The following is a 144,179-nucleotide window of genomic DNA, read 5'->3' on the forward strand; positions in this document are numbered from 1 at the left end:
AGGGCCTGGACCATTGTGATGACAAAGGCCATGAAGCATTGTGATGACTGGAGTCACGGAGCATTGTGATGACAGGGGTCATGGAGCATTGTGATAACAAGGGCATGGAGCATTCTGATGACCAGGGCATGAAACATTGGTCTAATAAGTTTCATGGATTGTTGCGATGACAGTTGGAATGGCGCATTGTGATGACAAGGGCATGGAGCATTGTGATGACCAGGTCTTGCACTATTGTAAAGACAGGTGTCAGGTAGCATTGTGATGCTAAGTGTCATGGAGGATTCTGATGACTAAGGTAATGGAGCATTGTGATGACAATGGCTTGGAGCATTGTTATAACAAGGGGTCAGGGAGCATTGTGCTGACAAGTGCATGGTGAATTGTGATGACAAGGGTCATGGAGCATTCTGATGACAAGCTTGTGGAGTACTTTGATGACAATGGCATGGAGCATTGTGATGAAAACGGAATGGTGCTTTGTGATGAAAAAGGCATGGAGCCTTTTCGTGACAGGGTTCAAGGAGCATTCTGATGACAAGAGTCAGGGAGCATTGTGATGACAAGTGTATTGAGAATTGTGGTGACAAAGCTCATGGAGCATTGTGATGAAAAGGGCATGGAGTATTGTGATGAAAGGCAACATGGAGCGTTGTGAGGCCAAGTGTTATGGAACATTGTGATCACAAGCTTTTGGAGCACTGTGATGACAGAGGTCATGGATCATTTTGATTTCAAGGAGCATGGAGCATTGTGATGACAAGGGCATGAAGCAATGTGATCCCAAGATTCATGGAGGATTGTGATGACAATGGAAATGGAGTATTGTGATGACAAGCGCATAGAGCATTGTAATGACAATGTCATGTAGCATTTTGCTGACAAAGGCATGGAGCATTGTGATGACATGTGTCGTGGAGCACTGTGATGAGAAGCGTCAAGGAGCATTGTGAATACAGGGGTCATGAAGCATTGGGATGACAAGGGTCATGGAGCACTGGCCTGAAAATATTCATGGAGTGTTGTGATAACAGGGGTCATGGAGCATTGTGATGACTAGGGAATGGAGCATTGTGATGACAAGAGTCCCTAATCATTGTGTTGTCAGGTGTCATGGAGTGTTGTGATGACTGTGGTCATGGAGCATTGTGATGATATTGGACATGGAGCATTGTGATGAGAAGGTCGTGGATCATTGGGCTGAAAATGTTCATGGATTATGGTGATTACAGTGTTCATGGAGCTTTGTGATGACAAGGGAATGGAGCATGGTGATGTCAAGGTCCGGGAGCATTGTGATGAGAAGACCATGGAGACTTGTGATGAAAAGACTCATGGAGCATTCTGATGAAAAGGGGCATGGAGCATTGTGATTACAGGGGTCTTGAAGCATTGTGATGACTAGGGTATAGAGCATTGTGATGAGAAGGCCATGGAGCATGGGTCTGACAAGTTTCATAGATTATTCTGATGACAGTGGGCATGGTGCATTGTGATGACAAAAGCATGGAGCACTGTGATGAGAAGCTCATGGAGTATTGTGAAGACAGATGTCAAAGAGCATTGTGATGACATATGTCTTGGTCGATTGCGATGACAATGGCATGGAGCATTGTGATGCCAAATGTAATGGAGAATGGTGATGACAAATATAATGTAGCATTGTGATGATTAGGGCTTCGAGCATTATGATGACAAGGGCCATTGAAAATTTTCATGACAAGGTCGAGAAGCATTTTGATGACAAGGTCCTGGAGCATTGTGATGACAAAACCATGGAGCCTTGTGATGACAAGTCTCATGGAGCATACTGATGAAAAGGGGCATGGAGCATTGTGATTACAGGTTTCTTGGAACATTGTGATGACAAGGGCATGGATCATTGTGAGGAGAAGACCAAGGAGCATTCTGATGGCATGCATCATTGAGCTTTGTGATGACAAGTGCATGGAGCATTGTGATTACATGGGTCTTGGAGCATTGTGATGAAAAGGTCATGGATCATTGTGATGAAAAAGGCATGGAGCCTTGTCATGACAGGGTTCAAGGAGCATACAGACAAAAAGTGTCAGGGAGGATTTTGATGACAATTGTATTGAGCATTGTGATGAAAAAGGTCATGGAGCATTGTGATGAGAAGACCATGGATAATTGTGATGACGAGCTTCATGGGGCAATGTGATGACACGTGTTATGGAATATTGTGATCACAAGGGTTTGGGGCATTGTTATGACAGAGGTCATGGAACATTTTGATTTCATTGTTATGAAAATAGCATGAAGCATTATGATGATGGGCATGGTGCATTGTGATGACAGGGTTCAGGGATCATTGAGATGAAAAGGGGCATAGAGCATTGGGATTACAGTGTTCTTGGAGCATTGTGATGAGAAGGGTCATGGAGCCTTGTGATGACAAGGCCATGGAATATCGTGATGGCAGGGGTCATGGAGCATTGTTATGACAGGTGTAATGGAGCACTGTGATGGCAAGGGCATGGAGCATAGTGATGAGAAGGCCATGGAGCATTCTGATGATATGTGTCATGGATCTATGTGAAGACAAGGGCATGGAGCAATGTGATGAGAGCGTTCATGGAGCATTGTGATGACAATGACATGGAGCATTGTGATGCCAAGTGTCATGGATCATTGTGATGACAAATGTCATGGAGCATTTTGATGGCAAGGGCTATGTGCATTGTGATGAGAAAGGCAGGGAGCATTGTGATGACAGGGTCATAGAGCAATTTGATGAAAAGTGGCATGGAACATTTTGATGATAGGTGTTATGGAACATTGTGATTTCAGAGGTCATCGAACATTATGATGATATGTGCATGTAGCATTGTGATGACAGGAGTCATGGAATATTGTGATGACAGGAGTGAGGGAGTATTGTGACAAATAGTGATGTAGCATTGTGATATCAGTGGTGAGAGAGCATTTTGATGAGAAGTGCATGGAGCATTGTGATGACAAATTTTATGGAGCATTGTGAAGACAATGTTGTGGATCACTGTGATGACAAGTGCATGGTGCATTGTAATGACAGGTGTAATGGAGCATTGTGCTGACAAGCGAATGGAGCATTGTGATGACAAGGGTCATGGAGCATTGTGCTGAGCAAGTCATAGAGCATTGTGATGACAAGTGTCAAAGAGCATTGTGATGAAAAGTTCATGGAGCATTGTGGTTAAAAAGGTCACAGAGACTGTTGATGACGAGGGCATGGACCATTGTGTTGACAAAGGTCATGAAGCATTGTGATGACTGGAGTCACGGAGCATTGTGATGACAGGGGTCATGGAGCATTGTGATAACTAAGGCATGGAGCATTGTGATGACAAGTACATGGAACATTGGTCTAATAAGCTTCATGGAGTATTGCGATGACAGGTGGAATGGCACACTGTGATGACAAGGACATGGAGCATTGTGATGACAAGGTCATGCGTATTGTGAAGACAGGTGTCAGGGAGCACTGTGATCACATATGTAATGGCCCTTTGTGATGAGGATGGCATGGAGCATTGTGCTGCCAAGTGTCAGGGAGGATTCGGATGACAAAGGTAATGGAGAATTGTGATGACAATTGCTTGGAGCATTGTGATGACAAGGGTCAGGGAGAATTGTGCTGACAAGTGCATGGAGAATTGTGATGGCAAGTGTCATGGAGCATTCTGATGACAAGCTTGTGGAGTATTTTGATGACAATGGCATGGAGCATTGTGAGGAAAACGGCATGGGGCATTGTGATGAAAAAGGCATGGAGCCTTTTCGTGACAGGGTTCAAGGAGCATTCTGATGACCAGTGTCAGGGAGCATTGTGATGACAAGTGTATTGAGAATTGTGGTGACAAAGGTCATGGAGCATTGTGATGAAAAGGGCATGGAGTATTTTGATGACAGGCATCATGGAGCGTTGTGAGGACAAGTGTTATTGAACATTGTGATCACAAGTGTTTGGAGCATTGTGATAACAGAGGTCATGGATCATTTTGATTTCAAGGAGCATGGAGCATTGTGATGACAAGGGCATGAAGCAATGTGATCCCCCAATTCATGGAGGATTGTGATGACAATGCAAGTCGAGTATTGTGATGACAAGCGCATAGAGGATTGTAATGACAAGGTCATGTAGCATTTTGCTGACAAATTCATGGAGCATTGTGATGACATGTGTCATGGAGCACTGTTATGAGAAGCGTCAAGGAGCATTGTGAATACAGTGGTCATGGATCATTGGGATGACAAGGGCATGGATCATTGTGATAACAAGGGACATGGAGCACTGGGCTGAAAATGTTCATGGAGAGTTGTGATGACAGGTGTCATGGAGCATTGTGATGACTAGGGAATGGAGCATTGCGATGACAAGAGTCCAGGATCATTGTGTTGTCAGGTGTCATGGAGTGTTGTGATGACAGAGGTCATGGAGCATTGTGATCATATTGGCAATGGAGCATTGTGTTGAGAAGGTCGTGGAGCATTGGGCTGAAAATGTTCATGGATTATTGTGATGACAGGGATCATGGAGCATTGTGATGACAAGGGAATGGATCATGGTGATGACAAAGTCCTGGAACATTGTGATGAGAAAACCATGGAGACTTGTAATGGCAAGTCTCATGGAGCATTCTGATGAAAAGGGGCATGGAGCATTGTGATTACAGGGGTCTTGGAGCATTGTTATGACTAGGGCATAGAGCATTGTGATGAGAAGGCCATGGAGGATTCTGATGACATGCGTCATGGAGTTTTGTGATGATAAGGGAATGGAGCATTGTGATTACAGGGACCTTGGAGCATTGTGATGAAATGGTCATGGATCATTGTGATGAAAAATGCATGGAGATTTGTCATGACAGGGTTCAAGTAGCATAATGAAGACAAGGGTCAGGAAGCATTGTGATGACAAGTGTATTGAGCATTGTGATCACAAAGATCATGGAGCATTGTGATGAGAAGACCATTGATAATTGTGATGATGAGCGTCATGGGGTGTTGTGATGATACGTGTTATGCAACATTGTGATTACAAGGGTTTGGAGCATTATGATGACAGAGGTCATGGAAAATATTGATTTCATTGTGATGACAATAGCCTGAAGCATTATGATGATGGGAATGGTGCATTGTGATGACAGGGTTCATGGAGCATTTAGATGAAAAGGTGCATGGAGCATTGTGATTTCAAGGGTCTTGGAGCATTGTGATGACAGATTTCATGGGGCATTGAGATGAAAAGGGGCATGGAACATTGTGATTACAAGGGTCTTGGAGCATTGTGATGACAAGGGCATGGAGCATTGTGATGAGAAGGCCAAGGAACATTGTGATGACATGTGTCATGGAGCTTTGGGATGACAAGGGCATGGAACATTGTGATATCAGGGGTCTTGAGCATTGTGATGAGTAGTATCATGGAGCCTTGTGATGACTAGGCCGTGTAACATTGTGATGGCAGGGGTCATGGTGCATTGTTATGACAGGGGTAATGGAGCATTGTGATGAGAAGGGTATGGAACTTTGGTCTGAAATGTTTCATGGATTATTGTGATGAGAGTGGGCATGGAGCATTGTGATGACAAGGGCACGGAACAATGTGATACATTGGTCATGCAGGACTGTAATGACAAGGGCATGGAGCATTGTGATGAGAAGGGCATCGAGCATTGTGATGACAAGTGTCATGGAGCTTTGTGATGACAAGGGCATGGAGCAATGTGATGAGAGGGTTCATGGAGCATTGTGATGACAATGACATGGAGCATTGTGATGACAAGGGTCTTGGAGCTTTGTGATGACAAGTCATGGAGCATTTTGATGAGAAGGGCAGGGAGCATTTTGATGACCGTGTCATGCTGCAATTTGATAAAAACTGTAATGGAGCATTTTGATGGCAGTGGTTATAGAACATTGTGATGTCAGGGGTCTTGGAGCTTTGGGATGGAAACGGTCATTGAGCATTTTGATGACAGGGCTTATGAACATTGTGATGGCAGGGGTCATGGAACATTGTTATGATAAGTGTATGTAGCATTGTGATGACAGTGTTATGGAACATTGTGATTACAAGGGTGAGGGAGTATTTTGATGACTACTGATGTAACATTGTGATATGTCTGGTGGGAGAGCATTTTGATGAGAATTACATTGACCATTGTGATTACAAGTTTTATGGAGCATTGCAATGACAAGGTTGTGGACCATTGTGATGAACTGCGCATGGCACATTCTGATGACAATGGTCATGGAGAATCGTTCTGACAAAGAAATGGAGCATTGTGATGACAAGTTTCACAGAGAATTGTTATGAAATGTTCATGAAGAATTGTGGTTACAAATTTCACAGAGACTTGTGATGACGGGGGCATGGACGATTGTGATGACAAACGTTATGAAGCATTGTGATGACTGGAGTCATGGAGCATTGTGATGACAGGGGTCATGGAGCCTTGTGATGACAAGGGCATGGAGCATTGTGATGACAGGGGCATGGAGCATTGGTCTGACAAGTTTCATAGATTATTGTGATGAGAGTGGGCATGGTGCATTGTGATGACAAGGGCATGGAGCATTGTGATGATAAGGTCATGGAGTATTGTGAAGACAGGTGTCAGGGAGCATTGTGAGCCATATGTCATGGTCCATGGCGATGACAATGGCATGGAGCTTTGTGATACCAAATGTAATGGTGGATTGTGATGACAAATATAATGGATCATTGTGATGATTAGGGCTTGGAGCATTATGATGACAAGGGCCATTGAAAATTTTCAGGATAAGGTCGTGAAGCATTGTGATGACAAGGTCCTGGAGCATTGTGATGACAAAACCATGGAGCCTTGTGATGACAAGTCTCAAGGAGCATACTGTTTAAAAGGGGAATGGAGCATTGTGATTACAAGGGTCTTGGAACATTGTGAAGACAAGGGCATGGAGCATTGTGAGGAGAAGACCAAGGAGCATTCTGATGACATGAGTCATTGAGCTCTTTGATGACAATGGCATGGACCATTGTGATTACATGGGACTTGGAGCATTGTGATGAAAAGGGCATGGATCATTGTGATGAAAAAGGCATGGAGCCTGGTCATGACAGGGTTCAAGGAGCATACAGACAACAAGTGTCAGGGAGCATGTTGATGACAAGTGTATTGAGCATTGTGATGACGAACGTCAGGGAGCATTGTGATGAGAAGACCATGGATAATTGTGATGACGATCGTCAAGGGGCATTGTGTTGACAAGTGTTATGGAATATTGTGATCACAAGTGGTTGGAGCATTGTGATGACAGAGGTCATGGATCATTTTGATTTCAAGGAGCATGGAGCATTGTGATGACAAGGGCATGAAGCAATGTGATCCCAAGGTTCATAGAGGATTGTGATGCCAATGGAAATGGAGTATTGTGATGACAAGTGCATAGAGGATTGTAATGACAAGGTCATGTAGCATTTTGCTGACAAAGGCATGGAGCATTGTGATGACATGTGTCATGGACCACTGTGATGACAAGCGTCAAGGAGCATTGTGAATACAGGGGTCATGGAGCATTGGGATGACAAGGGCATGGATCATTGTGATGACAAGCTTCAAGAAGCAGTGGGCTGAAAATGTTCATGGAGTGTTGTGATGACAGGGGTCATGGAGCATTGTGACGACTAGGGAATGGAGCATTGTGATGACAAGAATCCCGGATCATTGTGTTGTCAGGTGTCATGGAGTGTTGTGATGACAGTGGTCATGGAGCATTGTGATTATATTGGCCATGGAGCATTGTGATGAGAAGGTCGTGGAGCATTGGGCTGAAAATGTTCATGGATTATTGTGATGACAGGGGTCATGGAACATTGTGATGACAATGACTTGGAGCATTGTGATGACAAGGGTCAGGGAGCATTGTGCTGACAAGTGCATGGAGAATTATGATGACAAGGGTCAGGGAGCATTCTGATGACAAGCTTGTGGTGTATTTTGATGACAATGGCATGGAGCATTGTGATGAAAACGGCATGGGGCATTGTGATGAAAAAGGCATGGAGCCTTTTCGTGACAGGTTTCAAGGAGCATTCTGATGACATCTGTCAGGGAGCATTGTGATGACAAGTGTAAAGAGAATTGTGGTGACAAAGGTCATGGAGCACTGTGATGACAAGAGTCAAGAGCATTGTGAATACAGGCGTCATGGAGCATTGGGATGACAAGGGCATGGATCATTGTGATGACAAGGGTCATGGAGCACTGGGCTGAAAATGTTCATGGAGAGTTGTGATGACAGGGTTCATGGAGCATTGTGATGCCTAGGGAATGGAGCATTGTGATGACAAGTGTCCCAGATCATTGTGTTGTCAGGTGTCATGGAGTGTTGTGAGGACTGTGGTCATGGAGCATTGTGATGATATTGGCCATGGAGCATTGTGATGAGAAGGTCGTGGAGCATTGGGCTGACATTTGTTCATGGATTATTGAGATGACAGGGGTCATGTAGCATTGTGATGACAAGGGAATGGATCATGGTGATGACAAGGTCCTGGAGCATTGTGATGGGAAGACCATGGAGACTTGTGATGAAAAGTCTCATGGAGCATTCTGATGAAAAGGGGCATGGAGCATTGTGATTACAGGGGTCTTGGAGCATTGTGATGAAAAGGGCATGGAACACTGTGATGAGAAGGCCAGGAAACATTCTGATGACATGCCTCATGGAGCTTTTTGATGACAAGGCCATGGAGCATTGTGATTACAGGGATCTTGGAGCATTGTGATGGAAAGGGAATGGATTATTGTGATGAAAAAGGCATGGATCCTTGTCATGACAGGGTTCAAGGAGCATACTGACGACAAGTGTCAGGGAGCATTGTGATGACAAGTGTATTGAGCATCAGGATGACAAAGATCATGGAGCATTGTGATGAGAAGACCATGGATAATTGTGATGATGAGCGTCATGGGGTGCTGTGATGATAAGTTTTATGGAACATTGTGATCACAAGGGTTTGGAGCATTATGATGTCAGAGGTCATGGAGAATATTGATTTCATTGTGATGACAATAGACTGAAGTATTATGATGATGGGCAACGTGCACTGTAATGACAGGGTTCATGGAGCATTGAGATTAAAATGGGCATGGTGCATTGTGTTTACAAGGTCTTGGAGCATTGTGATGACAAGGGCAAGGATCATTTTGATGAGAAGGCCATGGAATATTCTGATGACATGCGTCATGGAGCTTTGTGATGAGAAGGGCATATAGCATTGTGATTACAGTGGTTTTCAGCATTGTGATGACAAGTGTCATGGAACCTTGTGAAGACTACGCCGTGGAACATTGTGATGGCAGGGTTCATGGTGCATTGTTATGACAGAGGTAATGGAGCATTGTGATGAGAAGGCCATGGAACATTGGTCTGAAATATTTCATGGATTTTTGTGATGAGAGTGGGCAAGGAGCATTGTGATGACAAGGGTACGGAACTCTATGATACATTCGTCATGCAGGATTGTAATGACAAGGGCATGGAGCATTGTGATGAGAAGGGCATCGAGCATTGTTATGACAAGTGTCATGGAGCTCTGTGATGACAAGGGCATTGAGCAATGTTATGAGAGGGTTCATGGAGCATTGTGATGACAATGACATTTAGCATTGTGATGCCAGGGGTCATGGAGCTTTCTGCTGACCAGTCATGGAGCATTTTGATGACAAGGACATGGTGCATTGTGATGAGAAGGGCAGGGAGCATTTTGATGACCGGGTCATGCAGCAATTTGATGAAAAGTGTAATGGAACATTTTGATGGCGGGGGTTATAGAACATTGTGATGTCAGGGGTCTTGGAGCTTTGGGATGAAAAGGATCATGGAGCATTTTGATGACATGGGTTATGGAACATTGTGATGTCAGGGGTCATGGAACATTGTGTTGATAAGGGGATGTAGCAGTGTGATGACAGTGTCATGGAACATTCTGATTACAGGGGTGGGGGAGTATTTCGATGACTAGGGATGGAATACTGTGATATCTCTGGTAACAGCGCATTTTGATGAGAAGTGCATGGAGCATTGTGATTACAAAGTTTATGGAGCATTGCAATGACAAGATTGTGGACCGTTGTGATGAAATGCGCGTGGCACACTGTGATGATAATGGTTATGGAGCATTGTTCTGAGAAAGACATGTAGCATTGTGATGACGAGGGTCACAGAGAATTGTGATGAAAAGTTCATGGAGCATTGTGGTAACAAATGTCACAGAGCCTTGTGATGACGCGGGCTTGGACAATTTTGAGGAGAAACGTTATGAAACATTGTGATGACTGGAGTCACTGAGCATTGTGATGACAGGGGTCATGGAGGTCTGTGATGACATGTGTCATGGAACATTGTGCAGACAAGTGCATGGAGCATTGTGATGACCAGGGTCATGGAGCATTGTGCTGAGAAAGGCATAGAGCATTGTGATGACAAGGGTCAAAGAGCATTGTGAAGAAAAGTTCATGGAGCATTGGTGTTAAAAAGGTCACAGAGACAGTTGATGACAAGGGCATGGACCATTGTGATGACAAAGTTCATGAAGCATTGTGATGACTGGAGTCACGGAGCATTGTGATGACATGGGTCATGGAGCATTGTGATAACAAGGGCATGGAGCATTGTGATGACAAGGGCATGGAACATTGGTGTAATAAGTTTCATGGCTTGTTGCGATGACAGTTGTAATGGCCTATTGTGATGACAAGGGCATGGAACATTGTGATGAGAAGGCCATGGAGCATTCTGATGACATGTGTCATGGAACTATGTGAAGACAAGGGCATGGAGCAATGTGATGAGAGCGTTCATGGAGCATTGTGATGACAATGACATGGAGCATTGTGATGCCAAGGGTAATGGATCTTTGTGATGACAAAGGTCATGGAGCATTTTGATGGCAAGGGCATTGTGCATTGTGATGAGAAGGGCAGGGAGCATTCTGATGACTGGGTCATAAAGCAATTTGATGAAAAGTGTCATGGAATATTTTGATGACAGGTGTTATGGAACATTGTGATGTCAGGGGTCATCGAACATTGTGATGATAAGTGCATGTAGCATTGTGATGACAGGAGTCATGGAACATTGTGATGACAGGGGTGAGCGAGTATTGTGACAAATAGTGATGTAGCATTGTGATATCAGTGGTGAGAGAGCATTTTGATGAGAAGTGCATGGAGCACTGTGATGACAAATTTTATGGAGCATTGTGATGACAACGTTGTGGAGCACTGTGATGACAAGCGCATGGTGCATTGTGATGACATGTGACATGGAGCATTGTGCTGACAAGCGCATGGAGCACTGTGATAACAAGGTTCATGGAGCATTGTGCTGAGAAAGACATAGAAAATTGTGATGACAAGGGTCAAAGAGCATTGTGATGAAAAGTTCATGGAGCATTGTGGTTGAAAAGATCACAGAGACTGTTGATGACGAGGGCATGGACCATTGTAATGACAAAGGTCATGAAGCATTGTGATGACTGGAGTCATGGAGCATTGTGCTGACAGGGTTCATGGAGCATTGTGATAATAAGGGCATTGAGCATCGTGATGAGAATGGCATGGAACATTTGTCTAATGAGTTTCATGCAGTATTTCGATGACAGTTGGAATAGCACACTGTGATGACAAGGGCATGGAGCATTGTGATGACCAGGTCATGCCGTATTGTGAAGACAGGTGTCAGGGAGCATTGTGATCACATATGTAATGGCCCATTGTGATGAGGATGGCAGGAGTATTGTGATGCCAAGTGTCAGGGAGGATTCTGATGACAAAGGTAATGGAGCATTGTGATGACAATGGCTTGGAGCATTGTGATGACAAGGGTCATGGAGCATTCTGATGACAAGCTTGTGGAGTATTTTGATGACAATGGCATGGAGCATTGTGATGAAAACGGCATGGGGCATTGTGATGAAAAAGGCATGGAGCCTTTTCGTGACAGGGTTCAAGGAGCATTCTGATGACAAGTGTCAGGGAGCATTGTGATGACAGGTGTATTGAGAATTGTGGTGACAAATGTCATGGAACATTGTGATGAAAAGGGCATGGAGTATTGTAATGACAGGCATCATGGAGCGTTATGATGACAAGTGTTATGGAACATTGTGATCACAAGGGTTTGTAGCATTGGGATGACAGAGGTCATGGATCATTTTGATTTCAAGGAGCATGGAGCATTGTGATGACAAGGGCATGAAGCAATGTAATCCCAAAGTTCATGGAGGATTGTGATGACAATGGAAAAGGAGTATTTTGATGACAAGCTCATAGAGTATTGTATTGACAAGGTCATGTAGCATTTTGCTGACAAAGGCATGGAGCATTGTGATGACATGTGTCATGGAGCACTGTGATGACAAGCGTCAAGGAGCATTGTGAATACAGGGGTCATGGAGCATTGGAATGACAGAGCCATGGATCATTGTGATGACAAGGGTCATGGAGCACTGGGCTGAAAATGTTCATGGAGAGTTGTGATGACAGGTGTCATGTAGCATTGTGACGACAAGCTAATGGAGCATTGTGACGACAAGAGTCCTGGATCATTGTGTTGTCAGGTGTCATGGAGTGTTGTGATGACAGTGGTCATGGAGCATTGTGATGATATTGGCAATGGAGCATTGTGATGAGAAGGTCGTGGAGCATTGGGCTGAAAATGTTCATGGATTATTGTGATGACAGGGGTCATGGAGCATAGTGATGACAAGGGAATGGAGCATGGTGATGACAAGTTCCTGGAGCATTGTGATGAGAAGATCATGGAGACTTGTGATGGCAAGTCTCATGGAGCATTCTGATGAAAAGGGGCATGGAGCATTGTGATTACAGGGGTCTTGGAGCATGGTGATGACTAGGGCATAGAGCATTGTGATGAGAAGGCCATGGAGCATTCTGATGGCATGCGTCATGGAGTTTTGTGATGACAAGGGCATGGAGCATTGTGATTACAGGGACCTTGGAGGATTGTGATGAAATGGTCATGGATCATTGTGAAGAAAAATGCATGGAACCTTGTCATGACAGGGTTCAATGAGCATACTGACGACAAGTGTCAGGGAGCATTGTGATGACAAGTGTTTTGAGCATTGTGATGACAAAGATCATGGTGCATTGTGATGAGAAGACCATGGATGATTGTGATGATGAGCGTCATGGGGTGTTGTGATGATACGTGTTATGCAACATTGTGATCACAAGGGTTTGGAGCATTATGATGACAGAGGTCATGCAGAATATTGATTTCATTGTGATGACAATAGTCTGAAGCATTATGATGATGGGCATGGTGCATTGTGATGACAGGGTTCATGGAGCATTGAGATGAAAAGTGGGATGGAGCATTGTGATTACAAGGGTCTTGGAGCATTGTGAAGACAGATTTCATGGAGCATTGAGATGAAATGGGGCATGGAGCATTGTGATTACAAGGCTCTTGGAGCATTGTGATGACAATGGCATGGAGCATTGTGATGAGAAAGCCATGGAACATTCTGATGACATGCGTCATGGAGCTTTGTGATGACAAGGGCATGGAGCATTGTGATTTCAGGGGTCTTGAGCATTGTGATGAGAAGTATTATGGAACCTTGTGATGACTAGGCCGTGGAACATTGTGATGGCAGGTGTCATGGTGCATTGTTATGACAGGGTTAATTGAGCATTGTGATGAGAAGGGTATGGAATTTTGGTCTGAAATGTTTCATGGATTATTGTGATGAGAGTGGGCATGGAGCATTGTGATGACAAGGGCACGGAACACTGTGATACATGGGTCATGCAGGACTGTAATGACAAGGGCATGGAGCATTGTGATGAGAAGGGCATCGAGCATTGTGATGACAAGTGTCATGGAGCCTTGTTATGACAAGGGCATGGAGCAAGGTGATGAGAGGGTTCATGCTGCACTGTGATGACAATGACATGGAACATTGTGATGCCAAGGGTCTTGGAGCTTTGTGATGACAAGTTATGGAGCATTTTGATGACAGGGTCATGCAGCATATGATAAAATGTGTAATGGAACATTTTGATGGCAGTGGTTATAGAACATTGTGATGTCAGGTGTCTTGGAGCTTTGGGATGGAAAGGGTCATGGAGCATTTTGAAGACAGGTCTTATGGAACATTGTGATGGCAGGGGTCATGGAACATTGCGATGATAAGGGGATGTAGCATGGTGATGACAGGGTCATGGAACATTGTGATTACAATGGTGAGGGTTTATTGTGATGACTCGTGATTGAATATTGTGATATCTCTGGTGAGAGAGCATTTTGATGAGAAGTGCATGGAGCATTGTGATTACAAGGTTTATGGAGCATTGCAATGACAAGGTTTGGAACATTGTGATGACATGCGCGTGGCACATTGTGATGACAATGGTCATGAAGCATTGTACTGAAAAATACATGGAGCATTGTGATGACAAGTTTCACAGAGAATTGTGATGAAAAGTTCATGGAGCATTGTGCTTACAAAGGTCACAGAGCTTTGTGATGACGCGGGCATGGACCATTGTGATGACAACCGTTATGAAGCATTGTGATGACTGGAGTCATGGAGCATTGTGATGACAGGGGCATGGAGCATGGTGATAACACTGTCATGGAGCATTGGTCTGACAAGTTTCATAGATTATTGTGATGAGAGTGGGCATGGTGCATTGTGATGACAAGGGCATGGAGCATTGTGATGATAAGGTCATGGAGTATTGTGAAGACAGGTGTCAGGGAGCATTGTGAGACATATGTCATGGTCCATGGCGATGACAATGTCATGGAGCTTTGTGATACCAAATGTAATGGTGGATTGTGATGACAAATATAATGGGGCATTGTGATGATTAGGGCTTGAAACATTATGATGACAAGGGCCATTGAAAATTTTGATGACAAGGTCGTGAAGCATTGTGATGACAAGGTCCTGGAGCATTGTGATGACAAAACCATGGAGCCCTGTGATGACAAGTCTCATGGAGCATACTGATTAAAAGGGGAAAGGAGCATTTTGATTACAGGTGTCTTGGAACATTTTGCAGACAAGGGCATGGAGCATTGTGAGGAGAAGACCAAGGAGCATTCTTATGACATGCGTCATTGAGCTTTGTGATGACAATGGCATGGACCATTGTGATTACATGGGACGTGGAGCATTGTGATGAAAAGGGCATGGATCATTGTGATGAAAAAGGCATGGAGCCTTGTCATGACAGGGTTCAAGGAGCATACATAAAACAAGTGTCAGGGAGCATGTTGATGACAAGTGTATTGAGCATTGTGATGACGAAGGTCAGGGAGCATTGTGATGAGAAGACCATGGATAATTGTGATGATGACCGTCAAGGGGCATTGTGTTGACAAGTGTTATGGAATATTGTGATCACAAGGTTTTGGAGCATTGTTATGACAGAGGTCATGGAACATTTTGATTTCATTGTTATGACAATAGCATGAAGCATTATGATGATGGGCATGGTGCATTGTGATGACAGGGTTCATGGATCATTGAGATGAAAAGGGGCATAGAGCATTGTCATTAAAGTGTTCTTGGAACATTGTGATGAGAAGGGTCATGGAGCCTTGTGATGAAAAGGCCATGGAACATCGTGATGGCAGGGGTCATGGAGCATTGTTATGACTGGGGTAATGGAGCATTGTGATGGCAAGGGCATAGAGCATTATGATGAGAACGCCGTGGAACATTCTGCTGACATGTGTCCTGGAGTTATGTGAAGACAAGGGCATGGAGCAATGTGATGAGATCGTTCATGGAGCATTGTGATGACAATGACATGGAGCATTGTGATGCCAAGTGTCATGGAGCTTTGTGATGACAAAGGTCATGGAGCATTTTGATGGCAAGGGCGTTGTGCATTGTGATGAGAAGGGCAGGGAGCATTCTGATGACAGGGTCATGGAGCAATTTGATGAAAAGTGGCATTGAACATTGTGATGACAGGTGTTATGGATCATTGTGATTTCAGGGGTCATCGAACATTGTGATGATAAGTGCATGTAGCATTGTGATGACAGGAGTCATGGAACATTGTGATGACATGGGTGAGGGAGTATTGTGACAAATAGTGATGTAGCATTGTGATATCAGTGGTGAGAGAGCATTTTGATGAGAAGTGCATGGAGCATTGTGATGACAAATTTTATGGAGCATTGTGGTGACAAAGTTGTGGAGCAATGTGATGACAAGCGCATGGTGCATTCTGATGACATGTGTCATGGAGCATTGTGCTGACAAGCGCATGGAGCGTTGAGATGACAAGGGTCATGGAGCATTGTGCTGAGAAAGGCATAGAGCATTGTGATGACAAGAGTCAAAGAGCATTGTGATGAAAATATCATGGAGCATTGTGGTTAAAAAGGTCACAGAGACTGTTGATGACGAGGTCATGAACCATTGTGATGACAAATGTCATGAAGAATTGTGATGACTGGAGTCACGGTGCACTGTGATGACAGGGGTCATGGAGCATTGTGATAACAAGGGCATGGAGCATTGTGATGACAAGGGCATGGAACATTGGTCTAATAGGTTTCATGGAGTATTGCGATGACAGTTGGAATGGCACATTGTGATGACAAGGGCATGGAGCATTGTGATGACCAGGTCATGCAGTATTGTGAAGACAGGTGTCAGGGAGCATTGTGATGACATATGTAATGGCCCATTGTGATGAGGATGGCATGGAGCATTTTGTTGCCAAGTGTCATGGAGGATTCTGATGACAAAGGTAATGGAGCATTGTGATGACAATGGCTTGGAGAATTGTGATGACAAGGGACAGGGAGCATTGTGCTGACAAGTGCAAGGAGAATTGTGATGACAAGGGTCATGGAGCATTCTGATGACAAGCTTGTGGAGTACTTTGATGACAATGGCATGGAGCATTGTGATGAAAACGGAATGGGGCTTTGTGTTGAAAAAGGCATGGAGCCTTTTCGTGACAGGGTTCAAGGAGCATTCTGATGACAAATGTCAGGGAGCATTGTGATGACAAGTGTATTGAGAATTGTGGTGACAAAGGTCATGGAGCACTGTGATGAAAAGGGCATGGATTATTGTGATGACAGGCATCATGGAGCGTTGTGATGACAAGTGTTATGGAACATTGTGATCACAAGGTTTTGGAGCATTGTTATGACAGAGGTCATGGAACATTTTGATTTCATTGTTATGACAATAGCATGAAGCATTATGATGATGGGCATGGTGCATTGTGATGACAGGGTTCATGGATCATTGCGATGAAAAGGGGCATAGAGCATTTTGATTACAGTGTTATTGGAGCATGTTGATGAGAAGGTTCATGGAGCCTTGTGATGAAAAGGCCATGGAACATCGTGATGGCAGGGGTCATGGAGCATTGTTATGACTGGGGTAATGGATCATTGTGATGGCAAGGGCATAGAGCATTGTGATGAGAACGCCGTGGAACATTCTGATGACATGTGTCCTGGAGTTATGTGAAGACAAGAGCATGGAGCAATGTGATGAGATCGTTCATGGAGCATTGTGATGACAATGACATGGAGCATTGTGATGCCAAGGGTCATGGATCTTTGTGATGACAAAGGTCATGGAGCATTTTGATGGCAAGGGCGTTGTGCATTGTGATGAGAAGGGCAGGGAGCATTCTGATGACAGGGTCATGGAGCAATTTGATGAAAAGTGGCATTGAACATTGTGATGACAGGTGTTATGGATCATTGTGATTTCAGGGGTCATCGTACATTTTGATGATAAGTGCATGTAGCATTGTTATGACAGGAGTCATGGAACATTGTGATGACATGGGTGAGGGAGTATTGTGACAAATAGTGATGTAGCATTGTGATATCAGTGGTGAGAGAGCATTTTGATGAGAAGTGCATGGAGCATTGTGATGACAAATTTTATGGAGCATTGTGGTGACAAAGTTGTGGAGCAATGTGATGACAAGCGCATGGTGTATTGTGATGACATGTGTCATGGAGCATTGTGCTGACAAGCGCATGGAGCATTGTGATGACAAGGGTCATGGAGCATTGTGCTGAGAAAGGCATAGAGCATTGTGATGACAAGAGTCAAAGAGCATTGTGATGAAAATTTCAGGGAGCATTGTGGTTAAAAAGGTCACAGAGCCTGTTGATGACGAGGGCATGAACCATTGTGATTCCAAAGGTCATGAAGAATTGTGATGACTGGAGTCACGGTGCACTCTGATGACAGGGGTCATGGAGCATTGTGATAACAAGGGCATGGAGCATTGTGATGACAAGGGCATGGAACATTGGTCTAATAAGTTTCATGGAGTATTGTGATGACAGTTGGAATGGCGCATTGTGATGACAAGGGCATGGAGCATTGTGATGACCAGGTCATGCACTATTGTGAAGACAGGTGTCAGGGAGCATTGTGATGACATTTGTAATGGCCCATTGTGATGAGGATGGAATGGAGCATTGTGTTGCCAAGTGTCATGGAGGATTCTGATGACAAAGGTAATGGAGCATTGTGATGACAATGGCTTGGAGCATTGTGATGACAAGGGTCAGGGAGCATTGTGCTGACAAGTGCAAGGAGAATTGTGATGACAAGGGTCATGGAGCATTCTGATGACAAGCTTGTGGAGTACTTTGATGACAATGGCATGGAGCATTGTGATGAAAACGGAATGGGGCTTTGTGATGAAAAATGCATGGAGCCTTTTCGTGACAGGGTTCAAGGAGCATTCTGATGACAAATGTCAGGGAGCATTGTGATGACAAGTGTATTGAGAATTGTGGTGACAAAGGTCATGGAGCATTGTGATGAAAAGGGCATGGATTATTGTGATGACAGGCATCATGGAGCGTTGTGATGACAAGTGTTATGGAACATTGTGATCACAAGGTTTTGGAGCATTGTGATGACAGAGGTCATGGATCATTTTGATTTCAAGGAGCATGGAGCATTTTGATGACAAGGGCATGAGGAAAAGTGATCCCAAGTTTCATGGAGGATTGTGATGACAATGGAAATGGAGTATTGTGATGACAAGCGCATAGAGGATTTTAATGACAAGGTCATGTAGCATTTTGCTGACAAATGCATGGAGCATTGTAATGATATGTGTCATGGAGCACAGTGTTGACAAGCATCACGGAGCATTGTAAATACAGGGTTCAAGGAGCATTGGGATGACGAGGGCATGGATCATTGTGATGACAAGTGTCATTAAGCAATGGGCTGAAAATATAAATGGAGTGTTGTGATGACAGGTGTCATGGAGCATTGTGATGACTAGGGAATGGAGCATTGTGTTGCCAGGTGTCATGGAGGATTCTGATGACAAATGTAATGGAGCATTGTGATGACAATGGCTTGGAGAATTGTGATGACAAGGTTCAGGGAGCATTTTGCTGACAAGTGCATGGAGAATTGTGATGACAAGGGTCATGGAGCATTCTGATGACAAGCTTTTGGAGTATTGTGATGACAGTGTCATGGAGCATTGTGATGAAACGGCATGGGGCATTGTGATGGAAAAGGAATGGAGCCTTTTTTGACAGGGTTCAAGGAGCATTCTGATGACAAGTGTCAGGGACCATTGTGATAACATGTATATTGAGAATTGTGATGAAAAGGTCATGGATCATTGTGATGAAAAACGCATGGATCCTTGTCATGACAGTGTTCTACGAGCATACTGACGACAAGTGTAAGGGAGCATTTTGATGACAAGTGTATTGAGCATTGTGATGACAAAGTTCAGGGAGCATTGTGATGAGAAGTCCATTGATAATTGTGATGACGAGCCACATGGGGCATTGGGATGACAAGTGTTATGGAATATTGTGTTCACAAGGGTTTGTAGCATTGTTATGACAGAGGTCATGGAGCATTTTGATTTCATTGTGATGACAATAGCATGAAGCATTATGATGATGGGCATGGTGCATTGTGATGAGAGGGTTCATGGATCATTGAGATGAAAAGGGACATAGAGCATTGTGATTACAGTGTTCTTGGAGCATTGTGATGAGAAGTGTTATGGAGCCTTTGATGACAAGGCCATGGAAATTCGTGATGACAGGGGTCATGGAGCATTGTTATGACAGGGGTAATGGAGCATTGTGATGGCAAGGGCATGGAACATTGTGATGAGAAAGCCATGGAGCATTTTGATGACATGTGTCATGGAGCTTTTTGATGACAACAGCATGGAGCAATGTGATGAGAGCGTTCATGGAGCATTGTGATGACAATGACATGGAGAATTGTGATGCCAAGGGTCATGGATCTTTGTGATGACAAAGGTCATGGAGCATTTTGATGGCAAGTGCGTGGTGCATTGTGATGAGAAGGGCAGGGAGCATTCTGATGACAGGGTCATGGAGCAATTTGATGAAAAGTATCATGGAACATTTTGATGACAGGTGTTATGGAACATTGTGATGTCAGGGGTCATCGAACATTGTGATGATAATTGCATGAAGCATTGTGATGACAGGAGTCATGGAACATTGTGACGACAAGGGTGAGGGTGTATTGTGACAAATAGTGATGTAGCATTGTGATATCAGTGGTGAGAGGGCATTTTGATGAGAATTGCATGGAGCATTGTGATGACAAATTTATGGAGCATTGTGATGACAAGATTGTGGAGCACTCTGATGACAAGCGCATGGTGCATTGTGATGACTTGTGTCATGGAGCATTTTTCTGACAAGCGCATGGAGCATTGTGATGACAAGGGTCATGGAGCATTGTGCTGAGAAAGGCATAGAGTATTGTGATGACAAGGGTCAAAGAGCATTGTGATGAAAAGTTCATGGAGCATTGTGGTTAAAAAGGTCACAGATACTGTTGATGACGATGGCATGAATCATTGTGATGACAAAGGTCATGAAGCATTGTGATGACTGGAGTCACGGAGCATTGTGATGACAGAGGTCATGGAGCATTGTGATAACAAAGGCATGGAGCATTGTGATTACAAGGGCATGGAACATTGGTCTAATAAGTTTCATGGATTATTGCGATGACAGTTGGAATGGCGCATTGTGACGACAAGGGCATGGAGCATCCCGATGACAAGGTCATGCAGTATTGTGAAGACAGGTGTCAGGGAGCATTGTGATGACATATATAATGGCCCATTATGATGACGATGGCTTGGAGCATTGTGATGCCAAGTGTCATGGAGGATTCTGATGACAAAAGTAATGGAGCATTGTGCTGACAAGTGCATGGAGAATTGTGATGACAAGGGTCATGGAGCATTCTGATGACAAGCTTATGGAGTATTTTGATGACAATGGCATGGAGCATTGTGATGAAAACGGAATGGGGCATTGTGATTAAAAAAGCATGGAGCCTTTTCGTGACAGGTTTCAAGGAGCACTGTGATGACAAGTGTCAGGGAGCATTGTCAGGACAAGTGTATTGAGAATTGTGATGAGAAAGGTCATGGAGCTTTGTAATGAAAAGGGCATGGAGTATTGTGATGACAGGCATCATGGAGTGTTGTGATGACAAGTGTTATGGTACATTGTGATCACAAGGGTTTGGATCATTGTGATGACAGAGGTCATGGATCATTTTGATTTCAAGGAGCATGGAGAATTGTGATGACAAGGGCATGTAGCATTTTGATGACAAAGGCATGCAGCATTGTGATCACATGTGTCATGGCCACAGTGATGACAATCGTTACCGTCCATTGTGAATACAGGGGTCATGGATCATTGGGATGACAAGGGCATGGATCTATGTGATGACAAGGGTCATGGAGCAGTGGGCTGAAAATGTTCATGGAGTGTTGTGATGACAGGAGTCATGGAGCATTGTGATGAATAGGGAATGGAGCACTGTGATGATAAGTGTCCCGGATCATTGTGTTGTCAGGTGTCATGGAGTGTTGTGATGACATTGGTCATGGAGCATTGTGATGATATTGGCCATGGAGCATTGTGATGAGAAAGTAGTGGAGCATTGGGCTGAAAATGTTCATGGATTATTGTGATGACAGGGGTCATGGAGCATTGTGATGACAAGGGAATGGAGCATGGTGGTGACAAGGTCTTGGAGCATTGTGAAAAGAAGTCCATGGAGAGTTGTGATGACAAGCCTCATGGAGCATTCTGAAGAAAAGGTGCCTGGAGCATTGTGTTTACAGGGGTCTTAGTGCATTGTGATGACTAGGGCATGGAGCATTGTGATGAGAAAGCCATGGAGCATTCTGCTGACATGCGTCATGGAGTTTTGTGATGACAAGGGCATGGAGCATTGTGATTACAGGGATCTTGGAGTATTGAGATGAAAATGTCATGGATCATTGTGATGAAAAAGGCATGGAGCCTTGTCATGACAGGGTTCAAGGAGCATACTGACGACAAGTGTCAGGGAGCATTTTGATGACAAGTGTATTGAGCATTGGGATGACAAAGATCATGGAGCATTGTTATGAGAAGACGATGGAAAACTGTGATGATGAGCATCATGGTGTGTTGTGATGATAAGTGTTATGCAACATTGTGATCACAAGGGTTTGGAGCAATATGATGACAGAGGTCATGGAAAATATTGATTTCATTGTGATGACAATAGCCTGAAGCATTATGATGATGTGCATGGTGCATTGTGATGACAGGGTTCATGGAGCATTGAGATGAAAAGGGGCATGGAGCATTGTAATTACAAGGGTTTTGGAGCATTGTGATGACAAGGACATGGAGCATTGTGATTTCAGGGGTCTTGAGCATTGTGATGAGAATTGTCATGGAACCTTGTGATGACTAGGCCGTGGAACATTGTGATGGCAGCGGTCATGGTGCATTGTTATGACAGGGGTAATGGAGCATTGTGATGAGAAGGGTATGGAACTTTGCTCTGAAAAGTTTCATGGATTATTGTGATGAGAGTGGGCATGGAGCATTGTGATGACAAGGGCACGGAACACTGTGATACATGGGTCATGCAGGACTGTAATGACAAGGGCATGGAGCATTGTGATGAGAAGGGCTCCGAGCATTGTGATGACAGGTGTCATGGAGCTTTGTGATGACAAGGGCATTGAGCAATGTTATGAGATTTTTCATGGAGCATTGTGATGACAATGACATTGAGCAATGTGATGCCAAGGGTCATGGAGCTTTGTGATGACAAGTCATGGAGCATTTTAATGACAAGGGCATGGTGCATTGTGATGACCGGGTCATGCAGCAAGTTGATAAAATGTGTAATGGAATATTTTGATGGCAGGGGTTATAGAACATTGTGATGTCAGGGGTCATGGAACATTTTGATGATAAGGGGACGTAGCATTTTGATTACAGGGTCATGGATCATTGTGATTCCAGGGGTGAGGGAGTATTTTGACGACTAGTGATGGAACATTGTGATATCTCTGGTGAGAGAGCATTTTGATGAGAAGTGCATGGACCATTGTGATTACAAGGTTTATGGAGCATTGCAATGACAAGGTTTGGAACGTTGTGATGAAATGCGCGTGGCACATTGTGATGACAATGTTCATGGAGCACTGTTCTGACAAAGACATGGAGCATTGTGATGACAAGTTTCTCAGAGAATTGTGATGTAAAGTTCATGAAGCATTGTGGTTACAAAGGTCACAGAGCCTTGTGATGACGCGGGCATGGACCATTGTGATGACAAACGTTATGAAGCATTGTGATGACTGGAGTCACGGAGCATTGTGATGACAAGGGTCAGGGAGCATTGTGATGACAAGGGCATGGAACATTGTGATGACAGGTGTCTAGGAGCATTGTGATGACAAGGGCATGGAGTATTGTGATGACAGGCATCATGGAGCGTTGTGATGACAAGTGTTATGGAACACTGTGATCACAAGGGTTTGGAGCATTGTGATGACAGAGGTCATGGATCATTTTGATTTCAAGGAGCATGGAGCATTGTGATGAAAAGGGCATGAAGCAATGTGATCCCAAAATTCATGGAGGATTGTGATGACAATGGAAATGGAGTATTGTGATTACAACGACATAGAGGATTGTAATGACAAGGTCATGTAGCATTTTGCTGACAAAGGCATGGAGCATTGTGATGACATGTGTCATGGAGCACTGTGTTGACAAGCGTCACGGAGCATTGTGAATACAGGGTTCATGGAGCATTGGGATGACAAGGGCATGGATCATTGTGATGACAAGGCTCATGGACCACTGGGATGAAAATGTTCATGGAGTGTTGTGAAGACAGTGGTCATGGAGCATTGTGATGACTAGGGAATTGAGCATTGTGATGAGAAGAGTCCCGGATCATTGTGTTGTCAGGTGTCATGGAGTGTTGTGATGACAGTGGTCATGGAGCATGGTGATGATATTGGCCATGGAGCATTGTGATGAGAAGGTAGTGGAGCATTGGGCTGAAAATATTCATGGATTATTGTGATGACAGGGGTCATGGAGCATTGTGATGACAAGAGAATGGAGCATGTTGATGACAAGGTCCTGGAGCATTGTAATGAGAAGACCATGGAGACTTGTGATGACAAGTCTCATGGAGCATTCTGATGAAAAGGGGCATGGAGCATTGTGATTACAGGGGTCTTGGAGCATTGTGATGACAAGGGAATGGATCATTGTGATGAGAAGGCCATGGAGCATTCTGATGACATGCGTCATGGAGTTTTGTGAAGACAAGGGCATGGAGCATTGTGATTACAGGGATCTTGGAGGATTGTGATGAAAAGGTCATGGATCATTGTGATGAAAAAGGCATGGAGCCTTGTCATGACAGGGTGCAAGGAGCATACTGACGACAAGTGTCAGGGAGCACTGTGATGATAAGTGTATTAAGCATTGTGATGACAAAGATCATGGAGCATTGTGATGAGAAGACCATGGATAATTGTGATGATTAGCGTCATGGGGTGTTGTGATGATAAGTGTTATCAAACATTGTGATCACAAGGGTTTGGAGCATTATGATGACAGAGGTCATGGAGAATATTGATTTAATTGTGATGACAATAGCCTGAAGCATTATGATGATGGGCATGGTTCATTATGATGACAGGGTTCATGAAGCATTGAGATGAAAAGCGGCATGGAGCATTGGGATACAGGGGTCTTGGAGCATTGTGATGAAAAGGGTATGGAGCATTGTGATGAGAAGGCCATGGAACATTCTGATGACATGCATCATGGAGGTTTGTGATGACAAGGGAATGTAACATTGTGATTTCAGGGGTCTTGAGCATTGTGATGAGAAGTGTCATAGAACCTTGTGATGACTAGGCCGTGGAACATTGTGATGGCATGGTTAATGGTGCATTGTTATGACAGGAGTAATGGAGAATTGTGATGAGAAGGGTATGGAAGTTTGGTCTGAAATGTTTCATGGATTATTGTGATGAGAGTGGGCATGGAGCATTGTGATGACAAGGGCACGGAACACTCTGATACATGGGTCATGCAGGACTGTAATGACAAGGTCTTGTAGCATTTTGCTGACAAAGGCATGGAGCATTGTGATGACATGCGTCATGGATCACTGTGATGACAAGCTTCACGGAGCACTGTGAATACAGGGGTCATGGGTCATTGGGATGATAAGGGCATGGATCATTGAGATGACAAGGGTCATGGAGCACTGGGCTGAAAATATTCATGGAGTGTTGTGATGACAGGGGTCATGGAGCATTGTGATGACTAGGGAATGGAGCATTGTGATGACAACTGTCCCGGATCATTGTGTTGTCAGCTGTCATGGAGTGTTGTGATGACAGTGGTCATGGAGCATTGTGATGATATTGGCCATGAAGCATTATGATGAGAACGTCGTGGATCATTGGGCTGAAAATATTCATGGATTATTGTGATGACAGGGGTCATGGAGCATTGTGATGACAAGGGAATGGAGCATGGTGATGACAAGGTCCTGGACCATTGTGATGAGAAGACCATGGAGACTTGTGATGACAAGTCTCATGGAGCATTCTGATGAAAAGGGGCATGGAGCTTTGTGATTACTGGGGTCTTGGAGCATTGTTATGACAAGGGCATGGATCATTGTGATGAGAAGGCTATGGGGCATTCTGATGACATGCGTCATGGAGTTTTGTGATGACAGGGGCATGGAGCATTGTGATTACAGGGATCTTGGAGGATTGTGATGAAAAGGTCATGGATCATTGTGATGAAAAAGGCATGGAGCCTTGTCATGACATGGTTCAAGGAGCATACTGATGACAAGTGTCAGGGAGCATTGTGATGACAAGTGTTTTGAGCATTGTGATGACAAAGATCATGGAGCATTGCGATGAGAAGGCCATGGATAATTGTGATGATGAGCGTCATGGGGTGTTGTGATGATAAGTGTTATGCAACATTGTGATCACAAGGGTTTGGAGCATTATGATCACAGAGGTCATGGAGAATATTGATTTAATTGTGATGACAAGAGCCTGAAGCATTATGATGATGTGCATGGTTCATTGTGATGACAGGGTTCATGATGCATTGAGATAAAAAGGGGCATGGAGCATTGTGATTACAGGGGTCTTGGAGCATTGTGATGACAAGGGTATGGAGCATTGTGATGAGAAGGCCATGGAACATTCTGATGACATGCGTCATGGAGCTTTGTGATGACAAGGGAATGTATCATTGTGATTTCAGGGGTCTTGAGCATTGTAATGAGAAGTGTCATGGAACCTGGTGATGACTAGGCCGTGGAATATTGTGATGGCAGGGGTCATGGTGCATTGTTATGACAGGGGTAATGGAGAATTGTGATGATAAGGGTATGGGACTTTGGTCTGAAATGTTTCATGGATTATTGTGATGAGAGTGGGCATGGAGCATTGTGATGACAAGGGAACGGAACACTGTGATACATGGGTCATGCAGGACTCTAATGACAAGGGCATGGAGCATTGTGATGAGAAGGGCATCGAGCATTGTGATGACAAGTGTCATGGAGCTTTGTGATGACAAGGGCACTGAGCAATATTATGAGAGGTTTCATGGAGCATTGTGATGACAATGACATGGAGCATTGTGATGCCAAGGGTCATGGAGCATTTTGATGACAAGTCATGGAGCATTTTGATGACAAGGGCATTGTGCATTGTGATGGGAAGGGCAGGGAGCATTTTGATGAACGGTTCATGCAGCAATTTGATAAAAAAGTGTAATAGAACATTTAGATGGCAGGTGTTATAGAACATTGTGATGTCAGGGGTCTTGGAGCTTTGGGATGGAAAGGGTCATGGATCATTTTCATGACAGGGGTTATGGAACATTGTGATAGCAGGGTTCATGGAACATTGTGATGATAAGTGGATGTAGCATTGTGATGACAGGTTCATGGATCATTGTGATTTCAGGGGTGAGGGAGTATTGTGATGACTAGTGCTGGAACATTGTGATATCTCTGGTGAGAGAGAATTTTGATGAGAAGTGCATGGACCATTGTGATTACAAGGTTTATGGAGCATTGCAATGACAAGGTTGTGGACAGTTGTGGTGAAATACGCGTGGCACATTGTGATGACAATGGTCATGGAACATTGTTCTGACAAAGACATGGAGCATTGTGATGACAAGGGTCACAGAGAATTGTGATGAAAAGTTCATGGAGCATTGTGGTTACAAAGGTCACAGAGCCTTCTGATGATGCGGGCATCGACCATTGTGATGACAAACGTTATGAAGCATTGTGATGACTGGAGTCACGGAGCATTGTGATGACAGGGTTCATGGAGCACTGTGATGACAAGGGCATGGTGCATTGTGATGACCTTGGCATGGAGCATTGGTCTGACAAGTTTCATAGATTATTATGATGAAAGTGGGCATTGTGCATTGGGATGACAAGGGCATGGAGCATTGTGATGATATGTTCATGGAGTATTGTGAAGACAGGTGTTAGGGAGCATTGTGATGACATATGTCATGGTACATTGCGATGACAATGGCATGGAGTATTGTGATGCCTAATGTAATGGAGGATTGTGATGACAAATATAATGGAGCATTGTGATGACTAGGGCTTGGAGCATTATGATGACAAGGGCCATTGAAAATTGTCATGACAAGCTCGTGAAGCATTGTGATGACAAGGTCCTGGAGCATTGTGATGACAAATCCATGGAGCATTTGATGACAAGTCTCATGGAGCATACTGATGAAAAGGGGCATGGATCATTGTGATTACAGGGGTCTTGGAACATTGTGAAGACAAGGGCATGGAGCATAGTGATTAGAAGACCAAAGAGCATTATGATGGCATGCGTCATTAAGATTTGCGATGAAAAGGGCATGGAGCATTGTGATTACATGGGTCTTCTAGCACTGTGATTTAAAGGGCATGGATCATTGTGATGAAAAAGGCATGGAGCCTTGTCATCACAGGGTTCAAGGAGCTTACAGACACCAAGTGTCTGGGAGCATTTTGATGACAAGTGTATTGAGCATTGTCATGACGAAGGTCTTGGAGCGTTGTGATGAGAAGACCATGGATAACTGTGATGACGAGCGTCATGGGGCATTGTGATGACAAGTGTTATGGAATATTGTGATCACAAGGGTTTGGAGCATTGTTATGACAGAGTCATGGAGCATTTTGATTTCATTGTGATGACAATAGCATGAAGCATTATGATGATGGGCATGGTGCATTGTGATGACAGGGTTCATGGAACATTGAGATGAAAAGGGGCATAGAGCATTGTGATTACAGTGTTCTTGGAGCAGTGTGATGAGAAGGGTCATGGATCCTTGTGATGACAAGGCCATGGAACATCGTGATGGCCGGGGTCATGGAGCATTGTGATGACAAGGGAATGGAGCATGGTGATGACAAGGTCCTGGAGCATTGTGATGAGAAGACCATGGAGACTTGTGATGAGAAGACCATGGCGACTTTTGATGACAAGTCTCATGGAGCATTCTGATGAAAAGGGGCATGAAGCATTGTGATTACAGGGGTCTTGGAGCATTGTGATGACAAGGGCATGGAGCATAGTGATGAGAAGGCCATGGAGCATTCTGATGACATGCATCATGGAGTTTAGTGATGACAAGGGCATGGGGCATTGTGATTACAGGGATCTTGGAGCATTGTGATGAAAAGGTCATGGATCATTGTGATGAAAAATGCATGGAGCCTTGTCATGACAGGGTTCAAGGAGCATACTGACGACAAGTGTCAGGGAGCATTGTGATGACAAGTGTATTGAGCATTGTGATGACAAAGATCATGGAGCATTGTGATGAGAAGTCCATGGATAATTGTGATGATGAACGTCATGCGGTGTTGTGATGATACGTGTTATGCAACATTGTGATCACAAGGGTTTGGAGCATTATGATGACAGAGGTCATGGAGAATATTAATTTCATTTTGATGACAATAGCATGAAGCATTATGATGATGGGCATGGTGCATTGTGATGACAGGGTTCATGGAGCATTGAGATGAAAAGGGGCATGGAGCATTGTGATTACAGTGTTCTTGGAGCATTGTGATGAGAAGGGTCATGGAGCCTTGTGATGACAAGGCCATGGAACATCGTGATGGCAGGGGTCATGGAGCATTGTTATGAAAGGGGTAATGGAGCATTGTGATGGCAATGGCATGAAGCATTGTGATGAGAATGCCATGGAGCATACTGATGACATGTGTCATGGAGCTATGTGAAGACAAGGGCATGGAGCAATGTGATGAGAGCGTTCATGGAACATTGTGATGACAATGACATGGAACATTGTGATGCCAAGGGTCATGGATCTTTGTGATAACAAAGGTCATGGAGCATTTTGATGGCAAGGGCGTTGTGCATTGTGATGAGAAGGGCAGGGAGCATTCTGATGACAGGGTCATAGAGCAATTTGATGAAAAGTGTCATGGAACATTTTGATGACAGGTGTTATGGAACATTGTGATGTCAGGGGTCATCGAACATTGTGATGATAAGTGCATGTAGCATTGTGATGACAGGAGTCATGGAAAATTGTGATGACAGGGGTGAGGGAGTATTGTGACAAATAATGATGTAGCATTGTGATATCAGTGGTGAGAGAGCATTTTGATGAGAAGTGCATGGGGCATTGTGATGACAAATTTTATAGAGCATTGTGATGACAAGGTTGTGGAGCACTGTGCTGACAAGCACATGGAGCTTTGTGATGACAAGTGTCATGGAGCATTGTGCTGAGAAAGGCATAGAGCATTGTGATGACAAGGGTCAAAGAGTATTGTGATGAAAAGTTCATGGAGCATTGTGGTTAACAAGGTCACAGAGACTGTTGATGACGAGGGCATGGACCATTGTGATGACAAATGTAATGAATCACTGAGATGACTGGAGTCACGGAGCACTGTGATGACAGGGGTCATGGAGCAATGTGATAACAAGGGCATGGAGCATTGTGATGACAAGGGCATGGAACATTGGTCTAATAACTTTCATGGAGTATTGCGATGAGAGTTGGAATGGCACTCTGTGATGACAACGGCATGGAGCATTGTGATGACCAGGTCATGTCGTATTGTGAAGACAGGTTTCAGAGAGCATTGTGATCACATATGTAATGGCCCATTGTGATGAGGATGGCATGGAGCTTTGTGATGCCAAGTGTCAGGGAGGATTCTGATGACAAAGGTAATGGAGCATTGTGATGACTGGAATCACGGAGCATTCTGATGACAGGGGTCATGTAGCTTTGTGATGAAAAGGGCATGGAGCATTGTGATGACAGGGGCATGGAGCACTGGTCTGAGAAGTTTCATAGATTATTGTGATGACAGTGGACATGGTGCATTGTGATGACAAGGGCATGGAGCATTGTGATGACAAGGGCATTGAGTATTGTGAAGACAGGTGTTAGGGAGCATTGTGATGACATATGTCATGGTCCATTGCGATGACAATGGCATGGAGCATTGTGATGCCAAATGTATTTGAGGATTGTGTTGACAAATATAAAGGAGCATTGTGATGACTAGGGCTTGGAGCATTATGATGACAAGGGCTCTTGAGAATTTTCATGACAAGGTCCTGAAGCGTTGAGATGACAAGGACCAGGAGCATTGTGATGAGAAATCCATGGAGCCTTGTGATGACACGTCTCATGGAGCATACTGATGAAAAGGGGCAGGGAGCATTGTGATGACCAGGTCATGCAGTATTGTGAAGAGAAGTGTCAGGGAGCATTGTGATGACATATGTAATGGCCCATTGTGATGACAATGGCATGGCTCATTGTGATGCCAAGTGTCATGGAGGATTCTGATGACAAAGGGAATGGAGCATTGTGCTGACAATGGCTTGGAGCATTGTTATGAGAAGGGTCAGGGAGCATTGTGCTGACAAGTGCATGGAGAATTGTGATGACAAGGGTCATGGAGCATTCTGATGACAAGCTTGTGGAGTATTTTGATGACAATGGCATGGAGCATTGGGATGAAAACAGCATGGGGCTTTGTGATGAAAAAGGCATGGAGCCTTTTCGTGACAGGGTTCAAGGAGCATTCTGACGACAAGTGTCAGGGAGCATTGTGATGACAAGTGTATTGAGAATTGTGATGACAAAGGTCATGGAGCATTGTGATGAAAAGGGCATGGAGTATTTTGATGGCAGGCATCGTGGAGCGTTGTGATGACAAGTGTTATGGAACATTGTGATCACAAGGGTTTGGAGCATTGTGATGACAGAGGTCATGGATCATTTTGATTTCAAGGAGCATGGAGCATTTTGATGACATGCGCATGAAGCAATGTGATCCTAAGGTATATGGAGGATTGTGATGACAATGGTAATGGAGTATTGTGATGATAAGCACATAGAGCATTGTACTGACAAGGTCATGTAGCATATTGCTGACAAAGGCATGGAGCATTGTGATGACAAGTGACATGGAGCACTGTGATGAAAAGCGTCACGGAGCATTGTGAATACAGGGGTCATGGAACATTGGGATGACAAGGGCATGGATCATTGTGATGACAAGTGTCATGGAGCATTGGGCTGAAAATGTACATGGAGTATTGTGATGACAGGGGACATGGAGCACTGTGATTGCAGGGGTCTTGTAGCATTGTGATGACAAGAGTCCCGGATCATTGTGTTGTCAGGTGTCATGGAGTTTTGTGATGACAGTGGTCATGGAGCATTGTGATAATATTGGTCATGGAGCATTGTGATGAGAAGGTCATGGAGCATTGTGCTGAAAATATTCATGGAGTATTGTGATGACAGGGGTCATGGAGCATTGTGATGACAAGGGAATGGAGCATTGTGATGAGATGACCATGGAGACTTGTGATGACAAGTCTAATGGAGCATTCAGATGAAAAGGGGCATGGAGCATTGTGATTACGGGGGACTTGGAGCATTGTGCTGACAAGGGCTTGGAGCATTGTGAGGAGAAGGCCATGGAACATTCTGATGTCATGCGTCATGGAGCTTTTGATGACTAGGGCATGGAGCATTGTGATTACATGGGTCTTGGAGCATTGTGTTGACAAGGGTCATGGAGCCTTGTGATGACAAGGCCCGGGAACATTGTGATGGCAGGGGTCATGGAGCTTGTTATGACAGAAGTAATGGAGCATTGTGATGAGAAGGGCATTGAGCTTTGGTCTGAAATGTTTCATGGATTATTGTGATGAGAGTGGACATGGCACATTGTGATGACAAGGGCACGGTACACTGTGATACATGGGTCATGGAGGATTGTAATGACAAGGGCATGGATTATTGTGATGAGAAGGGCATCGAGCAATGTGATGACAAGTGCCATGGAGCTTTGTGATGACAAGGGCATGAAGCAATGTGATGAGAGGCTTCATGGAGCATTGTGATGACAATGACATGTAGCATTGTGATGCCAAAGGTCATGGAGCTTTGTGATGACAAAAGCCATGGAGCATTTTGATGACAGGGTCATGCAGCAATTTGATGAAAAGTGTAATGGAACCTTTTGATGACAGGGGTTATAGAACATTGTGATGCCAGGGGTCATGGTGCTTTGGGATGAAAAAGGTCATAGAGCATTTTGATGACAGGGTTTATGGAACATTGTGATGTCAGGGTCATGGAACATTGTGCTGATAAGGGGATGTAGCATTGTGATGACAGGGGTCATGGAATATTGTGATAACAGGGGTGAGGGAGGATTGTGATGACTAGTGATGGAACATTGTGATATCTCATGTGAGAGAGCATTTGGATGAGAAGGGCATGGAGCATTGTGATTACAAGGTTTATGGAGCATAGCGATGACAAGTTTTTGGATCATTGTGATGAAAAGCGCATGACACATTGTGATGACAAGGGTTATGGAGCATTGTTCTGACAAAGACATGGAGTATAGTGATGACAAAGGTCACAGAGCATTGTGATGAAAAGTTCAAGGAGCATTTTGTTTAAAAAGTCACAGAGCCTTGTGATGATGCGGACATGGACCGTTGTGATGACAAACGTTATGAAGCATTGTGATGACTGGAGTCACGGAGCATTGTGATGACAGGGGTCATGGAGCATTGTGATGAAAAGGGCATGGGACATTGTGATGACAGGGGCATGGAGCTTTGGTCTGACTAGTTTCAGAGATTATTGTGATGACAGAGGACATGGTGCATTGTGATGACAAGGGCATGGATCATTGTGATGACAAGGGCATGGACTATTGTGAAGACTGGTGTCAGGGAGCATTGTGATGACATATGTCATTGTCCATTGCGATGACAATGGCAGGGAGCATTGTGATGCCAAATGTAATGGAGGATTGTGATGACAAATATAATGGAGCATTGTGATGACTAGGGCTTGGAGCATTATGATGACAAGGGCCATTGAGAATTTTCATGACAATGCCGTGAAGAATTGTGATGACAAGGTCCTGGAGCATTGTGATGAGAAAACCATGGAGCCTTGTGATGACAAGTCTCATGGAGCATACTGATGAAAAGGGGCATGGAGCATTCTGATTACAGGGGTCTTGGAACATTGTGATAACAAGTGCATGGAGCATTGTGATGACATGGGCATGCAGCATTGGTCTAATAAGTTTCATGGATTATTGTGATGAGAGTTGCAATGGCGCATTGTGATGACAAGGGCATGGAACTTTGTGATGACCAGGTCATGCAGTATTGTGAAGAGAGGTGTCAGGGAGCATTGTGATGACATATGTAATGGCCCATTGTGATGACAATGGCATGGAGCATTGTGATGCCAAGTGTCATGAGGGATTCTGATGAAAAAGGTAATGGAGCATTGTGATGACAATGGCTTGGAGCATTGTGATGACAAGGGTCAGGGAGCATTCTGATGACAAGCTTGTGGAGTATTTTGATGACAATGGCATGGAGCATTGGGATGAAAACGGCATGGGGCTTTGTGATGAAAAAGGCTTGGAGCCTTTTCGTGCCAGGTTTCAAGGAGCATTATGACGACAAGTGTCAGGGAGCATTGTGAGGACAAGTTTATTGAGAATTGTGATGACAAAGTTCATGGAGCATTGTGATGAAAAGGGCATGGATTATTGTGATGACAGGCATCATGGAGCGTTGTGAGGACAAGTGCTTTGGAACATTGTGATCACAAGGGATTGGAACATTGTGATGACAAAGGTCATGGATCATTTTGATTTCAAGGAGCATGGAGCACTGTGATGACAAGGCATGAATCAATGTGATCCCAAGGTTCATGGAGGATTGTGATGACAATGGTAATGGAGTATTGTGATGACAAGTGCATAGAGCATTGTAATGACAAGGTCATGTAGCATTTTGCTGACAAAGGCATGGAGCATTGTGATGACAGGTGTCATGGAGCACTGTGATGAAAAGCGTCATGGAGCATTACGATGACAAGGGTCTCAGATCATTGTGCTGTCAGGTGTCATGGAGTGTTGTGATGACTGTGGTCATGGAGCATTGTGATGATATTTGTCATGGAGCATTGTGATGAGAATGTCATGGAGCACTGGGCTGAATATGTTCATGGAGTATTGTGATGACAGGGGTCATGGAGCATTGTGATGACAAGGGAATGGAGCATGGTGATGACAAGGTCTTGGAGCATTGTGATGAGTTAAGCATGGAGACTTGTGATGACTAGTCTAATGGAGCATTCTGATGAAAAGGGGCATGGAGCATTGTGATTACGGGGGTCTTGGAGCATTGTGATGACAAGGGCATGGAGCATTGTGAGGAGAAGGCAATGGAACATTCTGATGACATGCCTCATGGAGCTTTGTGATGACAAGGGCATGGAGCATTGTGATTACATGGGTCTTGGATTATTGTGTTGACAGGGACATTGAACACTGGTCTGACAAGTTTCATAGATTATTGTGATGACAGTGGATATGGTGCATTGTGATGACAAGGGCATGGAGCATTGTGATGAGAAGGTCATGGAGCATTGGGCTGAAAATGTTCATGGAGTATTGTGATGACAGGGGTCTTGGAGCATTGTGATGACAAGGGTCCCGAATTATTGTGTTGTCAGATGTCATAGAGTGTTGTGATGAGAGTGGTCATGGAGTATTGTGATGACAAGGGCATCGAGCATTGTGATTACAGGAACCTTGGAGCATTGTGATGAAATGGTCATGGATCATTGTGATGAAAAATGCTTGGAAACTTGTCATGACAGGGTTCAAGGAGCATACTGACGACAAGGGTCAGGGAGCATTGTGATGACAAGTGTACTGAGCATTGTGATGACAAAGATCATGGAGCATTGTGATGAGAAGACCATTGAAAATTGTGATGATGAGCGTCATGGGGTGTTGTGATGATACGTGTTATGCAACATTTTGATCACAAGGGTTTGGAGCATTATGATGACAGAGGTCATGCAGAATATTTATTTCATTGTGATGACAATAGCCTGAAGCATTATGATGATGGGCATGGTGCATTGTGATGACAGGGTTCATGGAGCATTGAGATGAAAAGCGGCATGGAGCATTGTGATGACAAGGGTCTTGGAGCATTGTGATAACAGACCTCATGGAGCATTGAGATGAAATGGGGCATGGAGCATTGTGATGACAAAGGTCTTGGAGCATTGTGATGACAAGGGCATGGAGCATTGTGATGAGAAGGCCATGGAACATTCTGATGACATGCGTCATGGAGCTTTGTGATGACAAGGGCATGGAGCATTGTGATATAAGGGGTCTTGAGCATTGTGATGAGAATTATCATTGAACCTTGTGATGACTAGGCCGTGGATCATTGTGATGGCAGGTGTCATGGTGCATTGTTATGACAGGGGTACTGGAGCATTGTGATGAGAAGGGTATGGAACTTTGGTCTGAAATGTTTCATGGATTATTGTGATGAGAGTGGGCATGGAGCATTGTGATGACAAGGGCACGGAACACTGTGATACATGGGTCATGCAGGACTTTAATGACAAGGGCATGGAGCATTGTGATGAGAAGGGCATCGAGCATTGTGATGACAATGTCATGTAGCATTTTGCTGACAAAGGCATGGAGCATTGTGATGACATGTGTCATGGAGCACTGTGATGACAAGCATCAAGGAGCATTGTGAATACAGGGGTCATGGAGCATTGGGATGACAAGGGCATGGATCATTGTGATGACAAGGGTCATGGAGCACTGGGCTGAAAATGTTCATGGAGAGTTGTGATGACAGGTGTCATGTAGCATTGTGACGACAAGGGAATGGAGCATTGTGATGACAAGAGTCCTGGATCATTGTGTTGTGAGCTGTCATGAAGTGTTGTGATGACAGTGGTCATGGAGCATTGTGATGAGAAGGTCGTGGAGCATTGGGCTGAAAATGTTCATGGATTATTGTGATGACAGTGGTCATGGAGCATTGTGATGACAAGGGAATGGATCATGGTGATGTCAAGGTCCTGGAACATTGTGATGAGAAGACCATGGAGACTTGTGATGGCAAGTCTCATGGAGCATTCTGATGAAACGGGGCATGGAGCATTGTGATTACAGGGGTCTTGGAGCATTGTGAAGACAAGGGCATGGAGCATTGTGAGGAGAAGACCAAGGAGCATTCTGATGGCATGCGTCATTGAGCTTTGTGATGACAATGGCATGGACCATTGTGATTACATGAGACGTGGAGCATTGTGATGAAAAGGGCATGGATCATTGTGATGAAAAAGGCATGGAGCCATGTCATGACAGGGTTCAAGGAGCATACAGACAACAAGTGTCAGGGAGCATGTTGATGACAAGTGTATTGAGCATTGTGATGACGAAGGTCAGGGAGCATTGTGAGGAGAAGACCATGGATAATTGTGATGACGAGCATCCTGGGGCATTGTGATGACAAGTGTTATGGAATATTGTGATCACAAGGGTTTGGAGTATTGTTATGACAGAGGTCATGGAACATTTTGATTTCGTTGTGATGACAATAGCATGCAGCATTATGATGATGGGCATAGTGCATTGTGATGACAGGGTTCATGGATCATTGAGATGAAAAGGGGCATAGAGCATTGTGATTACAGTGTTCTTGGAGCATTGTGATGAGAAGGGTCATGGAGCATTGTGATGACAAGGCCATGCAACATCGTGATGGCAGGGGTCATGGAGCATTGTTATGACAGGGGTGATGGAGCATTGTGATGGCAAGGGCATCGAGCATTGTGATGAGAAGGCCATGGAGCATTCTGATGACATGTGTCATGGAACTATGTAAAGACAAGGGCATGGAGCAATGTGTTGAGAGCGTCCATGGAGCATAGTGATGACAATGACATGGAGCATTGTGATGCCAAGGGTCTTGGATCTTTGTGATGACAAAGGTCATGGAGCATTTTGATGGCAAGGGCGTTGTGCATTGTGATGAGAAGGGCAGGGAGCATTCTGATGACAGGGTCATCGAGCAATTTGATGAAAAGCGTCATTAATTATTTTGATGACAAGTGTTATGGAACATTGTGATTTCAGGGATCATCGAACATTGTGATGATAAGTGCATGTAGCATTGTGATGACAGGAGTCATGGAACATTGTGATGACAGGGGTGAGGGAGTAATGTGACAAATAGTGATGTAGCATTGTGATATCAGTGGTGAGAGAGCATTTTGATGAGAAGTGCATGGAGCATTGTGATGACAAATTTTATGGAGCATTGTGATGACAATGTTGTGGAGCACTGTGATGACAAGCGCATGGAGCATTGTGATGACAAGGGTCATGGAGCATTGTGCTGAGAAAGGCATAGAGCATTGTGATGACAAGGGTCAAAGAGCATTGTGATGAAAAGTTCATGGAGCATTGTGGTTAAAAAGGTCACAGAGACTGTTGATGACGAGGGCATGGACCATTGTGATGACAAAGGTCATGAAGCATTGTGATGACTGGAGTCACGGAGCATTGTGATGACAGGGTCATGGAGCATTGTGATAACAAGGGGATGGAGCATTGTGATGACAAGGGCATGGAACATTGGTCTAATAACTTTCATGGAGTATTGCAATGAGAGTTGGAATGGCACATTGTGATGACAAGGGCATGGAGCATTGTGATGACCAGGTCATGCAGTATTGTGAAGACAGGTGTCAGGGAGCATTGTGATCACATATGTAATGGCCCATTGTGATGAGGATCGCATGGAGCACTGTGATGCCAAGTGTCAGGGAGGATTCTGATGACAAAGGTAATGGAGCATTGTGATGACAGTGGCTTGGAGCATTGTGATGACAAGGGTCAGGGAGCATTGTGCTGACAAGTGCATGGAGAATTGTGATGACAAGGGTCATGGAGCATTCTGATGACAAGCTTGTGGAGTATTTTGATGACAATGACATGGAGCATTGTGATGAAAATGGCATGGGGCATTGTGATGTAAAAGGCATGGAGCTTTTCGTGACAGAGTTCAAGGAGCATTCTGATGACAAGTGTCAGGGAGCATTGTGATGAAAAGTGTATTGAGAATTGTGGTGACAAAGGTCATGGAGCATTGTGATGAAAAGGGCATGGAGTATTGTGGTGACAGGCATCATGGAGCGTTGTGATGACAAGTGTTATGGAACATTGTGATCACAAGGGTTTGGAGCTTTGTGATGACAGAGGTCATGGATCATTTTGATTTCAAGGAGCATGGAGCATTGTGATGACAAGGGCATGAAGCAATGTGATCCCAAAGTTCATGGAGGATTGTGATGACAATTGAAATGGAGTATTGTGATGACAAGTGCATAGAGCATTGTAATGACAAGGTCATGTAGCATTTTGCTGACAAAGGCATGGAGCATTGTGATGACATGTGTCATGGAGCACTGTGATGACAAGCGTCAAGGAGCATTGTGAATACAGGGGTCATGGAGCATTGGGATGACAAGGGCATGGATCATTGTGATGACAAGGGTCATGGAGCACTGGGCTGAAAATGTTCATGGAGAGTTGTGATGACAGGTGTCATGTAGCATTGTGACGACAAGGGAATGGAGCATTGTGATGACAAGAGTCCTGGATCATTGTGTTGTCAGGTGTCATGGAGTGTTGTGATGACAGTGGTCATGGAGCATTGTGATGATATTGGCAATGGAGCATTGTGATGAGAAGGTCGTGGAGCATTGGGCTGAAAATGTTCATGGATTATTGTGATGACAGGGGTCATGGAGCATTGTGATGACAAGGGAATGGATCATGGTGATGTCAAGGTACTGGAACATTGTGATGAGAAGACCATGGAGACTTGTGATGGCAAGTCTCATGGAGCATTCTGATGAAAACGGGCATGGAGCATTGTGATTACAGGGGTCTTGGAGCATTGCTATGACTAGGGCATAGAGCACTGTGATGAGAAGGCCATGGAGCATTCTGATGACTTGCGTCATGGAGTATTGTGATGACAAGGGCATGGAGCATTGTGATTACAGGGACCTTGGAGCATTGTGATGAAATGGTCATGGATCATTGTGATGAAAAATGCATGGAAACTTGTCATGACAGGGTTCAAGGAGCATACTGACGACAAGGGCCAGGGAGCATTGTGATGACAAGTGTATTGAGCATTGTGATGACAAAGATCATGGAGCATTGTAATGAGAAGACCATGGATAATTGTGATGATGAGCGTCATGGGGTGTTGTGATGATACGTGTTATGCAACATTGTGATCACAAGGGTTTGGAGCATTATGATGACAGAGGTCATGCAGAATATTGATTTCATTGTGATGACAATAGCCTGAAGCATTATGATGATGGGCATGGTGCATTGTGATGACAGGGTTCATGGTCATTGAGATGAAAAGTGGCATGGAGCATTGTGATTACAAGGGTCTTGGAGCATTGTGATAACAGGCTTCATGGAGAATTGAGATGAAATGGGACATGGAGTATTGTGATGACAAGGGTCTTGGAGCATTGTGATGACAAGGGCATGGAGCATTGTGATGAGAAGGCCATGGAACATTCTGATGACATGCGTCATGGAGCTTTGTGATGACAAGGGCATGGAGCATTGTGATATCAGGGGTCTTGAGCATTGTGATGAGAATTATCATGGAACCTTGTGATGACTAGGCCGTGGATCATTGTGATGGCAGGTGTCATGGTGCATTGTTATGACAGGGGTGATGGAGCATTGTGATGAGAAGGGTATGGAACTTTGGTATGAAATGTTTCATGGATTATTGTGATGAGAGTGGGCATGGAGCATTGTGATGACAAGGGCACGGTACACTGTGATACATGGGTCATGGAGGACTGTAATGACAAGGGCATGGAGCATTGTGATGACAAGTGTCATGGAGCTGTGTGATGACAAGGGCATGGAGCAATGTGGTGAGAGGGTTCATGGAGCATTGTGATGACAATGACAGGGAGCATTGTGATGCCAAGGGTCTTGGAGCTTTGTGATGACAAGTCATCGAGCATTTTGATGAGAAGGGCTGGGAGCATTTTGATGACCGGGTCATGCAGCAATTTGATAAAAAGTGTAATGGAACATTTTGATGGCAGGGGTTATAGAACATTGTGATGGCAGGAGTCTTGGAGCTTTGGAATGGAAAGGGTCATGGAGCATTTTGATGACATTGCTTATGGAACATTGTGATGGCAGGGGTCATGGAACATTGTGATGATAAGGTGATGTAGCATTGTGATGACAGTGTCATGGAACATTGTGATTACAAGGATGAGGGTGTATTGTGATGACTAGTGATGGAACATTGTGATATCTCTGGTGAGAGAGCATTTTGATGAGAAGTGCATGGACCATTGTGATTACAAGGTTTATGGAGCATTGCAATGACAAGGTTTGGAACGTTGTGATGAAATGCACGTGGCACATTGTGATGACAATGGTCAGGGAGCATTGTTCTGACAAAGACATGGAGCATTGTGATGACAAGTTTCTCAGAGAATTGTGATGAAAACTTCATGGCGCATTGTGGTTACAAAGGTCACAGAGCCTTGTGATGACGCGGGCATGGACCATTGTGATGACAAACGTTATGAAGCATTATGATGACTGGAGTCACGGAGCATTGTGATGACAGGGGTCATGGAGCATTGTGATGACAAGGGCATGGAGCATTGTGATGACAGTGGCATGGAGCATTGGTCTGACAAGTTTCATAGATTATTGTGATGAGAGTGGGCATGGTGCATTGTGATGACTAGGGCATGGAGCATTGTGATGATAAGGTCATGGAGTATTGTGAAGACAGGTGTCAGGGAGCATTGTGATGACATATGTCATGGTCCATGGCGATGACAATGGCATGGAGCTTTGTGATACCAAATGTAATGGAGGATTGTGATGACAAATATAATGGAGCATTGTGATGATTAGTGTTTGGAGCATTATGATGACAAGGGCCATTGAAAATTTTGATGACAAGGTCGTGAAGCATTGTGATGACAAGGTCCTGGAGCATTGTGATGACAAAACCATGGAGCCTTGTGATGACAAGTCTCATGGAGCATACTGATGAAAAGGGGAATGGAGCATTGTGATTACAGGGGTCTTGGAACATTGTGAAGACAAGGGCATGGAGCATTGTGAGGAGAAGACCAAGGAGCATTCTGATGGCATGCGTCATTGAGCTTTGTGATGACAATGGCATGGACCATTGTGATTACATGGGACTTGGAGCATTGTGAAGAAAAGGGCATGGATCATTGTGATGAAAAAGGCATTGAGCCTTGTCATGACAGGGTTCAAGGAGCATACAGACAACAAGTGTCAGGGAGCATGTTGATGACAAGTGTATTGAGCATTGTGATGACGAAGGTCATGGAGCATTGTGATGAGAAGACCATGGATAATTGTGATGACGAGCATCCTGGGGCATTGTGATGACAAGTTTTATGGAATATTGTGATCACAAGGGTTTGGAGCAATGTTATGACAGAGGTCATGGAACATTTTGATTTCGTTGTTATGACAATAGCATGAAGCATTATGATGATGGGCATGGTGCATTGTGATGACAGGGTTCATGGATCATTGAGATGAAAAGGGGCATAGAGGATTGTCATTACAGTGTTCTTGGAGCATTGTGATGAGAAGGGTCATGGAGCCTTGTGATGACAAGGCCATGCAACATCGTGATGGCAGGGGTCATGGAGCATTGTTATGACAGGGGTAATGGAGCATTGTGATGGCAAGGGCATGGAGCATTGTGATGAGAAGGCCATTTAGCATTCTGATGACATGTGTCATGGAGCTATGTGAAGACAAGGGCATGGAGCAATGTGATGAGAGCGTTCATGGAGCATGGTGATGACAATGACATGGATCATTGTGATGCCAAGGGTCATGGATCTTTGTGATGACAATGGTCATGGAGCATTTTGATGGCAAGGGCGTTGTGCATTGTGATGAGAATGGCAGGGAGCATTCTGATGACAGGGTCATGGAGCAATTTGATGAAAAGCATCATGGAACATTTTGTTGACAGGTGTTATGGAAATTGTGATTTCAGGGATCATCGAACATTGTGATGATAAGTGCATGTAGCATTGTGATGACAGGACTCATGGAACATTGTGATGACATGGGTGAGGGAGTAATGTGACAAATAGTGATGTAGCATTGTGATATCAGTGGTGAGAGAGCATTTTGATGAGAAGTGCATGGAGCATTGTGATGACAAATTTTATGCAGCATTGTGATGACAATGTTGTGGAGCACTGTGATGACAAGCGCATGGTGCATTGTGATGACATGTGTCATGGAGCATTGTGCTGACAAGGGACTTGGAGCATTGTGATGACAAGGGTCATGGAGTATTGTGCTAAGAAAGGCATAGAGCATTGTGATGACAAGGGTCAAAGAGCATTGTGATGAAAAGTTCTTGGAGCATTGTTGTTAAAAAGGTCACAGAGACTGTTGATGACAAGGGCATGGACCATTGTGATGACAAAGGTCATGAAGCATTGTGATGACTGGAGTCACGGAGCAATGTGATGACAGGGGTCATGGAGCATTGTGATAACAAGGGCATGGAGCATTGTGACGGCCATGGCATGGAACATTGGTCTAATAACTTTCATGGAGTATTGCAATGAGAGTTGGAATGGCACACTGTGATGACAAGGGCATGGAGCATTGTGATGACCAGGTCATGCCGTATTGTGAAGACAGGGGTCAGGGAGCATTGTGATCACATATGTAATGGCCCATTGTGATGAGGATGGCATGGAGCATTGTGATGAGAAGACCATGGATAATTGTGATGATGAGCGTCATGGGGTTTTGTGATGATACGTGTTATGCAACATTGTGATCAAAAGGGTTTGGAGCATTATGATGACAGAGGTCATGCAGAATATTGATTTCATTGTAATGACAATAGCCTAAAGCATTATGATAATGGGCATGGTGCATTTTCATGACAGGTTTCATGGAGCATTGAGATGAAAAGGGGCATGGAGCATTGTGATGACAAGGGTCATGGAGCATTGTGATGACAAGGGCATGGAGCAATGTGATGACAGTGGCATGGAGCATTGGTCTGACTAGATTCATAGATTATTGTGATGAGAGTGGGCATGGTGCATTGTGATGACAAGGGCATGGAGCATTGTGATGATAAGGTCATGGAGCATTTTGATGGCAAGGGCGTTGTGCATTGTGATGACATGTGTCATGGAGCATTGTACTGCCAAGCGCATGGAGCATTGTGATGACAAGGGTCATGGAGCATTGTGCTGAGAAAGGCATAGAGCATTGTGATGACAAGGGTCAAAGAGCATTGTGATGAAAAGTTCATGGAGCATTGTGGTTAAAAAGGTCACAGAGACTGTTGATGACGAGGGCATGGACCATTGTGATGACAAAGGTCATGAAGCATTGTGATGACTGGAGTCACGGAGCATTGTGATGACAGGGTCATGGAGCATTGTGATAACAAGGGCATGGAGCATTGTGATGGCAAGGGCATGGAACATTGGTCTAATAACTTTCATGGAGTATTGCGATGAGAGTTGGAATGGCACACTGTGATGACAAGGGCATGGAACATTGTGATGACCAGATCATGCAGTATTGTGAAGACAGGTGTCAGGGAGCATTGTGATCACATATGTAATGGCCCATTGTGATGAGGATGGCATGGAGCATTGTGATGCCAAGTGTCAGGGAGGATTCTGATGTGAAAGGTAATGGAGCATTGTGATGACAATGGCTTGGAGCATTGTGATGACAAGGGTCAGGGAGCATTGTGCTGACAAGTGCATGGAGAATTGTGATGACAAGGGTCATGGAGCATTCTGATGACAAGCTTGTGGAGTATTTTGATGACAATGGCATGGAGCATTGTGAAGAAAACGGCATGGGGCATTGTGATGAAAAAGGCATGGAGACTTTTCGTGACAGTGTTCAAGGAGCATTCTGATGACAAGTGTCAGGGAGCATTGTGATGACAAGTGTATTGAGAATTGTGGTGACAAAGGTCATGGAGCATTGTGATGACAAGTGTATTGAGAATTGTGGTGACAAACGTCATGGAGCATTGTGATGAAAAGGGCATGGAGTATTGTGATGACAGGCATCATGGAGCGTTGTGATGACAAGTGTTATGGAACATTGTGATCACAAGGGTTTGGAGCATTGTGATGACAGAGGTCATGCATCATTTTGATTTCAAGGAGCATGGAGCATTGTGATGACAAGGGCATGAAGCAATGTGATCCCAAAGTTCATGGAGGATTGTGATGACAATGGAAATGGAGTATTGTGATGACAAGCGCATAGAGCATTGTAATGACATGGTCATGTAGCATTTTGCTGACAAAGGCATGGAGCATTGTGATGACAGGTGTCATGGAGCACTGTGATGACAAGCGTCAAGGAGCATTGTGAATACAGGGGTCATGGAGCATTGGGATGACAAGGGCATGGATCATTGTGATGACAAGGGTCATGGAGCACTGGGCTGAAAATGTTCATGGAGAGTTGTGATGACAGGTGTCATGTAGCATTGTGACGACAAGGGAATGGGGCATTGTGATGACAAGAGTCCTGGATCATTGTGTTGTCAGGTGTCATGGAGTGTTCTGATGACAGTGGTCATGGAGCATTGTGATGATATTGGCAATGGAGCATTGTGATGAGAAGGTCGTGGAGCATTGGTCTGAAAATGTTCGTGGATTATTGTGATGACAGGGGTCATGGAGCATTGTGATGACAAGGGAATGGATCATTGTGATGTCAAGGTCCTGGAACATTGTGATGAGAAGACCATGGAGACTTGTGATGGCAAGTCTCATGGAGCATTCTGATGAAAAGGGTCATGGAGCATTGTGATTACAGGGGTCTTGGAGGATTGTTATGACTAGGGCATAGAGAATTGTGATGAGATGGCCATGGAGCATTCTGATGACATGCGTCATGGAGTTTTGTGATGACAAGGGCATGGAGCATTGTGATTACAGGGACCTTGGAGCATTGTGATGAAATGGTCATGGATCATTGTGATGAAAAATGCATGGAAACTTGTCATGACAGGGTTCAAGGAGCATACTGACGACAAGGGTCAGGGAGCATTGTGATGACAAGTGTATTGAGCATTGTGATGACAAAGATCATGGAGCATTGTGATGAGAAGCCCATGGATAATTGTGATGATGAGCGTCATGGGGTGTTGTGATGATACGTGTTATGCAACATTGTGATCACAAGGGTTTGGAGCATTATGATGACAGAGGTCATGCAGAATATTGATTTCATTGTGATGACAATAGCCTGAAGCATTATGATGATGGGCATGGTGCATTGTGATGACAGGGTTCATGGAGCATTGAGATGAAAATCGGCATGGAGCATTGTGATGACAAGGGTCTTGGAGCATTGTGATGACAAGGGCAAGGAGCATTGTGATGAGAAGGCCATGGAACATTCTGATGACGTGCGTCATGGAGCTTTGTGATGACCAGGGCATGGAGCATTGTGATATCAGGGGTCTTGAGCATTGTGATGAGAATTATCATGGAACCTTTTGATACCTAGGCCGTGGATCATTGTGATGGCAGGTGTCATGGTGCATTGTTATGACAGGGGTAATGGAGCACTGTGATGAGAAGGGTATGGAACTTTGGTATGAAATGTTTCATGGATTATTGTGATGAGAGTGGGCATGGAGCATTGTGATGACAAGGGCACAGAACACTGTGATACAAGGGTCATGCAGGACTGTAATGACAAGGGCATGGAGCATTGTGATGAGAAGGGCATCGAGCATTGTGATGACAAATGTCATGGAGCTTTGTGATGACAAGGGCATGGAGCAATGTGATGAGAGTGTTCAGGGAGCATTGTGATAACAATGACATGGAGCATTGTGATGCCAAGGGTCTTGGAGCTTTGTGATGACAAGTCATGGAGGATTTTGATGAGAAGGGCAGGGAGCATTTTGATGACCGGGTCATGCAGCAATTTGATAAAAAGTGTAATGGAACATTTTGATGGCAGGGGTTATAGAACATTGTGATAGCAGGGGTCTTGGAGCTTTGGGATGGAAAGGGTCATGGAGCATTTTGATGACAGGGCTTATGGAACATTGTGATGGCAGGGGTCATGGAACATTGTGATGATAAGGGGATGTAGCATTGTGATGAGAGTGTCATGGAACATTGTGATTACAAGGATGAGGGTGTATTGTGATGACTAATGATGGAACATTGTGATATCTCTGGTGAGAGAGCATTTTGATGAGAAGTGCATGGACCATTGTGATTACAAGGTTTATGGAGCATTGCAATGACAAGGTTTGGAACGTTGTGATGAAATGCGCGTGGCACATTGTGATGACAATGTTCATGGAGCACTGTTCTGACAAAGACATGGAGCATTGTGATGACAAGTTTCTCAGAGAATTGTGATGAAAAGTTCATGGAGCATTGTGGTTACAAAGGTCACAGAGCCTTGTGATGACGCGGGCATGGACCATTGTGATGACAAACGTTATGAAGCATTGTGATGACTGGAGTCACGGAGCATTGTGATGACAGGGGACATGGAGCATTGTGATGACAAGGGCATGGAGAATTGTGATGACAGTGGCATGGAGTATTGGTCTGACAAGTTTCATAGATTATTGTGATGAGAGTGGGCATGGTGCATTGTGATGACAAGGGCATGGAGCATTGTGATGATAAGGTCATGGAGTATTGTGAAGACAGGTGTCAGGGAGCATTGTGATGACATATGTCATGGTCCATGGCGATGACAATGGCATGGAGCTTTGTGATACCAAATGTAATGGAGGATTGTGATGACAAATATAATGGACCATTGTGATGATTAGCGTTTGGAGCATTATGATTACAAAGGCCATTGAAAATTTTGATGACAAGGTCGTGAAGCATTGTGATGACAAGGTCCTGGAGCATTGTGATGAGAAAACCATGGAGCATTGTGATGACAATTCTCATGGAGCATACTGTTTAAAAGGGGAATGGAGCATTGTGATTACAGGGGTCTTGGAACATTGTGAAGACAAGGGCAGGGAGCATTGTGAAGAATAGACCAAGGAGCATTCTGATGGCATGCGTCATTGAGCTTTGTGATGACAATGGCATGGACCATTGTGATTACATGGGACTTGGAGCATTGTGATGAAAAGGGCATGGATCATTGTGATGAAAAAGGCATGGAGCCTTGTCATGACAGGGTTCAAGGAGCATACAGACAACAAGTGTCAGGGAGCATGTTGATGACAAGTGTATTGAGCATTTGATGACGAAGGTCATGGAGCATTGTGATGAGAAGACCATGGATAATTGTGATGACGAGCATCCTGGGGCATTGTGATGACAAGTGTTATGGAATATTGTGATCACAAGGGTTTGGAACATTGTTATGACAGAGGTCATGGAACATTCTGATTTCGTTGTTATGACAATAGCATGAAGCATTATGATGATGGGCATAGTGCATTGTGATGACAGGGTTCATGGATCATTGAGATGAAAAGGGGCATAGAGCATTGTGATTACAGTGTTCTTGGAGCATTGTGATGAGAAGGGTCATGGAGCCTTGTGATGACAAGGCCATGGAACATCGTGATGGCAGGGGTCATGGAGCATTGTTATGACAGGGGTAATGGAGCATTGTGATGGCAAGGGCTTGGAGCATTGTGATGAGGCCATGGAGCATTCTGATGACATGTGTCATAGAGCTATGTGAAGACAAGGGCATGGAGCAATGTGTTGAGAGCCTTCATGGAGCACGGTGATGACAATGACATGGAGCATTTTGATGCCAAGGGTCATGGATCTTTGTGATGACAAAGGTCATGGAGCATTTTGATGGCAAGGGCGTTGTGCATTGTGATGACATGTGTCATGGAGCATTGTACTGCCAAGCGCATGGAGCATTGTGATGACAAGGGTCATGGAGCATTGTGCTGAGAAAGGCATAGAGCATTGTGATGACAAGGGTCAAAGAGCATTGTGATGAAAAGTTCATGGAGCATTGTGGTTAAAAAGGTCACAGAGACTGTTGATGACGAGGGCATGGACCATTGTGATGACAAAGGTCATGAAGCATTGTGATGACTGGAGTCACGGAGCATTGTGATGACAGGGTCATGGAGCATTGTGATAACAAGGGCATGGAGCATTGTGATGGCAAGGGCATGGAACATTGGTCTAATAACTTTCATGGAGTATTGCGATGAGAGTTGGAATGGCACACTGTGATGACAAGGGCATGGAGCATTGTGATGACCAGGTCATGCCGTATTGTGAAGACAGGTGTCAGGGAGCATTGTGATCACATATGTAATGGCCCATTGTGATGAGGATGGCATGGAGCATTGTGATGCCAAGTGTCAGGGAGGATTCTGATGACAAAGGTAATGGAGCATTGTGATGACAATGGCTTGGAGCATTGTGATGACAATGGTCAGGGAGCATTGTGCTGACAAGTGCATGGAGAATTGTGATGACAAGGTTCATGGAGCATTCTGATGACAAGCTTGTGGAGTATTTTGATGACAATGGCATGGAGCATTGTGAAGAAAATGGCATGGGGCATTGTGATGAAAAAGGCATGGAGCCTTTTCGTGACAGTGTTCAAGGAGCATTCTGATGACAAGTGTCAGGGAGCATTGTGATGACAAGTGTATTGAGAATTGTGGTGACAAAGGTCATGGAGCATTGTGATGACAAGTGTATTGAAAATTGTGGTGACAAACGTCATGGAGCACTGTGATGAAAAGGGCATGGAGTATTGTGATGACAGGCATCATGGAGCGTTGTGATGACAAGTGTTATGGAACATTGTGATCACAAGGGTTTGGAGCATTGTGATGACAGAGGTCATGGATCATTTTGATTTCAAGGAGCATGGAGCATTGTGATGACAAGGGCATGAAGCAATGTGATCCCAAAATTCATGGAGGATTGTGATGACAATGGAAATGGAGTATTGTGATGACAAGCGCATAGAGCATTGTAATGACAAGGTCATGTAGCATTTTGCTGACAAAGGCATGGAGCATTGTGATGACAGGTGTCATGGAGCTCTGTGATGACAAGCGTCAAGGAGCATTGTGAATACAGGGGTCATGGAGCATTGGGATGACAAGGGCATGGATCATTGTGATGACAAGGGTCATGGAGCACTGGGCTGAAAATGTTCATGGAGAGTTGTGATGACAGGTGTCATGTAGCATTGTGACGACAAGGGAATGGGGCATTGTGATGACAAGAGTCCTGGATCATTGTTTTGTCAGGTGTCATGGAATGTTGTGATGACAGTGGTCATGGAGCATTGTGATGATATTGGCAATGGAGCATTGTGATGAGAAGGTCGTGGAGCATTGGGCTGAAAATGTTCATGGATTATTGTGATGACAGGGGTCATGGAGCATTGTGATGACAAGGGAATGGATCATTGTGATGTCAAGGTCCTGGAACATTGTGATGAGAAGACCATGGAGACTTGTGATGGCAAGTCTCATGGAGCATTCTGATGAAAAGGGGCATGGAGCATTGTGATTACAGGGGTCTTGGAGCATTGTTATGACTAGGGCATAGAGCATTGTGATGAGAAGGCCATGGAGCATTCTGATGACATGCGTCATGGAGTTTTGTGATGACAAGGGCATGGAGCATTGTGATTACAGGGACCTTGGAGCATTGTGATGAAATGGTCATGGATCATTGTGATGAAAAATGCATGGAAACTTGTCATGACAGGGTTCAAGGAGCATACTGATGACAAGGGTCAGGGAGCATTGTGATGACAAGTGTATTGAGCATTGTGATGACAAAGATCATGGAGCATTGTGATGAGAAGACCATGGATAATTGTGATGATGAGCGTCATGGGGTGTTGTGATGATACGTGTTATGCAACATTGTGATCACAAGGGTTTGGAGCATTATGATGACAGAGGTCATGCAGAATATTGATTTCATTGTGATGACAATAGCCTGAAGCATTATGATGATGGGCATGGTGCATTGTGATGACAGGGTTCATGGAGCATTGAGATGAAAAGCGGCATGGAGCATTGTGATGACAAGGGTCTTCGAGCATTGTGATGACAAGGGCAAGGAGCATTGTGATGAGAAGGCCATGGAACATTCTGATGACGTGCGTCATGGAGCTTTCTGATTACCAGGGCATGGAGCATTGTGATATCAGGGGTCTTGAGCATTGTGATGAGAATTATCATGGAACCTTTGATGACTAGGCCGTGGATCATTGTGATGGCAGGTGTCATGGTGCATTGTTATGACAGGGGTAATGGAGCATTGTGATGAGAAGGGTATGGAACTTTGGTCTGAAATGTTTCATGGATTATTGTGATGAGAGTGGGCATGGAGCATTGTGATGACAAGGGCACAGAACACTGTGATACATGGGTCATGCAGGACTGTAATGACAAGGGCATGGAGCATTGTGATGAGAAGTGCATCGAGCATTGTGATGACAAGTGTCATGTAGCTCTGTGATGACAAGGGCATGGAGCAATGTGATGAGAGGGTTCATGGAGCATTGTGATGACAATGACATGGAGCATTGTGATGCCAAGGGTCTTGGAGCTTTGTGATGACAAGGCATGGAGCATTTTGATGAGAAGGGCAGGGAGCATTTTGATGCCCGGGTCATGCAGCAATTTGATAAAAAGTGTAATGGAACATTTTGATGGCAGGGTTTATAGAACATTGTGATGGCAGGGGTCTTGGAGCTTTGGGATGGTAAGGGTCATGGAGCATTTTGATGACAGGGCTTTTGGAACATTGTGATGTCAGGGGTCATGGAACATTGTGATGATAAGGGGATGTAGCATTGTGATGACAGTGTCATGGAACATTGTGATTACAAGGATGAGGGTGTATTGTGATGACTAATGATGGAACATGGTGATATCTCTGGTGAGAGAGCATTTTGATGAGAAGTGCATGGACCATTGTGATTACAAGGTTTTTGGAGCATTGCAATGACAAGGTTTGGAACGTTGTGATGAAATGCGCGTGGCACATTGTGATGACAATGTTCATGGAGCACTGTTCTGACAAAGACATGGAGCATTGTGATGACAAGTTTCTCAGAGAATTGTGATGAAAAGTTCATGGAGCATTGTGGTTACAAAGGTCACAGAGCCTTGTGATGACGTGGGCATGGACCATTGTGATGACAAACGTTATGAAGCATTGTGATGACTGGAGTCACGGAGCATTGTGATGACACGGGTCATGGAGCATTGTGATGACAAGGGCATGGAGAATTGTGATGACAGTGGCATGGAGCATTGGTCTGACAAGTTTCATAGATTATTGTGATGAGAGTGGGCATGGTGCATTGTGATGACAAGGGCATGGAGCATTGTGATGATAAGGTCATGGAGTATTGTGAAGACAGGTGTCAGGGAGCATTGTGATGACATATGTCATGGTCCATGGTGATGACAATGGCATGGAGCTTTGTGATACCAAATGTAATGGAGGATTGTGATGACAAATATAATGGATCATTGTGATGATTAGGGTTTGGAGCATTATGATTACAAAGGCCATTGAAAATTTTGATGACAAGGTCGTGAAGCATTGTGATGACAAGGTCCTGGAGCTTTGTGATGAGAAATTCATGGAGCCTTGTGATGACAAGTCTCATGGAGCATACTGATTAAAAGGGGAATGGAGCATTGTGATTACAGGTGTCTTGGAACATTGTGAATACAAGGGCAGGGAGCATTGTGAAGAATAGACCAAGGAGAATTCTGATGGCATGCGTCATTGAGCTTTGTGGTGACAATGGCATGGACCATTGTGATTACATGGGACTTGGAGCATTGTGATGAAAAGGGCATGGATCATTGTGATGAAAAAGGCATGGAGCCTTGTCATGACAGGGTTCAAGGAGCATACAGACAACAAGTGTCAGGGAGCATGTTGATGACAAGTGTATTGAGCATTTTGATGACGAAGGTCATGGAGCATTGTGATGAGAAGACCATGGATAATTGTGATGACGAGCATCCTGGGGCATTGTGATGACAAGTGTTATGGAATATTGTGATCACAAGGGTTTGGAACATTGTTATGACAGAGGTCATGGAACATTCTGATTTCGTTGTTATGACAATAGCATGAAGCATTATGATGATGGGCATAGTGCATTGTGATGACAGGGTTCATGGATCATTGAGATGAAAAGGGGCATAGAGCATTGTGATTACAGTGTTCTTGGAGCATTGTGATGAGAAGGGTCATGGAGCCTTGTGATGACAAGGCCATGGAACATCGTGATGGCAGGGGTCATGGAGCATTGTTATGACAGGGGTAATGGAGCATTGTGATGGCAAGGGCTTGGAACATTGTGATGAGAAGGCCATGGAGCATTCTGATGACATGTGTCATGGAGCTATGTGAAGACAAGGGCAATGAGCAATGTGATGAGAGCGTTCATGGAGCACTGTGATGACAATGACATGGAGCATTGTGATGCCAAGGGTCATGGATCTTTGTGATGACAAAGGTCATGGAGCATTTTGATGGCAAGGGCGTTGTGCATTGTGATGACATGTGTCATGGAGCATTGTACTGCCAAGCGCATGGAGCATTGTGATGACAAGTGTCATGGAGCATTGTGCTGAGAAAGGCATAGAGCACTGTGATGACAAGTGTCAAAGAGCATTGTGATGAAAAGTTCATGGAGCATTGTGATTAAAAAGGTCACAGAGACTGTTGATGACGAGGGCATGGACCATTGTGATGACAAAGGTCATGAAGCATTGTGATGACTGGAGTCACGGAGCATTGTGATGACAGGGTCATGGAGCATTGTGATAACAAGGGCATGGAGCATTGTGATGGCAAGGGCATGGAACATTGGTCTAATAACTTTCATGGAGTATTGCGATGAGAGTTGGAATGGCACACTGTGATGACAAGGGCATGGAGCATTGTGATGACCAGGTCATGCCGTATTGTGAAGACAGGTGTCAGGGAGCATTGTGATCACATATGTAATGGCCCATTGTGATGAGGATGGCATGGAGCATTGTGATGCCAAGTGTCAGGGAGGATTCTGATGACAAAGGTAATGGAGCATTGTGATGACAATGGCTTGGAGCATTGTGATGACAAGGGTCAGGGAGCATTGTGCTGACAAGTGCATGGAGAATTGTGATGACAAGGTTCATGGAGCATTCTGATGACAAGCTTGTGGAGTATTTTGATGACAATGGCATGGAGCATTGTGAAGAAAATGGCATGGGGCATTGTGATGAAAAAGGCATGGAGCCTTTTCGTGACAGTGTTCAAGGAGCATTCTGATGACAAGTGTCAGGGAGCATTGTGATGACAAGTGTATTGAGAATTGTGGTGACAAAGGTCATGGAGCATTGTGATGACAAGTGTATTGAGAATTGTGGTGACAAACATCATGGAGCATTGTGATGAAAAGGGCATGGAGTATTGTGATGACAGGCATCATGGAGCGTTGTGATGACAAGTGTTATGGAACATTGTGATCACAAGGGTTTGGAGCATTGTGATGACAGAGGTCAAGGATCATTTTGATTTCAAGGAGCATGGATCATTGTGATGACAAGGGCATGAAGCAATGTGATCCCAATGTTCATGGAGGATTGTGATGACAATGGAAATGGAGTATTGTGATGACAAGCACATAGAGCATTGTAATGAGAAGGTCATGTAGCATTTTGCTGACAAAGGCATGGAGCATTGTGATGACAGGTGACATGGAGCACTGTGATGACAAGCGTCAAGGAGCATTGTGAATACAAGGGTCATGGAGCATTGGGATGACAAGGGCATGGATCATTGTGATGACAAGGGTCATGGAGCACTGGGTTGAAAATATTCATGGAGAGTTGTGATGACAGGTGTCATGTAGCATTGTGACGACAAGGGAATGGGGCATTGTGATGACAAGAGTCCTGGATCATTGTGTTGTCAGGTGTCATGGAGTGTTCTGATGACAGTGGTCATGGAGCATTGTGATGATATTGGCAATGGAGCATTGTGATGAGAAGGTCGTGGAGCATTGGGCTGAAAATGTTCATGGATTATTGTGATGACAGGGGTCATGGAGCATTGTGATGACAAGGGAATGGATCATTGTGATGTCAAGGTCCTGGAACATTGTGATGAGAAGACCATGGAGACTTGTGATGGCAAGTCTCATGGAGCATTCTGATGAAAAGGGGCATGGAGCATTGTGATTACAGGGGTCTTGGAGCATTGTTATGACTAGGGCATAGAGCATTGTGATGAGAAGGCCATGGAGCATTCTGATGACATGCGTCATGGAGTTTTGTGATGACAAGGGCATGGAGCATTGTGATTACAGGGACCTTGGAGCATTGTGATGAAATGGTCATGGATCATTGTGATGAAAAATGCATGGAAACTTGTCATGACAGTGTTCAAGGAGCATACTGACGACAAGGGTCAGGGAGCATTGTGATGACAAGTGTATTGAGCATTGTGATGACAAAGATCATGGAGCATTGTGATGAGAAGACCATGGATAATTGTGATGATGAGCGTCATGGGGTGTTGTGATGATACGTGTTATGCAACATTGTGATCACAAGGGTTTGGAGCATTATGATGACAGAGGTCATGCAGAATATTGATTTCATTGTGATGACAATAGCCTGAAGCATTATGATGATGGGCATGGTGCATTGTGATGACAGGGTTCATGGAGCATTGAGATGAAAATGGGCATGGAGCATTGTGATGACAAGGGTCTTGGAGCATTGTGATGACAAGGGCAAGGAGCATTGTGATGAGAAGGCCATGGAACATTCTGATGACGTGCGTCATGGAGCTTTGTGATTACCAGGGCATGGAGCATTGTGATATCAGGGGTCTTGAGCATTGTGATGAGAATTATCATGGAACCTTTGATGACTAGGCCGTGGATCATTGTGATGGCAGGTGTCATGGTGCATTGTTATGACAGGGGTAATGGAGCATTGTGATGAGAAGGGTATGGAACTTTGGTCTGAAATGTTTCATGGATTATTGTGATGAGAGTGGGCATGGAGCATTGTGATGACAAGGGCACGGAACACTGTGATACAAGGGTCATGCAGGACTGTAATGACAAGGGCATGGAGCATTGTGATGAGAAGGGCATCGAGCATTGTGATGACAAATGTCATGGAGCTTTGTGATGACAAGGGCATGGAGCAATGTGATGAGAGTGTTCAGGGAGCATTGTGATAACAATGACATGGAGCATTGTGATGCCAAGGGTCTTGGAGCTTTGTGATGACAAGTCATGGAGGATTTTGATGAGAAGGGCAGGGAGCATTTTGATGACCGGGTCATGCAGCAATTTGATAAAAAGTGTAATGGAACATTTTGATGGCAGGGGTTATAGAACATTGTGATGGCAGGGGTCTTGGAGCTTTGGGATGGAAAGGGTCATGGAGCATTTTGATGACAGGGCTTATGGAACATTGTGATGGCAGGGGTCATGGAACATTGTGATGATAAGGGGATGTAGCATTGTGATGAGAGTGTCATGGAACATTGTGATTACAAGGATGACGGTGTATTGTGATGACTAATGATGGAACATTGTGATATCTCTGGTGAGAGAGCATTTTGATGAGAAGTGCATGGACCATTGTGATTACAAGGTTTATGGAGCATTGCAATGACAAGGTTTGGAACGTTGTGATGAAATGCGCGTGGCACATTGTGATGACAATGTTCATGGAGCACTGTTCTGACAAAGACATGGAGCATTGTGATGACAAGTTTCTCAGAGAATTGTGATGAAAAGTTCATGGAGCATTGTGGTTACAAAGGTCACAGAGCCTTGTGATGACGCGGGCATGGACCATTGTGATGACAAACGTTATGAAGCATTGTGATGACTGGAGTCACGGAGCATTGTGATGACAGGGGACATGGAGCATTGTGATGACAAGGGCATGGAGAATTGTGATGACAGTGGCATGGAGTATTGGTCTGACAAGTTTCATAGATTATTGTGATGAGAGTGGGCATGGTGCATTGTGATGACAAGGGCATGGAGCATTGTGATGATAAGGTCATGGAGTATTGTGAAGACAGGTGTCAGGGAGCATTGTGATGACATATGTCATGGTCCATGGCGATGACAATGGCATGGAGCTTTGTGATACCAAATGTAATGGAGGATTGTGATGACAAATATAATGGACCATTGTGATGATTAGGGTTTGGAGCATTATGATTACAAAGGCCATTGAAAATTTTGATGACAAGGTCGTGAAGCATTGTGATGACAAGGTCCTGGAGCATTGTGATGAGAAAACCATGGAGCCTTGTGATGACAATTCTCATGGAGCATACTGATTAAAAGGGGAATGGAGCATTGTGATTACAGGGGTCTTGGAACATTGTGAAGACAAGGGCAGGGAGCATTGTGAAGAATAGACCAAGGAGCATTCTGATGGCATGCGTCATTGAGCTTTGTGATGACAATGGCATGGACCATTGTGATTACATGGGACTTGGAGCATTGTGATGAAAAGGGCATGGATCATTGTGATGAAAAAGGCATGGAGCCTTGTCATGACAGGGTTCAAGGAGCATACAGACAACAAGTGTCAGGGAGCATGTTGATGACAAGTGTATTGAGCATTTTGATGACGAAGGTCATGGAGCATTGTGATGAGAAGACCATGGATAATTGTGATGACGAGCATCCTGGGGCATTGTGATGACAAGTGTTATGGAATATTGTGATCACAAGGGTTTGGAACATTGTTATGACAGAGGTCATGGAACATTCTGATTTCGTTGTTATGACAATAGCATGAAGCATTATGATGATGGGCATAGTGCATTGTGATGACAGGGTTCATGGATCATTGAGATGAAAAGGGGCATAGAGCATTGTGATTACAGTGTTCTTGGAGCATTGTGATGAGAAGGGTCATGGAGCCTTGTGATGACAAGGCCATGGAACATCGTGATGGCAGGGGTCATGGAGCATTGTTATGACAGGGGTAATGGAGCATTGTGATGGCAAGGGCTTGGAGCATTGTGATGAGGCCATGGAGCATTCTGATGACATGTGTCATAGAGCTATGTGAAGACAAGGGCATGGAGCAATGTGTTGAGAGCCTTCATGGAGCACGGTGATGACAATGACATGGAGCATTTTGATGCCAAGGGTCATGGATCTTTGTGATGACAAAGGTCATGGAGCATTTTGATGGCAAGGGCGTTGTGCATTGTGATGACATGTGTCATGGAGCATTGTACTGCCAAGCGCATGGAGCATTGTGATGACAAGGGTCATGGAGCATTGTGCTGAGAAAGGCATAGAGCATTGTGATGACAAGGGTCAAAGAGCATTGTGATGAAAAGTTCATGGAGCATTGTGGTTAAAAAGGTCACAGAGACTGTTGATGACGAGGGCATGGACCATTGTGATGACAAAGGTCATGAAGCATTGTGATGACTGGAGTCACGGAGCATTGTGATGACAGGGTCATGGAGCATTGTGATAACAAGGGCATGGAGCATTGTGATGGCAAGGGCATGGAACATTGGTCTAATAACTTTCATGGAGTATTGCGATGAGAGTTGGAATGGCACACTGTGATGACAAGGGCATGGAGCATTGTGATGACCAGGTCATGCCGTATTGTGAAGACAGGTGTCAGGGAGCATTGTGATCACATATGTAATGGCCCATTGTGATGAGGATGGCATGGAGCATTGTGATGCCAAGTGTCAGGGAGGATTCTGATGACAAAGGTAATGGAGCATTGTGATGACAATGGCTTGGAGCATTGTGATGACAATGGTCAGGGAGCATTGTGCTGACAAGTGCATGGAGAATTGTGATGACAAGGTTCATGGAGCATTCTGATGACAAGCTTGTGGAGTATTTTGATGACAATGGCATGGAGCATTGTGAAGAAAATGGCATGGGGCATTGTGATGAAAAAGGCATGGAGCCTTTTCGTGACAGTGTTCAAGGAGCATTCTGATGACAAGTGTCAGGGAGCATTGTGATGACAAGTGTATTGAGAATTGTGGTGACAAAGGTCATGGAGCATTGTGATGACAAGTGTATTGAAAATTGTGGTGACAAACGTCATGGAGCACTGTGATGAAAAGGGCATGGAGTATTGTGATGACAGGCATCATGGAGCGTTGTGATGACAAGTGTTATGGAACATTGTGATCACAAGGGTTTGGAGCATTGTGATGACAGAGGTCATGGATCATTTTGATTTCAAGGAGCATGGAGCATTGTGATGACAAGGGCATGAAGCAATGTGATCCCAAAATTCATGGAGGATTGTGATGACAATGGAAATGGAGTATTGTGATGACAAGCGCATAGAGCATTGTAATGACAAGGTCATGTAGCATTTTGCTGACAAAGGCATGGAGCATTGTGATGACAGGTGTCATGGAGCTCTGTGATGACAAGCGTCAAGGAGCATTGTGAATACAGGGGTCATGGAGCATTGGGATGACAAGGGCATGGATCATTGTGATGACAAGGGTCATGGAGCACTGGGCTGAAAATGTTCATGGAGAGTTGTGATGACAGGTGTCATGTAGCATTGTGACGACAAGGGAATGGGGCATTGTGATGACAAGAGTCCTGGATCATTGTTTTGTCAGGTGTCATGGAATGTTGTGATGACAGTGGTCATGGAGCATTGTGATGATATTGGCAATGGAGCATTGTGATGAGAAGGTCGTGGAGCATTGGGCTGAAAATGTTCATGGATTATTGTGATGACAGGGGTCATGGAGCATTGTGATGACAAGGGAATGGATCATTGTGATGTCAAGGTCCTGGAACATTGTGATGAGAAGACCATGGAGACTTGTGATGGCAAGTCTCATGGAGCATTCTGATGAAAAGGGGCATGGAGCATTGTGATTACAGGGGTCTTGGAGCATTGTTATGACTAGGGCATAGAGCATTGTGATGAGAAGGCCATGGAGCATTCTGATGACATGCGTCATGGAGTTTTGTGATGACAAGGGCATGGAGCATTGTGATTACAGGGACCTTGGAGCATTGTGATGAAATGGTCATGGATCATTGTGATGAAAAATGCATGGAAACTTGTCATGACAGGGTTCAAGGAGCATACTGATGACAAGGGTCAGGGAGCATTGTGATGACAAGTGTATTGAGCATTGTGATGACAAAGATCATGGAGCATTGTGATGAGAAGACCATGGATAATTGTGATGATGAGCGTCATGGGGTGTTGTGATGATACGTGTTATGCAACATTGTGATCACAAGGGTTTGGAGCATTATGATGACAGAGGTCATGCAGAATATTGATTTCATTGTGATGACAATAGCCTGAAGCATTATGATGATGGGCATGGTGCATTGTGATGACAGGGTTCATGGAGCATTGAGATGAAAAGCGGCATGGAGCATTGTGATGACAAGGGTCTTCGAGCATTGTGATGACAAGGGCAAGGAGCATTGTGATGAGAAGGCCATGGAACATTCTGATGATGTGCGTCATGGAGCTTTGTGATTACCAGGGCATGGAGCATTGTGATATCAGGGGTCTTGAGCATTGTGATGAGAATTATCATGGAACCTTTGATGACTAGGCCGTGGATCATTGTGATGGCAGGTGTCATGGTGCATTGTTATGACAGGGGTAATGGAGCATTGTGATGAGAAGGGTATGGAACTTTGGTCTGAAATGTTTCATGGATTATTGTGATGAGAGTGGGCATGGAGCATTGTGATGACAAGGGCACAGAACACTGTGATACATGGGTCATGCAGGACTGTAATGACAAGGGCATGGAGCATTGTGATGAGAAGTGCATCGAGCATTGTGATGACAAGTGTCATGTAGCTCTGTGATGACAAGGGCATGGAGCAATGTGATGAGAGGGTTCATGGAGCATTGTGATGACAATGACATGGAGCATTGTGATGCCAAGGGTCTTGGAGCTTTGTGATGACAAGGCATGGAGCATTTTGATGAGAAGGGCAGGGAGCATTTTGATGCCCGGGTCATGCAGCAATTTGATAAAAAGTGTAATGGAACATTTTGATGGCAGGGGTTATAGAACATTGTGATGGCAGGGGTCTTGGAGCTTTGGGATGGTAAGGGTCATGGAGCATTTTGATGACAGGGCTTTTGGAACATTGTGATGTCAGGGGTCATGGAACATTGTGATGATAAGGGGATGTAGCATTGTGATGACAGTGTCATGGAACATTGTGATTACAAGGATGAGGGTGTATTGTGATGACTAATGATGGAACATGGTGATATCTCTGGTGAGAGAGCATTTTGATGAGAAGTGCATGGACCATTGTGATTACAAGGTTTTTGGAGCATTGCAATGACAAGGTTTGGAACGTTGTGATGAAATGCGCGTGGCACATTGTGATGACAATGTTCATGGAGCACTGTTCTGACAAAGACATGGAGCATTGTGATGACAAGTTTCTCAGAGAATTGTGATGAAAAGTTCATGGAGCATTGTGGTTACAAAGGTCACAGAGCCTTGTGATGACGTGGGCATGGACCATTGTGATGACAAACGTTATGAAGCATTGTGATGACTGGAGTCACGGAGCATTGTGATGACACGGGTCATGGAGCATTGTGATGACAAGGGCATGGAGAATTGTGATGACAGTGGCATGGAGCATTGGTCTGACAAGTTTCATAGATTATTGTGATGAGAGTGGGCATGGTGCATTGTGATGACAAGGGCATGGAGCATTGTGATGATAAGGTCATGGAGTATTGTGAAGACAGGTGTCAGGGAGCATTGTGATGACATATGTCATGGTCCATGGTGATGACAATGGCATGGAGCTTTGTGATACCAAATGTAATGGAGGATTGTGATGACAAATATAATGGATCATTGTGATGATTAGGGTTTGGAGCATTATGATTACAAAGGCCATTGAAAATTTTGATGACAAGGTCGTGAAGCATTGTGATGACAAGGTCCTGGAGCTTTGTGATGAGAAATTCATGGAGCCTTGTGATGACAAGTCTCATGGAGCATACTGATTAAAAGGGGAATGGAGCATTGTGATTACAGGTGTCTTGGAACATTGTGAAGACAAGGGCAGGGAGCATTGTGAAGAATAGACCAAGGAGAATTCTGATGGCATGCGTCATTGAGCTTTGTGGTGACAATGGCATGGACCATTGTGATTACATGGGACTTGGAGCATTGTGATGAAAAGGGCATGGATCATTGTGATGAAAAAGGCATGGAGCCTTGTCATGACAGGGTTCAAGGAGCATACAGACAACAAGTGTCAGGGAGCATGTTGATGACAAGTGTATTGAGCATTTTGATGACGAAGGTCATGGAGCATTGTGATGAGAAGACCATGGATAATTGTGATGACGAGCATCCTGGGGCATTGTGATGACAAGTGTTATGGAATATTGTGATCACAAGGGTTTGGAACATTGTTATGACAGAGGTCATGGAACATTCTGATTTCGTTGTTATGACAATAGCATGAAGCATTATGATGATGGGCATAGTGCATTGTGATGACAGGGTTCATGGATCATTGAGATGAAAAGGGGCATAGAGCATTGTGATTACAGTGTTCTTGGAGCATTGTGATGAGAAGGGTCATGGAGCCTTGTGATGACAAGGCAATGGAACATCGTGATGGCAGGGGTCATGGAGCATTGTTATGACAGGGGTAATGGAGCATTGTGATGGCAAGGGCTTGGAGCATTGTGATGAGAAGGCCATGGAGCATTCTGATGACATGTGTCATGGAGCTATGTGAAGACAAGGGCATGGAGCAATGTGATGAGAGCGTTCATGGAGCACTGTGATGACAATGACATGGAGCATTGTGATGCCAAGGGTCATGGATCTTTGTGATGACAAAGGTCATGGAGCATTTTGATGGCAAGGGCGTTGTGCATTGTGATGACATGTGTCATGGAGCATTGTACTGCCAAGCGCATGGAGCATTGTGATGACAAGTGTCATGGAGCATTGTGCTGAGAAAGGCATAGAGCATTGTGATGACAAGTGTCAAAGAGCATTGTGATGAAAAGTTCATGGAGCATTGTGATTAAAAAGGTCACAGAGACTGTTGATGACGAGGGCATGGACCATTGTGATGACAAAGCTCATGAAGCATTGTGATGACTGGAGTCACGGAGCATTGTGATGACAGGGTCATGGAGCATTGTGATAACAAGGGCATGGAGCATTGTGATGGCAAGGGCATGGAACATTGGTCTAATAACTTTCATGGAGTATTGCGATGAGAGTTGGAATGGCACACTGTGATGACCAGGGCATGGAGCATTGTGATGACCAGGTCATGCCGTATTGTGAAGACAGGTGTCAGGGAGCATTGTGATCACATATGTAATGGCCCATTGTGATGAGGATGGCATGGAGCATTGTGATGCCAAGTGTCAGGGAGGATTCTGATGACAAAGGTAATGGAGCATTGTGATGACAATGGCTTGGAGCATTGTGATGACAAGGGTCAGGGAGCATTGTGCTGACAAGTGCATGGAGAATTGTGATGACAAGGTTCATGGAGCATTCTGATGACAAGCTTGTGGAGTATTTTGATGACAATGGCATGGAGCATTGTGAAGAAAATGGCATGGGGCATTGTGATGAAAAAGGCATGGAGCCTTTTCGTGACAGTGTTCAAGGAGCATTCTGATGACAAGTGTCAGGGAGCATTGTGATGACAAGTGTATTGAGAATTGTGGTGACAAAGGTCATGGAGCATTGTGATGACAAGTGTATTGAGAATTGTGGTGACAAACATCATGGAGCATTGTGATGAAAAGGGCATGGAGTATTGTGATGACAGGCATCATGGAGCGTTGTGATGACAAGTGTTATGGAACATTGTGATCACAAGGGTTTGGAGCATTGTGATGACAGAGGTCAAGGATCATTTTGATTTCAAGGAGCATGGATCATTGTGATGACAAGGGCATGAAGCAATGTGATCCCAATGTTCATGGAGGATTGTGATGACAATGGAAATGGAGTATTGTGATGACAAGCACATAGAGCATTGTAATGAGAAGGTCATGTAGCATTTTGCTGACAAAGGCATGGAGCATTGTGATGACAGGTGACATGGAGCACTGTGATGACAAGCGTCAAGGAGCATTGTGAATACAAGGGTCATGGAGCATTGGGATGACAAGGGCATGGATCATTGTGATGACAAGGGTCATGGAGCACTGGGTTGAAAATATTCATGGAGAGTTGTGATGACAGGTGTCATGTAGCATTGTGACGACAAGGGAATGGGGCATTGTGATGACAAGAGTCCTGGATCATTGTGTTGTCAGGTGTCATGGAGTGTTCTGATGACAGTGGTCATGGAGCATTGTGATGATATTGGCAATGGAGCATTGTGATGAGAAGGTCGTGGAGCATTGGGCTGAAAATGTTCATGGATTATTGTGATGACAGGGGTCATGGAGCATTGTGATGACAAGGGAATGGATCATTGTGATGTCAAGGTCCTGGAACATTGTGATGAGAAGACCATGGAGACTTGTGATGGCAAGTCTCATGGAGCATTCTGATGAAAAGGGGCATGGAGCATTGTGATTACAGGGGTCTTGGAGCATTGTTATGACTAGGGCATAGAGCATTGTGATGAGAAGGCCATGGAGCATTCTGATGACATGCGTCATGGAGTTTTGTGATGACAAGGGCATGGAGCATTGTGATTACAGGGACCTTGGAGCATTGTGATGAAATGGTCATGGATCATTGTGATGAAAAATGCATGGAAACTTGTCATGACAGTGTTCAAGGAGCATACTGACGACAAGGGTCAGGGAGCATTGTGATGACAAGTGTATTGAGCATTGTGATGACAAAGATCATGGAGCATTGTGATGAGAAGACCATGGATAATTGTGATGATGAGCGTCATGGGGTGTTGTGATGATACGTGTTATGCAACATTGTGATCACAAGGGTTTGGAGCATTATGATGACAGAGGTCATGCAGAATATTGATTTCATTGTGATGACAATAGCCTGAAGCATTATGATGATGGGCATGGTGCATTGTGATGTCAGGGTTCATGGAGCATTGAGATGAAAATGGGCATGGAGCATTGTGATGACAAGGGTCTTGGAGCATTGTGATGACAAGGGCAAGGAGCATTGTGATGAGAAGGCCATGGAACATTCTGATGACGTGCGTCATGGAGCTTTGTGATTACCAGGGCATGGAGCATTGTGATATCAGGGGTCTTGAGCATTGTGATGAGAATTATCATGGAACCTTTGATGACTAGGCCGTGGATCATTGTGATGGCAGGTGTCATGGTGCATTGTTATGACAGGGGTAATGGAGCATTGTGATGAGAAGGGTATGGAACTTTGGTCTGAAATGTTTCATGGATTATTGTGATGAGAGTGGGCATGGAGCATTGTGATGACAAGGGCACGGAACACTGTGATACAAGGGTCATGCAGGACTGTAATGACAAGGGCATGGAGCATTGTGATGAGAAGGGCATCGAGCATTGTGATGACAAGTTTCATGGAGCTTTGTGATGACAAGGGCATGGAGCAATGTGATGAGAGGGTTCATGGAGCATTGTGATGACAATGACATGGATCATTGTGATGACAAAGGCATGGAGCAATGTGATGAGAGGGTTCATGGAGCATTGTGATGACAATGACATGGATCATTGTGATGCCAAGGGTCTTGGAGCTTTGTGATGACAAGTCATGGAGGATTTTGATGAGAAGGGCAGGGACCATTATGATGACCGGGTCATGCAGCGATTTGATAAAATGTGTAATGGAATATTTTGATGGCAGGGGATATAGACCATTGTGATTGCAGGGGTCTTGGAGCTTTGGGATGGAAAGGGTTATAGAGCATTTTGATGACAGGGCTTATGGAACATTGTGATGGCAGGGGTCATGGAACATTGTGATGATAAGGGGATGTAGCATTGTGATGACAGTGTCATGGAACATTGTGATTACAAGGATGAGGGTGTATTGTGATGACTAATGATGGAACATTGTGATATCTCTGGTGAGAGAGCATTTTGATGAGAAGTGCATGGACCATTGTGATTACAAGGTTTTTGGAGCATTGCAATGACAAGGTTTGGAACGTTGTGATGAAATGCGCGTGGCACATTGTGATGACAATGTTCATGGAGCACTGTTCTGACAAAGACATGGAGCATTGTGATGACAAGTTTCTCAGAGAATTGTGATGAAAAGTTCATGGAGCATTGTGGTTACAAAGGTCACAGAGCCTTGTGATGACGCGGGCATGGACCATTGTGATGACAAACGTTATGAAGCATTGTGATGACTGGAGTCACGGAGCATTGTGATGACAGGGGTCATGGAGCATTGTGATGACAAGGGCATGGAGAATTGTGATGACAGTGGCATGGAGCATTGGTCTGACAAGTTTCATAGATTATTGTGATGAGAGTGGGCATGGTGCATTGTGATGACAAGGGCATGGAGCATTGTGATGATAAGGTTATGGAGTATTGTGAAGACAGGTGTCAGGGAGCACTGTGATGACATATGTCATGGTCCATGGCGATGACAATGGCATGGAGCTTTGTGATACCAAATGTAATGGAGGATTGTGATGACAAATATAATGGATCATTGTGATGATTAGGGTTTGGAGCATTATGATTACAAAGGCCATTGAAAATTTTGATGACAAGGTCGTGAAGCATTGTGATGACAAGGTCCTGGAGCATTGTGATGACAAAACCATGTAGCCTTGTGATGACAAGTCTCATGGAGCATACTGATGAAAAGGGGAATGGAGCATTGTGATTACAGGTGTCTTGGAACATTGTGAAGACAAGGGCAGGGAGCATTGTGAAGAATAGACCAAGGAGCATTCTGATGGCATGCGTCATTGAGCTTTGTGATGACAATGGCATGGACCATTGTGATTACATGGGACTTGGAGCATTGTGATGAAAAGGGCATGGATCATTGTGATGAAAAAGGCATGGAGCCTTGTCATGACAGGGTTCAAGGAGCATACAGACAACAAGTGTCAGGGAGCATGTTGATGACAAGTGTATTGAGCATTTTGATGACGAAGGTCATGGAGCATTGTGATGAGAAGACCATGGATAATTGTGATGACGAGCATCCTGGGGCATTGTGATGACAAGTGTTATGGAATATTGTGATCACAAGGGTTTGGAACATTGTTATGACAGAGGTCATGGAACATTCTGATTTCGTTGTTATGACAATAGCATGAAGCATTATGATGATGGGCATAGTGCATTGTGATGACAGGGTTCATGGATCATTGAGATGAAAAGGGGCATAGAGCATTGTGATTACAGTGTTCTTGGAGCATTGTGATGAGAAGGGTCATGGAGCCTTGTGATGACAAGGCCATGGAACATCGTGATGGCAGGGGTCATGGAGCATTGTTATGACAGGGGTAATGGAGCATTGTGATGGCAAGGGCTTGGAGCATTGTGATGAGAAGGCCATGGAGCATTCTGATGACATGTGTCATGGAGCTATGTGAAGACAAGGGCATGGAGCAATGTGATGAGAGCGTTCATGGAGCACTGTGATGACAATGACATGGAGCATTGTGATGCCAAGGGTCATGGATCTTTGTGATGACAAAGGTCATGGAGCATTTTGATGGCAAGGGCGTTGTGCATTGTGATGACATGTGTCATGGAGCATTGTACTGCCAAGCGCATGGAGCATTGTGATGACAAGGGTCATGGAGCATTGTGCTGAGAAAGGCATAGAGCATTGTGATGACAAGGGTCAAAGAGCATTGTGATGAAAAGTTCATGGAGCATTGTGGTTAAAAAGGTCACAGAGACTGTTGATGACGAGGGCATGGACCATTGTGATGACAAAGGTCATGAAGCATTGTGATGACTGGAGTCACGGAGCATTGTGATGACAGGGTCATGGAGCATTGTGATAACAAGGGCATGGAGCATTGTGATGGCAAGGGCATGGAACATTGGTCTAATAACTTTCATGGAGTATTGCGATGAGAGTTGGAATGGCACACTGTGATGACAAGGGCATGGAGCATTGTGATGACCAGGTCATGCCGTATTGTGAAGACAGGTGTCAGGGAGCATTGTGATCACATATGTAATGGCCCATTGTGATGAGGATGGCATGGAGCATTGTGATGCCAAGTGTCAGGGAGGATTCTGATGACAAAGGTAATGGAGCATTGTGATGACAATGGCTTGGAGCATTGTGATGACAAGGGTCAGGGAGCATTGTGCTGACAAGTGCATGGAGAATTGTGATGACAAGGTTCATGGAGCATTCTGATGACAAGCTTGTGGAGTATTTTGATGACAATGGCATGGAGCATTGTGAAGAAAATGGCATGGGGCATTGTGATGAAAAAGGCATGGAGCCTTTTCGTGACAGTGTTCAAGGAGCATTCTGATGACAAGTGTCAGGGAGCATTGTGATGACAAGTGTATTGAGAATTGTGGTGACAAAGGTCATGGAGCATTGTGATGACAAGTGTATTGAGCATTGTGGTGACAAACGTCATGGAGCATTGTGATGAAAAGGGCATGGAGTATTGTGATGACAGGCATCATGGAGCGTTGTGATGACAAGTGTTATGGAACATTGTGATCACAAGGGTTTGGAGCATTGTGATGACAGAGGTCATGGATCATTTTCATTTCAAGGAGCATGGAGCATTCTGATGACAAGGGCATGAAGCAATGTGATCCCAAAGTTCATGGAGGATTGTGATGACAATGGAAATGGAGTATTTTGATGACAAGCGCATAGAGCATTGTAATGACAAGGTCATGTAGCATTTTGCTGACAAAGGCATGGAGCATTGTGATGACAGGTGTCATGGAGCACTGTGATGACAAGCGTCAAGGAGCATTGTGAATACAGGGTTCATGGAGCATTGGGATGACAAGGGCATGGATCATTGTGATGACAAGGGTCATGGAGCACTGGGCTGAAAATGTTCATGGAGAGTTGTGATGACAGGTGTCATGTAGCATTGTGACGACAAGGGAATGGGGCATTGTGATGACAAGAGTCCTGGATCATGGTGTTGTCAGGTGTCATGGAGTGTTCTGATGACAGTGGTCATGGAGCATTGTGATGATATTGGCAATGGAGCATTGTGATGAGAAGGTCGTGGAGCATTGGGCTGAAAATGTTCATGGATTATTGTGATGACAGGGGTCATGGAGCATTGTGATGACAAGGGAATGGATCATTGTGATGTCAAGGTCCTGGAACATTGTGATGAGAAGACCATGGAGACTTGTGATGGCAAATCTCATGGAGCATTCTGATGAAAAGGGGCATGGAGCATTGTGATTACAGGGGTCTTGGAGCATTGTTATGACTAGGGCATAGAGCATTGTGATGAGAAGGCCATGGAGCATTCTGATGACATGCGTCATGGAGTTTTGTGATGACAAGGGCATGGAGCATTGTGATTACAGGGACCTTGGAGCATTGTGATTAAATGGTCTTGGATCATTGTGATGAAAAATGCATGGAAACTTGTCATGACAGGGTTCAAGGAGCATACTGACGACAAGGGTCAGGGAGCATTGTGATGACAAAGATCATGGAGCATTTTGATGAGAAGACCATGGATAATTGTGATGATGAGCGTCATGGGGTGTTGTGATGATACGTGTTATGCAACATTGTGATCACAAGGGTTTGGAGCATTATGATGACAGAGGTCATGCAGAATATTGATTTCATTGTGATGACAATAGCCTGAAGCATTATGATGATGGGCATGGTGCATTGTGATGACAGGGTTCATGGAGCATTGAGATGAAAATGGGCATGGAGCATTGTGATGACAAGGGTCTTGGAGCATTGTGATGACAAGGGCAAGGAGCATTGTGATGAGAATGCCATGGAACATTCTGATGACGTGCGTCATGGAGCTTTGTGATGACCAGGGCATGGAGCATTGTGATATCAGGGGTCTTGAGCATTGTGATGAGAATTATCATGGAACCTTTTGATGACTGGGCCGTGGATCATTGTGATGGCAGGTGTCATGGTGCATTGTTATGACAGGGGTAATGGAGCATTGTGATGAGAAGGGTATGGAACTTTGGTCTGAAATGTTTCATGGATTATTGTGATGAGAGTGGGCATGGAGCATTGTGATGACAAGGGCACGGAACACTGTGATACATGGGTCACGCAGGACTGTAATGACAAGGGCATGGAGCATTGTGATGAGAAGGACATCGAGCATTGTGATGACAAGTGTCATGGAGCTTTGTGATGACAAGGGCATGGAGCAATGTGATAAGAGGGTTCATGGAGCATTGTGAGGACAATGACATGGAGCATTGTGATGCCAAGGTTCTTGGAGCTTTGTGATGACAAGTCATGGAGCATTTTGATGAGAAGTGCAGGGAGCATTTTGATGACCGGGTCATGCAGCAATTTGATAAAAAGTGTAATGGAACATTTTGATGGCAGGGGTTATAGAACATTGTGATGGCAGGGGTCTTGGAGCTTTGGGATGGAAAGGGTCATGGAACATTTTGATGACAGGGCTTATGGAACATTGTGATGGCAGGGGTCATGGAACATTGTGATGATAAGGGGATGTAGCATTGTGATGAGAGTGTCATGGAACATTGTGATTACAAGGATGAGGGTGTATTGTGATGACTAATGATGGAACATTGTGATATCTCTGGTGAGAGAGCATTTTGATGAGAAGTGCATGAACCATTGTGATTACAAGGTTTATGGAGCATTGCAATGACAAGGTTTGGAACGTTGTGATGAAATGCGCGTGGCACATTGTGATGACAATGTTCATGGAGCACTGTTCTGACAAAGACATGGAGCATTGTGATGACAAGTTTCTCAGAGAATTGTGATGAAAAGTTCATGGAGAATTGTGGTTACAAAGGTCACAGAGCCTTGTGATGACGCGGGCATGGACCATTGTGATGACAAACGTTATGAAGCATTGTGATGACTGGAGTCACGGAGCATTGTGATGACAGGGGTCATGGAGCATTGTGATGACAAGGGCATGGAGAATTGTGATGACAGTGGCATGGAGCATTGGTCTGACAAGTTTCATAGATTATTGTGATGAGAGTGGGCATGGTGCATTGTGATGACAAGGGCATGGAGCATTGTGATGATAAGGTCATTGAGTATTGTGAAGACAGGTGTCAGGGAGCATTGTGATGACATATGTCATGGTCCATGGCGATGACAATGGCATGGAGCTTTGTGATACCAAATGTAATGGAGGATTGTGATGACAAATATAATGGATCATTGTGATGATTAGGGTTTGGAGCATTATGATTACAAAGGCCATTGAAAATTTTGATGACAAGGTCGTGAAGCATTGTGATGACAAGGTCCTGGAGCATTGTGATGACAAAACCATGGAGCCTTGTGATGACAAGTCTCATGGAGCATACTGATGAAAAGGGGAATGGAGCATTGTGATTACAGGTGTCTTGGAACATTGTGAAGACAAGGGCAGGGAGCATTGTGAAGAATAGACCAAGGAGCATTCTGATGGCATGCGTCATTGAGCTTTGTGATGACAATGGCATGGACCATTGTGATTACATGGGACTTGGAGCATTGTGATGAAAAGGGCATGGATCATTGTGATGAAAAAGGCATGGAGCCTTGTCATGACAGGGTTCAAGGAGCATACAGACAACAAGTGTCAGGGAGCATGTTGATGACAAGTGTATTGAGCATTTTGATGACGAAGGTCATGGAGCATTGTGATGAGAAGACCATGGATAATTGTGATGACGAGCATCCTGGGGCATTGTGATGACAAGTGTTATGGAATATTGTGATCACAAGGGTTTGGAACATTGTTATGACAGAGGTCATGGAACATTCTGATTTCGTTGTTATGACAATAGCATGAAGCATTATGATGATGGGCATAGTGCATTGTGATGACAGGGTTCATGGATCATTGAGATGAAAAGGGGCATAGAGCATTGTGATTACAGTGTTCTTGGAGCATTGTGATGAGAAGGGTCATGGAGCCTTGTGATGACAAGGCCATGGAACATCGTGATGGCTGGGGTCATGGAGCATTGTTATGACAGGGGTAATGGAGCATTGTGATGGCAAGGGCATGGAGCATTGTGATGAGAAGGCCATGGAGCATTCTGATGACATGTGTCATGGAGCTATGTGAAGACAAGGGCATGGAGCAATGTGATGAGAGCGTTCATGGAGCACTGTGATGACAATGACATGGAGCATTGTGATGCCAAGGGTCATGGATCTTTGTGATGACAAAGGTCATGGAGCATTTTGATGGCAAGGGCGTTGTGCATTGTGATGACATGTGTCATGGAGCATTGTACTGCCAAGCGCATGGAGCATTGTGATGACAAGGGTCATGGAGCATTGTGCTGAGAAAGGCATAGAGCATTGTGATGACAAGGGTCAAAGAGCATTGTGATGAAAAGTTCATGGAGCATTGTGGTTAAAAAGGTCACAGAGACTGTTGATGACGAGGGCATGGACCATTGTGATGACAAAGGTCATGAAGCATTGTGATGACTGGAGTCACGGAGCATTGTGATGACAGGGTCATGGAGCATTGTGATAACAAGGGCATGGAGCATTGTGATGGCAAGGGCATGGAACATTGGTCTAATAACTTTCATGGAGTATTGCGATGAGAGTTGGAATGGCACACTGTGATGACAAGGGCATGGAGCATTGTGATGACCAGGTCATGCCGTATTGTGAAGACAGGTGTCAGGGAGCATTGTGATCACATATGTAATGGCCCATTGTGATGAGGATGGCATGGAGCATTGTGATGCCAAGTGTCAGGGAGGATTCTGATGACAAAGGTAATGGAGCATTGTGATGACAATGGCTTGGAGCATTGTGATGACAAGGGTCAGGGAGCATTGTGCTGACAAGTGCATGGAGAATTGTGATGACAAGGTTCATGGAGCATTCTGATGACAAGCTTGTGGAGTATTTTGATGACAATGGCATGGAGCATTGTGAAGAAAATGGCATGGGGCATTGTGATGAAAAAGGCATGGAGCCTTTTCGTGACAGTGTTCAAGGAGCATTCTGATGACAAGTGTCAGGGAGCATTGTGATGACAAGTGTATTGAGAATTGTGGTGACAAAGGTCATGGAGCATTGTGATGACAAGTGTATTGAGAATTGTGGTGACAAACGTCATGGAGCATTGTGATGAAAAGGGCATGGAGTATTGTGATGACAGGCATCATGGAGCGTTGTGATGACAAGTGTTATGGAACATTGTGATCACAAGGGTTTGGAGCATTGTGATGACAGAGGTCATGGATCATTTTGATTTCAAGGAGCATGGAGCATTGTGATGACAAGGGCATGAAGCAATGTGATCCCAAAGTTCATGGAGGATTGTGATGACAATGGAAATGGAGTATTGTGATGACAAGCGCATAGAGCATTGTAATGACAAGGTCATGTAGCATTTTGCTGACAAAGGCATGGAGCATTGTGATGACAGGTGTCATGGAGCACTGTGATGACAAGCGTCAAGGAGCATTGTGAATACAGGGGTCATGGAGCATTGGGATGACAAGGGCATGGATCATTGTGATGACAAGGGTCATGGAGCACTGGGCTGAAAATGTTCATGGAGAGTTGTGATGACAGGTGTCATGTAGCATTGTGACGACAAGGGAATGGGGCATTGTGATGACAAGAGTCCTGGATCATTGTGTTGTCAGGTGTCATGGAGTGTTCTGATGACAGTGGTCATGGAGCATTGTGATGATATTGGCAATGGAGCATTGTGATGAGAAGGTCGTGGAGCATTGGGCTGAAAATGTTCATGGATTATTGTGATGACAGGGGTCATGGAGCATTGTGATGACAAGGGAATGGATCATTGTGATGTCAAGGTCCTGGAACATTGTGATGAGAAGACCATGGAGACTTGTGATGGCAAATCTCATGGAGCATTCTGATGAAAAGGGGCATGGAGCATTGTGATTACAGGGGTCTTGGAGCATTGTAATGACTAGGGCATAGAGCATTGTGATGAGAAGGCCATGGAGCATTCTGATGACATGCGTCATGGAGTTTTGTGATGACAAGGGCATGGAGCATTGTGATTACAGGGACCTTGGAGCATTGTGATTAAATGGTCATGGATCATTGTGATGAAAAATGCATGGAAACTTGTCATGACAGGGTTCAAGGAGCATACTGACGACAAGGGTCAGGGAGCATTGTGATGACAAGTGTATTGAGCATTGTGATGACAAAGATCATGGAGCATTGTGATGAGAAGACCATGGATAATTGTGATGATGAGCGTCATGGGGTGTTGTGATGATACGTGTTATGCAACATTGTGATCACAAGGGTTTGGAGCATTATGATGACAGAGGTCATGCAGAATATTGATTTCATTGTGATGACAATAGCCTGAAGCATTATGATGATGGGCATGGTGCATTGTGATGACAGGGTTCATGGAGCATTGAGATGAAAAGCGGCATGGAGCATTGTGATGACAAGGGTCTTGGAGCATTGTGATGACAAGGGCAAGGAGCATTGTGATGAGAAGGCCATGGAACATTCTGATGACGTGCGTCATGGAGCTTTGTGATGACCAGGGCATGGAGCATTGTGATATCAGGGGTCTTGAGCATTGTGATGAGAATTATCATGGAACCTTTTGATGACTGGGCCGTGGATCATTGTGATGGCAGGTGTCATGGTGCATTGTTATGACAGGGGTAATGGAGCATTGTGATGAGAAGGGTATGGAACTTTGGTCTGAAATGTTTCATGGATTATTGTGATGAGAGTGGGCATGGAGCATTGTGATGACAAGGGCACAGAACACTGTGATACATGGGTCATGCAGGACTGTAATGACAAGGGCATGGAGCATTGTGATGAGAAGGGCATCGAGCATTGTGATGACAAGTGTCATGGAGCTTTGTGATGACAAGGGCATGGAGCAATGTGATGAGAGGGTTCATGGAGCATTGTGATGACAATGACATGGAGCATTGTGATGCCAAGGTTCTTGGAGCTTTGTGATGACAAGTCATGGAGCATTTTGATGAGAAGGGCAGGAAGCATTTTGATGACCGGGTCATGCAGCAATTTGATAAAAAGTGTAATGGAACATTTTGATGGCAGGGGTTATAGAACATTGTGATGGCAGGGGTCTTGGAGCTTTGGGATGGAAAGGGTCATGGAGCATTTTGATGACAGGGCTTATGGAACATTGTGATGGCAGGGGTCATGGAACATTGTGATGATAAGGGGATGTAGCATTGTGATGAGAGTGTCATGGAACATTGTGATTACAAGGATGAGGGTGTATTGTGATGACTAATGATGGAACATTGTGATATCTCTGGTGAGAGAGCATTTTGATGAGAAGTGCATGAACCATTGTGATTACAAGGTTTATGGAGCATTGCAATGACAAGGTTTGGAACGTTGTGATGAAATGCGCGTGGCACATTGTGATGACAATGTTCATGGAGCACTGTTCTGACAAAGACATGGAGCATTGTGATGACAAGTTTCTCAGAGAATTGTGATGAAAAGTTCATGGAGCATTGTGGTTACAAAGGTCACAGAGCCTTGTGATGACGCGGGCATGGACCATTGTGATGACAAACGTTATGAAGCATTGTGATGACTGGAGTCACGGAGCATTGTGATGACAGGGGTCATGGAGCATTGTGATGACAAGGGCATGGAGAATTGTGATGACAGTGGCATGGAGCATTGGTCTGACAAGTTTCATAGATTATTGTGATGAGAGTGGGCATGGTGCATTGTGATGACAAGGGCATGGAGCATTGTGATGATAAGGTCATGGGGTATTGTGAAGACAGGTGTCAGGGAGCATTGTGATGACATATGTCATGGTCCATGGCGATGACAATGGCATGGAGCTTTGTGATACCAAATGTAATGGAGGATTGTGATGACAAATATAATGGATCATTGTGATGATTAGGGTTTGGAGCATTATGATTACGAAGGCCATTGAAAATTTTGATGACAAGGTCGTGAAGCATTGTGATGACAAGGTCCTGGAGCATTGTGATGAGAAAACCATGGAGCCTTGTGATGACAATTCTCATGGAGCATACTGATTAAAAGGGGAATGGAGCATTGTGATTACAGGGGTCTTGGAACATTGTGAAGACAAGGGCAGGGAGCATTGTGAAGAATAGACCAAGGAGCATTCTGATGGCATGCGTCATTGAGCTTTGTGATGACAATGGCATGGACCATTGTGATTACATGGGACTTGGAGCATTGTGATGAAAAGGGCATGGATCATTGTGATGAAAAAGGCATGGAGCCTTGTCATGACAGGGTTCAAGGAGCATACAGACAACAAGTGTCAGGGAGCATGTTGATGACAAGTGTATTGAGCATTGTGATGACGAAGGTCAGGAAGCATTGTGAGGAGAAGACCATGGATAATTGTGATGACGAGCATCCTGGGGCATTGTGATGACAAGTGTTATGGAATATTGTGATCACAAGGGTTTGGAGTATTGTTATGACAGAGGTCATGGAACATTTTGATTTCGTTGTGATGACAATAGCATGAAGCATTATGATGATGGGCATAGTGCATTGTGATGACAGGGTTCATGGATCATTGAGATGAAAAGGGGCATAGAGCATTGTGATTACAGTGTTCTTGGAGCATTGTGATGAGAAGGGTCATGGAGCCTTGTGATGACAAGGCCATGGAACATCGTGATGGCAGGGGTCATGGAGCATTGTTATGACAGGGGTAATGGAGCATTGTGATGGCAAGGGCTTGGAGCATTGTGATGAGAAGGCCATGGAGCATTCTGATGACATGTGTCATGGAGCTATGTGAAGACAAGGGCATGGAGCAATGTGATGAGAGCGTTCATGGAGCACTGTGATGACAATGACATGGAGCATTGTGATGCCAAGGGTCATGGATCTTTGTGATGACAAAGGTCATGGAGCATTTTGATGGCAAGGGCGTTGTGCATTGTGATGACATGTGTCATGGAGCATTGTACTGCCAAGCGCATGGAGCATTGTGATGACAAGGGTCATGGAGCATTGTGCTGAGAAAGGCATAGAGCATTGTGATGACAAGGGTCAAAGAGCATTGTGATGAAAAGTTCATGGAGCATTGTGGTTAAAAAGGTCACAGAGACTGTTGATGACGAGGGCATGGACCATTGTGATGACAAAGGTCATGAAGCATTGTGATGACTGGAGTCACGGAGCATTGTGATGACAGGGTCATGGAGCATTGTGATAACAAGGGCATGGAGCATTGTGATGGCAAGGGCATGGAACATTGGTCTAATAACTTTCATGGATTATTGCGATGAGAGTTGGAATGGCACACTGTGATGACAAGGGCATGGAGCATTGTGATGACCAGGTTATATCGTATTGTGAAGACAGGTGTCAGGGAGCATTGTGATCACATATGTAATGGCCCATTGTGATGAGGATGGCATGGAGCATTGTGATGCCAAGTGTCAGGGAGGATTCTGATGACAAAGGTAATGGAGCATTGTGATGACAATGGCTTGGAGCATTGTGATGACAAGGATCAGGGAGCATTGTGCTGACAAGTGCATGGAGCATTGTGATGAAAAAGGCATGGAGTATTGTGATGACAGGCATCATGGAGCGTTGTGATGACAAGTGTTATGGAGCATTGTGATCACAAGGGTTTGGAGCATTGTGATGACAGAGGTCATGGATCATTTCGATTTCAAGGAGCATGGAGCATTGTGATGACAAGGGCATGAAGCAATGTGATCCCAAAGTTCATGGAGGATTGTGATGACAAGTGCATACAGCATTGTAATGAAAAGGTCATGTAGCATTTTGCTGACAAAGGCATGGAGCATTGTGATGACATGTGTCATGGAGCACTGTGATGACAAGCGTCAAGGAGCATTGTGAATACAGGGGTCATGGAGCATAGGGATGACAAGGGCATGGATCATTGTGATGACAAGGGTCATGGAGCACTGGGCTGAAAATGTTCATGGAGAGTTGTGCTGACAGGTGTCATGTAGCATTGTGACGACAAGGGAATGGGGCATTGTGATGACAAGAGTCCTGGATCATTGTGTTGTCAGGTGTCATGGAGTGTTGTGATGACAGTGGTCATGGAGCATTTTGATGATATTGGCAATGGAGCATTGTGATGAGAAGTCGTGGAGCATTGGGCTGAAAATGTTCATGGATTATTGTGATGACAGGGGTCATGGAGCATTGTGATGACAAGGGAATGGATCATTGTGATGTCAAGGTCCTGGAACATTGTGATGAGAAGACCATGGAGACTTGTGATGGCAAGTCTCATGGAGCATTCTGATGAAAAGGGGCATGGAGCATTGTGATTACAGGGGTCTTGGAGCATTGTTATGACTATGGCATAGAGCATTGTGATGAGAAGGCCATGGAGCATTCTGATGACATGCGTCATGGAGTTTTGTGATGACAAGGGCATGGAGCATTGTGATTACAGGGACCTTGGAGCATTGTGATGAAATGGTCATGGATCATTGTGATGAAAAATGCATGGAAACTTGTCATGACAGGGTTCAAGGAGCATACTGACGACAAGGGTCAGGGAGCATTGTGATGACAAGTGTATTGAGCATTGTGATGACAAAGATCATGGAGCATTGTGATGAGAAGACCATGGATAATAGTGATGATGAGCGTCATGGGGTGTTGTGATGATACATGTTATGCAACACTGTGATCACAAGGGTTTGGAGCATTATGATGACAGAGGTCATGCAGAATATTGATTTCATTGTGATGACAATAGCCTGAAGCACTATGATGATGGGCATGGTGCATTGTGATGACAGGGTTCATGGAGCATTGAGATGAAAAGCGGCATGGAGCATTGTGATGACAAGGGTCTTGGAGCATAGTGATGACAAGGACAAGGAGCATTGCGATGACAAGGGCAAGGAGCATTGTGATGAGAAGGCCATGGAACATTCTGATGACGTGCGTCATGGAGCTTTGTGATGACCAGGGCATGGAGCATTGTGATATCAGGGGTCTTGAGCATTGTGATGAGAATTATCATGGAACCTTTTGATGACTGGGCCGTGGATCATTGTGATGGCAGGTGTCATGGTGCATTGTTATGACAGGGGTAATGGAGCATTGTGATGAGAAGGGAATGGAACTTTGGTCTGAAATGTTTCATGGATTATTGTGATGAGAGTGGGCATGGAGCATTGTGATGACAAGGGCACAGAACACTGTGATACATGGGTCATGCAGGACTGTAATGACAAGGCCATGGAGCATTGTGATGAGAAGGGCATCGAGCATTGTGATGACAAGTGTCATGGAGCTTTGTGATGACAAGGGCATGGAGCAATGTGATGAGAGGGTTCATGGAGCATTGTGATGACAATGACATGGAGCATTGTGATGCCAAGGGTCTTGGAGCTTTGGGATGACAAGTCATGGAGCATTTTGATGAGAAGTGCAGGGAGCATTTTGATGACCGGGTCATGCAGCAATTTGATAAAAAGTGTAATGGAACATTTTGATGGCAGGGGTTATAGAACATTGTGATGGCAGGTGTCTTGGAGCTTTGGGATGGAAAGGGTCATGGAACATTTTGATGACAGGGCTTATGGAACATTGTGATGGCAGGGGTCATAGAACATTGTGATGATAAGGGGATGTAGCATTGTGATGAGAGTGTCATGGAACATTGTGATTACAAGGATGAGGGTGTATTGTGATGACTAATGATGGAACATTGTGATATCTCTGGTGAGAGAGCATTTTGATGAGAAGTGCATGAACCATTGTGATTACAAGGTTTATGGAGCATTGCAATGACAAGGTTTGGAACGTTGTGATGAAATGCGCGTGGCACATTGTGATGACAATGTTCATGGAGCACTGTTCTGACAAAGACATGGAGCATTGTGATGACAAGTTTCTCAGAGAATTGTGATGAAAAGTTCATGGAGCATTGTGGTTACAAAGGTCACAGAGCCTTGTGATGACGCGGGCATGGACCATTGTGATGACAAACGTTATGAAGCATTGTGATGACTGGAGTCACGGAGCATTGTGATGACAGGGGTCATGGAGCATTGTGATGACAAGGGCATGGAGAATTGTGATGACAGTGGCATGGAGCATTGGTCTGACAAGTTTCATAGATTATTGTGATGAGAGTGGGCATGGTGCATTGTGATGACAAGGGCATGGAGCATTGTGATGATAAGGTCATGGAGTATTGTGAAGACAGGTGTCAGGGAGCATTGTGATGACATATGTCATGGTCCATGGCGATGACAATGGCATGGAGCTTTGTGATACCAAATGTAATGGAGGATTGTGATGACAAATATAATGGATCATTGTGATGATTAGGGTTTGGAGCATTATGATTACAAAGGCCATTGAAAATTTTGATGACAAGGTCGTGAAGCATTGTGATGACAAGGTCCTGGAGCATTGTGATGACAAAACCATGGAGCCTTGTGATGACAAGTCTCATGGAGCATACTGATGAAAAGGGGAATGGAGCATTGTGATTACAGGTGTCTTGGAACATTGTGAAGACAAGGGCAGGGAGCATTGTGAAGAATAGACCAAGGAGCATTCTGATGGCATGCGTCATTGAGCTTTGTGATGACAATGGCATGGACCATTGTGATTACATGGGACTTGGAGCATTGTGATGAAAAGGGCATGGATCATTGTGATGAAAAAGGCATGGAGCCTTGTCATGACAGGGTTCAAGGAGCATACAGACAACAAGTGTCAGGGAGCATGTTGATGACAAGTGTATTGAGCATTTTGATGACGAAGGTCATGGAGCATTGTGATGAGAAGACCATGGATAATTGTGATGACGAGCATCCTGGGGCATTGTGATGACAAGTGTTATGGAATATTGTGATCACAAGGGTTTGGAACATTGTTATGACAGAGGTCATGGAACATTCTGATTTCGTTGTTATGACAATAGCATGAAGCATTATGATGATGGGCATAGTGCATTGTGATGACAGGGTTCATGGATCATTGAGATGAAAAGGGGCATAGAGCATTGTGATTACAGTGTTCTTGGAGCATTGTGATGAGAAGGGTCATGGAGCCTTGTGATGACAAGGCCATGGAACATCGTGATGGCTGGGGTCATGGAGCATTGTTATGACAGGGGTAATGGAGCATTGTGATGGCAAGGGCATGGAGCATTGTGATGAGAAGGCCATGGAGCATTCTGATGACATGTGTCATGGAGCTATGTGAAGACAAGGGCATGGAGCAATGTGATGAGAGCGTTCATGGAGCACTGTGATGACAATGACATGGAGCATTGTGATGCCAAGGGTCATGGATCTTTGTGATGACAAAGGTCATGGAGCATTTTGATGGCAAGGGCGTTGTGCATTGTGATGACATGTGTCATGGAGCATTGTACTGCCAAGCGCATGGAGCATTGTGATGACAAGGGTCATGGAGCATTGTGCTGAGAAAGGCATAGAGCATTGTGATGACAAGGGTCAAAGAGCATTGTGATGAAAAGTTCATGGAGCATTGTGGTTAAAAAGGTCACAGAGACTGTTGATGACGAGGGCATGGACCATTGTGATGACAAAGGTCATGAAGCATTGTGATGACTGGAGTCACGGAGCATTGTGATGACAGGGTCATGGAGCATTGTGATAACAAGGGCATGGAGCATTGTGATGGCAAGGGCATGGAACATTGGTCTAATAACTTTCATGGAGTATTGCGATGAGAGTTGGAATGGCACACTGTGATGACAAGGGCATGGAGCATTGTGATGACCAGGTCATGCCGTATTGTGAAGACAGGTGTCAGGGAGCATTGTGATCACATATGTAATGGCCCATTGTGATGAGGATGGCATGGAGCATTGTGATGCCAAGTGTCAGGGAGGATTCTGATGACAAAGGTAATGGAGCATTGTGATGACAATGGCTTGGAGCATTGTGATGACAATGGTCAGGGAGCATTGTGCTGACAAGTGCATGGAGAATTGTGATGACAAGGTTCATGGAGCATTCTGATGACAAGCTTGTGGAGTATTTTGATGACAATGGCATGGAGCATTGTGAAGAAAATGGCATGGGGCATTGTGATGAAAAAGGCATGGAGCCTTTTCGTGACAGTGTTCAAGGAGCATTCTGATGACAAGTGTCAGGGAGCATCGTGATGACAAGTGTATTGAGAATTGTGGTGACAAAGGTCATGGAGCATTGTGATGACAAGTGTATTGAGAATTGTGGTGACAAACGTCATGGAGCATTGTGATGAAAAGGGCATGGAGTATTGTGATGACAGGCATCATGGAGCGTTGTGATGACAAGTGTTATGGAACATTGTGATCACAAGGGTTTGGAGCATTGTGATGACAGAGGTCATGGATCATTTTGATTTCAAGGAGCATGGAGCATTGTGATGACAAGGGCATGAAGCAATGTGATCCCAAAGTTCATGGAGGATTGTGATGACAATGGAAATGGAGTATTGTGATGACAAGCGCATAGAGCATTGTAATGACAAGGTCATGTAGCATTTTGCTGACAAAGGCATGGAGCATTGTGATGACAGGTGTCATGGAGCACTGTGATGACAAGCGTCAAGGAGCATTGTGAATACAGGGGTCATGGAGCATTGGGATGACAAGGGCATGGATCATTGTGATGACAAGGGTCATGGAGCACTGGGCTGAAAATGTTCATGGAGAGTTGTGATGACAGGTGTCATGTAGCATTGTGACGACAAGGGAATGGGGCATTGTGATGACAAGAGTCCTGGATCATTGTGTTGTCAGGTGTCATGGAGTGTTCTGATGACAGTGGTCATGGAGCATTGTGATGATATTGGCAATGGAGCATTGTGATGAGAAGGTCGTGGAGCATTGGGCTGAAAATGTTCATGGATTATTGTGATGACAGGGGTCATGGAGCATTGTGATGACAAGGGAATGGATCATTGTGATGTCAAGGTACTGGAACATTGTGATGAGAAGACCATGGAGACTTGTGATGGCAAATCTCATGGAGCATTCTGATGAAAAGGGGCATGGAGCATTGTGATTACAGGGGTCTTGGAGCATTGTAATGACTAGGGCATAGAGCATTGTGATGAGAAGGCCATGGAGCATTCTGATGACATGCGACATGGAGTTTTGTGATGAAAAGGGCATGGAGCATTGTGATTACAGGGACCTTGGAGCATTGTGATGAAATGGTCTTGGATCATTGTGATGAAAAATGCATGGAAACTTGTCATGACAGGGTTCAAGGAGCATACTGACGACAAGGGTCAGGGAGCATTGTGATGACAAGTGTATTGAGCATTGTGATGACAAAGATCATGGAGCATTGTGATGAGAAGACCATGGATAATTGTGATGATGAGCGTCATGGGGTGTTGTGATGATACGTGTTATGCAACATTGTGATCACAAGGGTTTGGAGCATTATGATGACAGAGGTCATGCAGAATATTGATTTCATTGTGATGACAATAGCCTGAAGCATTATGATGATGGGCATGGTGCATTGTGATGACAGGGTTCATGGAGCATTGAGATGAAAAGCGGCATGGAGCATTGTGATGACAAGGGTCTTGGAGCATTGTGATGACAAGGGCAAGGAGCATTGTGATGAGAAGGCCATGGAACATTCTGATGACGTGCGTCATGGAGCTTTGTGATGACCAGGGCATGGAGCATTGTGATATCAGGGGTCTTGAGCATTGTGATGAGAATTATCATGGAACCTTTTGATGACTGGGCCGTGGATCATTGTGATGGCAGGTGTCATGGTGCATTGTTATGACAGGGGTAATGGAGCATTGTGATGAGAAGGGTATGGAACTTTGGTCTGAAATGTTTCATGGATTATTGTGATGAGAGTGGGCATGGAGCATTGTGATGACAAGGGCACAGAACACTGTGATACATGGGTCATGCAGGACTGTAATGACAAGGGCATGGAGCATTGTGATGAGAAGGGCATCGAGCATTGTGATGACAAGTGTCATGGAGCTTTGTGATGACAAGGGCATGGAGCAATGTGATGAGAGGGTTCATGGAGCATTGTGATGACAATGACATGGAGCATTGTGATGCCAAGGTTCTTGGAGCTTTGTGATGACAAGTCATGGAGCATTTTGATGAGAAGGGCAGGAAGCATTTTGATGACCGGGTCATGCAGCAATTTGATAAAAAGTGTAATGGAACATTTTGATGGCAGGGGTTATAGAACATTGTGATGGCAGGGGTCTTGGAGCTTTGGGATGGAAAGGGTCATGGAGCATTTTGATGACAGGGCTTATGGAACATTGTGATGGCAGGGGTCATGGAACATTGTGATGATAAGGGGATGTAGCATTGTGATGAGAGTGTCATGGAACATTGTGATTACAAGGATGAGGGTGTATTGTGATGACTAATGATGGAACATTGTGATATCTCTGGTGAGAGAGCATTTTGATGAGAAGTGCATGGACCATTGTGATTACAAGGTTTATGGAGCATTGCAATGACAAGGTTTGGAACGTTGTGATGAAATGCGCGTGGCACATTGTGATGACAATGTTCATGGAGCACTGTTCTGACAAAGACATGGAGCATTGTGATGACAAGTTTCTCAGAGAATTGTGATGAAAAGTTCATGGAGCATTGTGGTTACAAAGGTCACAGAGCCTTGTGATGACGCGGGCATGGACCATTGTGATGACAAACGTTATGAAGCATTGTGATGACTGGAGTCACGGAGCATTGTGATGACAGGGGTCATGGAGCATTGTGATGACAAGGGCATGGAGAATTGTGATGACAGTGGCATGGAGCATTGGTCTGACAAGTTTCATAGATTATTGTGATGAGAGTGGGCATGGTGCATTGTGATGACAAGGGCATGGAGCACTGTGATGATAAGGTCATGGGGTATTGTGAAGACAGGTGTCAGGGAGCATTGTGATGACATATGTCATGGTCCATGGCGATGACAATGGCATGGAGCTTTGTGATACCAAATGTAATGGAGGATTGTGATGACAAATATAATGGATCATTGTGATGATTAGGGTTTGGAGCATTATGATTACAAAGGCCATTGAAAATTTTGATGACAAGGTCGTGAAGCATTGTGATGACAAGGTCCTGGAGCATTGTGATGAGAAAACCATGGAGCCTTGTGATGACAATTCTCATGGAGCATACTGATTAAAAGGGGAATGGAGCATTGTGATTACAGGGGTCTTGGAACATTGTGAAGACAAGGGCAGGGAGCATTGTGAAGAATAGACCAAGGAGCATTCTGATGGCATGCGTCATTGAGCTTTGTGATGACAATGGCATGGACCATTGTGATTACATGGGACTTGGAGCATTGTGATGAAAAGGGCATGGATCATTGTGATGAAAAAGGCATGGAGCCTTGTCATGACAGGGTTCAAGGAGCATACAGACAACAAGTGTCAGGGAGCATGTTGATGACAAGTGTATTGAGCATTGTGATGACGAAGGTCAGGGAGCATTGTGATGAGAAGACCATGGATAATTGTGATGACGAGCATCCTGGGGCATTGTGATGACAAGTGTTATGGAATATTGTGATCACAAGGGTTTGGAGTATTGTTATGACAGAGGTCATGGAACATTTTGATTTCGTTGTGATGACAATAGCATGAAGCATTATGATGATGGGCATAGTGCATTGTGATGACAGGGTTCATGGATCATTGAGATGAAAAGGGGCATAGAGCATTGTGATTACAGTGTTCTTGGAGCATTGTGATGAGAAGGGTCATGGAGCCTTGTGATGACAAGGCCATGGAACATCGTGATGGCAGGGGTCATGGAGCATTGTTATGACAGGGGTAATGGAGCATTGTGATGGCAAGGGCTTGGAGCATTGTGATGAGAAGGCCATGGAGCATTCTGATGACATGTGTCATGGAGCTATGTGAAGACAAGGGCATGGAGCAATGTGATGAGAGCGTTCATGGAGCACTGTGATGACAATGACATGGAGCATTGTGATGCCAAGGGTCATGGATCTTTGTGATGACAAAGGTCATGGAGCATTTTGATGGCAAGGGCGTTGTGCATTGTGATGACATGTGTCATGGAGCATTGTACTGCCAAGCGCATGGAGCATTGTGATGACAAGGGTCATGGAGCATTGTGCTGAGAAAGGCATAGAGCATTGTGATGACAAGGGTCAAAGAGCATTGTGATGAAAAGTTCATGGAGCATTGTGGTTAAAAAGGTCACAGAGACTGTTGATGACGAGGGCATGGACCATTGTGATGACAAAGGTCATGAAGCATTGTGATGACTGGAGTCACGGAGCATTGTGATGACAGGGTCATGGAGCATTGTGATAACAAGGGCATGGAGCATTGTGATGGCAAGGGCATGGAACATTGGTCTAATAACTTTCATGGATTATTGCGATGAGAGTTGGAATGGCACACTGTGATGACAAGGGCATGGAGCATTGTGATGACCAGGTCATGCCGTATTGTGAAGACAGGTGTCAGGGAGCATTGTGATCACATATGTAATGGACCATTGTGATGAGGATGGCATGGAGCATTGTGATGCCAAGTGTCAGGGAGGATTCTGATGACAAAGGTAATGGAGCATTGTGATGACAATGGCTTGGAGCATTGTGATGACAAGGATCAGGGAGCATTGTGCTGACAAGTGCATGGAGCATTGTGATGAAAAGGGCATGGAGTATTGTGATGACAGGCATCATGGAGCGTTGTGATGACAAGTGTTATGGAGCATTGTGATCACAAGGGTTTGGAGCATTGTGATGACAGAGGTCATGGATCATTTTGATTTCAAGGAGCATGGAGCATTGTGATGACAAGGGCATGAAGCAATGTGATCCCAAAGTTCATGGAGGATTGTGATGACAATGGAAATGGAGTATTGTGATGACAAGTGCATACAGCATTGTAATGAAAAGGTCATGTAGCATTTTGCTGACAAAGGCATGGAGCATTGTGATGACATGTGTCATGGAGCACTGTGATGACAAGCGTCAAGGAGCATTGTGAATACAGGGGTCATGGAGCATAGGGATGACAAGGGCATGGATCATTGTGATGACAAGGGTCATGGAGCACTGGGCTGAAAATGTTCATGGAGAGTTGTGCTGACAGGTGTCATGTAGCATTGTGACGACAAGGGAATGGGGCATTGTGATGACAAGAGTCCTGGATCATTGTGTTGTCAGGTGTCATGGAGTGTTGTGATGACAGTGTTCATGGAGCATTTTGATGATATTGGCAATGGAGCATTGTGATGAGAAGGTCATAGAGAATTGGGCTGAAAATGTTCATGGAGTATTGTGATGACAGGGGTCATGGAGCATTGTGATGACAAGGGAATGGAGCATGGTGATGACAAGGTCTTGGAGCATTGTGAGGAGATGACCATGGAGACTTGTGATGACAAATCTAATGGAGCATTCTGATGAAAAAGGGAATGGAACATTGTGATTACTGGAGTCTTCGAGCATTGTGATGACAAGGGCATGGAGCATTTTGAGAAGACCATGGAACATTCTGATGACATGCGTCATGGAGCTTTGTGATGACAAGGGCATGGAGCATTGTGATTACATGGAACTTGGAGCATTGTGATGACAAGGGTCATGGAGCCTTGTGATGACAAGGCCGTGGAATATTATGATGGCAGGTGTCATGGAGCATTGTTACGACAGAGGTAACGGAGCATTGTGATGAGAAGGGCATTGAGCATTGATCTGAAATGTTTCATGGATTACTGTGATGAGAGTGGGCATGGCGGTTTGTCATGACAAGGGCACGGTACACTGTGATACATGGGTCATGGAGGATTGTAATGACAATGTCATGGAGCATTGTGATGAGAATGGCATCGAGCATTGTGATGACAAGTGTCATGGAGCTTTGTGATGAAAAGGACATGGAGCAGTGTGATGAGAGGGTTCATGGAGCATTGTGATGACAATGACATGGAGCATTGTGATGCCAAGGGTCATGGAGCTTTGTGATGACAAAGGTCATGGAGCATTTTGATGACAAGTGTGTGGTGCATTGTGATGAGAAGGGCAGGGAGCATTTTGATGACAGGGTCATGCAGCAATTTGATGAAAAGTGTAATGGAACATTTTGATGCCAGGGGTTATAGAACATTGTGATGCCAGGGGTCATGGAGCTTTGGGATGAAAAGGGTCATGGAGCATTTTGATGACAGGGGTTATGGAACATTGTGATGTCAGGGGTCATGGAACATTGTGCTGATAAGGGGATGTAGCATTGTGATGACAGGGGTCATGGAACATTGTGATAACAGGGGTGAGGGAGGATTGTGATGACTAGTGATGGAACATTGTGATATCTCATGTGAGAGAGTATTTGGATGAGAAGTGCATGGAGCATTGTGATTACAAGGTTTATGGAGCATAGCGATGACAAGGTTTTGGATCATTGTGGTGAAAAGCGCATGGCACAATTTGATGACAAGGGTCATGGAGCATTGTTCTGACAAAGGCATGGAGCATTGTGATGACAAGGGTCACGGAGCATTGTGGTTACAAAGGTCACAGAGCCTTGTGATGACGCGGGCATGGATTGTTGTGATGACAAACGTTATGAAGCATTGTGATGACTGTAGTCACGGAGCATTGTGATGACAGGGGTCATGGAGCATTGTGATGACAATGGCATGGAGCATTGTGATGCCAAGTGTCATGGAGGATTCTGATGACAAAGGTAATGGAGCATTGTGGTGACAATGGTTTGGAGCATTGTGATGACAAGGATCAGGGAGCATTGTGCTGACAAGTGCATGGAGCATTGTGATGACAAGGGCATGGATCATTGTGATGACAAGGGTCATGGAGCATTGGGCTGAAAATGTGCATGGAGTATTGTGATGACAGGGGTCATGGAGCATTGTGATGACAAGGGAATGGAGCATGTTGATGACAAGGTCTTGGAGCATTGTGATGAGATGACCATGGAGACTTGTGATGACAAGTCTAATGGAGCATTCTTATGAAAAGGGGCATGGAGCATTGTGATTACGGGGGTCTTGAAGCATTGTGATGACAAGGGCATGGAGCACTGTGAGGCGAAGGCCATGGAACATTGTGATGACATGCGTCATGGAGCTTTGTGATGACAAGGGCATGGAGCATTGTGATTACATGGGTCTTGGAGCATTGTGCTGACAAGGGTCCTGGAGCCTTGTGATGACAAGGCCGTGGAACATTGTGATGGCAGGGGTCATGGAGCTTGTTATGACAGAGGTAATGGAGCATTGTGATGAGAAGTGCATTGAGCATTGGTCTGAAATATTTCATGGATTATTGTGATGAGAGTGGGCATGGCGCATTGTGATGACAAGGGCACGGTACACTGTGATACATGGGTCATGGAGGATTGTAATGACAAGGGCATGGAGCATTGTGATGAGAAGGGCATCGAGCATTGTGATGACAAGTGCCATGGAGTTTTGTGATGACAAGGGCATGGAGCAATGTGATGAGAGGGTTCATGGAGCATTGTGATGACAATGACATGGAGCATTGTGATGCCAAGGGTCATGGAGCTTTGTGATGACAAAGGTCATGCAGTATTGTGAAGATAGGTGTCAGGGAGCATTGTGATGACATATGTAATGGCCCATTGTGATGGCAATGTCATGGAGCATTGTGATGCCAAGTGTCATGGAGGATTCTGATGACAAAGGTAATGGAGCATTGTGAATGACAATGGCTTGGAGCATTGTGATGACAAGTGTCAGGGAGCATTGTTCTGACAAGTGCATGGAGCATTGTGATGACAAGGGTCATGGAGCTTTCTGATGACAAGCTTGTGGAATATTTTGATGACAATGACATGGAGCATTGGGATGAAAACGGCATGGGGCTTTGTGATGAAAAAGGCGTGTAGCCTTTTGGTGACAGGTTTCAAGGAGCATGCTGACGACAAGTGTCAGGGAGCATTGTGATGACAAGTGTATTGAGAATTGTGATGACAATGGTCATGGAACATTGTGATGAAAAGGGCATGGAGTATTGTGATGACAGGCATCATGGAGCGTTGTGAGGACAAGTGTTATGGAACATTGTGATCACAAGGGTTTTGAGCATTGTGATGACAGAGGTCATGGATCATTTTGATTTCAAGGAGCATGGAGCATTGTGATGACAAGGGCATGAAGCAATGTGATCCCAAGGTTCATGGGAAATTGTGATGACAACAGTAATGGAGTATTGTGATGACAAGCGCCTAGCGCATTGTAATGACAAGGCCATTTAGCATTTTGCTGACAAAGGAATGGAGCATTGTGATGACAGTTGTCATGGAGCACTGTGGTGACAAGCGTCACAGAGCCTTGTGAAAACAAGTGTCATGGAACATTGGGATGACAAGGGCATGGATCATTGTGATGACAATGGTCATGGAGCATTGGGCTGAAAATGTTCATGGAGTATTGTGATGACAGGGGTCATGGAGCATTGTGATTACAGGGGTCTTGGAGCATTGTGATGACAAGAGTCCCGGATCATTATGTTGTCAGGTGTCATGGAGTGTTGTGATGACAGTGGTCATGGAGCATTGTGATGATATTGGTCATGGAGCATTGTGATGAGAAGGTCATAGAGAATTGGGCTGAAAATGTTCATGGAGTATTGTGATGACAGGGGTCATGGAGCATTGTGATGACAAGGGAATGGAGCATGGTGATGACAAGGTCTTGGAGCATTGTGAGGAGATGACCATGGAGACTTGTGATGACAAATCTAATGGAGCATTCTGATGAAAAAGGGAATGGAACATTGTGATTACTGGAGACTTCGAGCATTGTGATGACAAGGGCATGGAGCATTTTGAGAAGACCAAGGAACATTCTGATGACATGCGTGATGGAGCTTTGTGATGACAAGGGCATGGAGCATTGTGATTACATGGATCTTGGAGCATTGTGATGACAAGGGTCATGGAGCCTTGTGATGACAAGGCCGTGGAATATTATGATGGCAGGTGTCATGGAGCATTGTTACGACAGAGGTAACGGAGCATTGTGATGAGAAGGGCATTGAGCATTGATCTGAAATGTTTCATGGATTACTGTGATGAGAGTGGGCATGGCGGTTTGTCATGAAAAGGGCACGGTACACTGTGATACATGGGTCATGGAGGATTGTAATGACAAGTTCATGGAGCATTGTGATGAGAATGGCATCGAGCATTGTGATGACAAGTGTCATGGAGATTTGTGATGACAAGGACATGGAGCAATGTGATGAGAGGGTTCATGGAGCATTGTGATGACAATGACATGGAGCATTGTGATGCCAAGGGTCATGGAGCTTTGTGATGACAAAGGTCATGCAGTATTGTGAAGATAGGTGTCAGGGAGCATTGTGATGACATATGTAATGGCCCATTGTGATGGCAATGTCATGGAGCATTGTGATGCCAAGTGTCATGGAGGATTCTGATGACAAAGGTAATGGAGCATTGTGAATGACAATGGCTTGGAGCATTGTGATGACAAGGGTCAGGGAGCATTGTTCTGACAAGTGCATGGAGCATTGTGATGACAAGGGTCATGGAGCATTGCGCTGAAAATGTGCATGGAGTATTGTGATGACAGGGGTCATGGAGCATTGTGATGACAAGGGAATGGAGCATTCTTATGAAAAGGGGCATGGAGCATTGTGATTACGGGGGTCTTGAAGCATTGTGATGACAAGGGCATGGAGCATTGTGAGGCGAAGGCCATGGAACATTGTGATGACATGCGTCATGGAGCTTTGTGATGACAAGGGCATGGAGCATTGTGATTACATGGGTCTTGGAGCATTGTGCTGACAAGGGTCCTGGAGCCTTGTGATGACAAGGCCGTGGAACATTGTGATGGCATGGGTCATGGAGCTTGTTATGACAGAGGTAATGGAGCATTGTGATGAGAAGTGCATTGAGCATTGGTCTGAAATATTTCATGGATTATTGTGATGAGAGTGGGCATGGCGCATTGTGATGACAAGGGCACGGTACACTGTGATACATGGGTCATGGAGGATTGTAATGACAAGGGCATGGAGCATTGTGATGAGAAGGGCATCGAGCATTGTGATGACAAGTGCCATGGAGCTTTGTGATGACAAGGGCATGGAGCAATGTGATGCGAGGGTTCATGGAGCATTGTGATGACAATGACATGGAGCATTGTGATGCCAAGGGTCATGGAGCTTTGTGATGACAAAGGTCATGGAGCATTTTGATGACAAGGGTGTGGTGCATTGTGATGAGAACGGCAGGGAGCATTGTGATGACCAGGTAATGCAATATTGTAAAGAGAGGTGTCAGGGAGCATTGTGATGACATATGTAATGGCCCATTGTGATGACAATGGCATGGAGCATTGTGATGCAAACTTCCATTGAGGATTCTGATCACAAAGGTAATGGAGCATTGTGATGACAATGGCTTGGAGCATTGTGATGACAAGTGTCAGGGAGCATTGTGCTGACAAGTGCATGGAGAATTGTGATGACAAGGGTCATGGAGCATTCTGATGACAAGCTTGTGTAGTATATTGATGACAATGGCATGGAGCATTGGGATGAAAAGGGCATGGGGCTTTGTGATGAAAAAGGCATGGAGCCTTTTCGTGACAGGGTTCAAGGAGCATTCTGATGACAAGTGTCAGGGAGCATTGTGATGACAAGTGTATTGAGAATTGTGATGACAAAGGTCATGGAGCATTGTGATGAAAAGGGCATGGATTATTGTGATGACAGTCATCACGGAGCGTTGTGAGGACAAGTGTTATGGAACATAGTGATCACAAGGGTTTGGAGCATTGTGATGACAGAGGTCATGGATCATTTAGATTTCAAGGAGCATGGAGCATTGTGATGACAAGGGCATGAAGCAATGTGATCCCAAAGTTCATGGAGGATTGTGATGACAACAGTAATGGAGTATTGTGATGACAAGCGCCTAGCGCATTGTAATGACAAGGCCATTTAGCATTTTGCTGACAAAGGAATGGAGCATTGTGATGACTGGTGTCATGGAGCACTGTGGTGACAAGCGTCACAGAGCCTTGTGAAAACAAGTGTCATGGAACATTGGGATGACAAGGGCATGGATCATTGTGATGACAATGGTCATGGAGCATTGGGCTGAAAATGTTCATGGAGTATTGTGATGACAGGGGTCATGGAGCATTGTGATTACAGGGGTCTTGGAGCATTGTGATGACAAGAGTCCCGGATCATTATGTTGTCAGGTGTCATGGAGTGTTGTGATGACAGTGGTCATGGAGCATTGTGATGATATTGGTCATGGAGCATTGTGATGAGAAGGTCATAGAGAATTGGGCTGAAAATGTTCATGGAGTATTGTGATGACAGGGGTCATGGAGCATTGTGATGACAAGGGAATGGAGCATGGTGATGACAAGGTCTTGGAGCATTGTGAGGAGATGACCATGGAGACTTGTGATGACAAATCTAATGGAGCATTCTGATGAAAAAGGGAATGGAACATTGTGATTACTGGAGTCTTCGAGCATTGTGATGACAAGGGCATGGAGCATTGTGAGGAGAAGACCATGGAACATTCTGATGACATGCGTCATGGAGCTTTGTGATGACAAGGGCATGGAGCAATGTGATGCGAGGGTTCATGGAGCATTGTGATGACAATGACATGGAGCATTGTGATGCCAAGGGTCATGGAGCTTTGTGATGACAAAGGTCATGCAGTATTGTGAAGATAGGTGTCAGGGAGCATTGTGATGACATATGTAATGGCCCATTGTGATGGCAATGTCATGGAGCATTGTGATGCCAAGTGTCATGGAGGATTCTGATGACAAAGGTAATGGAGCATTGTGAATGACAATGGCTTGGAGCATTGTGATGACAAGGGTCAGGGAGCATTGTTCTGACAAGTGCATGGAGCATTGTGATGACAAGGGTCATGGAGCTTTCTGATGACAAGCTTGTGGAATATTTTGATGACAATGGCATGGAGCATTGGGATGAAAACGGCATGGGGCTTTGTGATGAAAAAGGCGTGTAGCCTTTTGGTGACAGGTTTCAAGGAGCATGCTGACGACAAGTGTCAGGGAGCATTGTGATGACAAGTGTATTGAGAATTGTGATGACAATGGTCATGGAACATTGTGATGAAAAGGGCATGGAGTATTGTGATGACAGGCATCATGGAGCGTTGTGAGGACAAGTGTTATGGAACATTGTGATCACAAGGGTTTTGAGCATTGTGATGACAGAGGTCATGGATCATTTTGATTTCAAGGAGCATGGAACATTTTGATGACAAGGGCATGCAGCAATGTGATCCCAAGGTTCATGGGAAATTGTGATGACAACAGTAATGGAGTATTGTGATGACAAGCGCCTAGCGCATTGTAATGACAAGGCCATTTAGCATTTTGCTGACAAAGGAATGGAGCATTGTGATGACAGGTGTCATGGAGCACTGTGGTGACAAGAGTCCCGGATCATTATGTTGTCAGGTGTCATGGAGTGTTGTGATGACAGTGGTCATGGAGCATTGTGATGATATTGGTCATGGAGCATTGTGATGAGAAGGTCATAGAGAATTGGGCTGAAAATGTTCATGGAGTATTGTGATGACAGGGGTCATGGAGCATTGTGATGACAAGGGAATGGAGCATGGTGATGACAAGGTCTTGGAGCATTGTGAGGAGATGACCATGGAGACTTGTGATGACAAATCTAATGGAGCATTCTGATGAAAAAGGGAATGGAACATTGTGATTACTGGAGTCTTCGAGCATTGTGATGACAAGGGCATGGAGCATTTTGAGAAGACCATGGAACATTCTGATGACATGCGTCATGGAGCTTTGTGATGTCAAGGGCATGGAGCATTGTGATTACATGGAACTTGGAGCATTGTGATGACAAGGGTCATGGAGCCTTGTGATGACAAGGCCGTGGAATATTATGATGGCAGGTGTCATGGAGCATTGTTACGACAGAGGTAACGGAGCATTGTGATGAGAAGGGCATTGAGCATTGATCTGAAATGTTTCATGGATTACTGTGATGAGAGTGGGCATGGCGGTTTGTCATGACAAGGGCACGGTACACTGTGATACATGGGTCATGGAGGATTGTAATGACAATGTCATGGAGCATTGTGATGAGAATGGCATCGAGCATTGTGATGACAAGTGTCATGGAGCTTTGTGATGACAAGGACATGGAGCAGTGTGATGAGAGGGTTCATGGAGCATTGTGATGACAATGACATGGAGCATTGTGATGCCAAGGGTCATGGAGCTTTGTGATGACAAAGGTCATGGAGCATTTTGATGACAAGTGTGTGGTGCATTGTGATGAGAAGGGCAGGGAGCATTTTGATGACAGGGTCATGCAGCAATTTGATGAAAAGTGTAATGGAACATTTTGATGCCAGGGGTTATAGAACATTGTGATGCCAGGGGTCATGGAGCTTTGGGATGAAAAGGGTCATGGAGCATTTTGATGACAGGGGTTATGGAACATTGTGATGTCAGGGGTCATGGAACATTGTGCTGATAAGGGGATGTAGCATTGTGATGACAGGGGTCATGGAACATTGTGATAACAGGGGTGAGGGAGGATTGTGATGACTAGTGATGGAACATTGTGATATCTCATGTGAGAGAGTATTTGGATGAGAAGTGCATGGAGCATTGTGATTACAAGGTTTATGGAGCATAGCGATGACAAGGTTGTGGATCATTGTGGTGAAAAGCGCATGGCACAATTTGATGACAAGGGTCATGGAGCATTGTTCTGACAAAGGCATGGAGCATTGTGATGACAAGGGTCACGGAGCATTGTGGTTACAAAGGTCACAGAGCCTTGTGATGACGCGGGCATGGATTGTTGTGATGACAAACGTTATGAAGCATTGTGATGACTGTAGTCACGGAGCATTGTGATGACAGGGGTCATGGAGCATTGTGATGACAATGGCATGGAGCATTGTGATGCCAAGTGTCATGGAGGATTCTGATGACAAAGGTAATGGAGCATTGTGGTGACAATGGTTTGGAGCATTGTGATGACAAGGATCAGGGAGCATTGTGCTGACAAGTGCATGGAGCATTGTGATGACAAGGGCATGGATCATTGTGATGACAAGGGTCATGGAGCATTGGGCTGAAAATGTGCATGGAGTATTGTGATGACAGGGGTCATGGAGCATTGTGATGACAAGGGAATGGAGCATGTTGATGACAAGGTCTTGGCGCATTGTGATGAGATGACCATGGAGACTTGTGATGACAAGTCTAATGGAGCATTCTTATGAAAAGGGGCATGGAGCATTGTGATTACGGGGGTCTTGAAGCATTGTGATGACAAGGGCATGGAGCATTGTGAGGCGAAGGCCATGGAACATTGTGATGACATGCGTCATGGAGCTTTGTGATGACAAGGGCATGGAGCATTGTGATTACATGGGTCTTGGAGCATTGTGCTGACAAGGGTCCTGGAGCCTTGTGATGACAAGGCCGTGGAACATTGTGATGGCAGGGGTCATGGAGCTTGTTATGACAGAGGTAATGGAGCATTGTGATGAGAAGTGCATTGAGCATTGGTCTGAAATATTTCATGGATTATTGTGATGAGAGTGGGCATGGCGCATTGTGATGACAAGGGCACGGTACACTGTGATACATGGGTCATGGAGGATTGTAATGACAAGGGCATGGAGCATTGTGATGAGAAGGGCATCGAGCATTGTGATGACAAGTGCCATGGAGCTTTGTGAAGACAAGGGCATGGAGCAATGTGATGCGAGTGTTCATGGACCATTGTGATGACAATGACATGGAGCATTGTGATGCCAAGGGTCATGGAGCTTTGTGATGACAAAGGTCATGGAGCATTTTGATGACAAGGGTGTGGTGCATTGTGATGAGAACGGCAGGGAGCATTGTGATGACCAGGTAATGCAGTATTGTAAAGAGAGGTGTCAGGGAGCATTGTGATGACATATGTAATGGCCCATTGTGATGACAATGGCATGGAGCATTGTGATGCAAACTTCCATTGAGGATTCTGATCACAAAGGTAATGGAGCATTGTGATGACAATGGCTTGGAGCATTGTGATGACAAGTGTCAGGGAGCATTGTGCTGACAAGTGCATGGAGAATTGTGATGACAAGGGTCATGGAGCATTCTGATGACAAGCTTGTGTAGTATATTGATGACAATGGCATGGAGCATTGGGATGAAAAGGGCATGGGGCTTTGTGATGAAAAAGGCATGGAGCCTTTTCGTGACAGGGTTCAAGGAGCATTCTGATGACAAGTGTCAGGGAGCATTGTGATGACAAGTGTATTGAGAATTGTGATGACAAAGGTCATGGAGCATTGTGATGAAAAGGGCATGGATTATTGTGATGACAGTCATCACGGAGCGTTGTGAGGACAAGTGTTATGGAACATTGTGATCACAAGGGTTTGGAGCATTGTGATGACAGAGGTCATGGATCATTTAGATTTCAAGGAGCATGGAGCATTGTGATGACAAGGGCATGAAGCAATGTGATCCCAAAGTTCATGGAGGATTGTGATGACAACAGTAATGGAGTATTGTGATGACAAGCGCCTAGCGCATTGTAATGACAAGGCCATTTAGCATTTTGCTGACAAAGGAATGGAGCATTGTGATGACAGGTGTCATGGAGCACTGTGGTGACAAGCGTCACAGAGCCTTGTGAAAACAAGTGTCATGGAACATTGGGATGACAAGGGCATGGATCATTGTGATGACAATGGTCATGGAGCATTGGGCTGAAAATGTTCATGGAGTATTGTGATGACAGGGGTCATGGAGCATTGTGATTACAGGGGTCTTGGAGCATTGTGATGACAAGAGTCCCGGATCATTATGTTGTCAGGTGTCATGGAGTGTTGTGATGACAGTGGTCATGGAGCATTGTGATGATATTGGTCATGGAGCATTGTGATGAGAAGGTCATAGAGAATTGGGCTGAAAATGTTCATGGAGTATTGTGATGACAGGGGTCATGGAGCATTGTGATGACAAGGGAATGGAGCATGGTGATGACAAGGTCTTGGAGCATTGTGAGGAGATGACCATGGAGACTTGTGATGACAAATCTAATGGAGCATTCTGATGAAAAAGGGAATGGAACATTGTGATTACTGGAGTCTTCGAGCATTGTGATGACAAGGGCATGGAGCATTGTGAGGAGAAGACCATGGAACATTCTGATGACATGCGTCATGGAGCTTTGTGATGACAAGGGCATGGAGCATTGTGATTACATGGAACTTGGAGCATTGTGATGACAAGGGTCATGGAGCCTTGTGATGACAAGGCCGTGGAATATTATGATGGCAGGTGTCATGGAGCATTGTTACGACAGAGGTAACGGAGCATTGTGATGAGAAGGGCATTGAGCATTGATCTGAAATGTTTCATGGATTACTGTGATGAGAGTGGGCATGGCGGTTTGTCATGACAAGGGCACGGTACACTGTGATACATGGGTCATGGAGGATTGTAATGACAATGTCATGGAGCATTGTGATGAGAATGGCATCGAGCATTGTGATGACAAGTGTCATGGAGCTTTGTGATGACAAGGACATGGAGCAGTGTGATGAGAGGGTTCATGGAGCATTGTGATGACAATGACATGGAGCATTGTGATGCCAAGGGTCATGGAGCTTTGTGATGACAAAGGTCATGGAGCATTTTGATGACAAGTGTGTGGTGCATTGTGATGAGAAGGGCAGGGAGCATTTTGATGACAGGGTCATGCAGCAATTTGATGAAAAGTGTAATGGAACATTTTGATGCCAGGGGTTATAGAACATTGTGATGCCAGGGGTCATGGAGCTTTGGGATGAAAAGGGTCATGGAGCATTTTGATGACAGGGGTTATGGAACATTGTGATGTCAGGGGTCATGGAACATTGTGCTGATAAGGGGATGTAGCATTGTGATGACAGGGGTCATGGAACATTGTGATAACAGGGGTGAGGGAGGATTGTGATGACTAGTGATGGAACATTGTGATATCTCATGTGAGAGAGTATTTGGATGAGAAGTGCATGGAGCATTGTGATTACAAGGTTTATGGAGCATAGCGATGACAAGGTTTTGGATCATTGTGGTGAAAAGCGCATGGCACAATTTGATGACAAGGGTCATGGAGCATTGTTCTGACAAAGGCATGGAGCATTGTGATGACAAGGGTCACGGAGCATTGTGGTTACAAAGGTCACAGAGCCTTGTGATGACGCGGGCATGGATTGTTGTGATGACAAACGTTATGAAGCATTGTGATGACTGTAGTCACGGAGCATTGTGATGACAGGGGTCATGGAGCATTGTGATGACAATGGCATGGAGCATTGTGATGCCAAGTGTCATGGAGGATTCTGATGACAAAGGTAATGGAGCATTGTGGTGACAATGGTTTGGAGCATTGTGATGACAAGGATCAGGGAGCATTGTGCTGACAAGTGCATGGAGCATTGTGATGACAAGGGCATGGATCATTGTGATGACAAGGGTCATGGAGCATTGGGCTGAAAATGTGCATGGAGTATTGTGATGACAGGGGTCATGGAGCATTGTGATGACAAGGGAATGGAGCATGTTGATGACAAGGTCTTGGAGCATTGTGATGAGATGACCATGGAGACTTGTGATGACAAGTCTAATGGAGCATTCTTATGAAAAGGGGCATGGAGCATTGTGATTACGGGGGTCTTGAAGCATTGTGATGACAAGGGCATGGAGCACTGTGAGGCGAAGGCCATGGAACATTGTGATGACATGCGTCATGGAGCTTTGTGATGACAAGGGCATGGAGCATTGTGATTACATGGGTCTTGGAGCATTGTGCTGACAAGGGTCCTGGAGCCTTGTGATGACAAGGCCGTGGAACATTGTGATGGCAGGGGTCATGGAGCTTGTTATGACAGAGGTAATGGAGCATTGTGATGAGAAGTGCATTGAGCATTGGTCTGAAATATTTCATGGATTATTGTGATGAGAGTGGGCATGGCGCATTGTGATGACAAGGGCACGGTACACTGTGATACATGGGTCATGGAGGATTGTAATGACAAGGGCATGGAGCATTGTGATGAGAAGGGCATCGAGCATTGTGATGACAAGTGCCATGGAGTTTTGTGATGACAAGGGCATGGAGCAATGTGATGAGAGGGTTCATGGAGCATTGTGATGACAATGACATGGAGCATTGTGATGCCAAGGGTCATGGAGCTTTGTGATGACAAAGGTCATGCAGTATTGTGAAGATAGGTGTCAGGGAGCATTGTGATGACATATGTAATGGCCCATTGTGATGGCAATGTCATGGAGCATTGTGATGCCAAGTGTCATGGAGGATTCTGATGACAAAGGTAATGGAGCATTGTGAATGACAATGGCTTGGAGCATTGTGATGACAAGTGTCAGGGAGCATTGTTCTGACAAGTGCATGGAGCATTGTGATGACAAGGGTCATGGAGCTTTCTGATGACAAGCTTGTGGAATATTTTGATGACAATGACATGGAGCATTGGGATGAAAACGGCATGGGGCTTTGTGATGAAAAAGGCGTGTAGCCTTTTGGTGACAGGTTTCAAGGAGCATGCTGACGACAAGTGTCAGGGAGCATTGTGATGACAAGTGTATTGAGAATTGTGATGACAATGGTCATGGAACATTGTGATGAAAAGGGCATGGAGTATTGTGATGACAGGCATCATGGAGCGTTGTGAGGACAAGTGTTATGGAACATTGTGATCACAAGGGTTTTGAGCATTGTGATGACAGAGGTCATGGATCATTTTGATTTCAAGGAGCATGGAGCATTGTGATGACAAGGGCATGAAGCAATGTGATCCCAAGGTTCATGGGAAATTGTGATGACAACAGTAATGGAGTATTGTGATGACAAGCGCCTAGCGCATTGTAATGACAAGGCCATTTAGCATTTTGCTGACAAAGGAATGGAGCATTGTGATGACAGTTGTCATGGAGCACTGTGGTGACAAGCGTCACAGAGCCTTGTGAAAACAAGTGTCATGGAACATTGGGATGACAAGGGCATGGATCATTGTGATGACAATGGTCATGGAGCATTGGGCTGAAAATGTTCATGGAGTATTGTGATGACAGGGGTCATGGAGCATTGTGATTACAGGGGTCTTGGAGCATTGTGATGACAAGAGTCCCGGATCATTATGTTGTCAGGTGTCATGGAGTGTTGTGATGACAGTGGTCATGGAGCATTGTGATGATATTGGTCATGGAGCATTGTGATGAGAAGGTCATAGAGAATTGGGCTGAAAATGTTCATGGAGTATTGTGATGACAGGGGTCATGGAGCATTGTGATGACAAGGGAATGGAGCATGGTGATGACAAGGTCTTGGAGCATTGTGAGGAGATGACCATGGAGACTTGTGATGACAAATCTAATGGAGCATTCTGATGAAAAAGGGAATGGAACATTGTGATTACTGGAGACTTCGAGCATTGTGATGACAAGGGCATGGAGCATTTTGAGAAGACCAAGGAACATTCTGATGACATGCGTCATGGAGCTTTGTGATGACAAGGGCATGGAGCATTGTGATTACATGGATCTTGGAGCATTGTGATGACAAGGGTCATGGAGCCTTGTGATGACAAGGCCGTGGAATATTATGATGGCAGGTGTCATGGAGCATTGTTACGACAGAGGTAACGGAGCATTGTGATGAGAAGGGCATTGAGCATTGATCTGAAATGTTTCATGGATTACTGTGATGAGAGTGGGCATGGCGGTTTGTCATGAAAAGGGCACGGTACACTGTGATACATGGGTCATGGAGGATTGTAATGACAAGTTCATGGAGCATTGTGATGAGAATGGCATCGAGCATTGTGATGACAAGTGTCATGGAGATTTGTGATGACAAGGACATGGAGCAATGTGATGAGAGGGTTCATGGAGCATTGTGATGACAATGACATGGAGCATTGTGATGCCAAGGGTCATGGAGCTTTGTGATGACAAAGGTCATGCAGTATTGTGAAGATAGGTGTCAGGGAGCATTGTGATGACATATGTAATGGCCCATTGTGATGGCAATGTCATGGAGCATTGTGATGCCAAGTGTCATGGAGGATTCTGATGACAAAGGTAATGGAGCATTGTGAATGACAATGGCTTGGAGCATTGTGATGACAAGGGTCAGGGAGCATTGTTCTGACAAGTGCATGGAGCATTGTGATGACAAGGGTCATGGAGCATTGCGCTGAAAATGTGCATGGAGTATTGTGATGACAGGGGTCATGGAGCATTGTGATGACAAGGGAATGGAGCATTCTTATGAAAAGGGGCATGGAGCATTGTGATTACGGGGGTCTTGAAGCATTGTGATGACAAGGGCATGGAGCATTGTGAGGCGAAGGCCATGGAACATTGTGATGACATGCGTCATGGAGCTTTGTGATGACAAGGGCATGGAGCATTGTGATTACATGGGTCTTGGAGCATTGTGCTGACAAGGGTCCTGGAGCCTTGTGATGACAAGGCCGTGGAACATTGTGATGGCATGGGTCATGGAGCTTGTTATGACAGAGGTAATGGAGCATTGTGATGAGAAGTGCATTGAGCATTGGTCTGAAATATTTCATGGATTATTGTGATGAGAGTGGGCATGGCGCATTGTGATGACAAGGGCACGGTACACTGTGATACATGGGTCATGGAGGATTGTAATGACAAGGGCATGGAGCATTGTGATGAGAAGGGCATCGAGCATTGTGATGACAAGTGCCATGGAGCTTTGTGATGACAAGGGCATGGAGCAATGTGATGCGAGGGTTCATGGAGCATTGTGATGACAATGACATGGAGCATTGTGATGCCAAGGGTCATGGAGCTTTGTGATGACAAAGGTCATGGAGCATTTTGATGACAAGGGTGTGGTGCATTGTGATGAGAACGGCAGGGAGCATTGTGATGACCAGGTAATGCAATATTGTAAAGAGAGGTGTCAGGGAGCATTGTGATGACATATGTAATGGCCCATTGTGATGACAATGGCATGGAGCATTGTGATGCAAACTTCCATTGAGGATTCTGATCACAAAGGTAATGGAGCATTGTGATGACAATGGCTTGGAGCATTGTGATGACAAGTGTCAGGGAGCATTGTGCTGACAAGTGCATGGAGAATTGTGATGACAAGGGTCATGGAGCATTCTGATGACAAGCTTGTGTAGTATATTGATGACAATGGCATGGAGCATTGGGATGAAAAGGGCATGGGGCTTTGTGATGAAAAAGGCATGGAGCCTTTTCGTGACAGGGTTCAAGGAGCATTCTGATGACAAGTGTCAGGGAGCATTGTGATGACAAGTGTATTGAGAATTGTGATGACAAAGGTCATGGAGCATTGTGATGAAAAGGGCATGGATTATTGTGATGACAGTCATCACGGAGCGTTGTGAGGACAAGTGTTATGGAACATAGTGATCACAAGGGTTTGGAGCATTGTGATGACAGAGGTCATGGATCATTTAGATTTCAAGGAGCATGGAGCATTGTGATGACAAGGGCATGAAGCAATGTGATCCCAAAGTTCATGGAGGATTGTGATGACAACAGTAATGGAGTATTGTGATGACAAGCGCCTAGCGCATTGTAATGACAAGGCCATTTAGCATTTTGCTGACAAAGGAATGGAGCATTGTGATGACTGGTGTCATGGAGCACTGTGGTGACAAGCGTCACAGAGCCTTGTGAAAACAAGTGTCATGGAACATTGGGATGACAAGGGCATGGATCATTGTGATGACAATGGTCATGGAGCATTGGGCTGAAAATGTTCATGGAGTATTGTGATGACAGGGGTCATGGAGCATTGTGATTACAGGGGTCTTGGAGCATTGTGATGACAAGAGTCCCGGATCATTATGTTGTCAGGTGTCATGGAGTGTTGTGATGACAGTGGTCATGGAGCATTGTGATGATATTGGTCATGGAGCATTGTGATGAGAAGGTCATAGAGAATTGGGCTGAAAATGTTCATGGAGTATTGTGATGACAGGGGTCATGGAGCATTGTGATGACAAGGGAATGGAGCATGGTGATGACAAGGTCTTGGAGCATTGTGAGGAGATGACCATGGAGACTTGTGATGACAAATCTAATGGAGCATTCTGATGAAAAAGGGAATGGAACATTGTGATTACTGGAGTCTTCGAGCATTGTGATGACAAGGGCATGGAGCATTGTGAGGAGAAGACCATGGAACATTCTGATGACATGCGTCATGGAGCTTTGTGATGACAAGGGCATGGAGCAATGTGATGCGAGGGTTCATGGAGCATTGTGATGACAATGACATGGAGCATTGTGATGCCAAGGGTCATGGAGCTTTGTGATGACAAAGGTCATGCAGTATTGTGAAGATAGGTGTCAGGGAGCATTGTGATGACATATGTAATGGCCCATTGTGATGGCAATGTCATGGAGCATTGTGATGCCAAGTGTCATGGAGGATTCTGATGACAAAGGTAATGGAGCATTGTGAATGACAATGGCTTGGAGCATTGTGATGACAAGGGTCAGGGAGCATTGTTCTGACAAGTGCATGGAGCATTGTGATGACAAGGGTCATGGAGCTTTCTGATGACAAGCTTGTGGAATATTTTGATGACAATGGCATGGAGCATTGGGATGAAAACGGCATGGGGCTTTGTGATGAAAAAGGCGTGTAGCCTTTTGGTGACAGGTTTCAAGGAGCATGCTGACGACAAGTGTCAGGGAGCATTGTGATGACAAGTGTATTGAGAATTGTGATGACAATGGTCATGGAACATTGTGATGAAAAGGGCATGGAGTATTGTGATGACAGGCATCATGGAGCGTTGTGAGGACAAGTGTTATGGAACATTGTGATCACAAGGGTTTTGAGCATTGTGATGACAGAGGTCATGGATCATTTTGATTTCAAGGAGCATGGAACATTTTGATGACAAGGGCATGCAGCAATGTGATCCCAAGGTTCATGGGAAATTGTGATGACAACAGTAATGGAGTATTGTGATGACAAGCGCCTAGCGCATTGTAATGACAAGGCCATTTAGCATTTTGCTGACAAAGGAATGGAGCATTGTGATGACAGGTGTCATGGAGCACTGTGGTGACAAGAGTCCCGGATCATTATGTTGTCAGGTGTCATGGAGTGTTGTGATGACAGTGGTCATGGAGCATTGTGATGATATTGGTCATGGAGCATTGTGATGAGAAGGTCATAGAGAATTGGGCTGAAAATGTTCATGGAGTATTGTGATGACAGGGGTCATGGAGCATTGTGATGACAAGGGAATGGAGCATGGTGATGACAAGGTCTTGGAGCATTGTGAGGAGATGACCATGGAGACTTGTGATGACAAATCTAATGGAGCATTCTGATGAAAAAGGGAATGGAACATTGTGATTACTGGAGTCTTCGAGCATTGTGATGACAAGGGCATGGAGCATTTTGAGAAGACCATGGAACATTCTGATGACATGCGTCATGGAGCTTTGTGATGTCAAGGGCATGGAGCATTGTGATTACATGGAACTTGGAGCATTGTGATGACAAGGGTCATGGAGCCTTGTGATGACAAGGCCGTGGAATATTATGATGGCAGGTGTCATGGAGCATTGTTACGACAGAGGTAACGGAGCATTGTGATGAGAAGGGCATTGAGCATTGATCTGAAATGTTTCATGGATTACTGTGATGAGAGTGGGCATGGCGGTTTGTCATGACAAGGGCACGGTACACTGTGATACATGGGTCATGGAGGATTGTAATGACAATGTCATGGAGCATTGTGATGAGAATGGCATCGAGCATTGTGATGACAAGTGTCATGGAGCTTTGTGATGACAAGGACATGGAGCAGTGTGATGAGAGGGTTCATGGAGCATTGTGATGACAATGACATGGAGCATTGTGATGCCAAGGGTCATGGAGCTTTGTGATGACAAAGGTCATGGAGCATTTTGATGACAAGTGTGTGGTGCATTGTGATGAGAAGGGCAGGGAGCATTTTGATGACAGGGTCATGCAGCAATTTGATGAAAAGTGTAATGGAACATTTTGATGCCAGGGGTTATAGAACATTGTGATGCCAGGGGTCATGGAGCTTTGGGATGAAAAGGGTCATGGAGCATTTTGATGACAGGGGTTATGGAACATTGTGATGTCAGGGGTCATGGAACATTGTGCTGATAAGGGGATGTAGCATTGTGATGACAGGGGTCATGGAACATTGTGATAACAGGGGTGAGGGAGGATTGTGATGACTAGTGATGGAACATTGTGATATCTCATGTGAGAGAGTATTTGGATGAGAAGTGCATGGAGCATTGTGATTACAAGGTTTATGGAGCATAGCGATGACAAGGTTGTGGATCATTGTGGTGAAAAGCGCATGGCACAATTTGATGACAAGGGTCATGGAGCATTGTTCTGACAAAGGCATGGAGCATTGTGATGACAAGGGTCACGGAGCATTGTGGTTACAAAGGTCACAGAGCCTTGTGATGACGCGGGCATGGATTGTTGTGATGACAAACGTTATGAAGCATTGTGATGACTGTAGTCACGGAGCATTGTGATGACAGGGGTCATGGAGCATTGTGATGACAATGGCATGGAGCATTGTGATGCCAAGTGTCATGGAGGATTCTGATGACAAAGGTAATGGAGCATTGTGGTGACAATGGTTTGGAGCATTGTGATGACAAGGATCAGGGAGCATTGTGCTGACAAGTGCATGGAGCATTGTGATGACAAGGGCATGGATCATTGTGATGACAAGGGTCATGGAGCATTGGGCTGAAAATGTGCATGGAGTATTGTGATGACAGGGGTCATGGAGCATTGTGATGACAAGGGAATGGAGCATGTTGATGACAAGGTCTTGGCGCATTGTGATGAGATGACCATGGAGACTTGTGATGACAAGTCTAATGGAGCATTCTTATGAAAAGGGGCATGGAGCATTGTGATTACGGGGGTCTTGAAGCATTGTGATGACAAGGGCATGGAGCATTGTGAGGCGAAGGCCATGGAACATTGTGATGACATGCGTCATGGAGCTTTGTGATGACAAGGGCATGGAGCATTGTGATTACATGGGTCTTGGAGCATTGTGCTGACAAGGGTCCTGGAGCCTTGTGATGACAAGGCCGTGGAACATTGTGATGGCAGGGGTCATGGAGCTTGTTATGACAGAGGTAATGGAGCATTGTGATGAGAAGTGCATTGAGCATTGGTCTGAAATATTTCATGGATTATTGTGATGAGAGTGGGCATGGCGCATTGTGATGACAAGGGCACGGTACACTGTGATACATGGGTCATGGAGGATTGTAATGACAAGGGCATGGAGCATTGTGATGAGAAGGGCATCGAGCATTGTGATGACAAGTGCCATGGAGCTTTGTGAAGACAAGGGCATGGAGCAATGTGATGCGAGTGTTCATGGACCATTGTGATGACAATGACATGGAGCATTGTGATGCCAAGGGTCATGGAGCTTTGTGATGACAAAGGTCATGGAGCATTTTGATGACAAGGGTGTGGTGCATTGTGATGAGAACGGCAGGGAGCATTGTGATGACCAGGTAATGCAGTATTGTAAAGAGAGGTGTCAGGGAGCATTGTGATGACATATGTAATGGCCCATTGTGATGACAATGGCATGGAGCATTGTGATGCAAACTTCCATTGAGGATTCTGATCACAAAGGTAATGGAGCATTGTGATGACAATGGCTTGGAGCATTGTGATGACAAGTGTCAGGGAGCATTGTGCTGACAAGTGCATGGAGAATTGTGATGACAAGGGTCATGGAGCATTCTGATGACAAGCTTGTGTAGTATATTGATGACAATGGCATGGAGCATTGGGATGAAAAGGGCATGGGGCTTTGTGATGAAAAAGGCATGGAGCCTTTTCGTGACAGGGTTCAAGGAGCATTCTGATGACAAGTGTCAGGGAGCATTGTGATGACAAGTGTATTGAGAATTGTGATGACAAAGGTCATGGAGCATTGTGATGAAAAGGGCATGGATTATTGTGATGACAGTCATCACGGAGCGTTGTGAGGACAAGTGTTATGGAACATTGTGATCACAAGGGTTTGGAGCATTGTGATGACAGAGGTCATGGATCATTTAGATTTCAAGGAGCATGGAGCATTGTGATGACAAGGGCATGAAGCAATGTGATCCCAAAGTTCATGGAGGATTGTGATGACAACAGTAATGGAGTATTGTGATGACAAGCGCCTAGCGCATTGTAATGACAAGGCCATTTAGCATTTTGCTGACAAAGGAATGGAGCATTGTGATGACAGGTGTCATGGAGCACTGTGGTGACAAGCGTCACAGAGCCTTGTGAAAACAAGTGTCATGGAACATTGGGATGACAAGGGCATGGATCATTGTGATGACAATGGTCATGGAGCATTGGGCTGAAAATGTTCATGGAGTATTGTGATGACAGGGGTCATGGAGCATTGTGATTACAGGGGTCTTGGAGCATTGTGATGACAAGAGTCCCGGATCATTATGTTGTCAGGTGTCATGGAGTGTTGTGATGACAGTGGTCATGGAGCATTGTGATGATATTGGTCATGGAGCATTGTGATGAGAAGGTCATAGAGAATTGGGCTGAAAATGTTCATGGAGTATTGTGATGACAGGGGTCATGGAGCATTGTGATGACAAGGGAATGGAGCATGGTGATGACAAGGTCTTGGAGCATTGTGAGGAGATGACCATGGAGACTTGTGATGACAAATCTAATGGAGCATTCTGATGAAAAAGGGAATGGAACATTGTGATTACTGGAGTCTTCGAGCATTGTGATGACAAGGGCATGGAGCATTGTGAGGAGAAGACCATGGAACATTCTGATGACATGCGTCATGGAGCTTTGTGATGACAAGGGCATGGAGCATTGTGATTACATGGAACTTGGAGCATTGTGATGACAAGGGTCATGGAGCCTTGTGATGACAAGGCCGTGGAATATTATGATGGCAGGTGTCATGGAGCATTGTTACGACAGAGGTAACGGAGCATTGTGATGAGAAGGGCATTGAGCATTGATCTGAAATGTTTCATGGATTACTGTGATGAGAGTGGGCATGGCGGTTTGTCATGACAAGGGCACGGTACACTGTGATACATGGGTCATGGAGGATTGTAATGACAATGTCATGGAGCATTGTGATGAGAATGGCATCGAGCATTGTGATGACAAGTGTCATGGAGCTTTGTGATGACAAGGACATGGAGCAGTGTGATGAGAGGGTTCATGGAGCATTGTGATGACAATGACATGGAGCATTGTGATGCCAAGGGTCATGGAGCTTTGTGATGACAAAGGTCATGGAGCATTTTGATGACAAGTGTGTGGTGCATTGTGATGAGAAGGGCAGGGAGCATTTTGATGACAGGGTCATGCAGCAATTTGATGAAAAGTGTAATGGAACATTTTGATGCCAGGGGTTATAGAACATTGTGATGCCAGGGGTCATGGAGCTTTGGGATGAAAAGGGTCATGGAGCATTTTGATGACAGGGGTTATGGAACATTGTGATGTCAGGGGTCATGGAACATTGTGCTGATAAGGGGATGTAGCATTGTGATGACAGGGGTCATGGAACATTGTGATAACAGGGGTGAGGGAGGATTGTGATGACTACTGATGGAACATTGTGATATCTCATGTGAGAGAGTATTTGGATGAGAAGTGCATGGAGCATTGTGATTACAAGGTTTATGGAGCATAGCGATGACAAGGTTGTGGATCATTGTGGTGAAAAGCGCATGGCACAATTTGATGACAAGGGTCATGGAGCATTGTTCTGACAAAGGCATGGAGCATTGTGATGACAAGGGTCACGGAGCATTGTGGTTACAAAGGTCACAGAGCCTTGTGATGACGCGGGCATGGATTGTTGTGATGACAAACGTTATGAAGCATTGTGATGACTGTAGTCACGGAGCATTGTGATGACAGGGGTCATGGAGCATTGTGATGACAATGGCATGGAGCATTGTGATGCCAAGTGTCATGGAGGATTCTGATGACAAAGGTAATGGAGCATTGTGGTGACAATGGTTTGGAGCATTGTGATGACAAGGATCAGGGAGCATTGTGCTGACAAGTGCATGGAGCATTGTGATGACAAGGGCATGGATCATTGTGATGACAAGGGTCATGGAGCATTGGGCTGAAAATGTGCATGGAGTATTGTGATGACAGGGGTCATGGAGCATTGTGATGACAAGGGAATGGAGCATGTTGATGACAAGGTCTTGGAGCATTGTGATGAGATGACCATGGAGACTTGTGATGACAAGTCTAATGGAGCATTCTTATGAAAAGGGGCATGGAGCATTGTGATTACGGGGGTCTTGAAGCATTGTGATGACAAGGGCATGGAGCATTGTGAGGTGAAGGCCATGGAACATTGTGATGACATGCGTCATGGAGCTTTGTGATGACAAGGGCATGGAGCATTGTGATTACATGGGTCTTGGAGCATTGTGCTGACAAGGGTCCTGGAGCCTTGTGATGACAAGGCCGTGGAACATTGTGATGGCAGGGGTCATGGAGCTTGTTATGACAGAGGTAATGGAGCATTGTGATGAGAAGTGCATTGAGCATTGGTCTGAAATATTTCATGGATTATTGTGATGAGAGTGGGCATGGCGCATTGTGATGACAAGGGCACGGTACACTGTGATACATGGGTCATGGAGGATTGTAATGACAAGGGCATGGAGCATTGTGATGAGAAGGGCATCGAGCATTGTGATGACAAGTGCCATGGAGCTTTGTGATGACAAGGGCATGGAGCAATGTGATGCGAGGGTTCATGGACCATTGTGATGACAATGACATGGAGCATTGTGATGCCAAGGGTCATGGAGCTTTGTGATGACAAGGGCATGGAGCAATGTGATGCGAGGGTTCATGGACCATTGTGATGACAATGACATGGAGCATTGTGATGCCAAGGGTCATGGAGCTTTGTGATGACAAATGTCATGGAGCATTTTGATGACAAGGGTGTGGTGCATTGTGATGAGAACGGCAGGGAGCATTGTGATGACCAGGTAATGCAGTATTGTAAAGAGAGGTGTCAGGGAGCATTGTGATGACATATGTAATGGCCCATTGTGATGACAATGGCATGGAGCATTGTGATGCAAACTTCCATTGAGGATTCTGATCACAAAGGTAATGGAGCATTGTGATGACAATGGCTTGGAGCATTGTGATGACAAGTGTCAGGGAGCATTGTGCTGACAAGTGCATGGAGAATTGTGATGACAAGGGTCATGGAGCATTCTGATGACAAGCTTGTGTAGTATATTGATGACAATGGCATGGAGCATTGGGATGAAAAGGGCATGGGGCTTTGTGATGAAAAAGGCATGGAGCCTTTTCGTGACAGGGTTCAAGGAGCATTCTGATGACAAGTGTCAGGGAGCATTGTGATGACAAGTGTATTGAGAATTGTGATGACAAAGGTCATGGAGCATTGTGATGAAAAGGGCATGGATTATTGTGATGACAGTCATCACGGAGCGTTGTGAAGACAAGTGTTATGGAACATTGTGATCACAAGGGTTTGGAGCATTGTGATGACAGAGGTCATGGATCATTTAGATTTCAAGGAGCATGGAGCATTGTGATGACAAGGGCATGAAGCAATGTGATCCCAAAGTTAATGGAGGATTGTGATGACAACAGTAATGGAGTATTGTGATGACAAGCGCCTAGCGCATTGTAATGACAAGGCCATTTAGCATTTTGCTGACAAAGGAATGGAGCATTGTGATGACAGGTGTCATGGAGCACTGTGGTGACAAGCGTCACAGAGCCTTGTGAAAACAAGTGTCATGGAACATTGGGATGACAAGGGCATGGATCATTGTGATGACAATGGTCATGGAGCATTGGGCTGAAAATGTTCATGGAGTATTGTGATGACAGGGGTCATGGAGCATTGTGATTACAGGGGTCTTGGAGCATTGTGATGACAAGAGTCCCGGATCATTATGTTGTCAGGTGTCATGGAGTGTTGTGATGACAGTGGTCATGGAGCATTGTGATGATATTGGTCATGGAGCATTGTGATGAGAAGGTCATAGAGAATTGGGCTGAAAATGTTCATGGAGTATTGTGATGACAGGGGTCATGGAGCATTGTGATGACAAGGGAATGGAGCATGGTGATGACAAGGTCTTGGAGCATTGTGAGGAGATGACCATGGAGACTTGTGATGACAAATCTAATGGAGCATTCTGATGAAAAAGGGAATGGAACATTGTGATTACTGGAGTCTTCGAGCATTGTGATGACAAGGGCATGGAGCATTGTGAGGAGAAGACCATGGAACATTCTGATGACATGCGTCATGGAGCTTTGTGATGACAAGGGCATGGAGCATTGTGATTACATGGAACTTGGAGCATTGTGATGACAAGGGTCATGGAGCCTTGTGATGACAAGGCCGTGGAATATTATGATGGCAGGTGTCATGGAGCATTGTTACGACAGAGGTAACGGAGCATTGTGATGAGAAGGGCATTGAGCATTGATCTGAAATGTTTCATGGATTACTGTGATGAGAGTGGGCATGGCGGTTTGTCATGACAAGGGCACGGTACACTGTGATACATGGGTCATGGAGGATTGTAATGACAATGTCATGGAGCATTGTGATGAGAATGGCATCGAGCATTGTGATGACAAGTGTCATGGAGCTTTGTGATGACAAGGACATGGAGCAGTGTGATGAGAGGGTTCATGGAGCATTGTGATGACAATGACATGGAGCATTGTGATGCCAAGGGTCATGGAGCTTTGTGATGACAAAGGTCATGGAGCATTTTGATGACAAGTGTGTGGTGCATTGTGATGAGAAGGGCAGGGAGCATTTTGATGACAGGGTCATGCAGCAATTTGATGAAAAGTGTAATGGAACATTTTGATGCCAGGGGTTATAGAACATTGTGATGCCAGGGGTCATGGAGCTTTGGGATGAAAAGGGTCATGGAGCATTTTGATGACAGGGGTTATGGAACATTGTGATGTCAGGGGTCATGGAACATTGTGCTGATAAGGGGATGTAGCATTGTGATGACAGGGGTCATGGAACATTGAGATAACAGGGGTGAGGGAGGATTGTGATGACTAGTGATGGAACATTGTGATATCTCATGTGAGAGAGTATTTGGATGAGAAGTGCATGGAGCATTGTGATTACAAGGTTTATGGAGCATAGCGATGACAAGGTTGTGGATCATTGTGGTGAAAAGCACATGGCACAATTTGATGACAAGGGTCATGGAGCATTGTTCTGACAAAGGCATGGAGCATTGTGATGACAAGGGTCACGGAGCATTGCGGTTACAAAGGTCACAGAGCCTTGTGATGACGCGGGCATGGATTGTTGTGATGACAAACGTTATGAAGCATTGTGATGACTGTAGTCACGGAGCATTGTGATGACAGGGGTCATGGAGCATTGTGATGACAATGGCATGGAGCATTGTGATGCCAAGTGTCATGGAGGATTCTGATGACAAAGGTAATGGAGCATTGTGGTGACAATGGTTTGGAGCATTGTGATGACAAGGATCAGGGAGCATTGTGCTGACAAGTGCATGGAGCATTGTGATGACAAGGGCATGGATCATTGTGATGACAAGGGTCATGGAGCATTGGGCTGAAAATGTGCATGGAGTATTGTGATGACAGGGGTCATGGAGCATTGTGATGACAAGGGAATGGAGCATGTTGATGACAAGGTCTTGGAGCATTGTGATGAGATGACCATGGAGACTTGTGATGAAAAGTCTAATGGAGCATTCTTATGAAAAGGGGCATGGAGCATTGTGATTACGGGGGTCTTGAAGCATTGTGATGACAAGGGCATGGAGCATTGTGAGGCGAAGGCCATGGAACATTGTGATGACATGCGTCATGGAGCTTTGTGATGACAAGGGCATGGAGCATTGTGATTACATGGGTCTTGGAGCATTGTGCTGACAAGGGTCCTGGAGCCTTGTGATGACACGGCCGTGGAACACTGTGATGGCAGGGGTCATGGAGCTTGTTATGACAGAGGTAATGGAGCATTGTGATGAGAAGTGCATTGAGCATTGGTCTGAAATATTTCATGGATTATTGTGATGAGAGTGGGCATGGCGCATTGTGATGACAAGGGCACGGTACACTGTGATACATGGGTCATGGAGGATTGTAATGACAAGGGCATGGAGCATTGTGATGAGAAGGGCATCGAGCATTGTGATGACAAGTGCCATGGAGCTTTGTGATGACAAGGGCATGGAGCAATGTGATGCGAGGGTTCATGGACCATTGTGATGACAATGACATGGAGCATTGTGATGCCAAGGGTCATGGAGCTTTGTGATGACAAGGGCATGGAGCAATGTGATGCGAGGGTTCATGGACCATTGTGATGACAATGACATGGAGCATTGTGATGCCAAGGGTCATGGAGCTTTGTGATGACAAATGTCATGGAGCATTTTGATGACAAGGGTGTGGTGCATTGTGATGAGAACGGCAGGGAGCATTGTGATGACCAGGTAATGCAGTATTGTAAAGAGAGGTGTCAGGGAGCATTGTGATGACATATGTAATGGCCCATTGTGATGACAATGGCATGGAGCATTGTGATGCAAACTTCCATTGAGGATTCTGATCACAAAGGTAATGGAGCATTGTGATGACAATGGCTTGGAGCATTGTGATGACAAGTGTCAGGGAGCATTGTGCTGACAAGTGCATGGAGAATTGTGATGACAAGGGTCATGGAGCATTCTGATGACAAGCTTGTGTAGTATATTGATGACAATGGCATGGAGCATTGGGATGAAAAGGGCATGGGGCTTTGTGATGAAAAAGGCATGGAGCCTTTTCGTGACAGGGTTCAAGGAGCATTCTGATGACAAGTGTCAGGGAGCATTGTGATGACAAGTGTATTGAGAATTGTGATGACAAAGGTCATGGAGCATTGTGATGAAAAGGGCATGGATTATTGTGATGACAGTCATCACGGAGCGTTGTGAAGACAAGTGTTATGGAACATTGTGATCACAAGGGTTTGGAGCATTGTGATGACAGAGGTCATGGATCATTTAGATTTCAAGGAGCATGGAGCATTGTGATGACAAGGGCATGAAGCAATGTGATCCCAAAGTTAATGGAGGATTGTGATGACAACAGTAATGGAGTATTGTGATGACAAGCGCCTAGCACATTGTAATGACAAGGCCATTTAGCATTTTGCTGACAAAGGAATGGAGCATTGTGATGACAGGTGTCATGGAGCACTGTGGTGACAAGCGTCACAGAGCCTTGTGAAAACAAGTGTCATGGAACATTGGGATGACAAGGGCATGGATCATTGTGATGACAATGGTCATGGAGCATTGGGCTGAAAATGTTCATGGAGTATTGTGATGACAGGGGTCATGGAGCATTGTGATTACAGGGGTCTTGGAGCATTGTGATGACAAGAGTCCCGGATCATTATGTTGTCAGGTGTCATGGAGTGTTGTGATGACAGTGGTCATGGAGCATTGTGATGATATTGGTCATGGAGCATTGTGATGAGAAGGTCATAGAGAATTGGGCTGAAAATGTTCATGGAGTATTGTGATGACAGGGGTCATGGAGCATTGTGATGACAAGGGAATGGAGCATGGTGATGACAAGGTCTTGGAGCATTGTGAGGAGATGACCATGGAGACTTGTGATGACAAATCTAATGGAGCATTCTGATGAAAAAGGGAATGGAACATTGTGATTACTGGAGTCTTCGAGCATTGTGATGACAAGGGCATGGAGCATTGTGAGGAGAAGACCATGGAACATTCTGATGACATGCGTCATGGAGCTTTGTGATGACAAGGGCATGGAGCATTGTGATTACATGGAACTTGGAGCATTGTGATGACAAGGGTCATGGAGCCTTGTGATGACAAGGCCGTGGAATATTATGATGGCAGGTGTCATGGAGCATTGTTACGACAGAGGTAACGGAGCATTGTGATGAGAAGGGCATTGAGCATTGATCTGAAATGTTTCATGGATTACTGTGATGAGAGTGGGCATGGCGGTTTGTCATGACAAGGGCACGGTACACTGTGATACATGGGTCATGGAGGATTGTAATGACAATGTCATGGAGCATTGTGATGAGAATGGCATCGAGCATTGTGATGACAAGTGTCATGGAGCTTTGTGATGACAAGGACATGGAGCAGTGTGATGAGAGGGTTCATGGAGCATTGTGATGACAAGGACATGGAGCAGTGTGATGAGAGGGTTCATGGAGCATTGTGATGACAATGACATGGAGCATTGTGATGCCAAGGGTCATGGAGCTTTGTGATGACAAAGGTCATGGAGCATTTTGATGACAAGTGTGTGGTGCATTGTGATGAGAAGGGCAGGGAGCATTTTGATGACAGGGTCATGCAGCAATTTGATGAAAAGTGTAATGGAACATTTTGATGCCAGGGGTTATAGAACATTGTGATGCCAGGGGTCATGGAGCTTTGGGATGAAAAGGGTCATGGAGCATTTTGATGACAGGGGTTATGGAACATTGTGATGTCAGGGGTCATGGAACATTGTGCTGATAAGGGGATGTAGCATTGTGATGACAGGGGTCATGGAACATTGTGATAACAGGGGTGAGGGAGGATTGTGATGACTAGTGATGGAACATTGTGATATCTCATGTGAGAGAGTATTTGGATGAGAAGTGCATGGAGCATTGTGATTACAAGGTTTATGGAGCATAGCGATGACAAGGTTGTGGATCATTGTGGTGAAAAGCACATGGCACAATTTGATGACAAGGGTCATGGAGCATTGTTCTGACAAAGGCATGGAGCATTGTGATGACAAGGGTCATGGAGCATTGTGGTTACAAAGGTCACAGAGCCTTGTGATGACGCGGGCATGGATTGTTGTGATGACAAACGTTATGAAGCATTGTGATGACTGTAGTCACGGAGCATTGTGATGACAGGGGTCATGGAGCATTGTGATGACAATGGCATGGAGCATTGTGATGCCAAGTGTCATGGAGGATTCTGATGACAAAGGTAATGGAGCATTGTGGTGACAATGGTTTGGAGCATTGTGATGACAAGGATCAGGGAGCATTGTGCTGACAAGTGCATGGAGCATTGTGATGACAAGGGCATGGATCATTGTGATGACAAGGGTCATGGAGCATTGGGCTGAAAGTGTGCATGGAGTATTGTGATGACAGGGGTCATGGAGCATTGTGATGACAAGGGAATGGAGCATGTTGATGACAAGGTCTTGGAGCATTGTGATGAGATGACCATGGAGACTTGTGATGACAAGTCTAATGGAGCATTCTTATGAAAAGGGGCATGGAGCATTGTGATTACGGGGGTCTTGAAGCATTGTGATGACAAGGGCATGGAGCATTGTGAGGCGAAGGCCATGGAACATTGTGATGACATGCGTCATGGAGCTTTGTGATGACAAGGGCATGGAGCATTGTGATTACATGGGTCTTGGAGCATTGTGCTGACAAGGGTCCTGGAGCCTTGTGATGACAAGGCCGTGGAACATTGTGATGGCAGGGGTCATGGAGCTTGTTATGACAGAGGTAATGGAGCATTGTGATGAGAAGTGCATTGAGCATTGGTCTGAAATATTTCATGGATTATTGTGATGAGAGTGGGCATGGCGCATTGTGATGACAAGGGCACGGTACACTGTGATACATGGGTCATGGAGGATTGTAATGACAAGGGCATGGAGCTTTGTGATGAGAAGGGCATCGAGCATTGTGATGACAAGTGCCATGGAGCTTTGTGATGACAAGGGCATGGAGCAATGTGATGCGAGGGTTCATGGAGCATTGTGATGACAATGACATGGAGCATTGTGATGCCAAGGGTCATGGAGCTTTGTGATGACAAGGGCATGGAGCAATGTGATGCGAGGGTTCATGGACCATTGTGATGACAATGACATGGAGCATTGTGATGCCAAGGGTCATGGAGCTTTGTGATGACAAAGGTCATGGAGCATTTTGATGACAAGGGTGTGGTGCATTGTGATGAGAACGGCAGGGAGCATTGTGATGACCAGGTAATGCAGTATTGTAAAGAGAGGTGTCAGGGAGCATTGTGATGACATATGTAATGGCCCATTGTGATGACAATGGCATGGAGCATTGTGATGCAAACTTCCATTGAGGATTCTGATCACAAAGGTAATGGAGCATTGTGATGACAATGGCTTGGAGCATTGTGATGACAAGTGTCAGGGAGCATTGTGCTGACAAGTGCATGGAGAATTGTGATGACAAGGGTCATGGAGCATTCTGATGACAAGCTTGTGTAGTATATTGATGACAATGGCATGGAGCATTGGGATGAAAAGGGCATGGGGCTTTGTGATGAAAAAGGCATGGAGCCTTTTCGTGACAGGGTTCAAGGAGCATTCTGATGACAAGTGTCAGGGAGCATTGTGATGACAAGTGTATTGAGAATTGTGATGACAAAGGTCATGGAGCATTGTGATGAAAAGGGCATGGATTATTGTGATGACAGTCATCACGGAGCGTTGTGAGGACAAGTGTTATGGAACATTGTGATCACAAGGGTTTGGAGCATTGTGATGACAGAGGTCATGGATCATTTAGATTTCAAGGAGCACGGAGCATTGTGATGACAAGGGCATGAAGCAATGTGATCCCAAAGTTCATGGAGGATTGTGATGACAACAGTAATGGAGTATTGTGATGACAAGCGCCTAGCGCATTGCAATGACAAGGCCATTTAGCATTTTGCTGACAAAGGAATGGAGCATTGTGATGACAGGTGTCATGGAGCACTGTGGTGACAAGCGTCACAGAGCCTTGTGAAAACAAGTGTCATGGAACATTGGGATGACAAGGGCATGGATCATTGTGATGACAATGGTCATGGAGCATTGGGCTGAAAATGTTCATGGAGTATTGTGATGACAGGGGTCATGGAGCATTGTGATTACAGGGGTCTTGGAGCATTGTGATGACAAGAGTCCCGGATCATTATGTTGTCAGGTGTCATGGAGTGTTGTGATGACAGTGGTCATGGAGCATTGTGATGATATTGGTCATGGAGCATTGTGATGAGAAGGTCATAGAGAATTGGGCTGAAAATGTTCATGGAGTATTGTGATGACAGGGGTCATGGAGCATTGTGATGACAAGGGAATGGAGCATGGTGATGACAAGGTCTTGGAGCATTGTGAGGAGATGACCATGGAGACTTGTGATGACAAATCTAATGGAGCATTCTGATGAAAAAGGGAATGGAACATTGTGATTACTGGAGTCTTCGAGCATTGTGATGACAAGGGCATGGAGCATTGTGAGGAGAAGACCATGGAACATTCTGATGACATGCGTCATGGAGCTTTGTGATGACAAGGGCATGGAGCATTGTGATTACATGGAACTTGGAGCATTGTGATGACAAGGGTCATGGAGCCTTGTGATGACAAGGCCGTGGAATATTATGATGGCAGGTGTCATGGAGCATTGTTACGACAGAGGTAACGGAGCATTGTGATGAGAAGGGCATTGAGCATTGATCTGAAATGTTTCATGGATTACTGTGATGAGAGTGGGCATGGCGGTTTGTCATGACAAGGGCACGGTACACTGTGATACATGGGTCATGGAGGATTGTAATGACAATGTCATGGAGCATTGTGATGAGAATGGCATCGAGCATTGTGATGACAAGTGTCATGGAGCTTTGTGATGACAAGGACATGGAGCAGTGTGATGAGAGGGTTCATGGAGCATTGTGATGACAATGACATGGAGCATTGTGATGCCAAGGGTCATGGAGCTTTGTGATGACAAAGGTCATGGAGCATTTTGATGACAAGTGTGTGGTGCATTGTGATGAGAAGGGCAGGGAGCATTTTGATGACAGGGTCATGCAGCAATTTGATGAAAAGTGTAATGGAACATTTTGATGCCAGGGGTTATAGAACATTGTGATGCCAGGGGTCATGGAGCTTTGGGATGAAAAGGGTCATGGAGCATTTTGATGACAGGGGTTATGGAACATTGTGATGTCAGGGGTCATGGAACATTGTGCTGATAAGGGGATGTAGCATTGTGATGACAGGGGTCATGGAACATTGAGATAACAGGGGTGAGGGAGGATTGTGATGACTAGTGATGGAACATTGTGATATCTCATGTGAGAGAGTATTTGGATGAGAAGTGCATGGAGCATTGTGATTACAAGGTTTATGGAGCATAGCGATGACAAGGTTGTGGATCATTGTGGTGAAAAGCACATGGCACAATTTGATGACAAGGGTCATGGAGCATTGTTCTGACAAAGGCATGGAGCATTGTGATGACAAGGGTCACGGAGCATTGCGGTTACAAAGGTCACAGAGCCTTGTGATGACGCGGGCATGGATTGTTGTGATGACAAACGTTATGAAGCATTGTGATGACTGTAGTCACGGAGCATTGTGATGACAGGGGTCATGGAGCATTGTGATGACAATGGCATGGAGCATTGTGATGCCAAGTGTCATGGAGGATTCTGATGACAAAGGTAATGGAGCATTGTGGTGACAATGGTTTGGAGCATTGTGATGACAAGGATCAGGGAGCATTGTGCTGACAAGTGCATGGAGCATTGTGATGACAAGGGCATGGATCATTGTGATGACAAGGGTCATGGAGCATTGGGCTGAAAATGTGCATGGAGTATTGTGATGACAGGGGTCATGGAGCATTGTGATGACAAGGGAATGGAGCATGTTGATGACAAGGTCTTGGAGCATTGTGATGAGATGACCATGGAGACTTGTGATGACAAGTCTAATGGAGCATTCTTATGAAAAGGGGCATGGAGCATTGTGATTACGGGGGTCTTGAAGCATTGTGATGACAAGGGCATGGAGCATTGTGAGGCGAAGGCCATGGAACATTGTGATGACATGCGTCATGGAGCTTTGTGATGACAAGGGCATGGAGCATTGTGATTACATGGGTCTTGGAGCATTGTGCTGACAAGGGTCCTGGAGCCTTGTGATGACAAGGCCGTGGAACATTGTGATGGCAGGGGTCATGGAGCTTGTTATGACAGAGGTAATGGAGCATTGTGATGAGAAGTGCATTGAGCATTGGTCTGAAATATTTCATGGATTATTGTGATGAGAGTGGGCATGGCGCATTGTGAAGACAAGGGCACGGTACACTGTGATACATGGGTCATGGAGGATTGTAATGACAAGGGCATGGAGCATTGTGATGAGAAGGGCATCGAGCATTGTGATGACAAGTGCCATGGAGCTTTGTGATGACAAGGGCATGGAGCAATGTGATGCGAGGGTTCATGGAGCATTGTGATGACAATGACATGGAGCATTGTGATGCCAAGGGTCATGGAGCTTTGTGATGACAAGGGCATGGAGCAATGTGATGCGAGGGTTCATGAACCATTGTGATGACAATGACATGGAGCATTGTGATGCCAAGGGTCATGGAGCTTTGTGATGACAAAGGTCATGGAGCATTTTGATGACAAGGGTGTGGTGCATTGTGATGAGAACGGCAGGGAGCATTGTGATGACCAGGTAATGCAGTATTGTAAAGAGAGGTGTCAGGGAGCATTGTGATGACATATGTAATGGCCCATTGTGATGACAATGGCATGGAGCATTGTGATGCAAACTTCCATTGAGGATTCTGATCACAAAGGTAATGGAGCATTGTGATGACAATGGCTTGGAGCATTGTGATGACAAGTGTCAGGGAGCATTGTGCTGACAAGTGCATGGAGAATTGTGATGACAAGGGTCATGGAGCATTCTGATGACAAGCTTGTGTAGTATATTGATGACAATGGCATGGAGCATTGGGATGAAAAGGGCATGGGGCTTTGTGATGAAAAAGGCATGGAGCCTTTTCGTGACAGGGTTCAAGGAGCATTCTGATGACAAGTGTCAGGGAGCATTGTGATGACAAGTGTATTGAGAATTGTGATGACAAAGGTCATGGAGCATTGTGATGAAAAGGGCATGGATTATTGTGATGACAGTCATCACGGAGCGTTGTGAGGACAAGTGTTATGGAACATTGTGATCACAAGGGTTTGGAGCATTGTGATGACAGAGTTCATGGATCATTTAGATTTCAAGGAGCATGGAGCATTGTGATGACAAGGGCATGAAGCAATGTGATCCCAAAGTTCATGGAGGATTGTGATGACAACAGTAATGGAGTATTGTGATGACAAGCGCCTAGTGCATTGTAATGACAAGGCCATTTAGCATTTTGCTGACAAAGGAATGGAGCATTGTGATGACAGGTGTCATGGAGCACTGTGGTGACAAGCGTCACAGAGCCTTGTGAAAACAAGTGTCATGGAACATTGGGATGACAAGGGCATGGATCATTGTGATGACAATGGTCATGGAGCATTGGGCTGAAAATGTTCATGGAGTATTGTGATGACAGGGGTCATGGAGCATTGTGATTACAGGGGTCTTGGAGCATTGTGATGACAAGAGTCCCGGATCATTATGTTGTCAGGTGTCATGGAGTGTTGTGATGACAGTGGTCATGGAGCATTGTGATGATATTGGTCATGGAGCATTGTGATGAGAAGGTCATAGAGAATTGGGCTGAAAATGTTCATGGAGTATTGTGATGACAGGGGTCATGGAGCATTGTGATGACAAGGGAATGGAGCATGGTGATGACAAGGTCTTGGAGCATTGTGAGGAGATGACCATGGAGACTTGTGATGACAAATCTAATGGAGCATTCTGATGAAAAAGGGAATGGAACATTGTGATTACTGGAGTCTTCGAGCATTGTGATGACAAGGGCATGGAGCATTGTGAGGAGAAGACCATGGAACATTCTGATGACATGCGTCATGGAGCTTTGTGATGACAAGGGCATGGAGCATTGTGATTACATGGAACTTGGAGCATTGTGATGACAAGGGTCATGGAGCCTTGTGATGACAAGGCCGTGGAATATTATGATGGCAGGTGTCATGGAGCATTGTTACGACAGAGGTAACGGAGCATTGTGATGAGAAGGGCATTGAGCATTGATCTGAAATGTTTCATGGATTACTGTGATGAGAGTGGGCATGGCGGTTTGTCATGACAAGGGCACGGTACACTGTGATACATGGGTCATGGAGGATTGTAATGACAATGTCATGGAGCATTGTGATGAGAATGGCATCGAGCATTGTGATGACAAGTGTCATGGAGCTTTGTGATGACAAGGACATGGAGCAGTGTGATGAGAGGGTTCATGGAGCATTGTGATGACAATGACATGGAGCATTGTGATGCCAAGGGTCATGGAGCTTTGTGATGACAAAGGTCATGGAGCATTTTGATGACAAGTGTGTGGTGCATTGTGATGAGAAGGGCAGGGAGCATTTTGATGACAGGGTCATGCAGCAATTTGATGAAAAGTGTAATGGAACATTTTGATGCCAGGGGTTATAGAACATTGTGATGCCAGGGGTCATGGAGCTTTGGGATGAAAAGGGTCATGGAGCATTTTGATGACAGGGGTTATGGAACATTGTGATGTCAGGGGTCATGGAACATTGTGCTGATAAGGGGATGTAGCATTGTGATGACAGGGGTCATGGAACATTGTGATAACAGGGGTGAGGGAGGATTGTGATGACTAGTGATGGAACATTGTGATATCTCATGTGAGAGAGTATTTGGATGAGAAGTGCATGGAGCATTGTGATTACAAGGTTTATGGAGCATAGCGATGACAAGGTTGTGGATCATTGTGGTGAAAAGCGCATGGCACAATTTGATGACAAGGGTCATGGAGCATTGTTCTGACAAAGGCATGGAGCATTGTGATGACAAGGGTCACGGAGCATTGTGGTTACAAAGGTCACAGAGCCTTGTGATGACGCGGGCATGGATTGTTGTGATGACAAACGTTATGAAGCATTGTGATGACTGTAGTCACGGAGCATTGTGATGACAGGGGTCATGGAGCATTGTGATGACAATGGCATGGAGCATTGTGATGCCAAGTGTCATGGAGGATTCTGATGACAAAGGTAATGGAGCATTGTGGTGACAATGGTTTGGAGCATTGTGATGACAAGGATCAGGGAGCATTGTGCTGACAAGTGCATGGAGCATTGTGATGACAAGGGCATGGATCATTGTGATGACAAGGGTCATGGAGCATTGGGCTGAAAATGTGCATGGAGTATTGTGATGACAGGGGTCATGGAGCATTGTGATGACAAGGGAATGGAGCATGTTGATGACAAGGTCTTGGAGCATTGTGATGAGATGACCATGGAGACTTGTGATGACAAGTCTAATGGAGCATTCTTATGAAAAGGGGCATGGAGCATTGTGATTACGGGGGTCTTGAAGCATTGTGATGACAAGGGCATGGAGCATTGTGAGGCGAAGGCCATGGAACATTGTGATGACATGCGTCATGGAGCTTTGTGATGACAAGGGCATGGAGCATTGTGATTACATGGGTCTTGGAGCATTGTGCTGACAAGGGTCCTGGAGCCTTGTGATGACAAGGCCGTGGAACATTGTGATGGCAGGGGTCATGGAGCTTGTTATGACAGAGGTAATGGAGCATTGTGATGAGAAGTGCATTGAGCATTGGTCTGAAATATTTCATGGATTATTGTGATGAGAGTGGGCATGGCGCATTGTGATGACAAGGGCACGGTACACTGTGATACATGGGTCATGGAGGATTGTAATGACAAGGGCATGGAGCATTGTGATGAGAAGGGCATCGAGCATTGTGATGACAAGTGCCATGGAGCTTTGTGATGACAAGGGCATGGAGCAATGTGATGCGAGGGTTCATGGAGCATTGTGATGACAATGACATGGAGCATTGTGATGCCAAGGGTCATGGAGCTTTGTGATGACAAGGGCATGGAGCAATGTGTTGCGAGGGTTCATGGACCATTGTGATGACAATGACATGGAGCATTGTGATGCCAAGGGTCATGGAGCTTTGTGATGACAAAGGTCATGGAGCATTTTGATGACAAGGGTGTGGTGCATTGTGATGAGAACGGCAGGGAGCATTGTGATGACCAGGTAATGCAGTATTGTAAAGAGAGGTGTCAGGGAGCATTGTGATGACATATGTAATGGCCCATTGTGATGACAATGGCATGGAGCATTGTGATGCAAACTTCCATTGAGTATTCTGATCACAAAGGTAATGGAGCATTGTGATGACAATGGCTTGGAGCATTGTGATGACAAGTGTCAGGGAGCATTGTGCTGACAAGTGCATGGAGAATTGTGATGACAAGGGTCATGGAGCATTCTGATGACAAGCTTGTGTAGTATATTGATGACAATGGCATGGAGCATTGGGATGAAAAGGGCTTGGGGCTTTGTGATGAAAAAGGCATGGAGCCTTTTCGTGACAGGGTTCAAGGAGCATTCTGATGACAAGTGTCAGGGAGCATTGTGATGACAAGTGTATTGAGAATTGTGATGACAAAGGTCATGGAGCATTGTGATAAAAAGGGCATGGATTATTGTGATGACAGTCATCACGGAGCGTTGTGAGGACAAGTGTTATGGAACATTGTGATCACAAGGGTTTGGAGCATTGTGATGACAGAGGTCATGGATCATTTAGATTTCAAGGAGCATGGAGCATTGTGATGACAAGGGCATGAAGCAATGTGATCCCAAAGTTCATGGAGGATTGTGATGACAACAGTAATGGAGTATTGTGATGACAAGCGCCTAGCGCATTGCAATGACAAGGCCATTTAGCATTTTGCTGACAAAGGAATGGAGCATTGTGATGACAGGTGTCATGGAGCACTGTGGTGACAAGCGTCACAGAGCCTTGTGAAAACAAGTGTCATGGAACATTGGGATGACAAGGGCATGGATCATTGTGATGACAATGGTCATGGAGCATTGGGCTGAAAATGTTCATGGAGTATTGTGATGACAGGGGTCATGGAGCATTGTGATTACAGGGGTCTTGGAGCATTGTGATGACAAGAGTCCCGGATCATTATGTTGTCAGGTGTCATGGAGTGTTGTGATGACAGTGGTCATGGAGCATTGTGATGATATTGGTCATGGAGCATTGTGATGAGAAGGTCATAGAGAATTGGGCTGAAAATGTTCATGGAGTATTGTGATGACAGGGGTCATGGAGCATTGTGATGACAAGGGAATGGAGCATGGTGATGACAAGGTCTTGGAGCATTGTGAGGAGATGACCATGGAGACTTGTGATGACAAATCTAATGGAGCATTCTGATGAAAAAGGGAATGGAACATTGTGATTACTGGAGTCTTCGAGCATTGTGATGACAAGGGCATGGAGCATTGTGAGGAGAAGACCATGGAACATTCTGATGACATGCGTCATGGAGCTTTGTGATGACAAGGGCATGGAGCATTGTGATTACATGGAACTTGGAGCATTGTGATGACAAGGGTCATGGAGCCTTGTGATGACAAGGCCGTGGAATATTATGATGGCAGGTGTCATGGAGCATTGTTACGACAGAGGTAACGGAGCATTGTGATGAGAAGGGCATTGAGCATTGATCTGAAATGTTTCATGGATTACTGTGATGAGAGTGGGCATGGCGGTTTGTCATGACAAGGGCACGGTACACTGTGATACATGGGTCATGGAGGATTGTAATGACAATGTCATGGAGCATTGTGATGAGAATGGCATCGAGCATTGTGATGACAAGTGTCATGGAGCTTTGTGATGACAAGGACATGGAGCAGTGTGATGAGAGGGTTCATGGAGCATTGTGATGACAATGACATGGAGCATTGTGATGCCAAGGGTCATGGAGCTTTGTGATGACAAAGGTCATGGAGCATTTTGATGACAAGTGTGTGGTGCATTGTGATGAGAAGGGCAGGGAGCATTTTGATGACAGGGTCATGCAGCAATTTGATGAAAAGTGTAATGGAACATTTTGATGCCAGGGGTTATAGAACATTGTGATGCCAGGGGTCATGGAGCTTTGGGATGAAAAGGGTCATGGAGCATTTTGATGACAGGGGTTATGGAACATTGTGATGTCAGGGGTCATGGAACATTGTGCTGATAAGGGGATGTAGCATTGTGATGACAGGGGTCATGGATCATTGTGATAACAGGGGTGAGGGAGGATTGTGATGACTAGTGATGGAACATTGTGATATCTCATGTGAGAGAGTATTTGGATGAGAAGTGCATGGAGCATTGTGATTACAAGGTTTATGGAGCATAGCGATGACAAGGTTGTGGATCATTGTGGTGAAAAGCACATGGCACAATTTGATGACAAGGGTCATGGAGCATTGTTCTGACAAAGGCATGGAGCATTGTGATGACAAGGGTCACGGAGCATTGTGGTTACAAAGGTCACAGAGCCTTGTGATGACGCGGGCATGGATTGTTGCGATGACAAACGTTATGAAGCATTGTGATGACTGTAGTCACGGAGCATTGTGATGACAGGGGTCATGGAGCATTGTGATGACAATGGCATGGAGCATTGTGATGCCAAGTGTCATGGAGGATTCTGATGACAAAGGTAATGGAGCATTGTGGTGACAATGGTTTGGAGCATTGTGATGACAAGGATCAGGGAGCATTGTGCTGACAAGTGCATGGAGCATTGTGATGACAAGGGCATGGATCATTGTGATGACAAGGGTCATGGAGCATTGGGCTGAAAATGTGCATGGAGTATTGTGATGACAGGGGTCATGGAGCATTGTGATGACAAGGGAATGGAGCATGTTGATGACAAGGTCTTGGAGCATTGTGATGAGATGACCATGGAGACTTGTGATGACAAGTCTAATGGAGCATTCTTATGAAAAGGGGCATGGAGCATTGTGATTACGGGGGTCTTGAAGCATTGTGATGACAAGGGCATGGAGCATTGTGAGGCGAAGGCCATGGAACATTGTGATGACATGCGTCATGGAGCTTTGTGATGACAAGGGCATGGAGCATTGTGATGACAATGACATGGAGCATTGTGATGCCAAGGGTCATGGAGCTTTGTGATGACAAAGGTCATGGAGCATTTTGATGACAAGTGTGTGGTGCATTGTGATGAGAAGGGCAGGGAGCATTTTGATGACAGGGTCATGCAGCAATTTGATGAAAAGTGTAATGGAACATTTTGATGCCAGGGGTTATAGAACATTGTGATGCCAGGGGTCATGGAGCTTTGGGATGAAAAGGGTCATGGAGCATTTTGATGACAGGGGTTATGGAACATTGTGATGTCAGGGGTCATGGAACATTGTGCTGATAAGGGGATGTAGCATTGTGATGATAGGGGTCATGGAACATTGTGATAACAGGGGTGAGGGAGGATTGTGATGACTAGTGATGGAACATTGTGATATCTCATGTGAGAGAGTATTTGGATGAGAAGTGCATGGAGCATTGTGATTACAAGGTTTATGGAGCATAGCGATGACAAGGTTGTGGATCATTGTGGTGAAAAGCACATGGCACAATTTGATGACAAGGGTCATGGAGCATTGTTCTGACAAAGGCATGGAGCATTGTGATGACAAGGGTCACGGAGCATTGCGGTTACAAAGGTCACAGAGCCTTGTGATGACGCGGGCATGGATTGTTGCGATGACAAACGTTATGAAGCATTGTGATGACTGTAGTCACGGAGCATTGTGATGACAGGGGTCATGGAGCATTGTGATGACAATGGCATGGAGCATTGTGATGCCAAGTGTCATGGAGGATTCTGATGACAAAGGTAATGGAGCATTGTGGTGACAATGGTTTGGAGCATTGTGATGACAAGGATCAGGGAGCATTGTGCTGACAAGTGCATGGAGCATTGTGATGACAAGGGCATGGATCATTGTGATGACAAGGGTCATGGAGCATTGGGCTGAAAATGTGCATGGAGTATTGTGATGACAGGGGTCATGGAGCATTGTGATGACAAGGGAATGGAGCATGTTGATGACAAGGTCTTGGAGCATTGTGATGAGATGACCATGGAGACTTGTGATGACAAGTCTAATGGAGCATTCTTATGAAAAGGGGCATGGAGCATTGTGATTACGGGGGTCTTGAAGCATTGTGATGACAAGGGCATGGAGCATTGTGAGGCGAAGGCCATGGAACATTGTGATGACATGCGTCATGGAGCTTTGTGATGACAAGGGCATGGAGCATTGTGATTACATGGGTCTTGGAGCATTGTGCTGACAAGGGTCCTGGAGCCTTGTGATGACAAGGCCGTGGAACATTGTGATGGCAGGGGTCATGGAGCTTGTTATGACAGAGGTAATGGAGCATTGTGATGAGAAGTGCATTGAGCATTGGTCTGAAATATTTCATGGATTATTGTGATGAGAGTGGGCATGGCGCATTGTGATGACAAGGGCACGGTACACTGTGATACATGGGTGATGGAGGATTGTAATGACAATGTCATGGAGCATTGTGATGAGAAGGGCATCGAGCATTGTGATGACAAGTGCCATGGAGCTTTGTGATGACAAGGGCATGGAGCAATGTGATGCGAGGGTTCATGGAGCATTGTGATGACAATGACATGGAGCATTGTGATGCCAAGGGTCATGGAGCTTTGTGATGACAAGGGCATGGAGCAGTGTGATGCGAGGGTTCATGGAGCATTGTGATGACAATGACATGGAGCATTGTGATGCCAAGGGTCATGGAGCTTTGTGATGACAAAGGTCATGGAGCATTTTGATGACAAGGGTGTGGTGCATTGTGATGAGAATGGCAGGGAGCATTGTGATGACCAGGTAATGCAGTATTGTAAAGAGAGGTGTCAGGAAGCATTGTGATGACATATGTAATGGCCCATTGTGATGACAATGGCATGGAGCATTGTGATGCAAACTTCCATTGAGGATTCTGATCACAAAGGTAATGGAGCATTGTGATGACAATGGCTTGGAGCATTGTGATGACAAGTGTCAGGGAGCATTGTGCTGACAAGTGCATGGAGAATTGTGATGACAAGGGTCATGGAGCATTCTGATGACAAGCTTGTGTAGTATATTGATGACAATGGCATGGAGCATTGGGATGAAAAGGGCATGGGGCTTTGTGATGAAAAAGGCATGGAGCCTTTTCGTGACAGGGTTCAAGGAGCATTCTGATGACAAGTGTCAGGGAGCATTGTGATGACAAGTGTATTGAGAATTGTGATGACAAAGGTCATGGAGCATTGTGATGAAAAGGGCATGGATTATTGTGATGACAGTCATCACGGAGCGTTGTGAAGACAAGTGTTATGGAACATTGTGATCACAAGGGTTTGGAGCATTGTGATGACAGAGGTCATGGATCATTTAGATTTCAAGGAGCATGGAGCATTGTGATGACAAGGGCATGAAGCAATGTGATCCCAAAGTTCATGGAGGATTGTGATGACAACAGTAATGGAGTATTGTGATGACAAGCGCCTAGCGCATTGTAATGACAAGGCCATTTAGCATTTTGCTGACAAAGGAATGGAGCATTGTGATGACAGGTGTCATGGAGCACTGTGGTGACAAGCGTCACAGAGCCTTGTGAAAACAAGTGTCATGGAACATTGGGATGACAAGGGCATGGATCATTGTGATGACAATGGTCATGGAGCATTGGGCTGAAAATGTTCATGGAGTATTGTGATGACAGGGGTCATGGAGCATTGTGATTACAGGGGTCTTGGAGCATTGTGATGACAAGAGTCCCTGATCATTATGTTGTCAGGTGTCATGGAGTGTTGTGATGACAGTGGTCATGGAGCATTGTGATGATATTGGTCATGGAGCATTGTGATGAGAAGGTCATAGAGAATTGGGCTGAAAATGTTCATGGAGTATTGTGATGACAGGGGTCATGGAGCATTGTGATGACAAGGAAATGGAGCATGGTGATGACAAGGTCTTGGAGCATTGTGAGGAGATGACCATGGAGACTTGTGATGACAAATCTAATGGAGCATTCTGATGAAAAAGGGAATGGAACATTGTGATTACTGGAGTCTTCGAGCATTGTGATGACAAGGGCATGGAGCATTGTGAGGAGAAGACCATGGAACATTCTGATGACATGCGTCATGGAGCTTTGTGATGACAAGGGCATGGAGCATTGTGATTACATGGAACTTGGAGCATTGTGATGACAAGGGTCATGGAGCCTTGTGATGACAAGGCCGTGGAATATTATGATGGCAGGTGTCATGGAGCATTGTTACGACAGAGGTAACGGAGCATTGTGATGAGAAGGGCATTGAGCATTGATCTGAAATGTTTCATGGATTACTGTGATGAGAGTGGGCATGGCGGTTTGTCATGACAAGGGCACGGTACACTGTGATACATGGGTCATGGAGGATTGTAATGACAATGTCATGGAGCATTGTGATGAGAATGGCATCGAGCATTGTGATGACAAGTGTCATGGAGCTTTGTGATGACAAGGACATGGAGCAGTGTGATGAGAGGGTTCATGGAGCATTGTGATGACAATGACATGGAGCATTGTGATGCCAAGGGTCATGGAGCTTTGTGATGACAAAGGTCATGGAGCATTTTGATGACAAGTGTGTGGTGCATTGTGATGAGAAGGGCAGGGAGCATTTTGATGACAGGGTCATGCAGCAATTTGATGAAAAGTGTAATGGAACATTTTGATGCCAGGGGTTATAGAACATTGTGATGCCAGGGGTCATGGAGCTTTGGGATGAAAAGGGTCATGGAGCATTTTGATGACAGGGGTTATGGAACATTGTGATGTCAGGGGTCATGGAACATTGTGCTGATAAGGGGATGTAGCATTGTGATGACAGGGGTCATGGATCATTGTGATAACAGGGGTGAGGGAGGATTGTGATGACTAGTGATGGAACATTGTGATATCTCATGTGAGAGAGTATTTGGATGAGAAGTGCATGGAGCATTGTGATTACAAGGTTTATGGAGCATAGCGATGACAAGGTTGTGGATCATTGTGGTGAAAAGCACATGGCACAATTTGATGACAAGGGTCATGGAGCATTGTTCTGACAAAGGCATGGAGCATTGTGATGACAAGGGTCACGGAGCATTGTGGTTACAAAGGTCACAGAGCCTTGTGATGACGCGGGCATGGATTGTTGCGATGACAAACGTTATGAAGCATTGTGATGACTGTAGTCACGGAGCATTGTGATGACAGGGGTCATGGAGCATTGTGATGACAATGGCATGGAGCATTGTGATGCCAAGTGTCATGGAGGATTCTGATGACAAAGGTAATGGAGCATTGTGGTGACAATGGTTTGGAGCATTGTGATGACAAGGATCAGGGAGCATTGTGCTGACAAGTGCATGGAGCATTGTGATGACAAGGGCATGGATCATTGTGATGACAAGGGTCATGGAGCATTGGGCTGAAAATGTGCATGGAGTATTGTGATGACAGGGGTCATGGAGCATTGTGATGACAAGGGAATGGAGCATGTTGATGACAAGGTCTTGGAGCATTGTGATGAGATGACCATGGAGACTTGTGATGACAAGTCTAATGGAGCATTCTTATGAAAAGGGGCATGGAGCATTGTGATTACGGGGGTCTTGAAGCATTGTGATGACAAGGGCATGGAGCATTGTGAGGCGAAGGCCATGGCACATTGTGATGACATGCGTCATGGAGCTTTGTGATGACAAGGGCATGGAGCATTGTGATGACAATGACATGGAGCATTGTGATGCCAAGGGTCATGGAGCTTTGTGATGACAAAGGTCATGGAGCATTTTGATGACAAGTGTGTGGTGCATTGTGATGAGAAGGGCAGGGAGCATTTTGATGACAGGGTCATGCAGCAATTTGATGAAAAGTGTAATGGAACATTTTGATGCCAGGGGTTATAGAACATTGTGATGCCAGGGGTCATGGAGCTTTGGGATGAAAAGGGTCATGGAGCATTTTGATGACAGGGGTTATGGAACATTGTGATGTCAGGGGTCATGGAACATTGTGCTGATAAGGGGATGTAGCATTGTGATGACAGGGGTCATGGAACATTGTGATAACAGGGGTGAGGGAGGATTGTGATGACTAGTGATGGAACATTGTGATATCTCATGTGAGAGAGTATTTGGATGAGAAGTGCATGGAGCATTGTGATTACAAGGTTTATGGAGCATAGCGATGACAAGGTTGTGGATCATTGTGGTGAAAAGCACATGGCACAATTTGATGACAAGGGTCATGGAGCATTGTTCTGACAAAGGCATGGAGCATTGTGATGACAAGGGTCACGGAGCATTGCGGTTACAAAGGTCACAGAGCCTTGTGATGACGCGGGCATGGATTGTTGCGATGACAAACGTTATGAAGCATTGTGATGACTGTAGTCACGGAGCATTGTGATGACAGGGGTCATGGAGCATTGTGATGACAATGGCATGGAGCATTGTGATGCCAAGTGTCATGGAGGATTCTGATGACAAAGGTAATGGAGCATTGTGGTGACAATGGTTTGGAGCATTGTGATGACAAGGATCAGGGAGCATTGTGCTGACAAGTGCATGGAGCATTGTGATGACAAGGGCATGGATCATTGTGATGACAAGGGTCATGGAGCATTGGGCTGAAAATGTGCATGGAGTATTGTGATGACAGGGGTCATGGAGCATTGTGATGACAAGGGAATGGAGCATGTTGATGACAAGGTCTTGGAGCATTGTGATGAGATGACCATGGAGACTTGTGATGACAAGTCTAATGGAGCATTCTTATGAAAAGGGGCATGGAGCATTGTGATTACGGGGGTCTTGAAGCATTGTGATGACAAGGGCATGGAGCATTGTGAGGCGAAGGCCATGGTACATTGTGATGACATGCGTCATGGAGCTTTGTGATGACAAGGGCATGGAGCATTGTGATTACATGGGTCTTGGAGCATTGTGCTGACAAGGGTCCTGGAGCCTTGTGATGACAAGGCCGTGGAACATTGTGATGGCAGGGGTCATGGAGCTTGTTATGACAGAGGTAATGGAGCATTGTGATGAGAAGTGCATTGAGCATTGGTCTGAAATATTTCATGGATTATTGTGATGAGAGTGGGCATGGCGCATTGTGATGACAAGGGCACGGTACACTGTGATACATGGGTCATGGAGGATTGTAATGACAAGGGCATGGAGCATTGTGATGAGAAGGGCATCGAGCATTGTGATGACAAGTGCCATGGAGCTTTGTGATGACAAGGGCATGGAGCAATGTGATGCGAGGGTTCATGGAGCATTGTGATGACAATGACATGGAGCATTGTGATGCCAAGGGTCATGGAGCTTTGTGATGACAAAGGTCATGCAGTATTGTGAAGATAGGTGTCAGGGAGCATTGTGATGACATATGTAATGGCCCATTGTGATGGCAATGTCATGGAGCATTGTGATGCCAAGTGTCATGGAGGATTCTGATGACAAAGGTAATGGAGCATTGTGAATGACAATGGCTTGGAGCATTGTGATGACAAGGGTCAGGGAGCATTGTTCTGACAAGTGCATGGAGCATTGTGATGACAAGGGTCATGGAGCTTTCTGATGACAAGCTTGTGGAATATATTTGATGACAATGGCATGGAGCATTGGGATGAAAACGGCATGGGGCTTTGTGATGAAAAAGGCGTGTAGCCTTTTGGTGACAGGTTTCAAGGAGCATGCTGACGACAAGTGTCAGGGAGCATTGTGATGACAAGTGTATTGAGAATTGTGATGACAATGGTCATGGAACATTGTGATGAAAAGGGCATGGAGTATTGTGATGACAGGCATCATGGAGCGTTGTGAGGACAAGTGTTATGGAACATTGTGATCACAAGGGTTTTGAGCATTGTGATGACAGAGGTCATGGATCATTTTGATTTCAAGGAGCATGGAGCATTTTGATGACAAGGGCATGCAGCAATGTGATCCCAAGGTTCATGGGAAATTGTGATGACAACAGTAATGGAGTATTGTGATGACAAGCACCTAGCGCATTGTAATGACAAGGCCATTTAGCATTTTGCTGACAAAGGAATGGAGCATTGTGATGACAGGTGTCATGGAACACTGTGGTGACAAGAGTCCCGGATCATTATGTTGTCAGGTGTCATGGAGTGTTGTGATGACAGTGGTCATGGAGCATTGTGATGATATTGGTCATGGAGCATTGTGATGATAAGGTCATAGAGAATTGGGCTGAAAATGTTCATGGAGTATTGTGATGACAGGGGTCATGGAGCATTGTGATGACAAGGGAATGGAGCATGGTGATGACAAGGTCTTGGAGCATTGTGAGGAGATGACCATGGAGACTTGTGATGACAAATCTAATGGAGCATTCTGATGAAAAAGGGAATGGAACATTGTGATTACTGGAGTCTTCGAGCATTGTGATGACAAGGGCATGCAGCATTGTGAGGAGAAGACCATGGAACATTCTGATGACATGCGTCATGGAGCTTTGTGATGACAAGGGCATGGAGCATTGTGATTACATGGAACTTGGAGCATTGTGATGACAAGGGTCATGGAGCCTTGTGATGACAAGGCCGTGGAATATTATGATGGCAGGTGTCATGGAGCATTGTTACGACAGAGGTAACGGAGCATTGTGATGAGAAGGGCATTGAGCATTGATCTGAAATGTTTCATGGATTACTGTGATGAGAGTGGGCATGGCGGTTTGTCATGACAAGGGAACGGTACACTGTGATACATGGGTCATGGAGGATTGTAATGACAAGAGCATGGAGCATTGTGATGAGAATGGCATCGAGCATTGTGATGACAAGTGTCATGGAGCTTTGTGATGACAAGGACATGGAGCAGTGTGATGAGAGGGTTCATGGAGCATTGTGATGACAATGACATGGAGCATTGTGATGCCAAGGGTCATGGAGCTTTGTGATGACAAAGGTCATGGAGCATTTTGATGACAAGTGTGTGGTGCATTGTGATGAGAAGGGCAGGGAGCATTTTGATGACAGGGTCATGCAGCAATTTGATGAAAAGTGTAATGGAACATTTTGATGCCAGGGATTATAGAACATTGTGATGCCAGGGGTCATGGAGCTTTGGGATGAAAAGGGTCATGGAGCATTTTGATGACAGGGGTTATGGAACATTGTGATGTCAGGGGTCATGGAACATTGTGCTGATAAGGGGATGTAGCATTGTGATGACAGGGGTCATGGAACATTGTGATAACAGGGGTGAGGGAGGATTGTGATGACTAGTGATGGAACATTGTGATATCTCATGTGAGAGAGTATTTGGATGAGAAGTGCATGGAGCATTGTGATTACAAGGTTTATGGAGCATAGCGATGACAAGGTTGTGGATCATTGTGGTGAAAAGCGCATGGCACAATTTGATGACAAGGGTCATGGAGCATTGTTCTGACAAAGGCATGGAGCATTGTGATGACAAGGGTCACGGAGCATTGTGGTTACAAAGGTCACAGAGCCTTGTGATGACACGGGCATGGATTGTTGTGATGACAAACGTTATGAAGCATTGTGATGACTGTAGTCACGGAGCATTGTGATGACAGGGGTCATGGAGCATTGTGATGACAATGGCATGGAGCATTGTGATGCCAAGTGTCATGGAGGATTCTGATGACAAAGGTAATGGAGCATTGTGGTGACAATGGTTTGGAGCATTGTGATGACAAGGATCAGGGAGCATTGTGCTGACAAGTGCATGGAGCATTGTGATGACAAGGGCATGGATCATTGTGATGACAAGGGTCATGGAGCATTGGGCTAAAAATGTGCATGGAGTATTGTGATGACAGGGGTCATGGAGCATTGTGATGACAAGTGAATGGAGCATGTTGATGACAAGGTCTTGGAGCATTGTGATGAGATGACCATGGAGACTTGTGATGACAAGTCTAAAGGAGCATTCTTATGAAAAGGGGCATGGAGCATTGTGATTACGGGGGTCTTGAAGCATTGTGATGACAAGGGCATGGAGCATTGTGAGGCGAAGGCCATGGAACATTGTGATGACATGCGTCATGGAGCTTTGTGATGACAAGGGCATGGAGCATTGTGATTACATGGGTCTTGGAGCATTGTGCTGACAAGGGTCCTGGAGCCTTGTGATGACAAGGCCGTGGAACATTGTGATGGCAGGGGTCATGGAGCTTGTTATGACAGAGGTAATGGAGCATTGTGATGAGAAGTGCATTGAGCATTGGTCTGAAATATTTCATGGATTATTGTGATGAGAGTGGGCATGGCGCATTGTGATGACAAGGGCACGGTACACTGTGATACATGGGTCATGGAGGATTGTAATGACAAGGGCATGGAGCATTGTGATGAGAAGGGCATCGAGCATTGTGATGACAAGTGCCATGGAGCTTTGTGATGACAAGGGCATGGAGCAATGTGATGAGAGGGTTCATGGAGCATTGTGATGACAATGACATGGAGCATTGTGATGCCAAGGGTCATGGAGCTTTGTGATGACAAAGGTCATGCATTATTGTGAAGATAGTTGTCAGGGAGCATTGTGATGACATATGTAATGGCCCATTGTGATGGCAATGTCATGGAGCATTGTGATGCCAAGTGTCATGGAGGATTCTGATGACAAAGGTAATGGAGCATTGTGAATGACAATGGCTTGGAGCATTGTGATGACAAGGGTCAGGGAGCATTGTTCTGACAAGTGCATGGAGCATTGTGATGACAAGGGTCATGGAGCTTTCTGATGACAAGCTTGTGGAATATTTTGATGACAATGGCATGGAGCATTGGGATGAAAACGGCATGGGGCTTTGTGATGAAAAAGGCGTGTAGCCTTTTGGTGACAGGTTTCAAGGAGCATGCTGAAGACAAGTGTCAGGGAGCATTGTGATGACAAGTGTATTGAGAATTGTGATGACAATGGTCATGGAACATTGTGATGAAAAGGGCATGGAGTATTGTGATGACAGGCATCATGGAGCGTTGTGAGGACAAGTGTTATGGAACATTGTGATCACAAGGGTTTGGAGCATTGTGATGACAGAGGTCATGGATCATTTTGAGTTCAAGGAGCATGGAGCATTTTGATGACAAGGGCATGCAGCAATGTGATCCCAAGGTTCATGGGAAATTGTGATGACAACAGTAATGGAGTATTGTGATGACAAGCGCCTAGTGCATTGTAATGACAAGGCCATTTAGCATTTTGCTGACAAAGGAATGGAGCATTCTGATGACAGGTGTCATGGAGCACTGTGGTGACAAGAGTCCCGGATCATTATGTTGTCAGGTGTCATGGAGTGTTGTGATGACAGTGGTCATGGAGCATTGTGATGATATTGGTCATGGAGCATTGTGATGAGAAGGTCATAGAGAATTGGGCTGAAAATGTTCATGGAGTATTGTGATGACAGGGGTCATGGAGCATTGTGATGACAAGGGAATGGAGCATGGTGATGACAAGGTCTTGGAGCATTGTGAGGAGATGACCATGGAGACTTGTGATGACAAATCTAATGGAGCATTCTGATGAAAAAGGGAATGGAACATTGTGATTACTGGAGTCTTCGAGCATTGTGATGACAAGGGCATGGAGCATTTTGAGAAGACCATGGAACATTCTGATGACATGCGTCATGGAGCTTTGTGATGACAAGGGCATGGAGCATTGTGATTACATGGAACTTGGAGCATTGTGATGACAAGGGTCATGGAGCCTTGTGATGACAAGGCCGTGGAATATTATGATGGCAGGTGTCATGGAGCATTGTTACGACAGAGGTAACGGAGCATTGTGATGAGAAGGGCATTGAGCATTGATCTGAAATGTTTCATGGATTACTGTGATGAGAGTGGGCATGGCGGTTTGTCATGACAAGGGCACGGTACACTGTGATACATGGGTCATGGAGGATTGTAATGACAATGTCATGGAGCATTGTGATGAGAATGGCATCGAGCATTGTGATGACAAGTGTCATGGAGCTTTGTGATGACAAGGACATGGAGCAGTGTGATGAGAGGGTTCATGGAGCATTGTGATGACAATGACATGGAGCATTGTGATGCCAAGGGTCATGGAGCTTTGTGATGACAAAGGTCATGGAGCATTTTGATGACAAGTGTGTGGTGCATTGTGATGAGAAGGGCAGGGAGCATTTTGATGACAGGGTCATGCAGCAATTTGATGAAAAGTGTAATGGAACATTTTGATGCCAGGGGTTATAGAACATTGTGATGCCAGGGGTCATGGAGCTTTGGGATGAAAAGGGTCATGGAGCATTTTGATGACAGGGGTTATGGAACATTGTGATGTCAGGGGTCATGGAACATTGTGCTGATAAGGGGATGTAGCATTGTGATGACAGGGGTCATGGAACATTGTGATAACAGGGGTGAGGGAGGATTGTGATGACTAGTGATGGAACATTGTGATATCTCATGTGAGAGAGTATTTGGATGAGAAGTGCATGGAGCATTGTGATTACAAGGTTTATGGAGCATAGCGATGACAAGGTTGTGGATCATTGTGGTGAAAAGCGCATGGCACAATTTGATGACAAGGGTCATGGAGCATTGTTCTGAAAAAGGCATGGAGCATTGTGATGACAAGGGTCACGGAGCATTGTGGTTACAAAGGTCACAGAGCCTTGTGATGACGCGGGCATGGATTGTTGTGATGACAAACGTTATGAAGCATTGTGATGACTGTAGTCACGGAGCATTGTGATGACAGGGGTCATGGAGCATTGTGATGACAATGGCATGGAGCATTGTGATGCCAAGTGTCATGGAGGATTCTGATGACAAAGGTAATGGAGCATTGTGGTGACAATGGTTTGGAGCATTGTGATGACAAGGATCAGGGAGCATTGTGCTGACAAGTGCATGGAGCATTGTGATGACAAGGGCATGGATCATTGTGATGACAAGGGTCATGGAGCATTGGGCTAAAAATGTGCATAGAGTATTGTGATGACAGGGGTCATGGAGCATTGTGATGACAAGTGAATGGAGCATGTTGATGACAAGGTCTTGGAGCATTGTGATGAGATGACCATGGAGACTTGTGATGACAAGTCTAAAGGAGCATTCTTATGAAAAGGGGCATGGAGCATTGTGATTACGGGGGTCTTGAAGCATTGTGATGACAAGGGCATGGAGCATTGTGAGGCGAAGGCCATGGAACATTGTGATGACATGCGTCATGGAGCTTTGTGATGACAAGGGCATGGAGCATTGTGATTACATGGGTCTTGGAGCATTGTGCTGACAAGGGTCCTGGAGCCTTGTGATGACAAGGCCGTGGAACATTGTGATGGCAGGGGTCATGGAGCTTGTTATGACAGAGGTAATGGAGCATTGTGATGAGAAGTGCATTGAGCATTGGTCTGAAATATTTCATGGATTATTGTGATGAGAGTGGGCATGGCGCATTGTGATGACAAGGGCACGGTACACTGTGATACATGGGTCATGGAGGATTGTAATTGCAAGGGCATGGAGCATTGTGATGAGAAGGGCATCGAGCATTGTGATGACAAGTGCCATGGAGCTTTGTGATGACAAGGGCATGGAGCAATGTGATGAGAGGGTTCATGGAGCATTGTGATGACAATGACATGGAGCATTGTGATGCCAAGGGTCATGGAGCTTTGTGATGACAAAGGTCATGCATTATTGTGAAGATAGGTGTCAGGGAGCATTGTGATGACATATGTAATGGCCCATTGTGATGGCAATGTCATGGAGCATTGTGATGCCAAGTGTCATGGAGGATTCTGATGACAAAGGTAATGGAGCATTGTGAATGACAATGGCTTGGAGCATTGTGATGACAAGGGTCAGGGAGCATTGTTCTGACAAGTGCATGGAGCATTGTGATGACAAGGGTCATGGAGCTTTCTGATGACAAGCTTGTGGAATATTTTGATGACAATGGCATGGAGCATTGGGATGAAAACGGCATGGGGCTTTGTGATGAAAAAGGCGTGTAGCCTTTTGGTGACAGGTTTCAAGGAGCATGCTGAAGACAAGTGTCAGGGAGCATTGTGATGACAAGTGTATTGAGAATTGTGATGACAATGGTCATGGAACATTGTGATGAAAAGGGCATGGAGTATTGTGATGACAGGCATCATGGAGCGTTGTGAGGACAAGTGTTATGGAACATTGTGATCACAAGGGTTTGGAGCATTGTGATGACAGAGGTCATGGATCATTTTGATTTCAAGGAGCATGGAGCATTTTGATGACAAGGGCATGCAGCAATGTGATCCCAAGGTTCATGGGAAATTGTGATGACAACAGTAATGGAGTATTGTGATGACAAGCGCCTAGCGCATTGTAATGACAAGGCCATTTAGCATTTTGCTGACAAAGGAATGGAGCATTCTGATGACAGGTGTCATGGAGCACTGTGGTGACAAGAGTCCCGGATCATTATGTTGTCAGGTGTCATGGAGTGTTGTGATGACAGTGGTCATGGAGCATTGTGATGATATTGGTCATGGAGCATTGTGATGATAAGGTCATAGAGAATTGGGCTGAAAATGTTCATGGAGTATTGTGATGACAGGGGTCATGGAGCATTGTGATGACAAGGGAATGGAGCATGGTGATGACAAGGTCTTGGAGCATTGTGAGGAGATGACCATGGAGACTTGTGATGACAAATCTAATGGAGCATTCTGATGAAAAAGGGAATGGAACATTGTGATTACTGGAGTCTTCGAGCATTGTGATGACAAGGGCATGTAGCATTTTGAGGAGACCATGGAACATTCTGATGACATGCGTCATGGAGCTTTGTGATGACAAGGGCATGGAGCATTGTGATTACATGGAACTTGGAGCATTGTGATGACAAGGGTCATGGAGCCTTCTGATGACAAGGCCGTGGAATATTATGATGGCAGGTGTCATGAAGCATTGTTACGACAGAGGTAACGGAGCATTGTGATGAGAAGGGCATTGAGCATTGATCTGAAATGTTTCATGGATTACTGTGATGAGAGTGGGCATGGCGGTTTGTCATGACAAGGGCACGGTACACTGTGATACATGGGTCATGGAGGATTGTAATGACAATGTCATGGAGCATTGTGATGAGAATGGCATCGAGCATTGTGATGACAAGTGTCATGGAGCTTTGTGATGACAAGGACATGGAGCAGTGTGATGAGAGGGTTCATGGAGCATTGTGATGACAATGACATGGAGCATTGTGATGCCAAGGGTCATGGAGCTTTGTGATGACAAAGGTCATGGAGCATTTTGATGACAAGTGTGTGGTGCATTGTGATGAGAAGGGCAGGGAGCATTTTGATGACAGGGTCATGCAGCAATTTGATGAAAAGTGTAATGGAACATTTTGATGCCAGGGGTTATAGAACATTGTGATGCCAGGGGTCATGGAGCTTTGGGATGAAAAGGGTCATGGAGCATTTTGATGACAGGGGTTATGGAACATTGTGATGTCAGGGGTCATGGAACATTGTGCTGATAAGGGGATGTAGCATTGTGATGACAGGGGTCATGGAACATTGTGATAACAGGGGTGAGGGAGGATTGTGATGACTAGTGATGGAACATTGTGATATCTCATGTGAGAGAGTATTTGGATGAGAAGTGCATGGAGCATTGTGATTACAAGGTTTATGGAGCATAGCGATGACAAGGTTGTGGATCATTGTGGTGAAAAGCGCATGGCACAATTTGATGACAAGGGTCATGGAGCATTGTTCTGACAAAGGCATGGAGCATTGTGATGACAAGTTTCACTTAGCATTGTGGTTACAAAGGTCACAGAGCCTTGTGATGACGCGGGCATGGATTGTTTTGATGACAAACGTTATGAAGCATTGTGATGACTGTAGTCACGGAGCATTGTGATGACAAGGGCATGGAGCAATGTGATGCGAGGGTTCATGGAGCATTGTGATGACAATGACATGGAGGATTCTGATGACAAAGGTAATGGAGCATTGTGGTGACAATGGTTTGGAGCATTGTGATGACAAGGATCAGGGAGCATTGTGCTGACAAGTGCATGGAGCATTGTGATGACAAGGGCATGGATCATTGTGATGACAAGGGTCATGGAGCATTGGGCTAAAAATGTGCATAGAGTATTGTGATGACAGGGGTCATGGAGCATTGTGATGACAAGTGAATGGAGCATGTTGATGACAAGGTCTTGGAGCATTGTGAAGAGATGACCATGGAGACTTGTGATGACAAGTCTAAAGGAGCATTCTTATGAAAAGGGGCATGGAGCATTGTGATTACGGGGGTCTTGAAGCATTGTGATGACAAGGGCATGGAGCATTGTGAGGCGAAGGCCATGGAACATTGTGATGACATGCGTCATGGAGCTTTGTGATGACAAGGGCATGGAGCATTGTGATTACATGGGTCTTGGAGCATTGTGCTGACAAGGGTCCTGGAGCCTTGTGATGACAAGGCCGTGGAACATTGTGATGGCAGGGGTCATGGAGCTTGTTATGACAGAGGTAATGGAGCATTGTGATGAGAAGTGCATTGAGCATTGGTCTGAAATATTTCATGGATTATTGTGATGAGAGTGGGCATGGCGCATTGTGATGACAAGGGCACGGTACACTGTGATACATGGGTCATGGAGGATTGTAATTGCAAGGGCATGGAGCATTGTGATGAGAAGGGCATCGAGCATTGTGATGACAAGTGCCATGGAGCTTTGTGATGACAAGGGCATGGAGCAATGTGATGAGAGGGTTCATGGAGCATTGTGATGACAATGACATGGAGCATTGTGATGCCAAGGGTCATG

This window comes from Mesoplodon densirostris, unplaced genomic scaffold (genome assembly GCF_025265405.1).
Source record: "Mesoplodon densirostris isolate mMesDen1 unplaced genomic scaffold, mMesDen1 primary haplotype scaffold_44, whole genome shotgun sequence".
Taxonomy (NCBI): domain Eukaryota; kingdom Metazoa; phylum Chordata; class Mammalia; order Artiodactyla; family Ziphiidae; genus Mesoplodon; species Mesoplodon densirostris.